Source organism: Humulus lupulus, chromosome 4 (assembly GCF_963169125.1).
Source record: "Humulus lupulus chromosome 4, drHumLupu1.1, whole genome shotgun sequence".
In the NCBI taxonomy this organism is placed as follows: Eukaryota; Viridiplantae; Streptophyta; class Magnoliopsida; order Rosales; family Cannabaceae; genus Humulus; species Humulus lupulus.
In genome coordinates, this window is record NC_084796.1 from 218,937,081 (window position 1) to 219,081,259 (window position 144,179).

At 40.2% G+C, this 144,179-nt stretch overlaps 1 protein-coding gene across 1 annotated transcript; it reads left to right on the top strand.

Annotated features, from left to right (window-relative positions):
* Positions 1 to 70,631: 70,631 nt before the first annotated feature.
* LOC133832911 (uncharacterized) lies at positions 70,632 to 72,086 on the top strand. Its single transcript, XM_062263187.1, has one exon. It carries the CDS (start codon positions 70,632 to 70,634, stop codon positions 72,084 to 72,086), a length of 1,455 nt encoding a protein of 484 aa, XP_062119171.1.
* The last annotated feature ends 72,093 nt before the right edge of the window (positions 72,087 to 144,179 follow it).

The window sequence follows — 144,179 nt, forward strand, 5'->3', positions numbered from 1 at the left end:
GTCTTAGATTTAATTACATGTAACCTACGAAAGTACATCTATAGTGGTGGGTGTCTGTTTGTTCTCTGGCATTCCCCAAAAAGGTAAGTCATCACTACCATCAACTGTTCAGGAAAAGGACAACAGTCCCCCTCCTTGTATTAATTTTGTGCAGGGAGTGTACAAGACGAAAGAACCCGTTATTCACCATTTTGAAGAGCAAGTCCCTCTGCTTATAAAGATTATACAATAAGGAATGGAAATTGATATGATCCCAATTAATTAGATCACGATAAACGATGAAGAGATGAAGAAGGTAACCTTTCATCGTTACTAAGGAATTACATAAGAAAAAATTACGTAGATTTGGTTAGAATGTGAGGATGGGTTAACCAAAAAATAAAGGTTATTGGTGCTTTTAAGTAGAATGCAATGAAGGCCTAACTAGAATGAAAGGTTTAATTAGAATGGTAGGAAGGTGTAACCTCAAATTAACAACACGTAATTCGTTTAAGTGGGATTAATTGTGGAAAGCCAAGAAACACTATCATTGTACTATGCAGGGTACCATCAGATGTAGCTTACACTTACTAGTAATCTATACTAGGTAGACATAGCTGGGTGGCCATGCTTCACCCACCTAACACACCAAATATAATGACATGCCAAATTCACTTTAGGTGCAGCTTCTTGAAGCTTGGTGAGTGTTTGATTGGATGGAAGCAATAGAGAAATCAACCCACTCGGTCATGATGATAATGTAGTTATAATCCAATGGGAAACTGTATATAATACATTAATTTAGCAAATTCACCACGATGGGTATAATTTACAATTGAATATCTACAAACAACTATAACCATAGGAAAAAAATAATAACAAGAACATAAAGGCATAGCCAAACCTATGTGGACAAAAAAATTGAAAATGGGAAGTGAAAGTTAAAAGGTGGAGTAATAAAGATTCATAAGAAGCAATATACAGAGTTGAATAGTATGGATTGACATAAGTTTCTCTAAAACCATTTCTTTTTATAGACCGACCACGATAGCGAGCATCAACAATGGAACGAAGTTTGGCTATGATCGCTTCATATACTATGGTCAATGTTGGAGAAGTAGTTGATGGATTCCCAATGCATCATCAGTTGGTGATGGGAAATCTCTTCATGTTGCAAAACTGGTATAAAACCATAGTAATTCAGGAGAACAAACTATGAGACCTGTTCTTGGACACCGGTTTTAAGAACTTACATGGAACCATGTCCGCAGTGAAGACATAGACCGTGCTTGCATTGGACTTTCATATTAAAATTTATTTTCCTTCACACAAACCCCTCAACATCCATGGGTCATATACGATCATAATGTGGACTACCATAAATAGACACCTTCCATATTAATTACCATTAATAATTGGTTGGTTGGTTGGTATACAGTACATTTGCAAAGATGGTTACCTTCCCCAAATTGTGTTATTAACTAAATGAAGCCAAACATTCAATCTTTTTAAGAGGTTGTGTGTTTCTCTATAATGGAATCTGCTCATAGAGTTTTTTCCTCATGTTATGCGCTCAAATTGTTTTTTTTTTAAGTATGAAAGGCTTGGTAAAGGAAAGAGGTATGGAGAGTAATTAATGTTTAGTACCATTGAAAATTAATAATCACAGCAGTTAGTAGTGATTACTCAGTTTTGCAACATAATTAACACAACTAAGTAGTATGCACCAGTTGAAATTATCACATTTTAGTGTACCTAACTTAATAATTTCCAAGTGGACTGAAAAAATGGGGTTATTAAATAATCTACCTTAGCGATTTTAGAAATCTTTGAATCAACACTAAAAAATTAGTGGCTTGGTCAATTATCAAATGGAGTTCTATCTCACAATACTTTCTAGGGATCTTACTAGAGGAGGTGTTGAAGTTAATCAGACACTCCGACAACATAGGCTGGGAAATAGGTCATACTAACGAGAGTAGGTAATAATTCCATAGGGTCTTGAAGTACGGAAGATGTGAAAATAATTGGCGTGAAAGAAAGTAGGCACTGAAGGAGGAGTTGTTAATTAGTTACACCAAAAGAAGTATAGTTACTACATAGTTAGGCTCGAGGGAACCCATTCTTTATGTTCCATGTCACATGTGGAGGAAATTGATATGAAATTTAACTAACCTAAGTCAACTATCAAATCAGTACTCATTAGGATTATTAGATGGAGACATATTGGTCATATTGTAATGACTTCATATAGTAAAATATGCAGTCAAGCAAAGAAGGACAAAGGAGGAATGTCGGCTTCCTTCAGAGGGTTTGAAAACTAATATAAATAACAAGAGAGCAGACATTGTAGCATCACCCATATCGACCCAAATCCAACCAAAATACACTTGACAATCACTCCCATGCAAAAATGTCTAACTTGTCACGAGTCCTTTCCCCCCCAATAGTTGTTAATGAAGAGTCATCTGATTCAGAGGATGTGCTACCTAATGAGTATCCCACTCTGTACCCCTCATATAGAACTTTGGAGAGCTCCCAATCCCTTGTAACACCAGCTTTGTCCATCTATAAAAAAAAAAACCAAATTCGCCTGCTTTTCATTCCATTGTGAAGGAGGAACCAAAGTCTCCAACCTCATCTGGAGGAAGGAAGATGAGGAAATCCAAATCTCCAAGGAGGGGAAAGTGCAAAAAATGTGTAGGAAAATAATAAGAGAATTCCAAAATGAGATTCATAAAGCGTAATGTCGCAACTAAGTCAGAGAGACTCAGCTTCTCTGCTCTTGATGCCCGGACAATCAACTTTAAGATTCGTCAACTGCTGGATCAGTCGGGGATAGTTCTGAATGGAATGCAGACTCTCGCTGGAGAGATCTTTGATCAGGCAGTGCATTCTAAGAAACCAGATGAGGTCATCAATGTTGATTGAGTGAATCAGTATGGAGACAAGCCAATATGAGGGTTGCCTAAATAATGAAATTTATCTTCCAAGTTCTCCCTTAATTGCTAAAATATTAATTTAGGTGACAAAGTGGAAAGTTTTGTGTATGACACGTACTCAATATGTAGAACTATAGGTATGACTTGTTAAGTTTACCTGTTTGGTTTGGACTCCCAACTCTCCTATGTAGGGTTTGGACTCAAACAGATTTAAATGTACAACTACAACTCCACTTTCGGATAGCAAATTATTAAGTCGAACTCGTATTTTCATTACCGAAAACATTATACCATCGGACTCAATGGCAAACCTATTTCATTAATGTATGTAGAATTTCATCTCATAATTTTGGAACTCATATATGCAAAATTGAGTAGGTGATATAAATGGAATCTAAAATTTTGGTAGACAAACATGCATGATTATAAGTCGGACAAGAGGTATGGAAAGCAATATAAACTCTTCTCTTGCATCATCTTTAGGTACGCACAACCTATTATTATTAAAATACAAATGGGAGTATGGACGACCTTTTAGTATTGATGGTCCACCTTGTACAACTGGTCCCTTGAAACCTGGATGGGTCATGCCTACTATGTCACAGAACAAGATGTCAAGTTAATGGAAACACAAGGACGAACCTTAAGGAAGGTATGTATATTTAGTGTTTTGTAATCATAACCAAAATTAGTAGTTTTCACTATATATCTGAAAGAGGAACCATAGTAATATATGTTAATTCTAATTGGTTAAGTCAATAGAACAAAGATTCTTATTTAACCCATACCAAGAGAAATTATCATTGTATAAGTTGCATAACAGCTCAACAACTCATATAACACTTATAATAAAGCAAATCAAACCAACAAAAATTTAAAAGAATAAAATATCAGGGCCATAGACAACTTGAAGAATGAACATAAGAGGTAATTCAATGAACATGAATCCAGAATTTTATTCATATAGGTAGGGAATTGATGGAATTTATTCAGTTTCATCAGGTAAACCTTGATCAATGCACCATTAACAGATGTGTCCAATGTTTAACAAAATCGTATGAGAAAAAAAGTACACATTATTTTTAGACGATGACAATTGAGGCACTGACACTCCCATAATGTCAGCTTCAGAAAAATGGCCTTAATTCTCGGAGTAGCTGTATGTAGGTACTTCTCTTAAGGAAGCATTAAATGGAAATATATTGGCGCAAAAAAAAAAAATACCAATTTTAGGCGGGAGTCGAGTGTACTTACTGTTACAGTGGTCTAAAATTTACTTCTGACACACTACATCCTAGATCGTTAATAAATTGTACTCTCAAACTGTGTATAGTCCAATTGAAACCAAATTAGTTTCGACAATCAATCAGCTTTAGCATATGGAGCCGTTAAGAATCAACTACTATAATAACAACTATAAATAACAAAGGTCCCTCACTCCACCAACACCCACAATCATTCTCCCTAAACACACAAACCACACTTTCCACCCAGCTCAAAAAATGTCTAACCACTCACTAGTGCTTCTTCACCCTGAATGCCCTAAGCAAGAGTCATCTGATTCAGATTACTTGGTTGGGAAAAAGTATCCAAGTAAACGTACATATAGAACTTGGGAGAGCTCCCCCTCCCCTGCCAAACAAGTTTTGCCCATTGTGAAGAAGGAACCAGACTCACCCACATGTGAATCCACTGTGAAAGAGGAACCAAACTTACACACCTCCCCTGGCACAAGCAAGTCCAACAAAGAGAAATCTCCAAGGAGGTCTCCTTCAAGGGGAAAGTGCAAAAATTTCCTTGCAAAGGAGGCAGAGAATTTGAAAATTAAATTCCTACATCGGAATGTGTACACAAAATCGGATAAGATACGCAACTCTGTTATGGATGTCCGAACAATCAACTATAAGATTCGTCAATTGCTGGGTCAATCCACACTAATTCACAATGGAATGCAAAATCTTGTTGGAGAAATTTTTATTCAATCTGTCCATACTAAAGGACCGAATGAGTACATGAGTATTGATTGAGTAAATCAATACACACATAAGATATGATGCCGCTAAGTTAAATAAATAAAGTTTCCTAATCTATGTTTAGATGTTAAATGTTGTATCCTAAGTTAATGTATAATTGTTGTTTATGTACTTCAATATTATGGGAAAAGTGGGCAGTTTTGTAAAATGTGCTCAATTTGTATTGAAGAGTGTATCACATTCTTCATATATATTGCAGATCATAGGTTCTACCATGTTGTAGGATCATTCTGGATGGGTTGGGTTGTATTTCCAGCTCCTGGACAGTGTCATTTTTACATAATCAATACAAATGTACTACAACAAGTCCACTTTGAGGCATTATCATCTAATATATCAGAAATTTCATTGCATATAGCAACCTGCTGTGATCGAAGAATTGATATTTTTGAAATTCGTAATACAAATGGTGATTTTACTCCAAATAATGGTTTCTAATAAGCAAGTATTGGTCATACACAACTTGAATAGGCTACAATTTCAGGGAGGTTGCCAGTAGTAATACATTTCAAAATATAAAAACTAGTTAAATGATTGTTGGATGATGAACAAAAGGGATGGGCCAAAAGTTATATTTGTATCCTCTTCCAAGGCCCATGAAATAAGGATAAAAAGAGTTGTGAATGTTAGTTATCTCCTCCATACACACCAAGAATATGTTCTCTGACTAGTTTGAACATAACCCTTAACAATCACTACGTTTTCCTTAAAAGTCACATCCTTTGTTTAAAAAAACATCAATAACAAAGGTGGATAGGCACATCCCACTAAATCTTCGTCACTTTTGACAAACGGTCATTGGTTCTATTACATAATCCCTTTCCAAAAAAATGGTAGAAGACATTCTTAGCCAACTCTTGTTCAGTTGGAAAGCTAACACACAAGTATAGGCATCCACAGGAAGAACTAAATGCGGGGAAAAAGTTGACTTCAACACTACAATCCCTCTTTAACCTCCCATGTACCAAAATTTGGTAACTTTTTATATATGTTTAAAGCCAATGAACCTATAAGTAGTTTATTACTGTATATAGAAATTCTACACTATACTCCCAACTTCTTAATGTAGGTCGTCCATACACTGAAAAAAATCCATTCATTTGAAAAAGGGTTTAGTATAATACTGAGTAACTATATTAATTTCACTGGAAGGAAGTCTCTAATAATAGCCCTCTAAGGAGATACAACTTTATAATTATATGGAGACAACCCCTAACATTCACATATAAGAAAATGACAATTGGGAATAAAAGCCACTACTATGAACATAAGTAGTCAGTGAGAGGTCCCCATAATTTATGAACTGATCACCCTTTGTAGGTACACATATATGCTAAGAATTTGTACAATGTAGCGCATGATTTTTAATTGTTAAAAATTGTTGTAGTGATTCATAGGTTTCAACTTAACCAACCATGTTTAAGTTTACAATTTTGAAGAGGATATACACTGATACCATGCTTAATTTTCATTAAGGTCTACTAGCGGACATCAAATGGAGCACTCATTACAACCACAAGTATTACATGAATCAGAAAATGACTGGGGAAGGTTATTTAATCAACTGGAACTGAACAAAGAACCGAAGGATCTGAGAAAAGAGGACCTTTCGAATAAATCTCTACCCAGCAACAACTTGTGGAATTTTTTTTACTATAGTTACTCGAGGTGGGTTGGCTTTAGTGTTAGAAAACACGATGTCAGAAAGGATTGTGAAAATCAAGAATTCCAGCATGTTTTGGTGTGCTCAAGAGAAGGAACACGAAAAAATAAGTGGTTAAACTTGGAAAATCGGAAAAAAAAAATACCAAAACCAATAACTAGAGTAGGTTGCCATGCACGTCTAAGAGTCAATTTAGACAAGTCAAGCAACTTATGGGTTGTGCGAGACTTTGAGCCAAAACATAACCACAACTTGGCAGTACCTGCTGAAATCCAATTCCTTAGATCGAACAGAAAGGTGACAATAGAAATTGGTGAACAAGTTATTTCCATGAGAAGATCTGGAATAAGAACTTGCCAAATAATGAATCATTTGGCACAAGAAAGGGGTTGTCTTAATAATGTTCCATTCCAAAAAAGAGATATTTACAATTGGATTGGTGACAAGAGAAAAACCACTGGAACGGAAGCTGACTCGGAGGGAGCATTAGGATACTTGGAATGTATCGCAAGAAGAGATGATCACTTGTATGGAATCTATAGCACAGATGAGGAGACACGCCTAGCAAATCTTTTTTGGTGTGATGGAAGTTCAAGGCGGGATTACCAACATTTTGGAGACGTTATGTAACGACCCAAATTCACTAATAAGGCTTAAGGGTCTTGATTAGTGTGCCTGGAGGGCATAATGGAGACTATGTGTGGTTTTAATGATTAAGATGCATGATTATGATTTAAAGCATGTTATATGATTACTTGAATATTTGAGATGCATGACTATGTGTATTAGTATGCATATAGGCCCTGATTAGGTTAGAAGGGCATAAATGTAATTTTGGCCATTATGGGCATAACTGCTTCGATATATGTGATAATTGTCGAGACCACATTATTATGTGGATAAATCTGTGATCTGTGACTCGAGACAACCCTAGTGAGTAAAGTAGCGGAAAAGTCATAGCGGAGATTTATACCCGGCTCGGGGTGAGTTTAGGGGTATAAATGGGAGTTTAGCGGATATACTGGAGTCTATTATGACGTTGAGGAATGTTATTGGTGATTAATTAGGTATCGGAAGTTAGGCAGTAAATAATAGAGACACTCGAGGAATTAGCGGGAATTAGGTAAAATGACTAAAATGCCCTCAAGTGGACTAAAGGATTAGAATTAATAGGGAGGGCATAATGGTCATTTAGCTTTTAAGGATGGGTATTACTGAGGTTTTATGTTAGTGGGATTTCTAGAACATTACAGAAGTTTGAAAAAGAAAGAAAAGGAAAGGAAACGAAAGGAGAGAAAACAGAAAGAGTTCTCTAGGTCGGTTTGTGCTTTCTTCACCAATTTCTTGAGGATTTCTGGGGTAAGCTCAGAGGAGAGCTGGGAGAAGCTAAGCATCAAGGAGTCTAAGCTGAGTGTGGAGAATTAGCAGGGGTTTAGCAAGGGTTCATCAACACTTGAGGTAAGACTTAGAATTCTTCAGTTTCAGTTTCTGGTTTTTGAGTTGTGGTGCTTAAGTTGAATTGGGTGGAACCTTAGGGAATTCGGACTTAAGGCTGAGGAGAAGCAAGCCAAAGGAGTCTAGAGGCAGCCTGTGGTCGAAATTCTATCAAAGGTATAAGGTTTAAACTCTAAACTTTGATGTTCAGCTGGTTTTTACTGAGTTTTAGAGCTTAGAGGTGGCTATGGTGAATTCTGAGTTTGTGGATGCATGTGCTTAGGTTTTAGATGTTTAGGGTGCTTGGGATGAGTGGAGTGTGGTTATGAGGTTGTTTTTGAGTTTGGGTAAGAGTTGGAAGAGGTTTGGTTGAGGTTGGTTCGAAGAAATCGCAGAAGGGAAAAATCAGTGCAGGACTATCTATGACTAGCGCTACAGCGCTAGCCTTTGGGCGCTGTAGTGCTAGGCCATTTTGCTGAAGGGTTTTTGGCTTCTGTTTGTAGCGCTGTAGCACCCTCCCAAGAGCGTTGTAGCGCTACCCTGCCTTTTGAAGGGGTTTTTTGGGTTGTTTGCAAGGGTTTTTGACCTAGGGTTTGGGGTTTGATTCCACCACCTTGTTTGGTGGAACTAGGACATCCCGGGGGCTCGGGATTGGCCCGGGGCTAGGTTTTGAACTTGGGGATTGATAATGACCTTGGCCATGATTGTGATTAGGTGAGCGCTAGGGCTCGAGGGGGATCGTGCTCAAGGAGTCAAGGGATCAAAGCTATTGAATTGAAAGGTAAGAAAACTGCACCTGGTTGTATGATTGTGATGGGACTAAGTGCTCCTGAGAATTGTATTGTGTCAATGTTGGTATTACGCCATGGGACATGTAGAAGCGGCCTAAGAGCGCCGTACATGATATTAGCGCATAGGGCGCAGATTGGCCACTGGTAGCCAAGAACAGCGGGACAACAGAGGGAGCAGCCTGAGGGCGTTAGCCCTGGTTATCATTTGTGAACTGTACATGTTATGAATTGATATGCCTAGTATGTGGAATATTTGATTATTCTGATTGAGTATATGGTTGAAGTTATGTAATGCGATGTAAGATATTGATTTGACTGCTAAATGCTTATGCTCTGCTGTTGTTGTGTTTTCTTGCTGGGCCTTGGCTCACGGGTGCTACGTGGTGCAGGTAAAGGCAAGGGCAAGCTAGACCAAGCCTGAGATGGAGAGCTCCGAGGTGAAATGTACATAGTCAGCTGTTCGATCACCATGGTCGAGGAGTGGACCAGGACAGGGATTACCTAATTGCTTGTTTTGCCTTAGTATGGCTGGTTATTGTATCTAGGTCTTGTAAATTTTGTAAACGCTCTTTAAAACTTATATTTTTTTTGGGATCCCGTGTAAACAAACAGCGTTCTTTAATGAAAATGTGGCTTTTGAGACCAAAACACTTTTAACCCTAGTTCCTTTACAGTTCAGTATCACGATTTTAACTAAATGACTTGATTAACAAGTTTGGCACTTTGTAAACACACAGTGTAACGGTTTTGGCTATCCAGAGCGTTACACGTTATGGCTTTCGACACAACCTATAAGACAAATGCTTACAACAAGCCCTTGTTGATTGTTGTCGGTGTTAACCACCACTTTCGAACTATGGTGTTCGACATTGCTCTATTATGCGACGAGAGTGCGAAAATCTTTATATGGGTTCTACAATGCTTCCTTGATGCCATGCACCACAAACCACCTTTGGTTGTTATCACGGATGGCGACAAAGCAATGCGAGAAGCAATTTCAGTTGTAATGCCAAATGCCATACACCGTCTATGTGGTTGGCATATATCAACCAATGCTTCAAAAGCTGTCCCAAATCCTGCTTTAACATCAACCATTACTCACCTAATGTATCATTACTATTTCGAGGAAGAAGAGTGGGAGGATCAATGGAAATTAGTGATTGAAAAATTTGGTTTGCAAAATAATGGTTGGTGTAAGACACAGTATGAAATTAAGCAAAATTGGGTAGAGACCTTTATACGGGGGCACTTTGTGGCTGGATCAATAACGACCCAAAGATCAGAGTCAACCAATTCATATTTGAACCAATTCTTAACAAGTAAACTAAGGCTTAGTGACTTTATTGGTCAAATTGATGCTGCATTGCAAAAAATAAGACACAATGAGATGCATGAAACTTTCGAAGCAACCACACATCACCCCAACTTCCAAACCATGCTTTGAAGACATACCATCAATAGTTTGCAACATACTACACTAAGAATATGTACGATAAGGTGGCAGACCAAATCACAGATAGCCTATCATACAAAGCGAATGAAAATGTAAGTGTCGGTGAGTGTCAACTTTTTTGTTTGGAAAGATTTCCTATCGGCCAGGTACGTCACACTGTCGCCTTGAATGAAATAAACAAACACATGACATGCACTTGTTTGATGTTTGAGACAGATGGGATACCGTGTAGGCACTTGTTTGCGGTCATGAAAAATGAAAATATGGAACTAATACCCACAACACTAATTAAGGACTGTTGGAGGAAGGATGCAAAGACAAGACTAGATCTAAATATCTCGCCCCATTCAAGAGTGTCGAAAAATGCATTGCAAACAACAAGATGGGGAACTTTGACATCGACATTAACCTCTATGGCCCATTATGCAACAAAACACGAGGACACTTACGAGGATGCAAAGAAAGAAATAACTGCCTTGGCATTCAAATTCAAAAGCCTTTGCCAACAATGACAACGTGGAAATGATGGTGAACAAAGCCCCCCAGAAGGAGAATACAGGCACCAAAAAATCGTCTGAGACCCACTTGTTGTGAAAACAAAAGGGCGTGAAGCCAAGAAAAGCAAAGCAAAAGAAAACAACAACAATGGTGACCAAATTGTACGAGGAAGAAAAAAAGGTGTCGTCTTTGAAATCAATTGGGCCACAACAGGTCGACTTGTACACAGAAGAAAGACGCCAGCCCAAACACAGAAGACAGATCCCAACCAATTGCTCACACCCCCAGGAAGCACAAACAATCAACTTTGACAACGACATTGGTGATCAAAACAATTGGGAATCCCAACTCAGAGAAAACAACGAATGCTCAAGCAGATTCACATCCCATCAACCCATAGGTCGTACTTCATCTGAGTTGTGGGAGGACACTCAGTTCACTTAAATGAAAGAGGCTATCTCAACCTAACATATGAAACTAAATATCCACTTTTATAGAATTTTGAACGAACTTATTTAAGATTAAATCCATCTCCCAAGTAAGTTTATTGTATCCATAATTAGACATTTGAGGGTTATATTCCATTCTAAATTGACGTCAACATAGCTGGAGGGATATCATTTACTTGTACTCTATAGAACAAATATTGTAATGCCAACAACCAATTAGGCTGAAATCAAGAAGCAAATGTTCTTTGGTGTAGTGGTGAGGGGTGTTTGGGGAATGGGTATCACCCTGGTACAAATGTTGGATTATTACATATTGACATTATTAGGGCCTCAATAGGCAACAAACGTGGTAACATAAATTAGAGTTGAAGAAAAACAAAAAATAAAAATAAAACTAAACTAAATAGTATCAGGCTTATTCATGTTTGTTTCTCTATATTATTGCAACAATTACTGAACCATAAATTTGTGAGCATGCTTCAGACTAAATATTTCTTCTTCGATACACTGAAATAATATATTGTGAACTGAAAACCAACACATCATGAAAAATTGTCCAAACCTTATATTCACAGTGTCCAGTAAGAGAGGCACCATCATAGTAGTCAAGCTTTACTCCATTCTAGTTCTCACTTGTCTGAATGAAAATGTTAAGAAGAAAATCATCACCATGATGGAAGGAATACAAATAATTTGCCTAGATCTCTCATGTAATCAAAGAAATCAAGCAGTATCGGTGGTAAAAGCAACAAGATACAAGATTTCATATCATAACATAACTTTTTGTCTGAAATTACTGTCCTTGATTGAAAACACATTTTCAGTCAACAATATAAAAGAGTTAAGAACCAAAAATCCTTCCTCAATTGGACTTAGTACTAACCATTTCATATGTTGATAGTGCCACAGGCGCAATGAATACACCACCACAACCACAAGCACATTCCTTGCTTCTTCTATCGTCGAAGTCTCTTGTTTAAGGGGGCGCAATACAGTTTCAATGAAAGCATTTTTGCCATGAAAATTATCACATCAGCATCTAAAACCTCTCCATGAACCTGAAAATAAAGTATGCATAGGAAGTTTGAATATAAACACACAAAATTGACTCAAAAATTGAGCTAAGGCTACACAAGTGGCCCAAACAGATTGTTTAGAGCCTGAGATCTTCTAGAATTATGAAATGAATTTAGCTCAAGCCTACCATAATTTGGTGCGAATATTTCCATTGTTAACCATGGTAACTAGTTTAGGATAGTAAATAATACCAATAGAGGCATATTTTGCTCAACCAATTCCTCAATAACATGTACAAATTTCCCAATAACATCTATAACCCCGTCTTCAGAATTTGTTGTTGCACTAGCAGGGTACAACTTTACACCAAATACAACTCCACTTTTTCCTATCAATGCAACCAGAATTGCCATACAAAAATTCAAAATTAACAATAATAAGAAGAAAAGGCCAAGTAAAGAAGTAGAGTGTGTAACTATATAAGAGAAAGATATTTAAAGATTGTAACTTACTTGGAACCTTGATCTCAATGGGACTTGTTGTATCTGTCATTTAAAGTGCCATAAGAGGAGTAAATGTTGAACCAGAAAGCAGTGCTTTCAAGATGGATTCTTGATAAGTCAATGCTACAGCTATTGTTCAAGATGGATTCTTGATAAGTCAATGGGAGGTTTTAGATTTGGCATCACTATTTCCCTTCCAGATAGCGCTACACTACAGGGATATTTGACATCATATTTAAGAATTTGCTCCAATTATTCTGCTTGCCATGCTAAATGTGCATTTTTTTTAATTTTTGCATAATCACAAATCTTAATACAAACTTATAAATTAATACAATACAACCGTGATTTTTGTGACTTCATTAAATCTAAACTAACATGTAATGGAGTACAACTTTGAGAAGGTCTTCATCAAGAAGGTGAAGATGCCAATCATATGCCTATGTTATAATCAACTCCATCCAATTTCCTCTATAATTTAACTGCTACAGCGTGTGAATAAATATTTGTATATATCAACTATAAAATTATTGCCTTAAATCTTACAATTCGGGCTTAACAATATCTACATATACTTTATATAAAAAAATTGACACATAACATTTCAAGTCAACTGACTCACCTACGAATTGGGAAAATACATCTAGTTTTACTTAGAACATAACCAAAAGTAAGAATTTGAGAAGAAAGAAGTTTAAATATGAAAGGAGATGATAACATAGATTGATTGCTACCTAGGTTCAGTGGCAGCACCGACACCTTCTTTATTCGAAAAAAAATCAAAATAAATGTAAGAAGTAGATTATTTGGGCTTTGCTTTCTTCTTCGTATACCATTTTACAATAAAGAGTACATACAACTCTCGGCATACTTCACAAGATCTGTCGGACGAGGGACACCATAGCCAATCCTGCATATATACACATTATTTCAAATTAAATATGAACTAAATATTAATGTTTGTGTGTAACACCTTGGTTAGAGAAATGGAACACTTACCAATGATGCCAGAAATTTATTCGATGTTACTAAATGGTGGGTAAATCAATCCATTTTCATAATTCTGCTTTGAGACTTGTTCTACCAAGGCTTCATCTTTTCTACAAAAGAAACCAAAGAAAGAAACATAATTACTCAATTCCCCAACCTGAAACGTGGCATTATTGAATTCATTTACACTGATTCACACACCCATACTAAAGCTAAATTTACCACCTAAATTAACCAGCTAAACTTTCATGGAGGCCTGAGCTGCATATTCTGTTAAGTATTAGCTTATGGTTTAACATTAATAACCTATAACAGTGTCTTCCATAATTTGGTTAAACCTTTGGTTCAGACAAATAACATTTGGCACTCAACACATAACTACATTACAACACACTTCACTTCCACTCTTTCTCATTCCTATTTCCAACAATAAATATTAAAAAGAACCATATATTATTGGCGACCTCAGCCCAATAGTTGACAATCAAATTTGAACCAAAATAATTAAATTAACTTACCACAACAGCTACAAGAACCAATCCCAGAAATGGAAGAGAATTCAACACTAACACGACACCATTACACTATAACCATTTTATAAACCCCTGCCGATGACAAGAATACAAACAAATACATGCAACGGCAACAATAAAACTATTGACTTGAAAATAAAGAATACAAGGAGGTGACTTGAAAATACTTTTCTCTCAAGTGTAAATACAAGTGACAAATAAAACCAATTTACACATATACCCTCCAACATGATCTTAATTTCTAAAAAAAAAAAAATAAGAAACAACTTTTTTTTTTCTGACACAAAGATGTGTACGATTCCGTAGCAAAACCGCTTCTAACAAGTAATTTGATTGCCTTAAATAGTGTGAAAAAATTTGTCCCATTTGAGGTGTGTCAAACCTCAAAACGAAGTGAGGTTTTACATAAGCCCCCTTTTTATTATAGTTATGTTTTTTTATTTTATTTTAAAGGTAATTTTATTTTTTCAAGTTTTTTTTTCATTTTTTAATTATTTTTTCAGTTATTTTTTCTTTCTTTTTTTCTTCTATTTATTTTTTCCTTTTTCTTTTTTTTTTTCTACAAATTTTTTGTAGCATCCTTTCTTCTTCTTCTTCCCATTTTTATTCATTTATCTATTTTTTTCTTTCATTTATATTATATTTTTTCGTATTTTTTCAGTTTTTTCATTCTATTTTGTCTTATATTTATTATTTCCTCCTATTTTTTTTCTTTTTTTTTTACCAATTTTTTCATTCATATTTTTTTTCTTTCCATTTTCCATTATTTTTCTTATTTTTATTTATTCATATGTTCTTTTTCCTTCATCATTTTTTTTGTTTTGTTTTTTTCATATTTTTTAGTTTTCTTTCCTAAGTTTTTTTTCCTTTTTTTTTCTTCATTTTTTATACTTATTCTTTTCTCATTCTATTTTCTTTTTTTTTTTCACACATATATTTTAACATTACGGAATTTTTTTACTATTGTTTTATTTATTATCTTTTATTATTGTAATTTTTTTTATAGGATTTTTCACGATCATTCGCACTCACCCAATCCAACCCCACAAACGACGTTGTTGTGCTGTTTTATCATTGTAAAAAAAAAAAATTTCTCCTTGCCTTTTTGTTAAGACAGAAATAGCAGTAAATTAATATACAACATTATTTTTACTACGTATGATGTTTTATTTTATTACAAAAGCACAAATGCCACTTTCTTTTCAGTTTTTTTTAAATAATCCAAATTTGCAAAGTGAAAACTTGAAAGAGATGATAATTTTTTTTTTGAATTTATAAAAAATATGGTTTTTATACCATTAATATGCAAAAGTATAGAAATTAAACTTTTTTTAATTTGTATCACAAAATTTATTAAAGAAAAAAGTAAAGTATGAGAAACACAATTAGTAACTAACTAAAATATGGAAATGCCACATTTTTTTATTATAGTTATGTTTTTTTTAATTTTAAAGGTAATTTTATTTTATTATTTTCAATTTTCAATTTTTAATTATTTTTTCTTTCTTTTTTTTCTACAATTTTTTTCTAGCATAATTTCTTCTTCTTCTTCTTCCTCTTCTTCTTCTTCTTCTTTTTCCCATTTTTATTCATTTATCTATTTTTTTCTTTCATTTATATTGTTTTTTATTTTGTATTTTTTCAGTTTTCTTTCTTCTTTTTTTTTTCTTCATTTTTCTCATTCTATTTTGTCTTGTATTTATTATTTTCTCCTTCTATTTTTTTTCTTTCTTTCTTTCTCTCTTCTTTATTTTTTCCTTTTTTTTACCAATTTTTCATTCATATTTTTTTTCTTTCCATTATGTATCTTCTTCTTTTTTATTTTTATTTATTCGTATGTTTTTTTCTTTCACCATTTCTTTTGTTTTTTTTTTTTTCATATTTTTTTAGTTTTCTTTCCTTCTTTTTTCTTCATTTTTTATACTTATTCTTTTCTCATTCCATTTTATTTATTTATTCTTTTTTTTCACACATATATTTTCACATTACGTAATTATTTTACTATTTTGTTTATTTATTATCTTTTATTATTGTAAATTTTTATAGTTTTTTTCACGCCCAGTCGCACTCACCCAATCCAACCCCACAAATGACGTCGTCGTGCTGTTTTATCATTGTAAAAAAAAAAAAAAATCTCTCCTTGCCTTTTTGTTAAGACAGAAATCAACTCAGCAGTAAATTTGTTGACGTCGTTTTTCGTCAACTTAAAAATGAGACCAATTAAAAAATAATATATTAGAGGAAATGAAATAAGAAGATGAAAACATGATCTTTTTACGTGGTTCAGCAGTTAAATCTGCCTAGTCCACGAGTCTGTGTTATAAGCGCTTGGGAGTCTTCTGGAAACTTTTCAGAGAATAGTTGCCCAGAGTTTTCTCTCAAGATCTCAAGATTTCGGTTTCTTACAAATGGAGTGTTCTTCTCTATTTATAGAGAAGGTTTCAGAATTCGTTCCCACATATTTCGGGAATGTATTATGTAAATAAAATAATATAATGACATTTAATGCATTTTTTTCTACGTGCATGATAATATCCCATAGAATGTGGGATTGGATAGCTAATTACATCATATCCCTTGAATATAGGGATTTTACAACAATAAAGACATTCACACGTAACCGACTAGCTTAGATATTGGGCTTATTGTGCCTTCGAGATTATTCGTTGATCACGAGTCGTCATTCTTGCTTCGCCTTTGCTCCCAACAAGTCATTGATGGAGTCATCATATTCGAGCTTATGCCTCTCGAGCTCGGATCATCTTGTTTGAGGGCAAGAGACACCAGGAAATGTATACAAGTGTTGAACCCTTTTGCCGTTTCGAGCTTACCTCGTAAGCTTGAAGCATCTTCGAAGCTACATACTGCTCAAACTCACGAGATCATCATTTACAGCTAGACTATCCGACTGGAGGATCATACGAGGACTGTGCATATTTCAAGCTTACGCCTAACGAGCCTAGATTTCGGGATCATAATTCCTCATGCTCGAAATCTGGGTGTAACATTTTTCCCCCTCAAAAGTATCAGTTCGAATCCTATGAGAAGGAAACTTTTGAATTGCCCTCCTTGGACACTATACCGTCTAAAGTGCTCAAGAGTGGACACGCGTCAGCCAGGGGTTGCTTAACCAGAGTACTTGAGTGCTTTTAGTATCATGCCCACGTCTATTCGCCTACCAACTTTATGCCGCATCATCACGTTTGTACCCGTCCGTCAGATCAGATACCGAATCTGGCCAATGGCTCAGATTAGCCCAACCTTTGACCTCATTTTGGGATTTACATATATATAGCCTCATCTCCTCTCCTTCTTCACTTTTCATTTTCAAGCTTTCAGAGAGAAAAAAGAAAAACCAGAACCCAAACATTGTCTTGTCCTTGCATGTTTTCCAAACTGAAAAAACAAAATAACCTCGCCTTGTTCAACTCCGTGAGATCGTTATTACAACCACTCCTCCGGTCATCAATATCTCTGTATCCAGAAGCCACCGTGTGTAAGTTTCTGTTCTTGATCCCGTATGTTTATATATATTCTGCTTTTATATTTCTATGTTCTCGTTGCACCGTAGGCATATTTACTAGTTTTTTCACTAGTTTTATAAGAATTTAGTAATCCCAATCTCATTGTTTAGCTGATATTGTGCAGACTTTGGGTTCAAAAAATTCCTGATATCATGGGTTTCAAACCGAGATTTAGTGTAGAGGATGCAATGATGTTTTTTTATTATTATTTTTTAGACTACTGGTGATGTATCGTGTAGACCAAGAAATGGGGTATTGAATTAGTGTTTTAAATTGCACATTTCCCAAAATTAGCACCTTTTTGAGTAACCATCAACTTTTTCCCTGAAAATCCAGGACTCTTTAAAAAAAATCCACTTCCCCACCTTTGCGTCAAATGCACACTTAAAGTTTGACCCTTTCAATAGCTCAGGTTTCTCCCGAGTTCGATCCGTTCTTTCAAGATTTCGATCTTAATCGAGCCTATCTTGTGATTTTCGAGATTTCGAGCTCAAACCACCTTGGATTTTATTCTTCACTTCTTGTGTGCCTGGCCCTCACCCTTTTCTTTCTTGTTAGATGTCGCAGAATCTTGAAAAATGGTGGGGGTCAGTGCTCGCAATTCCCTATTCTCTGACAACTCCAAGCCCTGAATCGCCCTTCCCTCAAAATCAGCGGCTAATTCGCGAGCACAAAGTGAGGTGTGAGCAAGAAGATATTCGATTCTTCAGCCAATTATCACCATCCTACCCGTACGGATGCAATGAAGGAGCACAAGGAAGTTCTGCTCCAACTGCAATATGGTAGGTGCTCCTTGTCTTATCTTCTTCATGAAGATAAGCTTCGAGCCTACGGACTTCTGGAGTAGGGCCAGTCAACGGACGACACCACCTACCAGAAGTACACGATTTGGGAGGATGTACCACTCCCTACTGACAAGCTTCCTCTGAGGCAGAGGTCAACAAGCTCGAAAGCACGATCCCCAACCCGTCATCACAGGAGTCCATGTTCGGGGAATGATGCCAATGACGAGGCTTCAAGCTTGAGTGACAAAGGTAAGGTCATTCTCAGCTTAGGCTTGTGGTCTCCTTCCCTTCTAACATATAGACCCGACACCATGATCCTATTCCTAGATTATAGGGATAATTTTCATGTATGGTCTTGGGTAGATGATAAGGTACATAGGTTCGATAGCTGGCTGGGGAAATACCAAACAATGTACAGTCTGAATGAAGTTTGGGATGGGGTAGCCGTTCAATATGGGACAAACGACTATAGGGATCTTTCAAGGTTAACTTCCACGTATAGGGAAGGGACTCCTCCAACCTCCTCTGAAGATAGGGGAATTACCTGGTCGTCGAGCACAAGCTCGGGGGAGAGTTCCAGTTAGTTTTCTTGTCACTTGTCTATTTGTTTCCATTAACTATTTGCTTCACATTTACTTTAGCATTTTAAGCTCGTTTACTAACGTGATTTGACCATGCAAGCAATATGGACTCTGACCTCGAAACCGTGCTCAACAGCCGCTCGGGGGCCAAGCAAAGCAAGTGCCTGAGAGTGTCATAAAAAACTGGTCGGCCTACTATGGTCACCAAAAGGATTGAGGTGACTCCTCCTCCTCCAGACCTCCAAAGCCCAAGTCAAGTTGTGACCTCCGACCCCCAGGTCGGGGTTCATGTGGAGGCTGCTCCTTCTTCGCCTCCTGCTACCCAAGCCCTCCGTCCGACTACACCAGCTCCGAAGAAACCAGCTCCCACTCGTGAGCGCTTGTTGTCGATTTCGACTCATGCCGATGAGTAAGTCATCGACAACGCTGCCGGGACTCACGGAGCCACTCTTGGCTCGGATGTCCGGTCTCGAGTGGGCCAAAGCTTCAGCAATCTCGGGGCTCCCCAATGACAGTTCCTGGTCAATGCTCGGGACTCCAATGTCCTCTATGAAAAGAGTACCGAGCTCATCTCCTCGGTAATTTTTCTTACTTTTTATTTATTTATTTGAGTTTTACTCGAAACATGTTCTAACTTGATTTGTTTGTGTGTTAAGATCTTGCTGCAGTTGCTCAGCTAAATTACAAGCTGAACAACGAGGTTCATGCGAGCATGTCCTACACTCAGGAGTCGAAGGGTCTCCAACTCAAGCTCGTTGACGAGTTTAAGGCTGCCAAGTCAAAGATGGAGGCTGAGCTCAAAGAGAAGGACTCGAGGGTCAAGGAGCTTGAGAAGATAATTGCCAAGCTCGAGGAGGAGAAAAAGGCCACCTTCGAGATAATGGAGGGTGAAAAGGCTCGCCTCCTCGAAGAGTTCAAGCAGAGGAAGGATCGAGCAGTTGACATGGCCATGTACAGGATTTGGGTCAATAATTCCGATCTCGATATGAACTTCTTGGGCACCCTTGAGGATGAGCTTTTGGCTAAATGGCAAGCTTGGCTAGAGGCAGAGGAAGCTGAGGAAGAAGCTGAGAAGGCTAAGGAGGGGAGTGCCGTTGGAGGGGATGCTCCTGCATCCTAGAGGCGAGATCATGGGTTGCATACCATTTACATTTTTGTAATAGTTAGAACTTTTTTACTTTTATGCTTTCGAGCCAGAAACAATTTACAGCTCGTAAAAGAGCTATTTTTGTTTATTCAAGCTTACACTTGGTATTTAATATTTTTGCCTTACATTTCTCAGATCGAAATATTTTAAGCAATTTATATTAAAATTTTGCCTTTTATGTTTGTTTATTCATACAAACGTCTGTTGGATTTCAGCTCGAGTTTCGATGCATTCATGCATAGTTTGCTCGGTGTATCCATATCTATTCTTGTTTTGTGTCAAGGTCGGATCTTCCTTTTACCACGCACTCGAAAGTACTTAAGTGGTATGTAAGCTAGGTAGTTTAGTCATATCTTGCTTTTTATAGTCATTGTTCCTCTTCCTCAAACAGTTCCTTGAGGTTATCAGGTCAAAACTTTTGTTGCAAAATACTCCAGCCTCGGCATCGACTTAGCTCGAAGTAGGTTTATCTTTTTCTCACTTGTGTCGATCGATTTTAGTTGGTTTGTTCCAAACCTATTTAGGTCGTGTTTGGTTCGCAATCCATACACTTACATATTTTTGTCTAGTTATATCCAGATCACATTAGCTCGTGTATCTAGTTGTATCCAGACACTTATTTTTTAATAATCTGGTTACGATCAAATTATCTTAGCTCGCGCATCTGGTTATATCCAGACACTTTATTTTTTAATAATCTGGTTATGTCCAAATTATCTTAGCTCGCGCATCTGGTTATATCCAAACACTCATTTCGAGCATACACTTTTAACTACTATGTCGAGTTAATGGTCCAGACACTTTTCTTTTATGTTGTTTATTTTTTCATTCTTATGGTATGTATACCACTGATGCCCCCTTAATATCCCATGAGTGTGACCACAGGTTATTAAATGAAGAGAGTTTGCAAAAAATACAACATATAGAAACAAGAATGACTTTTGATCAAAATCGAACACTTTATTAATAAATTTTTTGTAAAAACAAATAGGCTTAGTTACAATGAGACATCATTCCTACACTATTGATAGTAAGGTCGTAGATGTTCGCCATTCCAAGCTCGCGGTACCAATTCTCCATTTAATCTTGCCAATTTATAGAGTCCAGGTCGAATAACTGACTCGATTTGGTAAGGTCCTTCCTAATTAGGCCCAAGTACGCCAGCAGTCAGGTCCCTTGTAGCTAGGAACACACGCCTTAACACTAAGTCTCCCAATCTGAACTTCTTGTCCCGAACCTTTTTATTGAAATAACGGGTAGCTCGCTGCTGATATGCTGCATTTCTTAGTTGAGCTTCATCTCACCTTTCTTCAATAAGGTCCAGACTTACTTCAAGCTAGGATTGGTTCGAGGCTTGATCATAAGCATGGCTACGAATAGTGGGTATTTCGACCTCGATTGGTAACATGGCCTCGCACCCATATGTCAGGGAAAAAGGGGTAAGCCCTATTGAAGTGTGAGCTGTAGTTTGATATGCCCACAAAACTTGGGGTAACTCCTTGGGTCATTTTCCCTTAACATCTTCTAACTTCTTCTTCATATAACTCTTGAGAGTCTTATTTACTGCTTCAACTTGGCCATTTTCTTGGGGATGGGCAATGGAGGAGAAACTTTTTATTATTCCATTTTTTTCACAAAAATTGGTGAATAATTCACTGTCGAATTGAATACCGTTATCTGATACTATTTTCCTTGGCATTCCATATCGGTAGATGATGTTTTTTTACCACAATGTCTAGGACTTTTTTCGAGGTAATCATTGCAAGAGGTTCGCCCTCGGTCCATTTTGTAAAATAATCAACTGCGACCACTGGATACTTTACTCCACCTTTTTCGGTTGGCAACGAACCTATGAGATCGATTCCCCACACTGCAAATGGTCATGGGGAGGTCATCATGGTTAGCTCGGATGGAGGAGCTCGCAGAATTGTAGCGAATCGCTGGCATTTATCACATTTCTTGACATACTTGAATGCATCTGCTTTGATAGTGGGCCAGAAGTATCCTTGTCTTATAATTTTCTTTGATAGGCTATGTCCCCCAGTGTGGTCTCCAAAAAATCCTGCATGAATTTCTTCTAGGATTTTCTTTGCCTCGGGTGGAGTCACACATCGGAGTAATGGCATAGAATATCCTCTTGAATATAACCTTCCTTCCACAATAGTGTATCTTGGGATCTGATACATCAGTTTCCGAGCCTTGTTCCGTTCTGCTGGGAGAATGTCTGTTTCGAGGTAATCGACTATTGGGGTCATCCAGGTTGGTTTGGAGTCAATCATGAATACATCTTCCTTTTCAGGCTCGCTAATACTAGGAGTCAACAGGTGCTCTATTGGTACTGCGTTTAGCATTTTGACTTCGCTGGACGTGACGAGCTTGGCTAGAGCGTCTGCATTTGAATTATGTTCTCTGGGAACCTGCTCTATGGAATAGAACTCAAAATGTTTGAGCGCCTCTTTAGCTTTTTCTAAATATGCGGCCATCCTTATGCCAGGGGCCTAATATTCCCCTAGGATTTGGTTGACCACTAACTGCGAGTCACTGTAGTAGTGTATTGCTTTGGCCTTGAGCTCCTTGGCTATCCGGAGTCTTGCTAATAAAGCTTTGTGCTCAGCTTCGTTATTAGATGCTTCGAAGTTGAACCTGAAGGCGGAGTGAAATCAATTTCCTGTTGGGGTGATTAATATGACTCCTGCCCCCGATCCATTTTTGTTTGAAGATCCATCGACATAAAGTTTCCACAGCTCGCGGGCTGGGGTTGTAACTTCGTCATCGGATACTCCAGCACATTCCACGATGAAGTTTTCCAGGGCCTACCCCTTTATGGTCATTCTCGGATGATAAGTGATCTCGAACTATCCGAGTTCAACAGGCCATTTCAATAATTTGCCCAAGGCCTCTGGCTTGGACAAGACTTGTCACAGCGGTTGGTCTGTCAACACGTGGATGGGGTGTGCTTGGAAGTAAGGTCGAAGCTTTCGAGATGAATGGATCAGGCTAAGCGCCAGTTTTTCCACTAATGGGTATCTTGATTCTGCCCCCAGTAACCTCTTGCTGATATAGTACACTGGTTTTTGTACCCTTTTGTCTTCTCGGATGAGCACAGCACTGATAGCGTGCTCAGTTTTAGAAGGATACAGGAATAAGACTTCTCCTGTGATAGGTTTGGCAAGATCAGAGGTTCCTGAGGTGTTTCTTTAGGTCTTGGAATGCGAGCTCACATTCCTCCGCCCACTCAAATGTTTTGCCTCCTCTCAAAAGGTTGAAGAATGTGTTGGTTTTTATTGATCAAATCAGAGATTATGTGCAGCGGAACAACAATCAAATTGTCAGATTAATCTCATAAGATTTCTAGATCTACTTCTTCACACTCATATATATATATTGAATCAAGGACAAGAATAGAAACATTACCTCAGGTCCTTCCTTGCTGCTATCTTTTTGTATGGCTGAATCCTTGAGATCTCACACCAAGATCTTCCAAAATGTTCTCAGTCACCCAAAGAACGAGTGTGGGCTCGCTATACAAATAATAGGCAATAACTATTTATCAGATATTCTCAACACATGAGATCTGATAAATTTTGGACCTAGGTTTTGTGAAGAACAATGACCTTTGTTTTTGTCACTGTTCTCTTTTCTCTGAGAGAATCCTAGATATTTTTCTATCCCTGAAAACTTACGTTCTATGAAAACCAATATCCCATATTTAATAATATCCAATATATTAAAATATTTGTTATTTTAAACAAATTCAAAATAACTGATCAGTTATCAGATTTTTGTTTAAATAATAATATTTTAATCATATTAAAATATCTCATTATTTATTTAATATTTAAATAACTAAAATTGTGGAATCAAGAGACCAAGTCTCTCTCTTATGCGTGTAGCACAGTTCCTGTGCACTGTGCCACACGTGTACCACATGCATGTGCAGGCATGTGATTTTTCCCAATTTTATTATTATTTAAATACAAAAAATCCTAAAAATAAATTAATTCAAAATTAATTATATTTCTGATAAATCAAATAATTAATTAATTCTCAATTAATTAATTACACATAATTAATCAATAATTATGTTTGATACATAGAAAAATATTTTACTTATCACATAAGTCCTTTTTGCCCATTTTTGCCCATTTTTGTATTTGCCTTTGACAGTGATTATTTGAGCCATTTCGGGGACCATGGACCTATAACATTAAGCTCCAATAAATTGAAACTAAATAATTAAACTCTTTAATTATAATAGTTAATTTATTAATTCTGATATTACTCCACTATAAATTCAGAATTGCACTCTTTATGTTATAGATATACTTTTACAGAAATCTTTTTCTTAAGTCGTCCATTGATATAACCATCTTACAATAGTTCAACCCTCTAATTAATTAGTTCATAAATTAGAATGGAAGAATTACCATTTTACCTTTCTAATTTACTTCTTATTCCTTAAGTACCATTAATTCACGAGTGAATAATTAATCTATAATCTAATTATAGATTTGAGCTCAAAATCATTCAGTTCCAGAATTAACCCTTAAGGGAACTAATATGCGATCCGTTAGGAAAGATTCGATTCCGTGTTGTTGATACATGTTCCCAGCCATCCATGATATTAAATCTCCAAAACAAAAGTCATTAGCCTCATTCTTTGAAGAGACCTTAACGAATGAATCAAAAGATTTAATAAACATGAACAAGAGTTCATGCACACTCAGGATTCAGGTTGATCTATAAATGATCATCAGTTATGATATGAATTACAAGTCTTTATTGTTAAATGGTTTTTGGATAAAGACTTTAATTCACATTGGTCCATGTCATATATAATCATATTATATAAAGCACCTTTACCGAGATGTCTTACCACATCAATAATCCGAATCTAGATTATTTGTATCATAATGATACTCAGTAAACCGTACTTACAACTCCAATTAAAGAATTCCATAACTTTAATTTGTTGTTGTTGACTACTTTTATTCATTCATGTGATCTTAATTCTCTCGTACTAATACAAGATCACATCCTCAATAATGAATATGGAATTTTTCTGATATTTACAAAATTATTCAAACAATAATTTAACAATCTAAATATAACAATAATAATAAACCCATCGTATTTATTTATTCACAGAAAAAACAAATGTCTTTACATGCTTTTAGGACACACGTCTAACAGAATGGAAGACAACAGTCAATAGATTTAGAAACAAACCTGCTTAATGGCGCCATTCATCCAGTTAAACTCTGAACATCTTTATGCTTTCGAGGTGAGGGCATATCAATTAACACCTGGATTTTGTCAGGATGAACCTCTATTCCTCGCGCATTTACGATGAAGCCGAGAAACTTCCTCGATGACACTCCAAAGGAGTATTTTTGGGGGTTGAGTTTCATGTTGTACTTCCGTAACACAACAAAGCATTCTTCGAGGTCGTCTACATGGTTATCGTTATGTTTAGATTTGACCAACATATCATCAACATAAACTTCCATGTTATTACCTATCTGCTCGGAGAACATTAGGTTCACCAGCCTTTGGTACGTTGCTCCAACATTTTTAAGTCTGAAGGGCATAACATTGTAACTGTACAACCCTTTATCAGTTACAAAGCTCGTATGCTCTTGGTCTGGTGTGTGCATGGCGATCTGGTTATATCCAGAATAAGCATCCATAAATGACATAAGACCATGCCCAGCTGTGGCATCTATGAGTTGATCGATCTGAGGTAGGGGAAAATAATCCTTTGGGCATGCCTTGTTGAGGTCGGAGTAATCGATGCAAGTTCGCCACGTTCCGTTGGGTTTTCGGACCAACACCGAGTTGGCGATCCAATCAGGATAAAAGGCATCGCGTATGAACCGATTTGCCTTTAATCTATCGACCTCTTCCTCTATGGCTTTCTTTCTATCATCATCCAGGAGTCTGCGTTTCTACTGCTTCGGGGGGAAGCTCTTGTCAATATTAAGTGAATGGCTTATTACATTTGGACTTATCCCTACTATGTCCGAATGTGACCATGCAAAAATATCCTGGTTTTTCTTTAAGAAGCAAATTAATTGCTATTTTGCTTTCTCAGAAAGATTTTTCCCCACCTTCACAGTCTTTGTGAGATCGACTTCTTCGAGCTTGACCTCTTCGAGCTCCTCCAATGGCTCGAGGTCAGCTCTTTCCTCTACTCTAGGGTCGATTTCTTTGTCAATTTCAAAGATTGTCCTGTCCTCATTCCCAATTATGACAAGTGCCTGTGCACTTGTTTGCTTTTTCCCTCGCCGCAAGATGATCCACTTTTAGAGTCCCGATGCCACTAGAATTCGGGAACTTGATGGCCAGATGCCTAACGGACGAAACTGTTCCCAGCCCTACTAGGGCGAGTCTCCCAAGCATTACGTTATAGGCCGATGGAAGGTCCACCACCATGAACTCCATCATCCTGGTTATAGAGACCGGGTAGTCTCCCAAGGTCACAGGGAGTTCGATGGATCCCATGCAGGCAATCCCTTCTCCTGAAAAGCCGTACAACATAGTTGCACAAGCTTTTAGGTCGCGAAGCGTGAGTCCCATCTTTTCGAAAGTAGCCTTATAGAGGATATTTACCGAGCTCCCGTTGTCAATTAGGACTCGGTGTACCCTCTTGTTCGCGAGTTGAAGGGTGATTACCAGAGGGTCATTGTGAGGGAACTGTACATGAGACGTGTCATCTTCAGTGAAGGTTATGGGTTAAGTTTCAACCCTTTGTTGTTTCAGAGCTCTAGGTTCAGGTTCATAGGGAGATCCGTCACTGGTCTTTAACTCATTCACATATCTTTTCTGGGCATTCCTGTAAAGCCTTACTTCCTTAGAGCCGTTACCAAGTGAGTTTAAAACGTGCAATTATGTAACGCCCTGGATAGCCAAGACCGCTACACTGTGTGTTTATAAAGTGCTAGACTTGCTAATCAAGTCATTTAATTTAAAACGTGTTATTGAAACTATGAAGGAGCTAGGGTTAAAATGTTTTGGTCTCAAAAGTCACATTCTCACAAAGAAACATTTCCTGTTTACACGGGATCCTGAGAATATTAAGATTAAAGACCGTTTACAAAAGACATAAGGTTTAAATACAATATCAAGCCATATTAAGGCAAAACAGGCTGTTAGGCAATCCCTGTCCTGATCCACTCCTCGGCCATGGCGATCGAATGACTGGCCATGTACATTCAACCCCGCAGCTCTCCATCTCAGGATTGGTCCAGCTTGCCTTTGCCTTTACCTGCACCACGTAGCACCCGTGAGCCAAGGCCCAGCAAGAAAACACAACAACAGACCATAAGTAATCAAAAGACAAATCAATATCTCATGTTGCATCACATATTCTCAATTATGTAAACATTCAGTATAATCAACTATTCCACATACTAAACATTTCAACTCATGTCATATATCAGTTCACAAATGATAACTAGGGCTAGCGCCCTCAGGCCGCTCCCTCCGCTATCCCACTGACTCCGGCCCGCTTAAACTGAGCTCAGTGAATATTAAGCTGTCCTCGGCTACTAGTGGCCAAGCTGCGCCCTGTGCGCAAATATTGTGTACGACACCCTTAGGCCGCTATCACATGTCCCATGGAATAATACCATCATTGACATAATACAAATATCAGGAGCACTTATTCCCATCACAAACATATAACTGGGTGCAGTTTTCTTACCTTTCGATTCGCTAGCTTTGATCACTCGACTCCTTGAGCACGATCCCTCTCAAGCCCTAGCACTCACCTAAACACAATCACAAGTCAAGGTCATCACCAAACCTCAAGTCCAAAACCTAGCCTCGGGACCAATCCCGAGCCCCCGGGAGGTCCTAGTTCCACCAAACAAGGTGGTGGAACCAAACCCCGAACCCTTGGTCAAAAACCCTTGCAAACAACCCTAAAATCCCTTTCTGGAAACAGGGCAGCGCTACAACGCTCTTAAGAGGGCGCTACAGCGCTACAAGCAGAAGAAAAATCCCCCAGGAAGCTTGGCCTAGCGCTATAGCACCTAAAGGCTAGCGCTGTAGCGCTAGTCACAAACAGGCAGCCTCCCAATTTTCCCTCCTGCGATTTCCTCGAACCAAACCCAGCCAAAACTTCTCCAAACCTTCACCAAACTTAAAATCAACCTTATTAACACACTCCACTCATCCTAAGCACCCCAAATACCCAGAACTCAAACACATGCATCCCTAATCTCAAAATTCACCATAGCCACTTCTAGACATCAAAACTCAGCAGAAACCAATCAAAACATCAAAGTTAGAAGCTTAGAATTCATACCTTTAATGGGATTTCGATTTCAAGACAACCTCTACACCTCCTTAGCTTGCTATTCCTCACCCTTTGGCCTGAATTCCCTAAAGTTCCCATCAAATCCAGCTTATACACCATAGGTCAAAAACTAAAACCAGAAACTGAAGAAGCTACAAAGTCTTACCTCAAGTGATGATGTGTTCTTGCTAAACCCCTGCCAATTCTTCAAGCCTAGCTTAGGATCCTTGATGCTCAGCCTAACCTAGCTCTCCTCTGAGCTTTGCTCCAAGAAAACCCAAGAAAAGTGGTGAGAAAACAACAAACCGACCCTAGAGAAAACCAACTCTGTTTTCCTCCCTTTCTCTTTTCTTTCTTTTCCTTCTTTTCTCTCTTTCAGACTTCTATACTTTTCTACAACTTCCACTAACATAAAGCCTCAGTAATTCCCATCTTTAAAAAGCCAAATGACCTTAATGCCCTCCCTTTTATTTCTAACCCTTTAATCCACTTAAGGGCATTTTAGTCATTTCACCCCAATTCCCGCTAACTCCTCGAGTGTCTCTAATATTTACCGCTTAATTCCCGATACCTAATTATTCACCAATAATATTCCTTGATGTCAAAATAGACTCCAATATACTCACTAAATTCCCATTTATACCCCTAGGCTCACCCCGAGCCGGGTATAAATCCCCGCCATGACTTTTTTGCTAACCTGCCACTAGGATCGTCTCGAGTCACAGATCACAGATATGTCCACATAATAATGTGGTCTCAACAATTATCACATATATCAATACAGTTATGCCCATAATGGCCAAAATTACGATTACGCCCTTCTAACCTAATCAGGGCCTACATGCATACTAATACATATAGTCATGCATCCCGAATATTCAAATAGTCATATAACATGCTTTAAATCATAATCATGCATTTCACTCATTAAGGTCACACATAGTTCCCATTATGCCCTCCAAGCACACTAATCAAGGCCCTTAAGCCTTATTAGCGAATTTGGGTCGTTACAAATTAACTCGCTATTCGAGGTTTTAGGTTAAAATGTGTAGTTAATCAAAATGTAACTTGTTTAAATAAAATTTCAGAATAAAAGTCGGTCGTTCTTTTAGATCGTGAAAAAGATTACATTGGGATCCCAAAACATTATTTAAAAACATATTTACAACTCAAAAGTTACTTTACAGTCGGCCTAAGCGACAAAATAAATGTTCATGACCAGTTCCTCAAAATACCCCAGCTGTGGTGGCCAGATAGGCCAAACATGTACGCACCACTCCATGCCCTCTAACTCATGGTTGATTGATCTTTTCCTTGTCCTTACTTGCACCACAGAGCACCCGTGAGCCGAGGCCCAGCAAGAGAACCTCAAAGCACAACATATTATATTTTATCCTAGCAAATAAAAAATTATTTAAACCATTATTTGAATACGAAATGGCACAGTAGCACATCAACATCATATCATAGCAGAACAACAACACATAGGAACATAAGCATAGTATCATATCAACATATTAACACATAAGCACAATAGCACAACATCTTAGCAGTACAATATTATAGCAGCTCAGTAATACAACAACATATAATGAAGCAGCCAATAAGCTAAACACATAGCGGCCATGCTATCCCAAGTGCTTTACCAAGCCCTGGGTTCGTGGTCCACACCATGAGGATATCCCAGGTATCCTTTAGGGTCTCGCCCTAGCAACTTGCACTCCGTGTGCTAACGTTGCTCCCGACCCTTTGCCATACTCGGCTCTTGCCTCTCCTGGCTTCTACCGCTCCCGGATCTTGTCGCTTCCGGCTTTTGCCGATCTCGGCTCTTGCCTCTCCCGGCTTCTTCCGTTCCCGGCTCTTGCCGATCAGTTACATTCGTATATATGACATAGCAAACCACAAGCAATACACACAGTACAACACACCACATAGCTCTACGGGTACAAACAACTCTCTTACCTGTGTCCCGAGCTTTCCAAGCACCGATGTCCCGAGCATAGTCCCCTAGTCCGAGCCTCGCTGATAACCTAGTCACAACACATCAACAACATCCATCCATCAAGTTCTAATCCATTAAATAACTTTGGGCTACAACTCTAGTTTTCGGAACCTTAAATTCTATCAATCCGGGTGGTAAAATCCATCCTGAGCCTTAACGGTTGGGTTCCCAAGCCAAAAACCTACAAAACAACCAAATCTTTGAACTAAGGCCACAACCCAATCCCTTAAGGGCCGCGGCATGCCCCAAAACAGAGGCAAACGCCTCCCCGAAAGGAGACACGGGCCGCGGCATGCTTAGCCAAGCACCGCGGCACGCCTCAAGAATAGAGGCCTCCCCAGGCCTCACGCACACACGGGTCGCGGGATTCCCCTCCTAGGGCCGGGACTCGACCTGCAAACCTAGAAAACCAGCTTTTCTTTCAAGTTCTTCCTCGAGCTTAACCCCATTTCTCACAACCCAAACTTCAGCCAACCCCATAATTAAGTCTAGAATTCCTATCCATATGGCCTAAACATGCCAACAAGCCCATAAGCTAACTCTTACACCCATCAAACACACAAAACCAATCTTGAAAACCAATCCATGCATGCCTAAGTTCTAGCAATCAAACCAGCAGAATTTTAGTTGATCAACAAGTTTAAAAGCTTACCTTGAACCTGAATAAATCTCTGAGTTAATCCCCTAAGTTCCAAGCTTCTAGCCCCCAAAGTCCCAGCTTTGAATCCTTCCTTGACCCCAAAGAAGATCAGCTATTCTTCCTCTTCTTTGCTTAGCTTTTGTTTCCCTCTAGAGCTTCAAAGAGATGTTTCCAGTTTAAGCCTAGGTGAGAAAACGTGAATGACTTCTCCTCAGCCAAGTCTATCCATCCTTAAAGCCAAATTACCCCTTTGCCCCTTAAACCTATCCTTAACCCTTAAGTAACCCCAAGGGCAATTTAGTCATTTATCAAATCCCGTTACATCCCCAAGTGTTCCTATAAATCCCCGTTTAATCCCAACATATCCCAACCATTACTAAATTACTACCCGCTACTCAATAATTCCCGAACACATTATAATATTCCCAAAATACCCCTAAGCTCCTCCCGAGCCAGGTATTTGACCTCGTTGTGACTTTCTACCTAAACTGCTCCTTAGGACTGTCTCAGATTGTGCATCTCAAATATATCACCACTCACACGTGGAGTCAATCACAATAATCACAAATATTACATTTATGCCCTCAACGGGCTATAATTACAAACATGCCCCTGATAACCAAGCGGGGCCCACATGCATATTTAATTCACCTAAAGATGCATTTCTAATCACATACTCATTAAATTCACATATCAACATAATAAATCACATATTGCTCTCCAGACACACTAATCAAGGCCCTAGGCCTTATTAACAAATTTGGGACGCTACAACTATCCCCTCCTTACAGAAATTTCATCCTCGAAATTTATTCAAACCTCTCAGGATAACAACTCCATAACCCTGGCTATAACCCTAGAACTAGGTTCCCCACCTTATCATTACTTACAATACTAACATCAAAAGGATGATCTAAGTTGCATGTTTCTATCTCTTGTGTCCAAGGTTTTACTAACTTTCTTTTGTACAACAAGTTCCTTTGAACCTCCAGGACCTCTTTGCTTGATCAGGGGTAGTACTCACACTTCTTCCCTTAATTGGCACCGATGACATCTCACGAACCTTTACCCTCCCATGTTGGAGTAAGGCCAGCTGTAGGCTCCTAGCCCAACCCTTATTAGGATCTTGCAGATCTATCCCAACCTAGGATCAAGATTTCTTCCTCCTTTCCCCAAACTCTTTTACCCTACTCTACCCACAATATTCGGTGAAGTACATAGTCCTCAGTCTTGGAATCCCATGTTTCCGTACTAAAATTTGCGAACTCTACACCCTTCAGTGAGGTAAACACTCAAACCCTGAGTTATTCTTCCAAGTAAGCCATGTATAGCTGTAACCGTTAATTCTAGGTTTCCTCCACATATTCATCACCTTTTATGACCCTTTCCCGAACATGGGAACCCAAGAGTCTCAATCTAACACTGTCGACTTGGTTACCAGTGGGGAGACATGATCTTCTTCCATACACACCCCCTCTTTGACATCTTACTTACACCAACCATAGTGTGTCAATCTAATAGATCTGGTCCTAGCTTTTCGCATTCACTCAACTTACCCACAACCTGAGGTAATTCACCTTTTACAGTCCATAACTATACTTCTTCATACTAACCTTAGGACATCCTAGAGTCATAATAGCCCTTCTGGCTTCTAATTATCACTTCCCACTTACCAAAAGATCAAGTCATGGGCCTCCCAGTACTCAACTTCTTGGATACACTAATTGTAAAGGGGTAACCCAATGCTCATCCCGTGTCTTATCTTCAATACCAGCGCTCACCGACTCATTCACCCAATTCACATATCCTACCTTATCTGTGCTAAGGCGATGAAATTCTTAAATATTTCTTACAAAATCTTCTTCCTGTGTTCAACTGTTCATTCCTAGAGGTGTACCTGTTACTCATCAAACTCAGGCTTCGGGCCAGTCTCACTCATTTCTCCCTCCTTACTGTGGCTAACCAGCACCACTTATCAACTTGACTTCCCATGTAGAACATCTAAGTCCTTACCCATATATCTGTTATAGGGTTAAGACGACCACTCCTTCAATGTGTAAACAGGCACACCCTAGTCCTTGATGCACCACACCAACACCCCATGTTCCAAGCAAGGACGGTGCCCACCATGCCGTCCTCCTGTACTCGTCCTTCCTATGCATATCCTCATACCATGACGTGCAGACCAACCCCCTTATTCCCATCTCTAGAAGTCCATCACACCACCATCCACACAAACAAATTCCAGATTTCTATATTACCTCTATCTAGGGTATAGACATCCCCAAGGGCGTCTCAGACAGAAGTCGTGGTGCCTCACCACACCCACAGTGTTTCAATAACAATTTCCTTGCAGTCTTAATCCTAGCTGATTCACGCGTAACCCCTTCACTTCCCATTAGATAACCTTAACGATAAAGACATTCACACGTAGCCAACTAGCTTAGATATTGGGCTTATTGTGCCTTCGAGATTATTCGTTCATCACGAGCCTATCATTCTTGCTTCACCTTTGCTCCCAACAAGTCATTGATGGACTCATCATATTCGAGCTTATGCCTCTCGAGCTCAGATCATCTTGTCTAAGGGAAATAGACACCAGGAAATGTATACAAGTATTGAACCCTTTGCTGTTTCGAGCTTACCTCGTAAGCTCGAAGCATCTTCAAAGCTACATACTGCTCGAGCTCACGAGATCGTCATTTACAGCTAGACTGTCCGACTGGAGGATCATACGAGGACTGTGCATATTTCGAGCTTATGCCTAACGAACCCAGATTTCGAGCATGAGGAATTATGATCCTGAAATCTAGGCTCGTTAGGCATAAGCTCAAAATATGCACAGTCCTCGTATGATCCTCCAGTTGAACAATCTAGCTGTAAATGACGATCTCATGAGCTCGAGCAGTATGTAGCTTCAAAGATGCTTCGAGCTTACGAGGTAAGCTCGAAACAGCAAAGGGTTCAACACTTGTATACATTTCCTGGTGTCTCTTGCCCTCAGACAAGATGATCCGAGCATGAGAGGCATAAGCTCAGATATGATGACTCCATCAATGACTTGTTGGGAGCAAAGGCGAAGCAAGAATGACAGGCTCGTGATCAACGAATAATCTCGAAGGCACAATAAACCCAATATCTAAGCTAGTTGGATACGTGTGAATGTCTTTATTGTTGTAAAATCCCTATATTTAAGGGATATGATGTAATTAGTTATCCAATCCCACATTCTATGGGATATTATCATGCACGTAGAAAATAATGCATTAAATGACATTATATTATTTGATTTACAGAATATCTTCCCGAAATATGTGGGAACGAATTCTGAAACCTTCTCTATAAATAGAGAAGAACACTCCAATTGTAAGGAACCGAAATCTTGAGATCTTGAGAGAAAACTCTAGGAAACTATTCTCTGAAAAGTTTCCAGAAGACTCCCAAGCGCTTATAACATAGACTCGTGGACTAGGCAGATTTAACTGCTGAACCATGTACAAAGATCCTGTTTTCATCTTCTTATTTCATTTCCTTTGATATATTATTGTTTAATTGCTCTCCTTTTTAAGTTGACGAAAAACGGCGTCAACAAAATTAATACACAACATTATTTTTTACTACGTATGATGTTTTATTTTATTACAAATGCGCAAATGTCGCTTTCTTTTCAATTTTTTTTAAATAATTCAAATTTGCAACAGTGAAAACTTGAAAGAGATGACAATTTTTTTTTTAATTTATAAAAAAATATGGTTTTTATACCATCAATATGCAAAAGTATAGAAATTAAACTTTTTTTAATTTGTATCAAAAAATTTATTAAAAAAAATTAAAGAATGAGAAACAATTAGTAACTAACTAAAATATGGATTTATTATAGTTATGTTTTTTTTTTAATTTTAAAGGTAATTTATTTTATTTTTTTCAATTTTTAATTATTTTTTCAGTTTTTTTTGTATTTATTTTTTCCTTTTTCTTTTTTTTTTTCTACAAATTTTTTCTATAATCCTTTCTTCATTTTCCTCCTCTTCTTCTTCTTCTTCCGATTTTTATTCATTTATTTTTTATCTTTCATTTATACTGTTTTTTTTCGTATTTTTTCAGTTTTTTTTTTTTCATTTTTCTCATTCTATTTTGTCTTGTATTTATTATTTTCTCCTTCTATTTTTTTTTCCTTTTTTTTACCAATTTTTTCATTCATATTTTTTTCTTTCCATTATTTTTCTTCTTCTTTTTTTTTATTTTTATTTATTCATATGTTTTTTTTTCTTCATCATTTCTTTTGTTTTATTTTTTTTTTTCATATTTTTTAGTTTTCTTTCCTTCTTTTTTCTTCAATTTTTATACTTATTATTTTCTCATTCCATTTTATTTATTTTTTTTCCGTTTTTAACACATATTTTAACATTACGTAATTATTTTACTATTTTTTATTTATTATCTTTTATTATTGTAATATTTTTTATAGTTTTTTTTTCACTATATGTAAAAAAAATTCAAATCAATTTTTTTAGAATTTTCTTTTTACTGTAACCCTTACAGGAACACCAAAATTTGGAAAGAAAACTAATAAAAATATAAAAACGTGAATGGGTAACCAATTACCCTGATGGGAACATTCAAATCTATAAAAAAAATTATATGAAGAAGGTTGGAGAGAAGGGAAAGAGGGTGGATCTGATTTTTTTTTTCTATCTTCAAATTTGTGGTAACTGGTTACCTTCCCGTTTTTTGTGTGTATATTTATGGGGGTAACTGGTTACCATCACGTTCTTTGTGTGTATATTTTTTGGGGTAGCTGATTACCTACACATTCTGATGTGTGTATATTTATGGGTACTTTATGGTAACTGGTTACCTATGTTACTAAAATCACAGTTACTTCTTCTTCCTTTTTTAATGAAGTGTTCTTCCTCTTTTTCCTTCAAATTTGATGTTTCTTTTCATATTTAATATAAGTAATCCATCACCCTTCTTATGGTAACTGGTTACCCCTCTTATGGCAGAAAGTTACTCCTCTCAGGATAACTAATTACCCCTCCTGGTACATGTTATTTAACCTAGCTCTATGATTTTTTTTTTACATAACTGTCAAAGATCAATCAAGTAACTGATTACCTTACCCAGGATTTGAATAAAGAAACGTAATCTTTATAATAAATAAAAAATAATTTTAAACACAATTCTTTTGACGCCGTTTTTCATCAACTTAAAAAGGAGAGAAATTAAACAATAATATATTAGAGGAAATGAAATAAAAAGATGAAAACAAGATCTTTTTACGGGGTTCAGCAGTTAAAATCTGCCTAGTCCACGAGTCTGTGTCATTAACACTTGGGAGTCTTCTGGAAACTTTTCAGAGAATAGTTGCCCAGAGTTTTCTCTCAAGATCTGAGTCTTTTTTTTTTACAAATGGAGTTTCCTTCTCTATTTATAGAGAAGGTTTTAGAATTTGTTCCCACATATCTCGGGAAGATATTATGTGAATCAAACAATATAATGCCCATTAATGTTTTGTTTGCTACGTTCATGATAATATCCCATAGAATGTGGGATTAATTAACTAATTACATCATATCCCTTAAACATAGGGATTTTACAACAATAAATATGTTCACACGTAACCGACTAGCTTAGATACTTGGTTCATTATACCTTCAAGACTATTAGTCTATCACGAGCTCATCACTCTTGCTTCGCTTATGCTCCCTACAAGTAGTCATTGATGAAGCCATCACCTTCAAGCTTACACTCCTCGAGCTCGAACCATCTTGTATGTGGGCAAGAGAGGCATCAGGAAACTTATACAAGTGTAGAGCCCTTGCTACCGAGAGTTGTGAGTCCAACTTATAATCTCGGAGCACCTTCGAGGTTACATACTCCTCGAGCTCACGAGGTCATCATTCACATCAAAACTGTCTCTGATTGGTGAATCAAATGATGGCTGTGCTTATTTCGAGCTTACACCTAACGAGCTTAGATTACGAGATCATAATTCCCATGCTCGAAATCTGGGTGTAACATTTCCCCCCCTCAAAAGTATCAGTTCGAATCCTATGAGAAGGAAACTTTTGAATTGCCCTCCATGGAAACTGAGCCGTCTAATATACTCAAGAGTGGACACGCGTCAGCCAGGGGTTGCCCAACTAGAGTACTTGAGTACTTTTGTACCATGCCCATGTCTATTCGCCCGCTAACTTTATGCTGCCATCACCACGTTTGTACTCGACCGTCTGATCAGATATCGAATCTGGCCAATGGCTCAGATCAATTCGACCCTTGATCTCCTCGTAGGACATATATATATAACCGTATCGTCCCCTTCTTCTTCATTTTAACTCTTTTAAGTTTCAAAAAGAAAAACTAGAGCCAAAAAATCCTCTTTCCTCTTTGCATGTTCTCCAAACTGAGAAAACAAAAATCCCTCGGCGTTTATGATTCTATGAAAGCTTTTCTGCAACCACTCCTACAATCGTCAATCTCCTTGTATCCGCAAGTCATTGTGTGTAAGTCTCTGTTCTTGACCCCACATGTTCATATATATATATATATTTATATTCTTCGTGCATTTTCGTGTTTCTGTTGCACCATGAGCATATTTACTAGTTGTATACTAGGATATTTGTAGCAATTAGTAACTTCAATCACATTGTTTAGCTGATACTGTGCAGACTTTGGGTTCAAATTTTTTTTTGATATCATTGGTTTCAAACCCAGATTTAGTGTAAAGGATGCAAATGTAACTTTTTTATTATTTTTTAGGCTACGGGTAATGTACCGTGTAGACCAACAAATGGGGTATCGAATTAGGGTTTTAAATCGCATGTTTCCCAAAATTATCAGCTTTTTGAGTAACCGTCGACTTTTTCCCTGAAAATCAGGGATTCTTAAAATGAATCCACTTTCCTTTCTTTGCGTCAAATGCATGCTCGAAGCCCGAACCTTACAATGGCTCGAGGGTTCCCTCGAGTTCATCATGTTCTTTCGAGATTTCGATCTCGATCGAACTTATTCCATGATTTCGGGCATTCGAGCTCGAATCACTTAAAATTTTACTTTTATTTCTTGTGTGCCTAGCCCTCACCCTTTTTTATTTTGCTAGATGCCGCAAAATTCTAAAAAACGGTGGGGGTCAGTGCTCGCAATTCCCTATCTTCCGACAACTCCAAGCCCCGAATCGCCCTTCACTCAAAATCAGCGGCTAATTCGCGAGCATAAAGTGAGGTGTGAGCAAGAAGATATTTGAGCTCACTTCCGACGTCAAATCGACGAGGTCGAGGAGAGAAAAAGGAAGAAACTTTGGGTCGCTATTTATCCAGACCCAGATCCCGAGCTTAGACCGATCCTTCTCAACCCTACACGCAAAGTAACTGTTGCTTTCAAACCTGGTGATCTTGTATTCTCGCTGATGGAGGATTCATCAAACTGCCCATCCACTTCGCAACTGGTAGCCATTCCTACCTCAAGGGAGGAATTTTTCGAGGCCGAGCATTACTGGAGCTCGGTTACTTCCTTAGGACAGATTTTCGACATCTTATCCCATCACGGCTTAAGATTGTCAGGCTCGCTGAGATTTCGAACTCATACCTCCAACAAGCGAAGCTGCTACGCTCCGGGCGATGGCCGCCCTGACAATAAACTTAAGCTCGTTGCCTGGAGTCGCAAGCATATAAAGGTAGGGGCTCTACTGCCCTTGAAGTCCTTCTTTAAGGACTTTCTGGATTTTGTGGGGCTCGCGCCCTTCCAACTCCAGACCAATTCATACAGGGTCTTATCAGCCCCGAGGTCGCTATACCACGAACTGAAGTGGGATGGACCTTCACCAAGAGAGATCCTGTATCTCTTCTGCCTAAAAAGCAACCCCGCCCGAGCTCAGGGAGGAGATGGCTTCTATTACTTGTCAAGCTATCCCAAGGAGAAAAAGATCTTTGAGGACATGCCTAACAATCCCCAAAACTTCAAGCTAGCCTTCTTTTGGACAGATGGCCTGGCTCCTTCGAAGTTCTATTCGTCTCGACGAATCCGTAAGTATACGACCTCCTTTCTTTTCATGCTCGATTAATGTTTAGGCTCATAATAATTGCAATATATTCGATTCTTTAGCCAATTATCATCGTCCCACCCCCATGGACACAATAAAGGAGCACAAGGAGGCTCTGCTCCAACTGCCCTTCGGTAGGCGTTCCCTATCCTACCTTGTCCACGAAGATAAAATTCGAGCCTGCGGCCTTCTGGAGAAGGATCAATCAACGGATGACGCCACCTACCGAAATATACCATGTGGGAGCATGTACCACTCCCCACTGACAAACTTCCTCTGAGGCAGAGGTCATCAAACTCGAGTGCCCGATCCCCAGCTCGCCGCCACAGGAGTCTGTGCTCGGGGAATGATGCAAATGACGAGGTTTTGAGCTCGAGTGACAGAGGTAAAGTCATCCTCAGCTCGACCTTGTGGTCTCCTTCCCTTCTCGGATTATAGGGATAATTTCCATGTGTGGTCTTGGGTAGATGATAGGGTCCATAGATTTGATAGATGGCTGGGGAAATACCAAACCATGTATAGTTTGAATGAAGTTTGGGATGGGATAACCATTAAATACAGAACAAACGATTATAGGGACCTTTCGAGGTTAACTTCCACGTATAGGGAAGGGACTCCCCCAGCCTCTTCTGAAGATAGGGGATAACTTGGTCGCCGAGCATGAGCTTGGGGGATAGTCCCAGTTAGTTTTCTTGTCACTTGTCCCTTTGTTTTCATTAAATGTTTGTTTCACATTCACTTTAGTATTTTTAGCTCGTATACTAATGTGTGACTTGATTATGCAGGCAATATGGACTCTGACCTCGAAAATGTGCTCAATAGCTGCTCGGGAGCCAAGCAAAGCAAATGCCCGAGAGCGTCACAAAAGGCAGGACGACCTGCTAAAGTCCCCAAAAAGACTGAGGTGACTCCTCCTCATCCGGGCCCGCAAGGCCCGAGCCAGGTTGTGACCTCAGACCCCCAAGTCGGGGTTCCTGTGGAAGCTGCTCCTTCCCTGCCTCCTGCTACCCAAGCCCTCCAAATGACCGCACCAGGTCTGAAGAAGCCAGTTCCAACTCAGGAGCGCTTGCTGTCAATTTCTACTCATTCTGATGAGTATGTTATCGACAGTGCTGCGGGGACCCACGGAACCACTCTTGGCTCGGACGTTCTGTCTCGAGTGGGCCAAAGATTCAGCAATCTTGGGCCTCCTTAATGACAATTCCTAACGAACTCGCGAGATTCTAATGCCCTTTATGACATGGGTATCGATCTCATTTCCTCGGTAATTTTCTCTCTCTCTCTCTTGTTGTTATTTATTTGGGTTTTACTTGGTATATGCTCTGACCCAATTTGTTTGTGTATAGGCCCTTGCTTCCTTTACTCAGTTGAATTACAAGCTGAATAATGAGGTTCATTCGAGCATGTCCTATGCTAAAGAGTCGAAGAATCTCCAGCTCAAGCTTGCTGACGAGTTTAAAGCTGCCTAGTCGAAGCTGGAGGCCGAGCTCGAAGAGAAGAATTCGAGAATCAAAGAGCTCGAGGAAGAGAAATCAAGGGTTAATGAGATTGAAAAGTTAAATGCTAAGCTCGAGGAGGAGAAAAGGCCACCTTCGATATAATGGAGGGTGAAAAGGCTCGCCTCCTCAAAGAATTCAAGCAAAGGAAGGATCGAGCAGTGGACATGGCCATGTACAGGATCTGGGCCAACAATGTCGATCTCGATACGAGCTTTTTGGGTACCCTTAAGGACGAGCTTTTGGCTAAATGGCAAGCTTGGTTGGAGGCGGAGGAAGCTAAGGAAGAGGCTGAAAAGGCTAAGGAGGGATCGAATTCCGCCGAGGGGGATACTCCTACTTCCTAGAAGCGTGATCATGGGATGTGTCCCAATAAATTTTTTGTAATAGTTGAACTCCCCCCCCCCCCCCCCCCCTTTTATGTATGTGTCCTCGAGGCAAAAACAATTTACAACTCGTTTAAGAGTTATTTTTTGTTTATCCAAACTTTACATATGCTCGACAGTAATTTAATATTTTTGCTTTACATTTCTTAGATCGAAATATTTTAAGCAATTTATATTAAATTTTTGCCTTTATGTTTGTTTATTCATACAAACATCTATTGTATTTCAGCTCGAGTTTTGATGCATTCATGCACAATTTGCTCGTTGTATTTGTATCCGATCTCGTTTTTTGTCAAGGTCGAATCTTACTTTTACCATGCACTCGAAAGTACTTAATTGGTATGTAAGATTGGTAGTTTAGTTATATCTTGCTTTTTCTAGTCACTTTACCTCTTCCTCGAGTAGTTCCTTGAGGTTATGAGGTCAAAACTATTGTTGCAAATTACTCCAGCCTCGATCTCGACTTAGCTCGAATTAGGTTTATCTTTTTCCCAACTTGTGTCGATAGCTGGTTCGTTCCCAACCTATTTAGTTCGTGTTTGGTTTGTATACACTTATATACTTTTAATCTAGTTATGCCCAGATCATATTAGCTCGTGTATCTGGTTTTATCCAGACTTATTTTTTAATAATCTGGTTACGTCCAAATTATCTTAGCTTGCACATCTGGTTATATCCAGATACTTATTTCGAGCATACACTTATATCTTCTTTGTCGGGTTAATCATCTGGACATTTTTATCTTATTTTATTTATTTTTTCAAACTTATGGTATGTATACCCCTGATGCCCTCTTAATATCCTATGAGTGTGACCATAGGTTATTAAATTAAGAGAGTTTGCAAAAAATACCACATGTATGAACAAGAATGACTTTTGATCAAAATCGAATATTTTATTAATAAAATTTTTGTACAAAAAAACATGCTTAGTTACAATGAGACATCATTCCTACCCTATGGATAGTAAGGTCATAGATGCTCGCCATTCCAAGCTCGTGGTACCAATTCTCCGTTTAATCTTGCCAATTTATAGACTCCAGGTCGAATAATTGACTCGATTTGGTAAGGTCCTTCCCAATTAGATCCAAGTACGCCAGCAGCCGGGTCCCTTATAGCTAGGAACACACACCTTAACACTAAGTCTCCTAATCCAAACTTCCTATCCCGAACCTTTTTATTGAAATATCGGGTAGCTCGCTGCTGGTATGCTGCATTTCTCTAATGAGCTTCATCTCGCCTTTCTTCAATAAGGTCCAGAATTACTTCAAGCTGGGATTGGTTCGAGGCTTGATCATAAGCATGGCTACGAATCGTGGGTATTTCGACCTCGATTGGTAACATGGCCTCGCACCCATATGCTAGGGAAAATGGGGTATGCCCTGTTGAAGTGCGAGCTGTGGTCTGATATGCCCACAAAACTTGGGGTAACTCCTCGGGCCATTTTCCCTTAGCTTCTTCTAACCTCTTCTTCATAGAACTCTTGAGAGTTTTATTTACTGCTTTGACCTGGCCGTTTGCTTGGGGACAGGTAATGGAGGAAAATATTTTTATTATTCCATTTTTTTCACAAAAATGGGTAAATAATTCACTGTCGAATTCAGTACCGTTATCTGATACTATTTTCCTTTGCATTCCGTATTGGCAGATGAGGTTTTTTACCACAAAGTCCAGGACTTTTTTTGAGGTAATCGTTGCCAGGGGTTCAGCCTCGGTCCATTTTGTAAAATAATCGACTACGACCACATCATACTTTACTCCACCTTTGCTGGTTGGTAATGAACCTATGAGATCGATTCCCCATATTGCAAATGGCCATGGGGAGGTCATCATGGTTAGCTTGGATGGCGGAGCTCGTGGAATTGTAGCGAATCACTGTCATTTATCACATTTCTTGACACATTCGAATGCATCTGCTTTGACAGTAGGCCAGAAGTATCCTTATCTTATAATTTTCTTTGATAGACTATGCCCCCCAGTGTGGTCTCCACAAAATCCTTCATGAATTTCTTCTAGGATTTTCTTTGCCTCGGGTGGAGTCACACATCAGAGTAATGGCATAGAATATCCTCTCCAATATAACCTTCCCTCCACAATAGTGTATCTCAGAATCTGATACATCAATTTTCGAACCTTATCTGTTATACCGGGAGAATGCCGGTTTCGAGGTAATCAACTATTGGGGTCATCCAGGTTGGTTCAGAGTCAATCATGCATACGTCTTCCTCTTCATGCTCATTGATATTGGGAGTCGACAGGTACTCTATTGGTACTACATTTAGTGTGTCGGCTTTGTTGGATGTGGTGAGCCTGGCTAAGGCGTTTGCATTTGAGTTTTATTCTCGGGGAACCTGCTCTATAGCATAGAACTCAAAATGTTCGAGTGCAGCCTTAGCCTTTTCTAAATATGCAACCATTCTTATACCACGAGCCTGATATTCCCCTAGAATTTATTTGACCACCAACTGTGAATCACTGTAGCAGTGTATTGCTTTGACCTTGAGTTCCTTGGCTATTCGGAGTCCTGCCAATAAAGCTTCGTACTCAGCCTCATTGTTAGATGCTTCGAAGCTGAATCTCAAGGCGGAGTGAAATCGATTTCCTATTGGAGTGATTAATATGATTCCTGCCCCTAATCCATTTTCATTGGAAGATTCGTCGACATAAAGTTTCCACAGCTCGCGGGCTGGGGTTATAACTTCGTCATCGGATACTCCTGTACATTCCACGATGAAGTCTGCTAGGGCCTGCCCCTTTATGGTCGTTCTCGGATGATAAGTGATCTCGAACTTTCCGAGTTCAACAACCCATTTTAACAATCTGCCTGAGGCCTCTGGTTTGGATAAGACTTCTCGAAGTGGTTGGTCAGTCAACACATGGATGGGGTGCGCTTGGAAGTAAGGTCGGAGCTTTCGAGATGAATGGATCAGGCTGGGGGCTAGTTTTTCCATTAAAGGGTATCTCGATTCAGCCCCCAGTAACCTTTTGCCGACATAGTACACTGGTTTTTGTACCTTCTTGTCTTCTTGGATGAGGACAACACTAATGGCGTGCTCGGTAGTAGCAAGATACAAGTATAAGACTTCTTATGTGATAGGTTTTGACAAGATTGGAGGTTCCGCGAGGTGTTTCTTTAGATCTTGGAATGCGAGCTCGCATTCCTCTGCCCATTCAAATTTTTTGCATCCTCTCAAAAGGTTGAAGAATGGAAGATAGCGGTCTGTAGATTTAGAAGCAAACCTACTTAATGCCGCCATCCGTCCAGTTAAACTTTGGACATCTTTATGCTTTCGAGGCGAGGGAATATCAATTAATGCCTAGATCTTATCAGGATTAACCTATATTCCCCTCGCGTTTACTATAAAGCCCAGAAACTTCCTCGAAGATACTCCAAAAGAGCATTTTTGGGGGTTGAGTTTCATGTTGTACCGCAATATGACAAAGCATTCTTCGAGGTCGTCCACATGGTTATCGTTATGTTTAGATTTGACTAACATATCAACAACATAAACTTCCATGTTATTACCTATTTGTTTGGATAACATTCTGTTTGCGAGTCTTTGGTACGTTGCTCTAGCATTTTTAAGTCCGAAAGGCATGGCATTGTAACAGTACAACCCTTTATCGGTTACAAAGCTCGTATGCTCCTAATCTGGTGCATGCATGGCGATCTGGTTATATCCAGAATAAGCAACCATGAATGACATAAGACCATGTACAGCTGTGGCATCTACGAGCTGATCGATCCGAGGCAAGGGAAAACAATCCTTGGGGCATGCCTTGTTGAGGTCGGAGTAGTCGATGCAGGTTTGCCACATCTCGTTGGGTTTCAGAACCAATACTGGGTTGGCGATCCAATCAGGATAGAAGGCATCTCGTATGAACCAATTTTCCTTTAACCTGTCGACCTCTTCCTTTAGGGCTTTCTTTCTGTCATCGTCCAAGAGTCTTCATTTTTGCTGCTTCGGGGGGAAGCTCTTGTCAATATTTAGTGCATGGCTTATCACATTTGGACTTATCCCTACCATGTCCGGATGTGACCATGCGAAAACATCCCGGTTCTTCCTTAAGAAGCAAATTAATTGCTCCTTTGCCTTTTCAGAAAGGTTTTTCCCCACCTTCATAGTCTTTGGAGGATTGACTTCTTTGAGCTTGACCTCTTCAAGCTCCTCTAGTGGCTCGAGGTCATACCTTTCCTCTATTCCAGGGTCGATCTCTTCATCTATTTCGAAGATCGTCCCGTCCTTATTCTGAACTATAACAAGTGTCTGTGCACTTGTTTGTTTCTCCCCTCCAATGGAAATGCTATAGCATTCCCTCCCCACAAGCTGGTCTCCTTTCAAAGTTCTGATGCCACTAAAGGTTGGGAACTTGATGGCTAGATGCCTAATGGAAGAGACTGCCCCCAGCCCAACTAGGGCGGGTCTCCCGAGGAGTACGTTGTAGGCAGATGGAAGATCCACTACGACGAACTCCATCATCTTGGTTATAGAGACTGGATAATCTCCCAAGGTCACGGGAGTTCAATGGATCCCATGCAGGCAATCCCTTCTCCTGAAAAGCCGTACAACGTAGTTGCATAGGCTTTTAGGTCACGAAGCGCGAGTCCCATCTTTTCTAAAGTGGCTTTATAGAGGATATTCACAGAGCTCCCATTATCAATTAGGACTCGGTGTACCCTCTTGTTCGCGAGCTGAAGGGTGATGACCAGGGGGTCATTATGGGGAAACTGGACATGAGACGCATCCTCTTCAGTGAAAGTTATGGGTTGAGTTTCAACTCTTTGTTGTTTCGGGGCTCTAGGTTCGGGTTCGTAGGGAGAACCATCACCAGTTTTTAGCTCATTCAAATATCATTTCTGGACATTCTTGCCCAGCCCTGCGATATGGGGTCCCCCTGAGATGGTTATGACATCTTCTCCATCAATCGGAGGGGGTCGTTCATCCTCCAAAGCTCGGGAGTTACTGTTCTGGGTAGGTGGTGTAGTTGCTGCCCTCTAGCTGGTGGAAGTCTGATTGGGGTTTCAATTTCTGACATACTGCCCGAAATATCCCCTCGAGATCAATCCTCCGATCTCATCTTTTAACTGTCAACATTCATCGGTTGTATGTCTGATATCTCTATGGAATCTACAGTATTTACTAGAGTCTCTTTTCGCCTTTTGGTTCCTCATGGGGTCAGGTCCCTTGAATGGGACTGGTTTTCATCAGCCAGGTAGATATTCTCCCAAGACTCATTGAGTTCAGTATACACTTTGTATATGGAGAAGTATCTTTCCCCTTTATTCTTCTTTCCCCCATTCGCCTAGGGGTTACTCCCTTCATTTTTCTTTCTCGTAGAAGGGTTATCCTCGAGGGGGTTTTGTAGTTGGGGGTCCACTGAAGTCAAGGCAGAGTTTACATTTGTTGTTGTAGTTATGGGCTGAGAGGTCATATTCGATGCTGACTTCGTCTCCTCTACATTAACAAACCTCTGAGCTCTTCGATTGAACTCAGTTAAGGACCTGACAGGTTTCCTTTACAAGTCTTCCCAGAGAGGACTTCCAAGCATTACTCCGGCTCGAATTGCCATTAAATGACCACTATCGTCGACATCTTGAGCTCGAGCAACTTCTAGGTTAAACCTTGTGAGGTACCCTTTTAGTGACTCGTTTGGCTGTTGTCGGACATTGGTTAAGGCTGAAGCCTCAGGCCTAATGTCGACCATGGCTTTAAATTGTTTCTTGAAATCTCTCGACAATTAATCCTAGGATGCAATCGAATGTCTTTTGAACTTTTCAAACCAGTTTTTTGCTGGTCTCGCGAGAGTGGCTGGGAACAACATACACCTAAGCTTGTAGCCCACATTGCTGGCTCGCATAATTGTGTTGAATGTACTTAGTTGGCTGTAGGGGTCGAAATTTCCATCAAATGGCAGGACATGAGGAATCCTAAACCCTTTAGAAGGGAGTGTTAGAAATATGCGGGGCAAACAACTCGAGTTCTTCATCGAACTCTTCATCCCTTTCCCGACTACGCTCGTTCTGTAAGAGCCTGAATTCTTTCTCCAACTGTTCAATCCTTTCTTGGACTGGATCTACAGGTGGCCTGGCCTGAGGGGGCTGGTTATCATTGTTAACAACTCCAGTTCCCTGTTTTGGTGCAGGATTGTAAATCGGCTGCTTGCGACCATTAAGATGATCTCGTAGATCTGGGTTCGGGGGATTATCACGCCCCCAATTATGGTTTAAATGTTCCCGTAGATCTGGGTGATCTCCTCGATTCCTGGCATTTCTTGGCTCTATGTTATCTATACTTACAGACCTAGTGTAATCCGAGCTTTCACTGACATGGCTCGCTGCTTGGTTATTACAAGATGGGTTTCCTGTCGATCTCCTCGTCTCGAGAGTTTCAGACCGTGACATTTGGCTCCTTGTAGGTAGAGGAGCCCTACGCTCTCGAGCTGCTTTTTCATTTCCATGTCTACGTCTAGCTCGCCTATCCCTATCTTGGTGGATAGGTCGTGGAACCCTCCAGATTGGCGAGGGGTGCCTTATTGGAGATGGTGGGTGCCTTATCGAAGAAGGTGGCTGCCTTCCATCGTGGGGCCTAGATGGTCCCGAATTCGCCCGATCAGGTTCTGGTACGCTCTGCGTGGCACCAGGATTTAGGGTCTGAGCCACTGAGGGGGCTCGGTTATTCTCCATTCTTATTTGTGCCTCTATAGTCGGGTTGGCAGCACCCTCAGCCTAGTTACTCCTCCAGGGTCTCGGTGGAACAGGATGGGATGTTGGTGGCAGATCTTGTTCCACCCTCCTGGTGGCTGCGTTCTTACGAGGACGCTCCCTAGGCCTATGAGGTGGGACCTGAGTGTCTCGCGGAGGCGGGGCTTGAGTGTCTCTGGGAGCCGCCTGTGCTTCAGCAGCTAGTCTGGCTAGCTCTTCATTGTGTTTTGTAGCTTCTACCAAGTGTTTGCGTAGTTGGCGATTCTCAAGTTCCACAATTGGAACATATCTCTTGGGATTATCGTACATATCATCATCGGCCCTGGGAGCAGGTGGTCCTCGGGAGTTAGACGAGTCACTCCCTCGTTGGGATCGAGATCCACCATAGGTTGCTTTCCAGACCGTCGCGGGTATTCGTCTTCATCAAGAATTTCCTCCTTAGGTATATTGGGATCGTTCGCAGCCATTGCTAATCCAAGAGGCTCTCTGACTAAACAGACTCACGCATTGTTTAATGGCTCTCAATGAAAGCACCAAACTGTTGATGTCGTTTTTCGTCAACTTAAAAAGGAGAGAAATTAAACAAGAATATATGAGAGGAAATGAAATAAAAAGATGAAAACATGATCTTTTTATGTGGTTCAACAGTTAAAATCTTCCTAGTCCACGAGTCTGTGTTATTAACACTTGGGAGTCTTCTGGAAACTTTTCAGAGAATAGTTGCCCAGAGTTTTCTCTCAAGATCTCCGTCTTTTTTTTTTTACAAATGGAGTTTCCTTCTCTATTTATAGAGAAGGTTTCAGAATTCGTTCCCACATATCTCGGGAAAATATTATGTGAATCAAACAATATAATGCCCATTAATGCTTTGTTTGCTACGTTCATGATAATATTCCATAGAATGTGGGATTACGTAACTAATTACATCATATCCCTTAAACATAGAGATTTTACAACAATAAATATGTTCACACGTAACCGACTACCTTATATACTGGGTTCATTACGCCTTCGAGACTATTAGTCTATCACGAGCTCATCATCTTTCTTCGCTTATGCTCCTTACAAGTAGTCATTGATGAAGCCATCACCTTCGAGCTTACACTCCTCGAGCTTGAACCATCTTGTATGTGGGCAAGAGAGGCATCAGGAAACTTATACAAGTGTAGATCCCTTGCTATCGGGAGTTGTGAGTCCAACTTATAAGCTTGGAGCACCTTCAAGGTTACACACTCCTCGAGCTCATGAGGTCATCATTCACATCGAAACTGTCTCTGACTGGTGGATCAAATGATGGCTGTGCTTATTTCGAGCTTACACCTAACGAGCTTAGATTACGAGATCATAATTCCCATGCTCGAAATCTGGGTGTAACAAATTCATATTACAAAAAAAAAAAAAAAATTGCAAAACAACCAAAGAAAAATTTAATATAAAATTAGTAATATAAAAATAATATAAAAAAACAAATAAGCTAAAAAAATAATAATCAAATTACAAACATACCCTTCCAGATTAATAAAACTTGATTAAGAGTTAAACTATGACATAAACTAACTTTTATACAAAAATATGGGAAAATAAACCCATAAGAGTGAAGATTCTTTGAAAAAAAAGAAATATATTAAATTTTTTTTGAAAAAAAATTCATATTTTTGCACACTCTATTAAAAATATCATATAAAATGTAATTTCCTTTTTTTTTTTTTAACAAAAAGCTAACAATTTTTTTATTTAGGAAAGGTTGTTTACGATTTTATTTTCCATAAGAGTTTGAATTGTTCCTCAATAACTTAGGCTTTTTTCCAAATTAATTCGAAAACTTGAGTGAGGAGCTGAATTGAACCCCAATTCTGTCCTGTAGTATAAATTCTAATTTTTCCCTTAAAAAGTATGTATTAATTCTAATTGTAGCAATTATATTTTGCCATTTTTAATTGGAAAATTTATAATTATATACATAAAATTAAACTATTTACAAAAATACCTTCAACCAAATTATTTACACAAATACCGATGCCACGTCAGCATAGCATACCGAGTGTTGAAAAAACTTGAGAAATTTCACCCCAAATTTTTTGTTATTTCTCGGTTATAAAAAGTTACATTTTGGTTGTTTACAATGTCGATAAGATACCAATTGGTCTTTTTTTATTAAAAGGTTTATTTTTAGATCATATTGTTTCAGTTGCTTTTGGTTATCTCCAAAATTCATTTATATGGACATTTCAATATACCAATTAGTTATTTTATGTTGTATTATGGTATCTTACTATTTAATATACATTTTGATAATCTTCAAGCTTATTTAAGAAACTAATGAGTTGTCATATAATGTAATAAGTTGCCATATAGTTTATTAAAAAAAATTAATTTAGTATACTATACGGTATCTTTTAATACACTTTTTTAGTCACTCATGTAATTTACATTTCTTATTATTAATATATTTTTACGTTACCTTCAAGTATATCTTAAAAACTGATTAGTTATCATATAGTATAAAAAGTTACTTTTATAATTCCAAGTTAACATGAATAGTTTATTAGAAAATGATATTATTTGGTATACTGCGTAGTTACTTTTTAGAGCTACATTTTCGTTGTTTTTTATAAATCATTTAAGATACCAATTTGTTACTTTTTGATATATGATTAAATTTGTTAGTATGCTACAAATTTAAAGTAACCAACAAACTTAGTGAGTTATCAAAAAGAGTCTTCTTATGTTATATTTAAAAGTCACCAATCAATATTCTAAATAATCTATTTTAAAAAGTTATTTGAAATGTTTTAAAATAACCTTAAAGTTATTTAGAATATCATATGGTATCTTTTAAATGTAAAATAAGAATACATATTTTAGTATATTAAATTTTGTTTAAGTTTAAAATTTAGTTACTTTTTAGTCAACAAAATATAAAAAAAGAAATTTAGTTACTTTTAAGTTTATTAGTGTCATCTTTTCCGGCGACAGCGAAAAAACATATGCTCCCCACATATCAAAATGATCACGTTGAAGAGTAGGTCGCGATGATACACTCTTGAGCACAACCGACTAGCGGTATGGCATGAAAGATTTTTTAAATTAAGGGAAAGAGAGATAATGTAAGAAACTTGAAAAAAAAAACAAGGTGGAGAGAAAGAGAGAGTGAGAGACGATACCGTGAAAAAAAACTCACAATGTTACTACATTAACAATATTTTAGTAATTAAATTGTAAAAAAACGTTGTGGAGTGTAAATTTCCCCTTTTAATTTCATTAGTTAAGAAATTTTTTGAAATACATCTAAATTATAATAAAAAAAATTGCAAAAAAGTTTTGAAAGTGTTTCATTCTATAATTATTTCAATCACTATTTCATATTTTGAAACTAAAGAGATATATATATATTTATATATATAAATTACCATTTAGAAACACGAACTTTAAGTAGGCATGTAAATAAATTATTATTTTGTAAAAGAAAAATGATGGACAAGCAAACTAAACCACAAAAAAAAAAAAAAAATCACATAATCAGAAAGTTGAAATTGTGTATTTTAAGCGATCCTAACATGCAATTTTATGGTATTATGGTGTGTTTAATGCATCGTATTATGTCGTATTGTATTGTATTATAATGAATTGTGTTTTATAGCATATGTAACGTCCTCCTAGTCCAGGACCATTACACTGTGTAATTAAATAGTGCTTGACTCGCTAAACGAGTTATTTGGACTTAAAACGTGTAATTGAAACTAACCATAGGTTTAGGTATTAAAAATTTCGGTCAAAGTCAACTATTTCATTAAAAGAGTTTGATTTCAATACATGGGATCCCAACAAAGTTTAAAACTGTTACAAACTCAAAATGTATACAAAGGTCAACCTAGGCGGAAAAATTAGGGTCCAACCCTAGTTCCATCTGATAACTTTGGATGCGTTGGACGAGTAGGCCGCATATGTACACTCTGACCCTGAAGCTCTCCAACTCATGGTTGGTCCAGCTTTTCCTTTCCTTTACATGCACCATTTAGCACCCGTGAGCCGAAGCTCAGATGAAAACATAATCATGCTCGTAAGAAGTAAATCATCAAATCACAGAATCATAATTAGCAGGCCTAGCAGTAATAACCCTACTCATGCATGTGATCAATCCAGATAAGTGACTATAAATCCACGCCAGGGCCTGTTGCCCAATTTCTCTTATAACCAGCCTTAGAGCTGGCCAAGTGTATCTGGTGCTTATTATTTCAGGCGACCTTAGGGTCGTTCAAGCGTATATCAACACTTCCTGTTAGCTTAACCACATAGACCGATGTTCAACACCCTATTGAAGCCCTCGACTCATAAGTCGAGCCTTCAAACCATCAACTTATAGGTCGAGCATTATAAACCCTTGACTTATAAGTCAAGCCTTATAAACCCTCGACTTATAAGCTGAGCCTTATAGACCTTCTACTTATAAGCCGAGTCTTTTAACCAGATATATCCTTGCCTAATAAGTTAGGATTCTTGTCGTATATCATATATGGATCCTTGACTTATAAGTCGAGCTTTTAACCAGATATATCCTTGATTAATAAGCCAAGCTCTTCATCAGATATCATAGATGAATCCTCGACTTATAAGCCGAGCTTTTAGTTAGATACAATAGATAGAGCCTCGTCTTATAAGTCGAGTTTTTCAATTGAATATAATCGATAAGCTCTCAACTTATAAGTTGAGCCTTCCAATCATACATAATAGAAACTCTCGACTTATAAGCCGAGCTTTTCAATCAGATATATAGTGTTGACCTGTGAAATTGGCCAACGGTAGTATGTACAATACACGACACCTTTTGAACAGAATAAGTAATATAAATGACAGAATACGATTATCTTAAGTAAACACACATAGATTTATAGTGGTTAACCCTGTTCTGATGAACAGTAATAACCTAATCCACTTAGTATTTAGTATTGAGTTACTCGACAATTACAAGTATAAACTAAGTAATTCACTTCTCAGGAGAGTTTTTCCAGTAAAAAAAAAAAAGAGTCTGAAAAATGTCCTATTCATGAAGCCCTAGGTCCTTTATTTATTGTACCCACTGGTTGTTACACGATCAGTAGTACTAGAGATCGTGGTTTGGTACACGATCATGGTAAGTGGAGATACTTGTCCACCTTCCCACGATTATGAGATCGTGGGTCTTCTCTTGTTTCTATAGATCACGGTGGATGATGCACAATAGAAATTTCTGGGAAATGCTAAGTCTCTGTTGGTATGTTCGACTTAGGTGCTAGGCCCGACGACCAAAGCTTGGGTGCTGGATCTGTGACCTTCTGGGTGCTAGGCTTGTTGATCTTTGGGGTGCTATTGATCTCAGTTTGAACGAGAGGAATTATTCTCAATGAAGTGTACCTGGGGGTTTAGGCCGACCATCCTATGGAGGATAGGGTCAGGCTGACCACCCCTAATGTCCTTGGGCATAATGGGCCGACCACCCTGGGGTAGGGTCAGGCTGACCACCCTTAGGGGGTATGGGGCTAGCTGTTAGGAGTATGTCCTAAAAGCAAGTAAAAGACATTTATTATTTCGATGAATAAATAAATACAATAGTCTATTATTGTTATATTTAGATTATTAAATTATTATTTGAATACTTTTGTAAATATCATAAAAATTCCATATTCATTATTGAGGATGTGATCTTGTATTAGTACGAGAGAATTAAGATCACATGAATGAATAAAAATAGTCAACAACAACAAATTAAAGTTAATGGATTCTTTAATTGGGGTTGTAAGTATGGTTTGCTGAGTATCATATTGATACAAATAATCTAGATTCAGATTATTGATGTGGTAAGACATCATGGTAAATGTGCTTTATATAATATGATTATATATGACATGGACCAATATGAATAAAAGTCTTTATTCAAAAACCATTTAACAATAAAGACTTGTAATTCATATCATAACTAATTATCATTTATAGATCAACCTAAATCCTGAGTGTTCATGAACTCCTGGTCATGTTTATTAAATCTTTTGATTCATTCGTTAAGGTCTCTTCATAGAATGAGGGTAATGACTTTTGTTTTGGAGATTTAATATCATGGATGGCTGGGAACATGTATCAACAATACAGAATCTAATCATTCCTAACAGATCGTATATTAGTTCCCTTAAGGTTAATTCTGGAACTGAATGATTTTGAGCTCAAATCTATAATTAGATTATAGATTAATTATTCACAAGTGAATTAATGGTACTTAAGTAATAAGAAGTAAATTAGAGGGTTGAACTATTGTAAGATGGTTATATCAATGGATGACTTAAGATAAGATTTCTGTAAAAGTATATCTATAACATAAAGAGTGCAATTCTGAATTTATAGTGGAGAAATATCATAATTAATAAATTAACTATTATAATTAAAGAGTTTAATTATTTAGTTTCAATTTATTGGAGCTTAATGTTATAGGTCCATGGTCCCCAAAATGGCTCAAACAAACACTGACAAAGGTACATAAAAAAATGGGCAAAATGACTTATTTGATAAGTAAAATATTTTTCTATGCACTAAACATAATTATTGTATAATTATGTGTAATTAATTAATTATTTGATTTAACAAAAATATAATTAATTTTGAATTAATTTATTTTTGGGAATTTTGGTATTTAAATAATAATAAAAATTGGAAAAAATCACATGCTTTCCATGGCATGTGGTACACGTGTAGCACAGTGTAAGAAGCTCTTGGTAGTTTTTTGGTTCCACAATTCTAGTTATTTAAATATTAAATAAATAATGATATATTGTAATATGATTAAAATATTATTATTTAAACATAATATGATAACTGATTAGTTAATTTTCAAATTGTTTAAAATAACTAATATTTTATTTTTAATATATTGGATATATTAAATATAGGATATCCGTTTTTCAGAAGTAACTTTTCAGGGATAGAAAAATATCTTGAAATCTCTCTAAGAAAAAGAGAACAGTGATACAAGCAGAGGTCACTGTTCTTCACAAACTTAGGTCCAAACTTTATCAGATCTCATGTGTTGAGAACATCCGATAAATAAATTTTGCCTATTATTTTGTATAGCGAGCCCACACTCGTTCTTTGTGTGCTGAGAACATTTTGGAAGATCTTGGTGTGAGATCTCAAGGAATTTCGCCATACAAAAAGATAGCAGCAAGGAAGGACCTGAGGTAATTTTCTATTCATGTCTTTGATTCAATATATATATGCATGTGAAGAAGTAGATCTAGAAATCTTGTGGGATTAAATTAACAATTTTGATTGTTGTTCCGCTGCGTATAATCTCTGATTTGATCTATAAAAACAAACACCAACTTGGGTCGATCACCCCTAGGGGGTATGGGGCCTGCTTGGGCCGACCACACCTAGGGGTTATAGGGCCTGCTTGGGCCGACCACCCCTAGGGGGTATTGGCTTGGTCGATTTTCCTATAGGTCTTGTACCTATCCTTTTTGCCCGTCGGTCTTTCTCGATACTTTTTTATTTTTCCCTGATTTGTGATGTCACGTGTCACATTTTCATTCGCCACGTCATCCTCGTATTTTTGAGGGATAACATTTGCCCACAAAGTTTATTGTAATGTGCTCATCATTACGATAAACTTGATCTAGGCCCGAGATACATACTGTAGCAGTACTTAGATAGTCAAGTTCCTCGAGACATTATATAGTACTTGTTACTATTAATACTTTGCTCGGTACGGAATTTTTCAGGGATAATTAATAATTCTTAAAAATAATTGGGTTTTTCAAGGAGAGTTAATTTCCTAAAAATCCAATATATTTTTCAAGGAAATTTGACATCCTAAAATTATAATATATTTTTCAAGGAGTTTTTAAGGTCCTAAAAATATAATATATTTTTCAAGGATATTAATTCCTAAAAATAATAAATATTTTTCAAGAAATTTGATTTCCTAAAAATATAAATATTTTCCAAGGAATTTGATTTCCTAAAAATATAGATATTTTTCAAGAAATTTAAATTTAAATTTAAACCATATTAGATATTTTTGAAGGAAATTTGAATTCCTAAAAATATCTTGCCTGCCTGAGAGGTTATAAATAGACCTTTCTTTCATCACTGTTCCATGCGCCACTCTCACCTTCTCATCTGCTCCATGCGCCACTTTCAGAAGGATATAGGTTTGATTTTTCCAGGTCCTCATCAAACTCAAATATTTGGTAAGTATTCTCTTCTAATCATCACATCATTTAATTTACATGTGCTTAGATTCATAAGAAACACTTTGTTCAAGCTTTCTCTGTAAAATTCCTTAGCCTGTGCGATTTCTAGGGTTATAAAACCTATACTGAGCGATTTCCAAGGAGAGGTCGAGCACTCCCTTAGAGAACTTTGGCTGAGAAATCCCTTAGAGCCCAGGCTGAGTACTCCCTTCCTTCCTTTAGGTGATAGCTAGACCTAGAATCAGGACTAGGCCGAGTACTCATAAGTCATAGGCCGAGGACTCCTTTCCTTCCCTTGGGCAATTTTCAGGCATAGGCACTGGGTTGGGCCGACCACCTATAGATCACAGGCCGAGTACTTCCTTCCCTTCCTTTAGGCGATTTCCAGACCCAGAATTAGGGCTAGGCCGACCACTTTAGGGGCTTATGGGCCGAGTAGTTCCTTTCCTTCCCTTAGGCGATTTCCAGGGATATAATTAGGGCTAGGCCGACCACCTTAGGGGCTTATGGGCCGAGGACCTCCTTGGCATGGGCCGAGCATTTCCTTTCCTCCCCTTGTGAGATTTCTAGGGATAGAATTATGGTTGGGCCGACCACCTTAGGAGTCTCTAGGCCGAGTACCCCTTGCTTTAAATGATTTTTAGGGATTCAGGGTGGTCGGCCTAAGCATAAGCTGACCACCTGGAATCCCAAAAAATATTTTGGATATTTGAACGGTCCTTAGGCACCTTTCTGAAGCTTACTTCCTTGGGGTGGTCGGCCTATGCTTAACTCACTAGGCCGACCCCCTGTCTTTCTCTTGATTCCCTCATTTTGACTTTTTTGTTTATGAACATGCCCCCAGCTGTTGGCTTTATTATGTTCATTGACTAATTTTAATCTTTATTTTTCTTCTGTTGTAGATGTCCAACTCTTCTTCATCAAACAAGTCAGTAGGTGAGCACAATCCTCAAGATTTTTTGGAAAGGTTGAAAAGGATTCTTCCTCGTTCAGCTTTATACTTATTCAGTGAGGAAGATTTCTTAAAGAGGTAATGTCTAATGGCGAGAGTGAAATAGACGACTCGACAACCCTCTGAAGATGATCCTCGGATTTCCAGGCATATCACTCAGGGCTCCTTGCCGGGCTCTTCTTAGATTACTTCTCAGCATAGTACGCCCCGCGGCTCCCAAGGTACCCAATGCACACCTCAACAGAGTCATTCTTCTCAGTGGGATAGGTCAGGTCAGCGAGAACCATTGTAACGGTCTTCGCACCAAGATACTAGTTGGGCTCTCCATCAATCTTCTTTTCGGCAAGAGTATACCGAGGGCTTACATCGCCACACTGCTCATCCTCAAGAGCGTCCCAATCACAAATTCCCTCCTAAAGTAGTTCGCCCTCCTTCCAAGAGCAAAACAGTCTCGCCAACCGAGCAACAGAAGAAGAGACGATAAAAGGAGTTCCATTCATCAGATTCTGGGGCCACTTTCGCCAGTGAGATCATATGGAAACTGGTTGAGAAGCCTTGCCTTGCTGATTACGAGGTTGTTTGGTTCAAGGGGGCTACCTCCGACATGACTGAGGAGAAGGTAAAGAATTTGAGGAAGACTTTTGACCTCTCCGGGGTTTCCATCACTATCCCTGGTCCAGGTGACAGAGCTAAGGACCCCCATTTGGGTATGTGTGCTTCGACACGCTCCGCCATTTGGTCTGGGGCTCTGTTTCCTCTTCATTCATATTTCCAAAGTGTAGCAGAATATTTTGGTATTAGTCCTTCTCAACTGGCTCCTAATGCGATCTTGGCCTTGTCTGCATTGTACATCATCTATCACCACAAACAATGGGCTGCCCAGTGCCTCATGAGATCCACTATCTAATTGACCTGAAGACAAACCCTTCTCAGCGCAACTCGGGATATTTCCACTTCCACCATTATATGAGCGAGGGAACCAACACCTTTTTGGAAGAGATCTCTGGAAATAGCAAGGCATTTACATATGCCAATAACTATTTCTTTACCAAGGACGCAGAGGCCAACTTCTCCAAGTTTAAGCATGTTGGGCCCTTTTATAGACCACTCCCGACCCAGGGCATGATCGTTAGGGCCAATGCACTGATTGCCATGACCCCTGAGGAAAAGAATGTCAAGACCATCATTACACCGGAGAACCTTAGGAAGGTAGGGCTGTTTCCTCCTACTATATCAGATGTTCTGGATGACGATGGTTCCGAGCCCGTGATAGCTATAGACTCCCCGAGACCCATTCATGTCGAGGAGGTTTCCTCTTCGCCAGTATTAGACGTACATGAGGGGTGATGAGGTGGGTGTATCTGCTGCATATTAATCACTTGCTTCAGACGACTTTGATGAGGCTGCATTCGAACTCGAATCACATTCAGAAGGTTCGACACTTTATCACTTTTATTCTATGGTTCATCGGTACTTAATATCCTTCCAACATTTGATCTCCTTTTGCAGGCTCAGACATGTTTGGTTTTGTCCATACCCAGTAGAGGTCGACTCCCGCCGAGGCCAGTCCTTCTATTCAAGCGGCGAAAAGGGCTAGGGTCGAGGCTGAGTCGGTCATGGAAGTTCCTCTTGAGGTGTCTCCTTCAACTCCTTTGGCATCTAGCCTTGTCGCAGAGGTTGAGCCATCTTTGTCTACACCATTTCCTTCCATTATCAATGATGCGAGTGCCTCTTGCTCTGCACCCGCCCCTTTATCTGAGCCACATCAGTCTGCTATACAGAACTTAATCGCCCTCATGGACCGAGCATCGCATCTGGAGCAAACAACAACAACCTTTAATGGGATCAAGAATGAGGACCTGAACACCATTCTTACGAAGTCACTCTTAGACATTCAGAGTGTGATTCCTTTACTGTTCCTTTCTTGTCTATTTAGCTTGTGTTCTGCCGTTTATCTAACACTTGTATGTTTTTTGCAGGCATTGATGCTGGTCTCTCATGTTCGTGATCGGTCTGTAGAGTGTACTTCTACGCTCTCCAACCTTCGTTCTAAGCTTGAAGCAGTCCGCCAAGAGGTACTGGACCTGAGGCACATTCTCGGCTTTAGGGATGCTGATATTGCCTCAAAGGACGAAGAGATCAATACCCTTCACAGTACTGCAGAGCTCAAACAAAAAGAAGTGACTGAATTGACTTCCAAGATAACCCAGATGGAGAAAGAACTTGCTGATCGGCTCCAACAGTCTGAAACTGAGAAAGAGAAGCTGATTGCCGATATGGACCAATTGCGGAAGGATTTTCTTGTCGAGAAGGAGCAAGAGGTCAAAGTTGCTCAGGACAAGGCTCGAGGGGAGTATTCAGAGACAGCCTTCTCTTGCTTCTACTTGATCTGGAAGTCCAACAAAGATCTGAACTTGGATTTTCTTTCTGAGAAGACGCGAGCAAAGGAGCTTAGGAAGTGTTTAGCTCGTGAGGCTGCCGAGGCTTAGAGTAGTCTTTCAGATGATACACCTCACCCTAGTTAGTCTTCTTGGTCTTTTATTCTGTTTTTCCTCTCATGCCATTGGTGGGGCACTTTGTACTTGACAGTATTTACATATGACATTTTATGCCTTTATGCCTTTTTGTTATGAGTACTCAGTGTATTGATTGAATTTTTTTTATTTCCAATGCTTACTAAGTATATCAACTCACAACCCTCATTGGTTCATGTATCAGTATACTCTAGACACATGTATTTGCGTGCCATACTAACCTTGCTCTTTTACATTTTTCATGCTAACAACCACAGTAATAAGAGTAGTATAGTACTTCACCAAGTACCATGAACAAAATGGTCTGGTCGACCACCTCATGGGTGATAGGCCGACCATCCTATCGGGTTAATGGAATGGCTGACCACCCTATAAGGGACATGGCTAGGAGTCTCCGTACCAATGCCGTTTTTTTTTTTTTTTTTTGCACTTTCATAACATATGTTGGACAAATTTCCTAGAAAAAATTGAGCTTGCTTAGTACTTAAGGTCACACCCTCATTGCTCGTGTATAACCCGATCGGTATGTACTATATGCCCCCCAAGTGATCATGGGTTTAAAAGCCTTGGTCACTTGCTACTTTACCATGCCTTGCTTCGAGCATTTAGACACATAGTACTATCCTTTTCATCCAATGATGCAAGCAGCAAATGCTTGTCCCTCATTGGTAGTCGAGTGATGGTTTCATACTCAGTAGTAATGATACCTATACACAGATGCAGATTGTGTAGCAAGTGTTGATCACGATCTATGTAATCTCTCGTGTACTCATTATAATGATTGTAGACATAAATGTCTAAGTTGGACCAATCGGGTCTAGATGGGCTAATTGGGCCTATAACGAGTCTTAGATCAAATTATCAATTGGTCCCTCAAGGACCAGATTCAATTATGATCTGATAATGGCGACTGGTTCTCGGACCAGTCTCTTTAGTTGACCGTATAGGTCAATAGGTTCCTCAAGAACCAAGATCGAACGTGATCAAATAGTTGGCGACATGGTCCTCAGACTAGCCTCTTATTTTGGATCTTATGGGTCGATAGGTCTGTTAAGGACTAGAATCGAACATGATCCAATGTTTGGGCGACAAGGTCCTAGGACTTGTCTCTTGTGTGGATCTTATGGGTCGATAGGTCCCTCAAGGACCAGAATCGAACATGATCCAATGTTTGGACGACAAGGTACTAGAACCTGTCTCTCGTGTGGATCTTATGGACCGATAGGTCCCTCAAGGACCAGAATCGAACATGATCCAATATTTGGGCGACAAGGTCCTAGGACCTGTCTTTTGTGTGGATCTTATGGGTCGATAGGTCCCTCAAGGACCAAGATCGAACATGATCCGATGTTTGGGCGACAAGGTCCTAGGACCTGTCTCTCGTATCGATCTTATGGGCCGATAGGTCCCTCAAGGACCAAGATTGAACATGATCCGATGGGGTTGGCAGGTCTAAAGGACAAGTCCCTTGTCTAAAGAAATTTAAAGAACTATAGAAACTTTAGAAATTAATTTCATTCATTGAAGCACAATGACTGTTACATAGATAATTCGTAAATACTACATTTGCAAATTAAAACTTGTGTTGCTGCTGATGAGTCTTCACTGATAGTACCGGCGAAGGTGTTCGCCATTCCAGTAGTTTTTTATTAGTTCTCCATTCAGTCGAGCTATCTTGTACGTCCCTGGTGGGATCACCTCCTCCACAAGGTATGGCCCTTCTTAGTTAGGTCCTAGTACCTCTGCCGTAGTGTCCTTAGTGTTAAGGAGCACCCTCCTGAGTGCTAAGTCCCTAACCTGAAATTTTCGATCTTTCACTCTAGAGTTGAAGTATCTGGCCACTTTTTGTTGATATGCTGCTACTCTAAGACTTGCCTTTTCTCGTCTTTCTTCGATTAAATCGAGCGACTCTTCTATTAGTTGATGGTTCCTCCCCTGATTGTATGTCTCTCGTCTATGCAATGGGTGTGTGAGTTCAATTGGAAACATGGCTTCATATCCAAATGCCAAAGAGAATGGCGTATGTCCTGTCGCCATTCGCGTCGTCCTTCGATGTGACCATAGGACCTCAAGAAGTAATTTTGGCTAGGCTCCTTTGGCTTGTTCAAGGCGTTTCTTTAGAGTGTCTTTGATAGTCTTGTTCATTGCTTCTACTTGGCCATTAGCTTGGGGGTGTGCTACTGAGGAAAAGATCGTTGTGATTCCATGCCTTGTACAAAAGTCGGTGAACATATCACTGTCGAATTGAGTCCCATTGTTCGAGACTATCTTCCTCGGTAGGCCAAATCAACATATGATATTATTACCACAAAGTCTAGGACTTTCTTCGAGGTTATGATGGCGAGCGATTTTGCTTCGGTCCATTTGGTGAAGTAGTCCACAGCTACAACAACAAATTGGACTCCTCCCCTTCCCGTGGGTAGCTTTTCGATTAGGTCGATCCCCCATACAACGAAAGGCCAAGGGCCCTGCATCTGCGTTAATTCGTTAGGTGCCGCTCAGGGTACTTGGAGAACATCTGATATTTGTGGCATCTTCTGACATACTCCCTCCAGTCTTCGCCCAAAAGTATCCTTGCCTTAGGATTTTCTTTGATAGGCTCTACCCCCCAGCGTGATCTCCACAAAACCCTTTGTGTACCTCAATCATTAAAAACTTTGTCTAGTCGGGTGTAACGCACCTTAGCAGTGGTAAGGAGTACCCTCGTCAGTACAGTACCCCTTCGACTATCATATACCATGCAGCTTGTCTCACCAACTTCCTTGCTTTGTTCCGATTGCTGGCTACTACTCCTTGGTTGAGATAGTTAATAATAGGGGTCATCCATGTATCTCCTAACTCAATGGGTAGTGCCTCCTGCTCAGTTATGGTTCTTTTTACCAATTTTTCGACGGGAACAACATTTAAGGTGTCTGCGTCTTTGGCACTGGCAAGTTTGGCTAAGGCATCGGCATTGGCGTTTTGCTCTCTTGGGACTTGTGTAATTGAGTATCTCTTGAACTGCGCCAACAAGTCCTTCACCTTGTTCAGGTACTGCACCATCCTAAGTCCCTTTGCTTACTTAATACTCCCTGAGCACTTGGTACACCACTAGTTGGGAATCACTGAATATCTCCAGGGACTGTGCATGTACATCCCGAGACAAGCGCAATCCAGCTAATAATGCCTTGTACTCGACCTCGTTGTTTGAAGTGTTGAATCCAAATCTGAGAGCGCAATGGATTCGATGATTATCTGGAGTGGCCAGTATGATTCCTATGCCTGAGCTGTGTTCATTGGATGCTCCATCAACATATAGCTTCCATACAGGAGTATCTCCTTCCTTCTCGATATTTCCACTTTCCGATTGGTCGGAAAGGTCTTCAAGGTTGGTGCCTTCGACTATGAAGTCAGCCAATGCTTGTCCTTTTATCGTCGTCCTCAAATGGTAAGTGATATCAAACTGTCCTAGTTCCACTACCCACTTGAGTAATCGTCCTGAGGCCTTTGGCTTATGAAGAACCTGTCTCAGCGGTTGATCGGTTAAGACTCGGATTGAGTGAGCTTGGAAATATGGATGCAGCTTTCATGAGACGATTACTAAATAGTAGGCTAGTTTTTCAAGAGGGGGATACCTAGACTCCGTGCCTACTAGCCTTTTACTGATATAGTATACGGGGTGCTGTACCCTGTTCTCTTCCTTTATCAAAGCAACACTGATTGAATGCTCAATGATTGCCAAATAGATGAATAATACTTCACCATATATTGGCTTTGCTAGGATGGGAGGTTGGGCGAGGTGTTCCTTCAAGGCTTGGAAAGCCTCCTCACACTCCTCGGTTCATTGGATCTTCTTGCTGCCCCTTAGTAAGTTAAAGAAAGGGACACACTTGTTAGTAGACTTTGATATGAACCTACTGAGGGTAGCTACTCTCCCAGTTAAGGTCACTTCTTTGATTGTGGTAGGTGACTTCATGTCGATCAATGCTTTGATCTTCTCGGGGTTAGCCTTGATTCCACGTGAATTGACTATGTATCCGAGAAACTTACCAGAACCAACTCCAAACGAGCACTTGAGAGGGTTTAGCTTCATGCTATACTTTCTAAGTATTGCAAAGCATTCCTTCAAGTCTTGAACATGCCCTCCAGCTTCTTTGGACTTGACCAACATGTCATCGACGTATACCTCCATATTTTTGTCGATCAAGTCTCGGAATAGGCCATTCACTAAACGCTGGTAGGTGGCTCCTGCGTTCTTCAAGCTGAATGGCATCACCTTATAACAGTACAATCCCTTGTCTATCCGAAAGTTGGTATGTTCATCATCGGGAGGGTGCATACTTATTTGATTATACCCAGAATACGCATCCATGAATGAGAGTATTACATGTCCTGCCGTTGCATCGACCAGTTGGTCTATTCTGGGTAATGGGAAGCAATCTTTGGGGTAGGCCTTGTTCAAATATGTGAAGTCTACGCAGGTCCTCCACTTCCCGTTTGGTTTTGAGACCAACACGAGGTTTGATACCTAAGCAAGGTAGTAGGCCTCCCTTATAAAACCGTTTTCCCTGAGCCGCTCGACCTCCTCCTTCAGGGCTTGAGATCGGTCTTTGTCAAGAAGTCTCCTTTTTTGTTGTACTCGTGGGCAGTTCTTGTCTATATTGAGGACATGACTTATTACAGATGGAGAAATTCCAACCATGTCCTTATGTGACCAGGCAAAGACGTCCTGGTTTTTTTTTAAAAATTCTACCAATCATGCTTTAATTTCTACCTTTAATTCTTTCTCAACTTTGATTACTTTAGTCGGGTCCTCCTCATCTAGTAGGACTTCGTCAAGATCTTCGACTGGTCCTACCCCCATGACGTCATCCCCAAAGCGAGGTTCGATGTCGTTTCCCCCGCTTTGGGAAACTTGCTTTAATAACGAATCTTTGTTAAAAGGAGCCCTTGGCTCTAGTAGAATGTTTCTTTCAACGTCAACTTCCATGTTGACAACCTCATCGGTTCCTCCACTTTATTCACAGCAGGTTACTATCATGTTGTTTATGCATGGTCCCTTCTTTTCCTTGGCCACTGATGCATTGTAGCATTCTCGTGCCTCCCTTTGGTTACCCTGTACGCATCCTTGCCTTACGTTGGTGGGGAACTTCAAAGATAGATGCCAGATAGACACTGTTGTGTGTAATGCCATCAGGATGGGTCTCCCGAGTACCACGTTAGAAGCCGATGATAAATCTACAACTAGGAACTCTGTCATCACAGTCTCGTGCCTGGGGGCATCCCCCACTGTGACCGGTAGTTTGATAGTTCCTGCTGGTGCTAGGCATTCTCCCGTGAACCTATATATCACTTGAGAACACGGTGTCAAGTCCTTGACTGTGAGCTTCATTTTCTCGAGGGATGACTTGTAGATTATATCTACCGAGCTTCCCGTATCCACCAAGCATCTCGTCACTCGGGCATTGGCGATTTTAATGGTAAGGACCAGAGGGTCATTATGGGGGTACCTCACGTGTCTGGCATCATCTTCTGTAAAAGTGAGAGTTTCACTTTCATACTTTGGATTCTTTGGAGACCGCTCCTCGATTGCCATACACTGGGAAGACTCCCCTACCTCATGCTTGAGTGTCCTTGCATATCGCTCACGAGCATTGTTACTGCTACCTGCTATGTGGGGTCCTCCACATATGGTATCTAGTGTGAAGTCTACAGCTGGCGGCTCAAGTGGTGGACTCCTCTGTCTTCGGAATTTTGGATTCCTGCTTGGGGTCTCAGTCTTGCCTCGGTACCTTGAGAGTTTTCTTGATCGGAGAAGAAACTCTATCTCATCCTTTAATTGTTTGAACTCGTTTGTGTTGTTCCCATAATCATTATGGAAACGACAAAACTTGTTCTTGTCCTTCTTTCCTTTTGAGCGCAAGGGGAGTGTCTTTCAGTACGGTACCTCATGGTATGTTGCCAAGTAAATCTCAGCCCTTAATGTTGTCAGGATGGTATAATTGGTGAACCTGGACTGGTAGGGTTAATGCTTAGCTAGTTTTTCGTCGGGTGCTGACTTAGCTTTCTTCTCTCCACCCTGCCCGGTCCCAGAGGTATTCCTCTTCTTACCATTGCCTCCACTGCCGCCCTGAGGGTTTGCGCCATTTTTATCCGTCTTGACAGTGGTTGGATGGTTTATGCCTTTTTCTTCCTACATGATAGCATCATCTAGCTTCATATATTTGTCGGCAAGGTCTAGGAACTCTTGCAAGGTGTTGATAGGGTTCCTGTGTATACTATCCCACAAAGGACTACGATAAATTATTCCTGCTGAGATGGCAACGAACTTTCCTTCATCTCCTACCGTGGCCACTCGATTTGCCTCTCTCATGAATCTTTGAATGTAGTCTTTCAGGGATTCGTCTTTCCCTTGCTTGATGTTAGCTAACTGATTAGCATAAACTGGTTGAATCCGCCCGGCACTAAAGACCTTGCATAATTCTTTCCTGAACTATTCCCAGGAAGTGATGGATCCTTGTTTAAACTTCCAATGCCATTCCTGAGCTGAGTCAGAGAGAGTGGTAGGGAATACCTTGCACCTATGATCATGTTCCACACCGAGTAACTCCATCTGATCCTCGAACTTCCCAATATGCCATACCGGGTCCTCCTTCCTAGTGTATGTAGGAAGTTTTGGGGTCTTGTATTTTGGTGGTGGCTGGGCAGCTTGGATCTTTGCATTGAAAGGACTCCCACTTCTATGAGCCAACTCGATATCTGAAGGTTTCTTTGTTAGACCATGGACAACCATAATAAGTACATCAATTTGAGCCTGCACTGCTGGTGGGATCGTTGCTCCAGGTGGGGTGGATATCCCTGGTACCACCTCCTCCTGAGCGCCGGTCCTCCTGTTGATGACCTCCCTCAAATCCTGAGGTCGCGCATCTCTCCCCAGCCTATCTAACACAGTACTTGTGTTATTCATCGATTCCTTTCCCTTGCGAGACTGAGGGTGTAGGGGCGGTAGGTCCGCATTGCCCTTGTCGGTGCGACCCGGCCCCCGAGCCTCTCCTCCTATATGACTTTGAGATTTGGAGCGACCATTTCCATTCCTGTCATGCCTCTCAGATGTTTGACGCTCATCTTCGGCGTTGTTTCGTCGGTCCCCCTAGGATGGGGCCTTTGGGTTGGTAATACTCCTATTCCTAGATGGAGTGTTATTCTTCTTAGTCATGGAGGAGGCAGTCTTGGACCGTGCCTCTTCATCCTGGGAAAGTGGTTTTGAGAGTGTCCTTGGGGTCTTACTCCTCCCCTGGGACTCCCTACTATTGTGGTCTCGCATTCCTGCTGCTTTGGCCTAAGCCTCCTTCACTGCCTAAGTAGTAGCTTCAGCATTAGCTCGGGCTGTAACGACCCAAATTTAATAATAAGGCTTAAGGGCCTTGATTAGTGTGCCGGGAGGGCATAACTGGATTATATGTGATTTAATGATTAAAAGCATGTTATATGATTATTTGAATATCTGTGATGCATGACTATGTGTATTAGTATGCATGTAGGCCCTGATTAGGTTAGAAGGGAATATTCATAATTTTAGCCCATTGAGGGCATAAATGTAAATAATTGTGATAAATTTTTGAGACCACATTATTATGTTGATATATTTGTAATCTGTTACTCGAGGCGATCTTAGTGAGCGGTTTAGCGAAAAGTCACGGCAGGGATTTATACCCGGCTCGGGGTGAGCCTGCAGGTAATTCTGGGAATTTAGAGAATATATTGGGGTCTATTTTGATATTGAGGAATATAATTGGTGGTTATTTAGGTGTTGGTAAGTAAGCGGTAAATATTAGAGACACTTGAGGAATTAGCGGGAATTGGGAACAAATGATCAGAATGCCCTTGGAAGGATTAAGAGCTTAAATTTAATGGGAGGGTATCATGGTCATTTAGCTTATAGGGGATAAGAGTTAAGTGCTGTTTTGGCTTTATTCCTTAGTGGATTGTGTAGAAAGTGTTGGAAGTCTGAAGAAAAGAAAGAAAAGAAAGAAGAGAAGGAAAAGGAAAGAAGGGAAATTCTCATGAACGGTTTGGGTCTTCTTCATCAATTTCTTTTGGAAACTTGGGGCTAAAATCTAGAGGAGCTTTAGGCTAAGACCATGTACTTAGGATTTTGATGAGGTTGGGGAATTAGCTGAGGTTGTTCATCATTTGAGGTAAGATTTTGAGGTTAATATTCAGTTCTTGGTATTGGTGCTGAATTGGTTTTCTTAGTAGAGTTTCTATGGGAATTCTAGGGAATTAAACCTAAAGATTTTAGGAGGTGAAGGCTAATCAAAAGTGGAAGAAAACCTAGGCTAAGCTCATCCATCAAAGGTAAGAAACTCTACCTTCAGGCTTTGTGATATCTATTGTTTTGCTGAGATTTTGAGCTCTAGGTTCAGCCATGGTGAATTTTGTGTTTTGGGATGCATGTGATTGAATTGTTTGTGGTTAGGTTGTTTGGGATGAGTTGAGGATGTTGGGAGGCTTGTTTTGAAGTTTGGTTGAGGTTTGGTTGAGTTTTGGAAAGGTTTGGCTAGAGGAAGTTCGAAGAGGAGAGAACTGGGTAGTGTCTGGCTGTGACTAGCGTTGTAGCGCTAGCCTTAGGGCGCTACAGCGCTAGGCTTGGGCGTCTGGGGGCCTGAAGGCTCTGCTTGTAGCGCTATAGCGCTCTCCTTAGGGCGCTGTAGCGCTACCCTATTCCCAAAAGGGGGTTTTTGGGTTATTTCTAAGGGTTTTTGCCTGGGGGCTCTGGGTTTGATTCCACCACCCCGTTTGGTGGAATTAGGGCTTCCCGAGGGCTCGGGATTGGATTTGAAGTTTGATGATGATTCTTATCTATGATTGTGACTAGGTGTACGCTAGGTGATAACTCTACGATTTAGAGTTATTTTTATATCTTTAAACTTGATTTTTGAACCAAACAAATAAGTAATGAGTTTTTATTTCTTGTAATTGCGTTCAATTTAGTGTATCTGTGTAGTAAGGGACCTTGTGTTCGTATTGTCATATGTTTGAGTGATTTATGTAATTTATTGTATGTGCTGAGCAGGAAAGGAAGCTGAAATAGGTGATCGGGAACTTTGGAATCAAAAAGGGAACAACAAGTCTGAAAAATGCATGTTGCTGTTCTATCATTGCTGTAACGACTACCACGTAGCAATTGGCAGAGCCCAGGAAGGAAACGTGACTAACTTCCAGCTGGATTTAATGAGACATGATAGGCGCTGAGGTGGCCAGAATTTTGTACAACTAAGTCAGCTGGATGGCGTGGCAGAATAGAGGGGCAAGATAGACTTTGACTTTCTAATTAGGGTAAAGCAAGTACCCTAAAAGGAGGGGGGCAGCCGAGAAAGGAAGGACCCATTATTGAAGAAAAAAATCTAACCATTCTGCAGAGAAGTACACAGAGAGAAAAAGGAGGACGAAAATAGAAGAAAGGAGTACCAAAAAGAGGAGAAGAAGGCAGACGCACTAAGGGAGACTTGAGCTCACCAACTCATCTCTCTCTCTAATCTTTCCCTCTCATTTTGTATTAATTTTCTATCTAGTTTTTCTGCTCAAACTATATGGAACTTCTACTTTCTGGTTATGTGTTTGTAATTTCAGTTATGAACTAAGTTTTTAAGAGATTTGGGTGGTTATGAACCCTTTGTATGAAGTAATATTTTAAATGCATGGTTAGAGTAATTATATCATTGTTCAATTAAATGTGCTGGAATGTTGATTGAATGTTATGTAATGGCCATATTTAACATTTATTAAGTTGTATCTAACTTGGAAAAGTAAAACCCAACTGAATCCATTTAATTGATGCAAGAACTTGCCTAGTTTTAGGTAATTTTGAGTAGTGGAATAGGAATATTTTGCTGCCTTGTATAACTGGAGATTTGGTGCTTGTTGGATTGTTTATAACCTGATTTAATACAGGAATGTGTTGAGGGGATTATAGATAATATACTGTAAGTTTTGGGAAAAACTTGCTGGGCATTTATGAAATCTGTTAACTCTGATATAATTGCTGAACCATTGCTGTAACAACTGGAACGAAACAGAGGGGAATTAACCACCCAGATCCATTTTCTCACATCTGAAATTTACGCAGAATTACTTCATTTGGTCTCTAATTTTTAATTTAATTAAATTTGAATATTTACATTTAATTCCAGAATTAATCACTCAATTATTCTCTTGAATGGGTTACTTTATTTTAAATTGTTTTTAGTTGATATTGCGTTTATTTAGTTTGAAAGTCCCTGTGGAGACGAACTTTGATACTTTATCACTGTATTACTTGTTTGTGACTGTGTATACTTGCACATATTTTAATCGTTAGAATTTTCACAACAAGTTTTTGGCGCCGTTGCTGGGGACTTAAAATTAAATTCTGTTTTATCAACTAATTTGCAATTTATTTCTGTTGTTTTTAAATCAGTTTGTTCTGGCTGTTTGATTTCAGGTTCTCTAGTGCATGAACAAACAAGACGACTTTGAACTTGCTCCTATTGACCCCGATATCGAACGCACTTTCAGAAAAAGGAGGAAGGCTCAAAAGGCTAACAGCCGAGGCACTATGGCTGAGCATGTTGATGAAGAGGGGGATGGCCAGCAAGTCACTAATCCCATTGTTTTGGCGGATGGCAGAGCCAGAGCAATACGGGAATACGCTGCCCCCATGTTTAATGAGCTAAATCCAGGCATTGTGAGGCCAGAAATACAAGCAGCTCAATTCGAGCTCAAGCCAGTGATGTTTCAAATGCTCCAAACCGTGGGGCAGTTTAGCGGGATGGCAACGGAGGATCCTTATCTCCACCTCCGTTCATTTTTGGAGGTGAGCAATTCCTTTAAGCTTCAAGGAGTGAGTGAAGAAGCATTAAGGCTGAAGCTATTTCCATTCTGATTAAGAGACCGAGCTAGATCATGGCTCAACATTCTGCCTCCTGATTACGTCACAAATTGGAATGATCTTGCTGAAAATTTTCTGCACAAATATTTCCCTCCCACCAGAAATGCAAAATTTCGAAGTGAAATCATGTCATTCCAGCAGCTTGAAGATGAATCAACCAGTGATGCATGGGAGAGATTTAAGGAGCTTTTGCGGAAGTGTCCACACCACGGCATCCCGCACTGTATACAGATGGAGACCTTCTATAATGGCCTCAATGGAGCTTCTAGAATGGTATTAGACGCCTCAGCCAATGGAGCTATTTTTTCCAAGTCTTATAATGAAGCTTTCAAAATTCTAGAAAGGATAGCCAGTAATAATTATCAGTGGTCTAATACAAGAGCTCCAGCAAGTAGAAAAGTGGCAGGGGTTCTTGAAGTAGATGCATTAACAACTTTGACAACCCAAATGGCCTCCATGACTAATATTCTGAAAAATATGAGTTTGGGGAACAACATTAAGCCAGCTGCTGCCATTCAAAGTGGAGACATTTCCTGTGTATATTGTGGAGATGGGCACATGTTTGACAATTGCTCTTCTAACCCAGCAGCAGTTTGTTATGTGGGGAACCAGAATTTTAACCGAAACAGTGGCCCATACTCAAATTCGTATAACCCAACTTGGAGGCAGCATCCGAATTTGTCTTGGGGGGGTCAAGGAGCAAGTTCCAGCAACACACCAGCACCAGGAAAGCAAGCTTATCCACCAGATTTTTCTCAGCAGCCAAGGGCTCCACAACCGCAACACCCTCAAGGCTCCCAATCTAATTCTTTGGAGAGTTTAATGAGGGATTATATGGCCAAGAATGATGCTATGATACAGAGTCAGGCAGCATCTCTTCGAAACCTTGGAATGCAGCTGGGGCAATTGGCCAATGAATTAAAAAATAGGCCGCAAGTTTCTTTACCTAGTGACACGGAGAATCCAAGGAGGGATGGGAAGGAACATTGCAAGGCTATCAATCTAAGGAATGGAAAAATTCTGGAAAATTCTGAGGAGAAAATAAAGGGCAGTGGGGAGCCCACTTCAATCCAAACCGAAGGAGAATCGAGTAACAAAACTGCCCAGGAAGTTACTGAAACTGGCCCAGTTGCTACAGCAAAGGGTCAGCAATTTGTTTCAGTAAATTCTGGACCTAAACCGCCCCTTCCATTTCCTCAGAGATTTCGGAAACAGCAACAGGATGGTCAATTCAGGAAGTTTCTGGATGTGTTGAAACAGCTGCATATTAACATCCCCTTGGTCGAAGCACTGGAGCAAATGCCAAATTATGTTAAGTTCTTAAAGGATATCTTGACGGAGAAAAGGAGATTGGGGGAGTTTGAGACTGTAGCTCTTACAGAGGGTTGCAGTGCTATGTTGAAAAGTAAGATCCCTCCTAAGTTGAAAGACCCTGGCAGTTTTACGATTCCGTGTTCTATTGGAGGTCGGGATGTTGGAAGAGCATTATGTGATTTGGGCGCGAGCATTAACCTCATGCCAATGTCTATCTTTAAGAAGCTGGGTATTGGTGAAGCACGGCCTACGACTGTTACATTGTAGCTTGCCGATAGATCCATGGCTCATCCCGAGGGCAAAATAGAGGATGTTCTAGTACAAGTTGATAAGTTTATTTTTCCGGCCGACTTTATCATCCTAGACTATGAAGCGGATAGAGAAGTGCCCATTATATTGGGTCGGCCATTTCTTGCTACGGGGAGTACTCTCATTGATGAGCCGAATGGGGAACTTACTATGCGAGTTAATGACCAACAAGTCACTTTTAGTGTGTTCAAAGCAATGAAGTTTCCTGATGAAGTTGAAGAGTGTTCAAAAATTGATGTGATTGACACTCTAGTAGCTGAAAGACTTAACAAAAGTGTGGAAAAAGCTGCAATGGGTACTCAGATTTTTGAAGACTTTGAGGATTCTAGTAGTGCGGAAGAGCAGATAATTACTTGGGTGGATTCTTATAAACCAGCGAAAAAATTCAACAAAATTTTTGAGGCTTTGAATCTGCCAGAAAAGCACTTCCAACCACCAAAACCGTCTGTTGAAGAGCCACCCCAGCTAGAGTTAAAGCCGCTGCCCAGCCACTTGAAGTATGTGTACTTGGGTGAAAATGACACATTGCCTGTAATAATTTCTTCCTGCCTGGAGCCTATTGCTGAAGAGTCATTGCTGAAGTTACTGAAACAGCACAAGATGGCTATTGGATGGACAATGGCCGATATTCAAGGAATTAGTCCAGCGTTGTGTATGCACAAGATATTACTGAAATCTGATTGTACTCACTCTGTAGAGCAGCAAAGGAGATTGAATCCCGTGATGAAGGATGTAGTTAGAAAAGAGGTCATCAAGTGGCTTGATTATGGCATAATTTACCCGATTTCCGATAGCTCTTGGGTTAGTCCCATCAAATGTGTTCCTAAGAAGGGAGGTGTCACGGTGGTAACAAATGACAGTAATGAACTTATTCCTACTCACACCGTTATTGGGTGGCGTGTCTGCATGGATTATAGAAAATTGAATAAAGCCACAAGAAAGGACCATTTCCCTTTGCCTTTCATTGACCAAATGTTGGATCGCTTGGCGGGTAAGGAGTTTTTCTGTTTTCTTGACGGTTATTCTGGGTATAATCAGATATCTATAGCACCAGAAGACCAAGAGAAAACTACGTTCACCTGCCCATACAGAACATTTGCTTTTAGGAGGATGCCCTTCGGGTTATGTAACGCACCAGCCACATTTCAGAGGTGCATGATGGCCATTTTTCTCAGATATGGCAGAGAATATTTTGGAAATTTTCATGGACGATTTTTCTGTTTATGGGGACTCGTTTGAAGGCTGTTTGGAGAACTTAGAGAAGGTGTTAAAAAGATGTGAAGAAACCCATTTAGTGCTGAATTGGGAAAAATGCCATTTCATGGTACAAGAGGGCATTGTATTGGGTCACAAGGTGTCTAGAAAGGGGATAGAAGTTGACAAAGCCAAGCTGGAAGTTATTGAGAAATTGCCAGCCCCTACCACAGTTAAAGGCATAAGAAGTTTCCTTGGACATGCTGGTTTTTACAGACGCTTTATTAAAGACTTTTCTAAGGTGTCTAAACCCTTGTGTAGCTTGCTGGAGCAAAACAGGCCATTTGAGTTTACTGCTGAGTGTAAAGAGGCATTTTTAAGATTGAAGACAGCTCTTATTACAGCCTCAGTGATTGTTGCACCTGACTGGTCGTTACCCTTTGAACTCATGTGTGACGCCAGCGATTTCGCCATTGGAGCTGTTCTTGGGCAGCGGAAAAACAAGATCTTTCACTCTATTTATTATGCAAGCAAAACGCTGGTTGATGCCCAAATTAACTACACTACTACTGAAAAGGAGCTGCTGGCTGTAGTTTTTGCCTTTGAAAAATTCAGATCATATCTTGTGGGGACCAAAGTCATTGTGTATACTGACCATTCTGCAATCAAGTATTTGATAGCCAAGAAGGACTCTAAACCGAGGCTAATACGTTGGGTTTTTTTGCTGCAAGAGTTCGATTTGGAAATCTGAGACAGAAAAGGGACAGAAAATCAAGTGGCGGACCACTTATCAAGGCTGGAAACTAACACTCACAGCAGCAATTTAGAGGCAGAATTACAAATTCAAGACTCATTTCCTGATGAACAGCTGCTGGTTGTGGAGCAAGAACAGGTACCATGGTATGCGGATGTTGTAAACTTTTTAGTTGGGGGTGTACATCCACCTGATTTCACCAAACTACAGCTTAAAAAGTTCTTACATGACATCAGATTTTATTTCTGGGATGAGCCGTACCTGTACAAACACTGCCCAGACCGTATAATGAGAAGATGTGTACCAGAAATTGAAGTTTCCAGCATCTTGGAACACTGTCATTCAGCTCCATATGGTGGTCATTTTGGTGGACAACGCACTGCTGCCAAAGTGTTTCAATCAGGTTATTATTGGCCCTCTATATTTAAGGATGCCCATGATTTTGTTCAAAGATGTGATCGCTGCCAGCGAGTGGGAAATATCTCAGCAAGGAATGAAATGCCATTAAATTGCATTTTAGAGGTTGAGTTGTTTGACGTATGGGGCATTGACTTTATGGGGCCTTTCCCTCAATGTTTTGGGAACCTCTACATTTTGGTGGCTGTGGATTATGTATCGAAATGGGTGGAGGCAGTGGCTAGTCCAACGAATGATGCCAAAGTGGTAATGAAATTTCTGCCTAAAAATGTTTTTACACGATTTGGGACGCCAAGAGCACTAATTAGTGATGAGGGGACACACTTTGTCAACAAAGTCTTGGCTGCCTTATTAGCTAAGTACAGTGTAAAGCATAAAATAGCCACTGCATATCACCCACAGACCAACAGGCAAGCGGAGATTTCGAACAGAGAAATTAAGGGAATTCTTGAAAAAGTGGTGAATCCTAGCAGGAAGGACTGGTCCCAGCGATTAGATGATGCACTCTGGGCTTACCGTACAGCTTTTAAAACTCCTTTAGGCATGTCTCCTTATCGCCTAGTTTATGGGAAGGCATGCCATCTTCCCGTGGAGTTGGAACACAAGGCATTTTGGGCATTAAAGAATCTGAATATGGATCTCTCAGCTGCTGGAGAGGCCAGGAAATTGCAGCTAAATGAGCTAGATGAGCTGCGTTTATTTGCCTATGAACATGCAAAGCTGTACAAAGAAAAGACGAAGAAATGGCATGACAGCAGGATCAAGGAAAGAGTATTTGAGAAAAATCAGCAAGTGTTACTGTTTAACTCCAGGTTGAAGCTATTTCCTGGAAAGCTTAAGTCCCGTTGGTCTGGACCATTTACTGTGATGGAAGTGTATCCATTTGGAGCTGTCCTGGTGAAAGATGAAAAAGCGGGAAGAGAATTCAAGGTTAACGGACAGCGGCTGAAACATTATTTGGGAGGAGAGGTCAACCGAGAAAAGACCTCTATCTCCTTGAAGGATGCTTGAAATATGTAATTTGGGGTGCCTTACAAAAAGAAAAGAGTGAGGCAATAATAAAGGCACCCCATAATAAAAAAAAAAAAGAAAGAAAAAAAAATATATAGTAGCTATAAATAAAGTGTTCTGTTTGAATCTGAGATTGTGTTCTTTTCTGTGTAGGTCAGTCATGGGAAGGTTGCATTAGAATTGGGTGAATTTTAAAATCTGGGCAGAGGAACTAAGTTTGGGGTGGAGAGTTGTTGCCCAGTTGCTATAGCAACCAGTCAGCAGCACTGGACAGCAAACATTTAGGCTGAGTCCAAAAAGAAATTGACGTTGTTTTCGTATCGGGGTTTTACAAAAGGTCGATTGGTCTGAGAAAAAAAAATAAAACAAGGACAGCACGTGCTGAAAAAGAAAAAAATTACTTGGGCAATCATTGGGCATATTCCTTTTAGTCAGACCAATCATTTGGCCTTTAATTCTTTAATTGGCCCTTGTGGACCCAACAGGCCGAATTTGATTAAAAAAGGGCCCCATATCACGTTGACTTACTTATTTTATTGGGCTTCAATTTTCAATCAACTGGGCCCCAGCATTGGAGTTGACCCTCTTCACCCCGTCGGCCCACCATAAGCACAAAAACAAAGCCCTACACTTTCTTCCACAACCCTTTAGCCGTCCCTTTCCATTCACACCACCCAGCCACCGCACAGAGCCGAGCCCGTTCCCCTCCTCCGCACCCCGTCGTGAACCAGCTCCCTGAAGAATCCCGAGCCACTTCATCCGCGCTCCAGTCCACGAAACACAAATCACCACCGAGCCCTCACCGTCCACCTAGCTCGAATCCAACTATGCCGAGAATTAAAAAGGTGGCGCATAAGGTAAGGAAACCTTTCCATGAAGTCAAGAATTTTTATTGTCAAACGGCAGAGACAAAGTACCACAATACCGTGGCCACCAGGGATTTTTACATGGAGAGGGGTTTGGTAACCGATGCAGCTGGGATTGATGAGCTGCCCGAGTGGGTGCGTGCCATGATTCGTGATAGGCACTGGGAGCATTTCTGTGTGCAACCCGAGCCTGCAGGGATGGAGATTGTCCGGGAATTTTATGCCAACTTTCTGTCTCATGAATGGCCAACTGAGGTCATCGTACGGGAGGTCGTGGTACCATTCTCTGCTGCAGTCATTAACAGTCTGTTTGAATTGGAATCAGTTCAGTGCGATTTTACACCTAGCAAAGGGCAAGTGACCGATGATGAATTAGAAGAAGTTATGGCCGTAGTAGCTAAACCCGAATCTGTTTGGGATTCGGATGACCAGGGAAATCTGCGTTTTCAGAGGACTGAGCTGGAGCATGATATGAAATGCTTATACTCATTTGTCCAAACAACTCTCTGCCCCACATCGCATGATTCCATCGTGAATCGGGATCGTGCATACATGCTCTTTTGCCTACAGAGAGGACTACCTGTTGATGTTGGGACCGTATTGGCCCAAGAGATCTTTGACTGTGCGCACCAAGGCAAGGGGAAGCTGTTCTTACCTGCCACAGTCACCGCCCTTTGCCGAGACGCTGGAGTTCCCGTTTGGCCCGAGGAGGGGTTGCTGCATCCAAAGGGGCCCGTAAGTTTTGGCCCTTCCAGAGCTCCCAAGGCAACTCGAGCCTCAGCCTCCACCTCTGCCTCCGCTTCTGCCTCGGCCAGTGATCCCCTCCTGGAGCGTTTTACTCAATTTGAATTGATGCAGCAACCAATGCATCAAAGGCAAGAGGAGATGTGAGGCCGCATGCAAACCTCCTGGCAATACGAGCAGCAACGAGATGGAATTATGGAGCGCACTTTCAAGAAGATAACTCCGCGAGTTGTTCCCAAGTTTCCACAATTTCCACAACAGATTCTCGATCCCTGGACTGCACCATCAGCACCAAATCCGGATGTTCCTCAAGAGGACTCCGAGTGAAGGGGGTTCCCTTTCCTATTAACTATTTTTCGTTTCTGTTCTGTGTTATGTTGTTTTAGTTTTTATGTTCTGTTTAGGTTCTGTTGTTATTGTTATGTTTCTGTGTTGTCTTGTTGTTGTTTGTGTGTTTTAGTGTGTCATTGAGAGATTTAAAATATATTCCTATGGCCTAGTGTTCTGCTCGATGATGATACTTTCCATTCATTCCATTAATGTTGCTGCCTGGTTTTATATGTTGCCTCTGCTTGTTTAGTTGCTGGATATCATGGATGTTTCCTTTTAGTCTCTCCTCAATAGTATATACTTTTGTTTTCCTACCATACTTTGAATTTTTCAAATGACTGCTGCATATGTAATATTAGCATCTAGAATTGGTTAGTGCCTTTCCTTGAAGCGAAATCCTAGCTAGACTTCTCCCTTAGAAATGATTTAGGCCATCTTTGGACGCTTGAGCCTTTCTAGCCTTCCTTATACGCATATTTTTCCCTTAGTCACCCAATTTTTGAGCCGCTTAGCCTATTTTTTTGTTCAACCCGATCATGCATACCCATTACCCCTACAATACACTTTCCATACATGTCCCAACTTAATTGCTCTCACTTGTCAGAAATTGATTTTCATGCTAAGTTTGGGGTGAGTGTGGTGAGTGTAGCTTGTGGTGAGCTAATTCATGATTACCATTTTAGCCACATTGGGGACAATGTTGGGTTGTAAGTTTGGGGTGGGGAATTAGCTCACAAATTAGGCCCTTTTCTAGCTCGCCAATATCCGCGCATTATTGGCGAGCTAGAAAATGGCCTAATTCGATCTGCCACATGTAAATCGTCCACCCAGAGCTGTTTTGTTACAGGCCTCCATCTGTCCAGCCCGAGCTGATTAGAGAGTTAACTGCTACTCGGAGGCATCGTGTTAGCAGTATGAGTGTCACGAGCTGGCGCCACATTAAGCTCGTGATGCGGCAGAGATTTGACACTCGAATCCTTGTAAAGTCAACCACGCAATATAAACGTGCGCATTCGGACATCCCGTATCTGATTTGGGCCAGGCGGCCCACTACCCATCCTTACTTGTTGATTAGACCTCACTTCATTGCAAAGTTTAGGAATTAATCATCAATGTCACAGAGATGACGTGAAGGGTAAAGAGATCACGGGTGACCCCATTGCCAACCTAGATATCTTCTTCCTATAAATACCAAGACCTTGGGTAGTGCAAGGGGTTGGCATATTTTTGTAAAGAAACACTCTGTAAGAAATAGTCAAGAGATATCAATAATATCGACTGGTGGACTAGAGGGATTTTAACCTTCGAACCACCTAAAAAGAAAGGAGTGACCATCTTCCCATTCTATTCGTTTCTCAAATCCATAATATAATTATTTTCATATTACGGTTCACCAATTTGCACTAATCCATCCTATTTATTCGTATAATTACCTGTTGGCGAAGAACCGCGTCAACAGTTTGGTTCTTTCGTTGAGAGGATTTAGATTGGTGCTATCACAAAAACCTAATCATGGTGGTTACTCGTTCGAGGCATGGTAATGAGGCGGATCAACATGATGGGCAGGAGGCCCACCATGCCGACATATCCGATGAACCAAACCCTGAGGTCCAGTAGTGATTGGGAAAGCAGCCGATGGGCCAGGACGACACCGGGAGTTCTGCGCCCCGACCGCCAAATTCGAACCCGGGTTTCCTGACGGCGATAAAGATGGAGAACATATAGTTAAGGGGTCAGATATCTAGAGCAAGTAAGCAAATCGAAAAATTCTTGGCCCGACTACCCCCTCTTACAACCGACGTTAACGTCGGAAAGAGGCAAAGTGGGACTCGAAAGTCCCGCGGGGATAATCGGCCCAGACCTAGTCGATCGGTCAGAACCTCAACCCCGAGTTCTGCACCCATGTCACACCATAACTAGGAAACTATGTTTGAGGAGTTTCCCAGGGCCAATTAGAAATTCAGCCGATCAGTCCGAACCTTGACTCCTAGCTCGATTCCACCGTCGAACGCGCCCAGAAGGGTTCATGGTAGCTCGCGGAGGAGATCTGAGGAAGGCTCGCGCAAACAACCTGCTCCGCCCAGCCCTCCCATGCCGCGGTCAAATCGCCGGGCGTAGGATGCTGGAGATGGTAGAGTAGAACGACCGCGAGCTAATTTGATCCGCCCGGATGGGACTAGGACTGCTTCACCAGTTAGGCATCCCCCGTCTCCAATAAGATACCCATCTCCTCCCCGTCCAGTTCGAGACATTCCGACACACGGGAGCAACAGAAGAAATCCTCCTCCCGCCAGTCCTTCCCATTGCCCCCGAGCACGTGGAGAGGTCCCGAATCTTCACCCCCAACAGCGGGCTCCAAGCTTTTCCAATGGGAGCTACTGGACCGGGAGCCACTAAAGTGGCAGATCCGATGAAGACTTGCGTAATCGCTTAAGTTCAGCGCAAAGTCCTCGGGCCACCTCGAGGGCCGACCTTCGAGATCGCCTCAACTCGCAGAGGGGGAGTCCTGCCAGAAATGGAAGTCATGTTTGCTGAGAGAATGGTCTTTCCGAAGTACGTGATAGTGGGAATGTCCCACCTAACCAAGCTCAAGCTTGGAGGGACAATAACCCGCCTAACGTGTACAATGGAACTGGAGCTGTTGAACAACCCCAGAATAACCAAGGGATTAAGGTCCAGACCCTAAAACGTTTAGCTCAGATGGAGGACCTAATGAAGAAGCTCTTGTCAGAAAAAGAGAAGGACGAGTATGACTCGGGGGACGAACTCTAGCTTTTTGCCTCCAACATAACAGCCACAACGTACCCACTGGGTTTTCGGATGCCCCACCTGTTTAAAGTCGATGGAGACGGAGACCTGTCGGATCATTTGGGTATGTTCAATACCCTGATGATGGCCCATAATATCAGACCCGAGCTGAGGTGTTTGATATTCCCTTTAACCTTGACCGGGCCAGCTAGGCAGTGGTTCAAGCAGTGTAAAAAGCATTCCATCAGCTCGTGGAAGAATTTTTCTACCGACTTCAAGAGGGCATTTCGAGCTTCTCAAGCTGCCCGCGTCAAAGCTGACACCCTGGAGAACGTGAAGCAACAGGCCAGGGAACCTTTGAAAGCTTACCTGAGCAGGTTCACAAACGTCGCGAATCGAGCCAGGGACGCGGACGAAAGTACCAAGCTTATGGCCTTGAGGACTGGAATCCTCGTTGGAGGCGGGCTATGGAAAGAGATACAGAGAAGAGGTGTCAGCACCGTGGATGAATTCCTGAACAAGGCCCAGGAATGGATAAACCTGGAAGAGGCACGAGCATCGGTTGCGGGAACCAGCCAAACCCTTGATCAGCCCATTGGAGTGGAAACGGATGTCATAAAAACAACTCAAACCTTTACCCAGAATAACCAAGAGGGTTAAGGCAAGAGAAAAGGGAGCAGTGAGGGCAGCCAGCACGGTCTGAAGAAGAACAAGCCCGTGGAAAAGTTTAAGCCAGTCTACGCGGCTTATACCGAGCTCACAAACATTAGGGAGCACATTTTCCTAGCAAATTCTGCCCGCCTCCCCTAGAAAAAGCCAGAGCCTTTGAAACACCAGAAGGCTAAGAGGGACCCTTCCAAGTTCTGTCGATTCCACAATGACATTGGCTACAACACTGATGATTGTAGGCATTTGAATGATGAGATCGAGACACTCATTAGAGCTGGACCTTTGTCTCAGTATGCACGGAACCGGGTTCCTACTAGTCAGCCAGCCCCGAAAGCTTCGGTAAATCAGCCCGGGCCCTGGATAAGTCAGGATACCCCTCCTCCTATAATAGGAGGAGAGATATCCACATTTGGTCGGCACGAGCAGAGGTGCCCAGAAGAGATATGTCAATGAATTGAAGGCTCATAATGGAGTGGAATTCGTCCTGGAGCAGCATCTACCCAAACAACAACGATTGGAGAGGCAACCAATCATTTTTACCGAGGAGGACGCTGGTCACGTCCAGTTCCCCCATAACGATCCTCTAGTCATAATAGCCCAGCTCCCCAACCGGAGAGTTAGGAGGATAGTAGTCGATAATGGGAGTTCGGTGAACCTGTTGTTTCGGTCTACGCTGGAGAAAATGAGATTGTCTGTCGCTGAGCTGAAGGCCACCTCCATGATGCTGTATGGATTTTCCGGATAAGGGTCGGCAGCGATAGGAACAATCGAGCTAGTAATAACCTTGGGAGAGGGGCCTCGAACTGTCTCTAAGCTCCTTAAGTTTGTGGTTATCGATTGTCCCACTGCATACAACGCTATTCTGGACCGGCCTACGTTGATGGCATTTGAGGCCATAACTTCTATCTGCCATCTTGCAGTCAAATTCCCTTCCTCTATGGGGATATGCACGGTCCGAGGAGATCAGATCGCTGCCAGGGAATGCTATATCATTTCCATGAAGAGAAAATCACGACCTGGGCAGCAGACGATGACCATTCAAAGCGAACATGAGGAATCTCAGGAAGTAGGACCTATTCCTGAGATGGAAAAACCTCAGGAAGCCAATGGGGAAGGTATCACCTTGAATGATGATATCGACCCTAGGATAGACAAAGATAGATCCGAGCTCTAGGCCATCGAAGAACTCGAAGAGGTGAACATCGATCCGAAAGACCCCTCAAAGGTGGTGAAGCTCGGGAAAAACTTGTGTAATGAGAGGAAGACGGAGCTGCTGAGATTTCTACAAGAGAATCTCGATGTGTTTGCCTAGTCTCATGAAGACATGATAGGGATCAGCCCAAGCGTCATCATGCACACCCTCAACTTGGACAAAAATGTGCCTGCGAAGTCCCAGAAACAAAGGCCTGGGCACGACCCGAGCTGAGGCCCTAGAAGAGTAAGTAGCTCGACTTTTAAAGTGCTGCTTTATTTGCGAGGCAAAATACCCGATCTGGGTCGCCAATCCTGTTTTGGTCCCGAAGCCCAACGTGAAGTGGCGGACCTGCATCGACTTTTCTGACCTGAATAAAGCCTGCCTCAAGGATTGCTTCCCCTTGCCAAGAATTGACCAACTGGTAGATGCCACTGCGGGGCACGAGCATATGTCCTTCATGGATGCATACTCGGGCTATAACCAGATCGCCATGAATCCTGCGGACCAGTAACACACTAGCTTCATGACCTCAACTAACGTTTATTGTTACAAGGTCATGCCCTTCGGGCTGAAGAATGCAGGAGCTACATATTAGAGATTGGTCAACATGATGTTTGCTAATCAGATCGGGAAAAACATGGAAGTGTATGTTGACGACATGTTGGTCAAGTCAAAAACTGCCGATAACCATGTCCCTGATCTGAAGGAATGTTTTAATATTTTAAGACAATACGGTATGAGGCTGAATCCCCAAAAGTGTACCTTCGGGGTTGCGTCAGAAAAATTTCTGGGTTTCATAGTCAACACCAGAGGAATAGAGGTGAACCCCGATAAAATTAGGTCGCTACTCGAGATGCCATCACCCCGGTCGCGAAAAGACGTCCAAAGTCTAACAGGAAGGGTGGCAACCCTTAATCGGTTCATTTCCAAATCAACCGACAAGTGTTTGCCATTCTATAACCTGCTTCGAGGAAATAAAAAATTTGAGTGGACCGATGAGTGTGAGCATGCTTTCCTCGACCTAAAAGCACATTTAGCTGAGCCGCCCGTGTTATCTTAGTCAATAGTAGGAGAGCCTCTTTTTCTTTACCTAGCTGTAATGGAAGATGCAGCCAGCGCCGTGCTAGTTCGTGAGGAGGACCGGTCTCAGAAGCCGGTCTTCTACATTAGAAAGAGGCTTCTCAGAGCCAAGTCTAGATATCCGATGATGGAAAAGATGGCGTTCTGCCTTATCACGACCTCTAGAAAGCTCAGGCCGTACTTCCAGTCCCATTCAATCAACGTCATAACCGATCAACCTTTAAGGCAGGTTTTGCAGAAACCCGAGGCATCGGGGCATCTTTTGAAGTGGGCTATCGAGCTCAGCCAATTTGAGATACCGTATGTGCCGTGAACTGCGATCAAAAGCTAAGCTCTGGCTGATTTTGTAGCAGAGTGCATGGGATTCCAAGAGGAACCAGTGGAAGAGCCGGTACGAGCCTCGTGGAAAGTCTTTGTGGACGGTTCGTCTAACGAGAACGGATTTGGAGCTGGAGTCATTTTAATATCCCCGGAGGGACATCGTTTCCACTCTGCGTTGCGGTTTGGATTCAAAGCATCCAACAATGAGGTTGAGTACAAAGCTTTATTGGCTGGGCTAAGGGTGGCCCAAGAGCTGAAGGCCAGCTCCATCCAGTGCTATAGTGATTCCCAGCTCATGGTAAATCAGGTATCAGGAGAATACCAAGCGCGGGGAACCAAGATGGCGGCCTACCTGGCCAAGGTAAAAAAAGGGTTGTCCGCATTTGAGCACAGCCTAGTTGAACAGATACCTCGGGAGCAGAATGCCAATGCTGACGCCTTAGCAAAGCTCACCACGTCCGGGGAGGTCGAAACCTTGTGCCTGGTACCGGTAGAATTATTAGAAAGGCCAAGCATAGAGGAAACTAGGGGGGGAGGTCGAGATGATCGACGCCAAGCTGACCTAGATGACTCCCATAGTCGAGTACCTCACAATAGGACAGTTACCTGAAGAGCAAAACGACGCGAGGAGGATACTTTTCCAAGCTCCGAGGTATACAATGGTAGACGGAACGTTGTACCGGCGTGGTCTTTCTTTATCTCTTCTGCGGTGTGTTCTCCCAGGCGAAGCAAAAACTATTCTGCAGGAGATGCATGAGGGATTTTGTGGAGATCACGCTGGGGGGCAAAACCTAGCCTTGAAGATATTAAGGAAAGGATATTATTGGCCCACTCTATCGAAGGAATCGATTTCTTATGTCCAAAAGAGCGACAGGTGCCAGCGGTTCGCCACGGTCGCCCGAGCCCCTCCAGTCGAGCTGAAGATGATCTTGTCCCCATTGCCGTTCGCGGTCTGGGGAATCGATTTAGTTGGTGCCCTGCCCACGGGAAAAGAAGGAGTTCACTATGCGATGGTGGCTATTGACTACTTCACAAAATGGGCAGAAGCGGAGCCCCTGGCGAAAATTACATCAAAGAGGGTCCTCGACTTTGTGGTTAAGAATATTGTCTGTTGATTCGGGTTGCCAAAGAAGATCGTGTCGGATAACGGAACCCAGTTCGATAGCGACCTCTTCACCGAATTCTGTGAGAGGCACGACATAATTAAAAGTTTTTCCTCCGTGGCCTACCCCCAGGATAATGGACAGGTCGAGGCTGTGAATAAGACACTAAAAGCGAGCCTTAAGAAGAGGTTGGATAAAGCCAAGAGAGTTTGGCCTGAACAGCTCCCCCAGGTGCTGTGGGCATACTGGACCTCGCACCGAACTTCGACGGGTCACACTTCTTTCTCCCTGACTTTCGAGAGCGAGGCCGTCCTTCCTGTCGAAACAAAGATAGCCTCACATAGAGTCCGGGCGTTTGACCAAGACCAGAACGACAAATTTCTCAGCGCATCCCTCGACCTAATTGACAAAAAATGAGAAGCTTCACAACTGCAGCTCGCACATTATCAACAAAAGATCACTTGTTATTTCAACTCAAAGGTCAAGAGACGCATCTTTAACTTAGGCAACCTGGTGCTCCGAAGAGTCTTCTTAGCCGGTAAGGATCCCAAGGATGGAGTCTTGGGACCAAACTGGGAAGGACCCTATCAGATAATAGAGGTTGTGAAGGAAGGAACCTTTAAACTAGCTCGACCTAATGGAGAAGCAGTCCCACGGACATGGAACGCTGTACACCTAAAGAAATATTATCATTAGTCATACTTTTGTAAGACTTAATTATGAAAGGCACCTTGTTTTATTAAAAAATGAGAAGTACATTTGTATATCGTTGTATGTTTGTGTGCGGGCAATGTTAGAAGAGCGTGTTCCAAGTAACCAAGAAAGATCCCTTTCTATTTACTTGGGGGGCTTATATCCTGGATACGACCAGGTCCTAAAACTTAGAAGTTAGTTAAATTGACTAACCAGTGTTTTTCCTAAAGAGCACGAGGTGTCAATAAAACTAACGCAAACTAAGTTGTTAAATCAATGTCCTGGATACAACTAGGTCCTAAAACTTAGAAGTTAGTTCAATTGACTAACCAGCGATTTTCCTAAAGAGCACGAGGTGTCGATAAAACTAACACGAACTAAGTTATTAAATAAATGTCATGGATACGACCAGGTCCTAAAACTTAGAAGTTAGTTAAATTGACTAACCAATGTTTTTCCTAAAGAGCACGAGGTGTCGATAAAACTAACACGAACTAAGTTTTTAAATAAATGTCCTGGATGCAACCAGGTCCTAAAACTTAGAAGTTAGTTAAATTGACTAACCAGTGTTTTTCCTAAAGAGCACGAGGTGTCGATAAAACTAACGCGAACTAAGTTGTTAAATCAATTTCCTAGATACAACCAGGTCCGAAAACTTAGAAGTTAGTTAAATTGACTAACCGGTGTTTATCCTAAAGAGCACGAGGTGTCGATAAAACTAACGTGAACTAAGTTGTTAAATCAATGTCCTGGATATGACCAGGTCCCGAAACTTAGAAGTTAGTTAAATTGGCTAACCAGTGTTTTTCCTAAAAAAACACGAAGTGTCGATAAAGCTAACGCGAACTAAGTTTTTAAAAATTAATGTGCTGGGTACGACCATGTCCCGAAATTTAGAAGTTAGTTAAATCGATTAACCAATGTTTTTCCCAAAGAGCATGAGGTGTCGAAAAAACTAACGCAAACTAAGTTTTTAAATAAATGTCATGGATATAACCATGTCCTGAAACTTAGACGTTAGTTAAATTGATTCAGTGTTTTTCCTAAAGAACACGAGGTGTCGATAAAACTAATGCGAACTAAATTTTTAAAAATTAATGTCCTGGGTACGACCAGGTCCTAAAACTTAGAAGTTGGTTAAAATTGACTGGAAATGCTTTGTATTTTGGAAGAAAAAGTCAATCAACTAACGCGAACTAGGTTTTTATCAATCGCATCATATTAAAAAGAAAAATAAATGATGAAATTCAGGGTAACTGAAATCAATTGTCTCAAGGAGGAAAAACTTCGTGATAAATTATTACAGATAAATAAAAAAAAAAGAAAAATTACCCAGAAATTATCTTGCCATAAAACATTACATTCCTAGACATGTTGTCGTATAGTCGATATGCCTAGGATCAAAACCTATGCACCAAAAACCAGCCAAAAATAACCTACAGTGTGCAACTAAGAAAGATGTTTACCTAACAGAGAAACGGAAAGATCAAAACATGCAACAGGCAGAGGAGTTACAGTGTATTTTCCGTGTGAAAGTCGCAAAAAGCATGGGAATCGGAGTCCTGGTGGAGTCTTTAAAGCTGGACTGATGAAGAAACTCTTGTGGCGAGAACGTAGGGATCTCTGGGATTATAATCGGAAGATGAAAACTTCTGAGACTAAAAAGGAGAGAAAATGAGGAAAAAATTTCAAATGAAGGGTGGCTAATACAGAAGATGGCCAACCTTATATATACGTAAGAGGCATAAAGAAACGAGCACCGTTCAATCAAATTAATACGAGATATGAGGGCCATAACTCGAAAGGCGAAACGACGGCCGAAAGCAGGCTAGGCCATTTAATGCAATTCTCGGAAACCGAACAGTCGCCAACCACAGCGCTCCACGTGTCTGATATCCACGTAGTGGGCAGTTAATGAAGAGTCGAAAGGGAAACTTAAAAGCCCCCGCTGTGAAGGTCATATATGATGTCATGGGTCACGAGCAGGGGCTTGGGGGGAAAATGTACGCCCTAAATATCCACGCACTATTGGCAAGCTAGAAAAGGGCCTAATTCGATCTGCCACGTGTAAATCGTCCACCCGGAGCTGTTTTGTTACGGGCCTCCATCTGTCCAACCCGAGCTGATTAGAGAGTTAACTGCTACTCGGAGGCATCGTGTCAGCAGTATGAGTGTCACGAGCTGACGCCACATTAAGCTCGTGATGCGGCAGAGATTTGACACTCGATTCCTTGTCAAGTCAACCACGCAATATGAACATGCATATATCAGACATCACATGTCTGTTTTATTCCTGATTTCTCGGATGCACAGTATAAACATGCGCATTCAGACATCCCGTATCTGATTTGGGCCAGGCGACCCATTACCCATCCTTACCTGTTGATTAGACCTCACTTCACTGCAAAGTTTAGGAATTAATCATCAGTGTAACAGAGATGACGTGAAGGGTAAAGAGATCATGGGTGACCCCATTGCCAACCCATATATCTTCTTCCTATAAATACCAAGACCCTGGGTAGTTCAAGGGGTTGGCATATTTTTGTAAAGAAACACTCTGTAAGAAATAGTCAAGAGATATCAATAATATCGACTGGTGGACTAGAGGGATTTTAACCTTCGAACCACCTAAAAAGAAAGGAGTGACCATCTTCCCATTCTATTCGTTTCTCAAATCCATAATATAATTATTTTCATATTACGCTTCACCAATTTGCACTAATCCATCCTATTTATTCGTATAATTACCTGTTGGCGAAGAACCGCGTCAACATTTATAAACACAGTGTAACAGTCTTGGCTATCTAGGGCGTTACATAAGCTAACTGAGTAGCCGCCTCTAAGGCCACAACGGCCTCCTGGTGCCTCCGATCAGCCTCCTGTTCCCTCTAGATCATCCTCTGGACTTGCTCATCGATCTCTCATCGTTGACGTTCCATAATTGTCCTCAGAAGGGAAATTTCTGCAGCAAAGGCCTCGCTAGAAATTGCGCCATCTCCTCTTGGTGAGCGTCCTGCGGATCTTCTGCATCAGGTTGATCTCCAACCTCCACCCGAGGTTCGTTAACGGGATATATGGGATCCTGGGTGGTGAAGTCCCTGGGAGCAATTCTTGGTCTGATTAGGTTTTGGAGGCATCGTGAAAATGACGAAAATGTGTTTCTTGATTTCGTACTCTCAATGAAAGCACCAAAATGTTGTCCTCTGAAATTGGCCAACGGTCGTATGTACAATATACAACACCTTTTGAACGGAATAAGTAATATAAATGACAGAATACGATTATCTTAAGTAAACACACAGAAATTTATAGTGCTTCAGCCCTGTTCTGATGAACAGTAATAACCTAATCCACTTAGTCTTTAGTATTGAGTTACTCGACAATTACAAGCATGAACTCAGTAATTCACTTCTCAGAAGAGTTTTTCCAGTACAAAAAAAAAAAAAGAGTTCGAAAAAATTCCTCTTTATGAAACCATGGCTCCTTTATTTATAGTACCCAGGGGCTGTTACACGATCAGTAGTACTAGAGATTATGGTTTGGTACACGATCATGGTAAGTGGAGATACATGTCCACCTTCCCATGATTACGAGATCGTGGGTCTTCTCTTGTTTCTATAGATCGTGGTGGATGATGCACGATAGAAACTTCTGGGAAATGCTAAGTCTCTGTTGGTATGTCAGACTTAGGTGCTAGGCCCGACGACCAAAGCTTGGGTGCTGGACTTGTGACCTTCTGGGTGCTAGGCCTGTTGATCTTTGGGGTGCTAGGCCTATTGATCTCAGTTTGAACGAGAGGAATTATTCTTAGTGAAGTGTACTTCGGGGTTTAGGCTGACCATCCTATGGAGGATAGGGTCAGGCCGACCATCCCTAATGTCCTTGGGCATAGTGGGCTGACCACCCCGGGGTAGGGTTAGGCCGACCACCCCTAGGGGTACAAGGCTTGCTTGGGCCGACCACCCTTAGGGGGTATGGGGCCAGTATGGGGTATAGGGCCTGCTTCGGTCGACCACCCCTAGGGGGTATATGGCCTACTTGGGTCGACCACCCCTAGGGGGTATTGGCTTGGCCGATTTTCCTATAGGTCCTGGACCTATCCTTTTCGCCCGCCGGTCTTTTCTCAATACTTTTTCGTTTTTCCCTGATTTGTGATGTGACGTATCACATTTTCATTCGCCACATCATTCTCATATTTTTGAGGGATAACATACAAATAAGCAATTATTACTCAACACAAGTAAGCACAACACAATTAACATGTTTTAAAAAAATATTCTCAACATAGTGATAACCATGTACTATAACCGGGCCAAGCCCTAAACACAGACTGGGTGTAGTTTCCTTACTTCTGGTCCAAGCAATAGATAAATAGAAACGACTCTTGAGCACGATTCCTTTCCAAGCCTTATTAGGAATTTTGGGATGTTACCAAATATTTTTATATAGTATTATGTTTGGTATTGACTTGTATTTCAATAAAAGTCAATACCAAACATATTACTATATAAATATATGCTATTAAACACAATTCATTATAATACAATACGACTTAACGTAGCCAATACATGTACTAAAAGTGTCAAATACTCCTATAATAATCATATTTTATACTTAAAAAAATATTATTATTCTACTATTATAACTTTTTTTTTTTTCATTTTATAGTTTAAGTATATTTATCTTTTTATTTCCATTTATTATGTTACGATTTTGATACTATTTACACTTATGTGATATATTAATTATATAATCAATTATAAATTCAAAATGTGAATTAATTTTTATTCATTAATTAAAAAGTAAACTTTTTCTCACATCTCATTTATTTACTTACCATATTTGTTTGTATACTCTCTTTTTTGTGTACGTTTTGTTGTTTGGATGCTTGCTTTGATTGATTAAACCTATAGGTTTACAATTTGATTCATATGAGTGGAGAACACAAAACTTTTGTACATATAATATTTTTTGTTTCTATTCAGTTTGATTAAAAGAGAAAATAAACTGAATTATTCATTTCATAAACTAAATGGTTTAAGAAATACTTTTATTGAGTTTTAAACTTATCATAATAGCAACTGGATTTCCACATGTCAAATCCTTGAACTATAACAAGTCAACTAATATTGTCATTGTCTTTGAATGTGACTTGATAAAAAAAAAAAAACTTATACGTAATATTTTTATATGATGATAAGCTATCAAATAAAAAACCAAATAGTTTATGATATTATGCACATAAAGAACATATTATTTTTGGTTGAAGAAAGAAACATAATAGTTATTAACACAATTGCAAATAAAAATCAACTATGAGGTATATTAATCTTGTTTTACAATGCAACCTATATAGTTTAATTTTTAATAGTCTTTATAAGTAAATAATGAACCAAACACTTTATAATATTATGCACACAAATAACATATTATTGTTTGTTAAAGAAAAAAACGCAATAGTTATTAAAATATTTGTAAAATAGAAATCAACTATGAGGTATAATAATATTATTTTTCAATTGCTAATTATATAATTTATTTCTATTAAATTATAAAAAGCAATACTTCTTCAATGACAATTGATATTATAAGTAAATAATAAACCATATAGTTTATAAAAAAATAATTGTTTGCAGCATTCACTCTCCTGTTCATATGAAAGTTTGTTTCTCTTAAAAATTCAAATACAAGCTTGGACATTATATACTATTTATGAATTTTTAAAAATTAATATCATTATTATTGTTAATTGGGAGGAGATATCTTATTTATGGTAAAAATTGTTTTTTTTTTTAATGTTTATTAATTACTCTACCATGATTGACTCACTTTTGCACTAATAATGAAAATAGAGAAATCTTCAACATTTTTATAATTTCTTTATAATTGTAGTATACTAATGAAAAAAATCCTAATAATAATACCAAATTTTCCTTAATATAAGGACAGAATGAAACAAATACTCTACTATTAGTCAACGAGTAGCTGGTTAAGCACTTTCAGCCAAACCCGAACATAATTAAAAAAAATTAATGTTTTTTTTCAAAAACTTTACTAAGGCCCAATTTATAAAAAAAAACCAACATTACCAAACTAACTACAAAGTTAAAAAAAAACATGTGAAAAATAAAAAATAAATAAAAAAGTGTCAAGAAATGGTATTTTTGAATTTTTTTACCAAGGCCCATTTTCGGCCCAAAGCCCATTTTTGGACCAATCCCACTCGAAACCAGATCCGACCCGACCAAACCTGAAACCCGATATTACCCAAAAACCCAAAAATTTTAGACCGGATTCGGTATCACTTTCCTCCAACCAAAACCCGCAAAACCCGAACCCAATGCACCCGAAAACCCGACCCGTGTGCACCCCTACTTTCAACCTTGGTCAAAAGCTACACGTGAATATGTTATTTTTGAAATAGAAGGTAAACGAGTCTTGTAGTGAAATGCTATATTTTAGTATTTTTATAAAATATATATTTATTTTTAATAGTATACTAAAAATTATACTAAATTTAGTATTTATTAAATTTAGCATGCCAATATATATTTTTAATTATAATATTATCATTAATTATTAATGAGAGATTTTTACATGCTTTTTATTTACAATATTATTATTAATTATTTTTTAAATATTAAATTTTTTACTACAATCAATGATAATTTTTTTTTTATGTCAATTTACATTGTTACACCCAAATTTCGAGAATAAATAAATCTCCATGAAATGTAGGCTCGTAAAGTGTAAGCTCGGAATTAATAAGTATTAACATTATACTTGTACAAATAAACATGAAGTTCTAAAGAGCCATATATATCATTTGCACTCGAGCATGAGTTGTAGGCTCGAAGGCAACAAAAGTCTCCTTCGAAAGATGAGTTCGACCGACCAATCAAGCAAGGAGGTAGTGACAACTGGAACGACGAGCTCGAAGCTTTAACACAGACCTCGTTCAAATCTGATATATTGTAATATTCCTAAGATTAAGGAAGGATTCTTGTAACCGAGACTATAAATAGTCTAGATTTAGTCATTTGTACTCACGCACTATTTTGTACTTGAGAAATGCTCTGTGAAATTACTCTCAAAGCTTTAATGCAGACCTTAATATAAGTGACCCATGGAGGTAGACAGATTTTAACTAATGAACCACGTAAAAATCTTTGTTCTTCTTTTATTTCTAAATTATACATTTGCATAATTACTCTTGTTTTTAGTTGACGAAAAACATTGTCAATAGTTTGGTGCTTTCATTGAGAGCATTACACATTCTTGTTCTTTCAAACCTTATGTTGAACAAACAATGGCTGCACCTATTGGCAACATCGTTGGATTTGGAAATGGTCAACCATTGCTCAGAATCCCTGAGGAGAATAATCCTCAAACGGAAGAACATCCCCAATGCCTGGCAAACAGCCGATGAATGAAGAAAATCCTACTGAAGGGAGTGTGTCATCAGCTCCGTGAGAACTTGATCAGGAGTCTAGGCCACCTAATGAGGATTATTATTATAATCCCAAAAGCTATGTGCCAATGGTGGAGTTGGAGAACCGGAGGCTACGAGAGAGTCTGGCTGAACTCACGCGGCTGAACGAAGAAATGATGAGGAAAGTTGCGGAATTGCTGACGCCCCCACGACAGACTAGGGGACGTCCTTGAGGTAGTAATGCGACAAGGGTAGCCGAACAGAGAGCCCAACAAAGTCAAGTAACAAGAGCTTGAGCGAGTACTGGAACCAACAAGTCTGGGGTGTCTTCTTGAAACCCCTCATGAACCAACTAGCCAAGAGAGGTTCCGGTCTCCATTAGGAACAACCGAGCTATTGGAAAAACTCATACAGGATCTTTATTTATTTTCATGTAGATCTAATATTAAACAAATTAATATGAGATAACCTAGAACATGTTTCTAAAATTGAATTCAAAGAGAAACAATGATAAGAATACTTACAGTATACGCAGTGGAATGAATGAGTCATTCCTTCATTTTCTCTAACCCTTGTATCCTTTCTGTCGTAGAGTATTATCAAGAAACTGAACCGATCTTCAATTTTCTTCATAGTCTTCCAAAGTATCATTAGAATTACCTAGAATAGAGTGGGAAATTATCAACACATGAGTTAGATACAAAGAGAAGAAGAGAAAATAACAAAGAGGCTTAGAAAAGGACTTGTGTATAGAGAGAATCTAAAAACGATCAGAAAATCTGACTTGTGACTTGGCAAACTTGTGTTTCTTCTCTCACTTAGCTCTACTTTTATAAACTCAATTAGGCCATTTAATTTAATTAAAAAATCAATAAAATAATAGCTCATTAACAACCCTAGGTTGAAATTATCATGGGCTTTAGGCCCGTGAAATTTCCCATTTGATATAAGCCCATTGGACTTAAAATCAAGGCCTACATTATTTTCTTTTGATTTAATTAATTAAATAATTATTTATAATTTGAACCTTGATTTAAACTTATTTATTAATTTAGATACTAATTTATCTTAATTAATAAATTTGCCATAATTTCTCTTTTCTTGTCAAAATTACATAACTCTGTGAAACTATCCAAAATTGACCTGGTCAACTTTGATAATTCTAATTGATAATTAAATCAATTAATTGAGACTACCTAGATGATTTTATCCAAGGTATAGTGGGGACCATGGGCCTATGAAATCAAGCTCCAATAAGTTATTATAAATCTAACAAATAAATTTACTAACTTATTAATTGCTCTTGACTTCACTAAAGACTCGGAATCGCACTCTTGAATTCATAGAACGCGCTATAACAAATATAGATACGCTATTAATTATCCATTGTTACAATCATAATTGTCACTCAATCCTCTATAGACGGTCTACAATGAGATGGGACTAAAATACCGTTTTACCTCTCATTGTATTTTATCCTTAAAACACTTAGTTCCTTGTAAATGAAATTTCAGTAAACTAATTTAATTAATGAAATGAGATCTCTATCATTTAACACCTTGAACCAAACTAAAAGGAAACCATCATTTCACTCTTTCATCAGAAGCTATAGATGTTCATATCTATGATTACCACTCCCACTCAATTATACTACCGAGTTCCCAAGATGTAAGTATGGGCTAGTCCGTAGGGTAAGCTGGTAACGAACAAGTCAAAGAACTCACATAATACAATTGGTTAGAATACTAACCCTCAGAATTGCAATTGAATTGACCTATGGTCAACTATATGATATGACTAGAATAGATAATAAAGGTATGTTTACTTATCTTATCAAATATCAATATCGGTCCTGTCCAATGTAACAAATACATCTGATCTTATCTACTTTGTTAATGTTCTGGAAAGAACATAATACCACAATATGTAAGTAGATCATATCTAGATTGGCAAGTCAATATAAATCCTGTGCACTGACTAATCTTAGGACTTATTTTGAATATATAATCATATTTATATTCCACTGTGATTACGTCACTATAAATACGATTAGCTATATGCTCGAGATTTAATAGAAGTTTATATTAAACAAATAATCATGAAAATAAAACATGTGAGCAAAGTGATTGACCAAGTTAAAAAAAATTATTTATATTCTTTTATTGATAATAAAATGAGATTACAAAGAAATTGAGTTTTAATTAGGGCATAAAACCCCAACAAACTCCCACTTGCACTAATTGAAACTAATGCCTTAATTATACTAATCTCATTTCCTTGATATGCTTATCAAATGTAGCTTCTGGTAGTGTCTTTGTAAACGGATTTGCAAGATTGTCTTCAGTTGTAATCTTCATAACCTTCACATCTCCCCTGGCCACATATTCTCGAATAATGTGATACTTCCTTTCTATATGCTTACTCCTCTTGTGACTTCGAGGTTCTTTCGAGTTGGCTATCACTCTGGTATTGTCACAAAACAACACAAGCGGTTTATCCATTTATGGAATAACACCAAGATCCGAATAAAACTTCTTTAGCCAGACTATTTCCTTAGCTGCTTCAGACACGACTATGTACTCAACCTCCATGGTGGAATCTGAGATTGTAGATTGCTTTACGCTTCTCCAAATCAAAACTCCACCCCCAAGAGTAAACACCATTCCAGAAGTAGACTTCCTGTCATCGACATCAATCTGAAAATCTGAATCAGTGTAGCCTACAGGGTTCAGAACACCACCCTTGTAGACTAACATATAATCCCTAGTCCGCCTTAAATACTCTAGGATATGCTTAATTGCTATCCAATGTTCCGGTCCTGGGTTTGACTGATACCTGCTCACTACTCCCACTGCATAGCAGATGTCTGGTCTAGTACACAACATGGCATACATCAGACTTCCAACTGCAGATGCGTAAGGAAATTTTCTCATTGCAACTTCCTCTTCAGGAGTCTGGGGAGACTACTTCTTTGAAAGATGAATTCCATGGCAGGACGGTAAACGTCCTTTCTTGGAATTTGTCATTGAGAAACGTTCAAGCACTTTATCTATGTAAGCTGCTTGAGATAGAGCTAAGAGTCTTTTCTTTCTATCCCTGATGATCTGGATACCTAGAACATAACTTGCTTCACCCAAATCCTTCATTTGGAATGGAGTGCTCAGCCAATTCTTCACATCTGATAATTTCTTAACATTGTTTCCAATGAGTAAGATATCATCTACATAAAGAACCAGGAATACCACTATTTGATTTGCCTTCAGTTGGTAAACACAGGGCTCATCAATATTTTGTTCAAAGCCATAGGTTTTGATTATTTCATCAAACCTAAGATTCCAGGAACGAGAAGCTTGCTTAAGTCCATAAATGGACATGCTCAGCTTGCAAACTTTTCCTTCTTATACACTACTTTATATCCTTCTGGCTGATCCATATAAATGACTTCGTCAAGTTTTCCATTAAGAAAAGTTTCCTTGACTTCCATTTTCCAGATCTCATAGTCAAGAGCGGCTGCTATGGATAGGAGGATGCGAATGAACTTGAGCATAGCTACCGGACTAAAAGTTTCCTCATAGTCCATGCCTTCTCTTTGGGTATAACCCTTTGCCACTAATCGAGCTTTATAAGTCTCGATATTTCCATTAACACCTCGTTTCTTCTTGTAGATTCACTTGCATCCAATGGCCCTAAAGTCACTAGGTGCTTCCACAAGATCCCAGACGAAATTTGAGTACATGGGCTCCATTTCCTGTTTCATGGCTTCGAGCCATGGTTCTTTTTCATGGCTAGCCATTGCCTGTTTGAAAGACAACAAATCATCATTACTAGTGTCACCAACAACCATATTGGTTTCACCATCCAAACCATAGTGAACTGGGTTCCTAGAAACCCTCCCACTATGATGAGGCTTCGTGACTGTTTGCTCAGGAACAGTGGTACTTTCTTCATTTAAATTGACTTGCATCGATTGGAAATGAAGAGTGGGAATTTCATCATCAACTTGCGTTGATGACGATGGAACATTGGTTGGAGTCAAATCTTTAACCATCTCCTCTAAAACTACTTTGCTGCGTGATTTGAAGTGTTGGTCATAGTCATTTTCCAGAAAAGTAGCATTCGTAGAAGTAAATACTTTATTTTCTGAATGACTATAGAAAAGTCCACCCCGAGTACCTTTAGGATAGCTAACAAACATGCAAACTTTAGTTCACGGTTCTAGCTTTCCCGCCTTTTTCCTCAGGTTTTTATTAGGGTATAAAACCCCAACACGAGCTGCCCCACAAGCAACCCAAACACCCATCTCCAATCAGGCATCCTCCATCACCCATTATACATCCATCTCCTGCTCGAGATATCCCCCAATGAGCTCCTACTGGAAACTGAGCTGTGGAAAGGGCACCTTAGAAACCTGCCCAAAGTTCTAGGAGTGAAAGCTGGGATAGAAGCCATCAAACTTGACCTGAGCGTGGGGATGATCGTGAGGTCCCACTGGGGGCACATCAAGGACACAAATAGGCTAGACAACCCTAGCCATCGGGAAGTTATATGTGAGGTCACGTGCTCTGGAGTTAGGGTGCACGTGAATAATCCACCTCAAAATCATGCCCCACAACACCAACAACAACCACAAAGAATTGTCAGCTTCCTTAAGAGAAGCCAATATTATGGTATGTTAGTGAGTGTCTATAACACCGAGCCTAGATATTACGAGAACTATTTGAATAATCATCCTGATCTTTGAGATCACCTGAACCAGAACTGGGGGCAGTTCAATCGGCCGAACCCAGACCTGAGGGCACATTTAAATGCTCTAAGGGAGCCTTTACAACATATGTATGAGAATAACTACAACCCTATACTACAACAAGGAGTTGGAGTTCCTATGAACAATAACTAGCTCCATGTAGCACAAGCTCCCCCTATGGTGGAATTGGTTCAAGAAAGAATTAGCCAACTCGAGGAAGCATTCAGGCTCCTTTGAGAAGGGAAAAAAAAAAGAATAAGGCTTATGACTCAAATGAGGAGCTTGAGCCCCTTGCTCCACATATCTCGAGCATGCCTTTCTTCAATGGATTCAAGATACCTCACATGGCACCTTATGATGGGACTATCGACCCAGGCAGCCAATTGAGTATTGGGTTTTATGCCCTTATAAAACCATGTCGGACATGTAGCACGCTTTCATATTATCAATAAAAGTAGTAGAAATCATTTAGTTTGACAACCATGTTGCTTGCTTGTATTATTACATGATTATTGAAATAATACTAACATTTATAAAATCCCGAACATATGGATCGTTACAATTATAGTGACTAGGTCACAATGAATTATAGTTGTAATTATATGTTCAAAAGAACGAGTCTTAACATTAGATCAGTACATTGGATTTTCATTGATTAGGCAATCTATGATATGATCTACTTACACATTTGGGGTGTGATGTCTTTTCCAAGACATCGACCAAGTAGATAAGATCAGATGTATTTAGTTACATCAGACTAGGACTAGTATTGATTGATAAATAAGTATCGTTGTTATCGAATCTAACCAATGTCACAACGTTGACCATATGTTAAGTCGATCTTAATTCTGAGTGATAATATTCTAGTAATTATATTATTTAAATATTTTGACTTGTTCGTTACCAGCTTACCCTACGGTCTAGCCCATACTTACATCTTGGAGATTTAGTAATGTAATTGAGTGGGAGTATTATTCATAGATATGAAATCTATAACTTTTGTATGAGAAGTGAAAATATGATTTCCTTAATTTCTTTGTTCGAAAGGTTAAATGAATGAGGTCTAATTTCTGTGATTAAGTTCACAGAAATATCATTTATAAGGAACTTAGTGGGAGTTAAGGATAAAATACTGATGAGGGGTAAAACGCTAATTTGCACCCATCTCGTTAGTAAGTCATCGATAGAGGATTGATTGACTGTAATGGTTATAACAATAGATAATGTATTTATGGTTTTGAAAATACATTCTATGAGTTTAAGAGTTCAATTTCGAGTCTATAGTGGCGTCACAAGGAATTAATAAGGTAGTGAAATTATTCGTAAATAAATTCACGGTAACTTGTTGGAGCTTGATTTCATGGATCCATGGTCCCCGCATCACCTTTGAGTAAATCATCTAGAATGTCTCAATTAATTGATTTAATTATCAAATAGGATTTTTAAAGTTGACTAGGTCAATTTTGGAAAATTTACAGAGATATGAGATTTAGAGAATAAAAGAGATTCTTTGGGTAAATTTATTAATATTGATAAATTGGTGTCAATATAAATAAATGATATTAAATCAAGTTTCAAATTATAATTAGTAAGGATTTAATTAATTAATTAATTAAAAATAAATAAATAAAAGGTTTTGAATTTAGGCCCAATTGAGATTTAAATTCAAAACAAAGAGATTGGACCCAAGTCAATTTATGGTAGCCTAAGGCTTTTATTTTTGTTTATTGTTTTTAATTAATTCAAATTTAAATAAAGCTCATTAAGTTGCCTATATAAGGAATATGATATCTAGGGTTTTCATAAGGAAGTGAGTTTTAGTTGATTGGTAAGTGAAAACCTAGACAACCTAACCTTTCTTTGCCACTCTCTCTTCTTCTTCTCTTCAAGATCTCTATCTCATGTGTTGAGAACCAACCCACACTAGTTCTAGGTTGATCAAAGGCTTGGTGAGGAAGACTGTGTTGCTGATCTTGTTCAATCTCTTGATAGTACTCTGCTACAGAAAGGATTCAAAGGTTAGAGGGATTGAAGGATGGAGTTGTTCGAGTTCCACTGTGTAATGTAAGTTTTTACTTTACTCAGTATTTGTATCAATTTCATAGGAGCATGTTCTAGGAATTTGCATGTTTGTTCGATAATATGTAAATTGCATGAAAATAAATAAAGATCCTGCAATAAGTATTTCCAACATTGAGAACCTCCAATACAGTAATGAGGTTTAGCAATGTCGAATACGAGCTCAGATGCATGATCTTCCCGACCACACTTACTGGACCAGAAAAGAGTTGGTTTGACAAATTTTGAAGGCACTCGATCTTGTCATGGGAACATCTCTCTAAGGAATTCAAGAAACAATTCCAAGTTGCAAAATGCATCAAGTCTGAGGCTTCCTCCTTGGAAAATATAAGGCAGCAACCAGGAGAGTCGTTAAAGAGTTACTTGGTGCGGTTTAATATAGAGGCGGCCTGAGCTCGCAATGTTGATGGCAGTGGTCATCTCATGGCAGAGTATTACCAAGAATTCCTCTTTAGGATGATATGCAAAGGAAGCCCATGAGAACAACAATTGAGTTCACCACTTAAGCTTAGAGGTTCATCAATGTAGTAGAGGCGAGGTCAGCACTTAAAATTGCTCATCCACCCTCAATAACTACAACAACCAACATAAACTCAACTACGAGCTCGGCCACGCCATCCGCGATACAACCTTCAGGAGGCAATTCTTCTAAGAGAAAGAAGAATGAATGAAATAACCTCGAGACAGACAGGGGTAAGAAGAAGAAAGGAGATAACATTTCTCCATATACGCCATGTATACCGATTCACAGACACTCGGGAAAACATATTTTTTGCGAATGAAAATCAGGTCCCATTTAGACGACTTGAAGGAATGCAGCATCAACGTAGCAAGAGGGATTCAAATAAGTTTTCCAGATTCCACAAAGACATAGGACATGCAGCTGAGGAATGCAGGAAACTCAATGATGAGATCAATGGACTGATCTCGAGAGGTTACCTCAATCAATATGTTTGAAACAAAAATCAAGCCTAGGCTCCACCTAATCAAAGGGCAGCTCTGGCTCAACCTACTCAACAAGCCGCGACACCACCTGCAAGGGAGGATAATCGACTGACCCCCAATCAATGGAGAAGATGTAATAACCATCGCGGGGGGACCTCACATTGCAAGGGCGAGAATAAATGCTCAAAAGAGGTACGTCCAGGAGCTGAAAATGGGAGATGGATCTCCCTACATGCCTGAATCGCGATCTTCGAAACAACAGAGGGTCGAATCCCAACCTATCACTTTTACTGAAGAAGACACTTTCCATGTCCAATTTCCTCACAACGACCCCCTAGTCATAACCTTCAAGGTCGCGAATAAGAGGGTCTGTCGAGTCCTGATTGATAATGGGAGCTCGGTTAACATCCTTTTTAAGGTAACCCTGAAAAAAAGGGGTTGTCTATTCGAGACTTAAGAGCTTGTACGATAACCTTGTATGGATTCTCAGGAGAGGGAATCGTCAATACATGATCCATCAAGCTCCCAGTGATCTTAGGAGACTATCCAGTCTCAATAACTAAGATGCTTTAGTTTATAGTAGTGGACACCCCATCACCCTACAATGTCTTGCTTAGGAGACCAACCCTGATTGGGCTGGGGGCAGTCACACCTGTTAGGCACTTGGCCATAAAATTCCCAACACCTAGTGGTATCAGGACATTGAAAGGAGATTAATTAGCAGCTCAAGAGTGCTATAGTATCTCCATGAGGGGAAAAGGCCAATCCAATGCACATGCACTTGTAATTATAGAGGAAATTGAAGAAAGAATCTACAAGGACGAAGAAGAAATCGACTCCATAATAGAAGAAGACAGGGTTGATCTCGACCTCATTGAAGAGCTCAAAGACATTCATCTCGATGATAAGGAAATCACCAAACTGGTGAAAATTGGGAAGAACCTCACAAAGGAAGTGAGATAGCAATTAATTCGCTTCCTGCGGGAAAATCAAGGTGTATTTGTGTGGTCGTACTCAGAAGTGATTGGGATTAGTCCCAATATTATTAGCCACACAATAAACATTGACAAATGCTTCCCTTCGAAACAATAAAAAATGAAGACTCCTCAACGACGAAAGGAAAAAGGCCTTGAAAGAGGAGGTCAACATATTGAAGGAAAATTAGTTAATTCGAGATGCTTTCTACTCGAAATGGATAGCTAACCCAGTACCTGGTCCCAAAACTGAATGGCAAGTGGAGAACTTGCATCGATTATTCAGACCTCAACAAAGCATGCCTGAAAGGCTGTTTTCCGTTGCCTCGAATTGATCAGCTCGTTGATGCAACCTCAGGGTCACGATATCATGTTGTTCATGGATGCATATTTTGGATATAACTAGATAGCAATGCATGCACCTGACCAGGAACATACGAGCTTCACGACAGACAGAGGGCTATAATGTTACAATGTAATGCCTTTCAGGCTCAAAAATGTTGGAGTGACGTACCAAGGACTGGTAAATAGAATTTTTGCTGAATAGATTGGAAACAACATGGAAGTGTATGTGGAAGACATGCTGGTCAAGTCCAAACACAATAAAAAGCTTGTTGATGACCTCGCAGAATGTTTCGCTATACTTTGAAAATACAACATGAGACTCAACCCACAAAAGTGCTCTTTCGGGGGGGTGTCTTCGGGAAAGTTCTTAGGATTTATAGTGAATGCTCGAGGAATCGAGGCAACCCCGGATAAGATCAAAGTCTTGATTGATATGCCTTCACCTCGAAAACATAAAGATGTCCAGAGCCCAACTAGACAAATGGCGACTTTAAGTAGGTTCATCTCAAAATCCACAGACAAGTGCCTACCATTCTTTAATCTTTTGAGAGGGGGCAAGAAGTTCAAGTAGTCAGAAGAGTGTGAACTCGCCTTTTAGGCTCTCAAAAAGCACCTCGCCAAGCCACTAATCTTATCCAAACCAGTCATGGGGGAAATATTGTACTTATACCTCGCTACAACCGAGCATGAAATTAGTGCAACAGTTGTTCGGGAGGATAAAAAAGTACAAAGACCGCTCTACTACGTAAGCAAAAGACTACTGGGAGCTGAGTTGATGTAATGTTCCAAATTTGCTAATAAGGCTTAGTGCCTTGATTAGTGTGCTAGGAGGGCAATAATTGATTTAATTATGTTATTATGTGGATTAAATGATTATGTGATTAGAGATGCATGTTTAGGTGAACTAAATGTGCATGTGGGCCCATTCTTGTAAATAGGGGCATGTTTGTCATTTTGGCCGATTGAGGGCATAAATGTAATTATGTATGTATTGTAAGTGAGACCCCAGTGTCATGGGGATATCTTTGAGATGTGTGGTCCAAGACGATCCTAAGGAGCAGATTAGCGGAATAGTTACAACGGGGTTAAATACGCGGCTCAGGGAGTGCTTATGGGTATTTTGAGAACTTGGCGTGTGTTTGGGGTTTACCGGGTAACGGGTAATTATTTAGTAATTATTTGGGTATGTCAAGATTAGCTGGGAATTTATAGGGCTACTCGAGGTTTAGCTAGAAAATGATGACAAAAGACGGTACTGTCCTTGGGGGCGTTAAAGGGTGAGTTTTGGACCTAAGGATATTCTGGTCTTTTGGCCAAGGGATAGACCAAAATTTGGAGTGACTCAGCCTTAGATACTTAGGAAAATTTTAGAATATGGGAGAACAAAAACATGAATATCCAGCCTCTCTTCTCTCTCTCATTCCCTCTCTCCCACCCTCTTAGTTGGGGTTTTGGAAAATTGAAGGGAAAGGGGTTGGGAATTCTCTAAGTTCATGAGGCTGTGATTAAAGGTTGGGACTAAAAGTGGGTTAGGAGCAACTTGGGGTCATGACTACACAGTTGAGGTAAGATCTATGCCGTTTTACTAAATTTTCTGGTTTTTTTTGGGTGTTCTAGAGTTTGGAGCTTGAAGATTCTAGAAGTGTCATCCTCCAGTTTCAGAGGGAGGTTTGGACCCATTCAGAGTTGAACAGTGGACGAGCATGGTTAGCTCCATCCTTGTCTATATAGGAGCAAAAGGAAAGGATAGAGTGGCTTGTGCCATGTACATGTTTGCTTAAACGTGGTGGGAAGTTGTATCCCATACCCAGAATGTTATCATGATGGGTTGGGAGGAACTCAGATAATGGTTCAATGAGAGGCAATACTGTGACACAGTTTGAATTGCAAAGACTGATGAGTTTATGAACTCGGTTCAGGATAGTAAGATAGAGACAGAGTATGTCAGTGAGCTTCGTAGATCAGCCAAATTCGCGTTTGATTTGGTACCAACGGATGTATCCTGGAAGGAGCGATCCACTCGAGGATTGAACCCTGGGATGGCCCAGAGTGTTAGGATCGCTCCTGTATAAGAGATTGTTACTTACGATTGGGCAGTTGGGAGGATCCTTGTTATAGAGGACGCAGGAGATGAGACATGGAGTAAGAGTGCGATTGGGCAGAAAGCTCAGGCAAGGGTATCCCCATTTGCAGGATAAGGTAGGGGCGGAGGCCTAGTAACCAAAAAAGAAAGATCCCTGAAAGTTCTATTACTCCTGGTCCTGATGGGAGGGGTCATAGTATTCAGAGTGGCTGCTAGGATGGTGATGAGGTCTCGAGGAGTTATTTACTGCATGCTAGGTGCAGGAGGCGTCATGTGGGAGAAGGGGGAGCGAAGGCATGTTTTCAATGAAGAATGGTAGGGCACATCAAGAGGAATTTCCTGAAGACAAAGGTAGAAGAACCAAAGAGTACATATAACCCTACCCCAGCTCGAGTGTCCGTCTCAATGCGGTTAGAGCCTGAGGCTACTCCCTCAGAGGCGGTAGGTCAGCTTCCAATTTCTGTACTTTTGTATTAAGCTGGTTCTGTGAGGATTTCAAGGTGATTCTGAGTGTGGATTTGTCTGTCAAATAAGGGACAACCATGGAATGTAAGATAACATGGTGACTATGAGGTTAAAATAAAAGGACCTGGTTGTTGTTACAGGGTGCCTAGCTGTGAGGAATATACCATTAGAGTTATTTCAATAAGACCAGATGGAAGCTAGATCGGTCGGTAAGGTTCCAAATGGGTTCACAAGGATTCATTGGGATTGTTGTCGCATCTAGGGAGTTCAGTGTGCTGTGGGATTAAGGAAGGGATAGAATCAGTATCAGGAATATTATGAGGAATGGCACTAGCTTAGCAGAAAGAATTAAAGGTTCCATTAGAGATGCAATCGACTTGAGGGTTGATTAGATGAAACATCTCATCATGGGACACGTCAATATCGTTTGTCAAGAATAAGGCCAAGCCTACAAGAATGTGTACCGCATATGGCGGGTCAAATGAAGTAATTGTTAATAATAGATACCCATTGTCAGGAATGATGGATTCATCACACGGTTGTGAGGGTAGGACAATGCTCTCAAGAATTAACCCTCGATCTGGTTTTTACCAGCTGAGGATCAAGGAAAGAGACATCCAAGAATTACTTATTGCACCAAGTAGGATGTAATGGATTATCAGTGAAGGCTTTTAAACTAACAAATGCTTCAGCGACCAAGGTAAGTTTGACAAGCAGAAAGTACAAGGATGGTATGGACAAGTCGTATTCGGATTGATCGAGAAAGTTTCAGACTACTCACAATCAGTAGCGAAATGCGAATGACAACTTTATTGATGGTACCAAGGCTAAGGAAGCGCGGTTACAAGTGAGATTCCAGAAGGTAAAAGTTCCAATTTCTCCAGAGGATATTCAAGGTCACGTTATGTGAAGTGATGGGATCATGTATAAGGTAGTTAAGATGGAAACCGTAAAGAAATTGCTAAAGGACACCTTAGGGGCGAGAAGCATAGTGAGACCAGTAAGACACATTGGTTAATATTTGAAGCATCATCGAGGACAACCATATATTGACTAAATCAATGTAGAAACTTAAAGTTTATCCGAATGGATAGTTGTGTGCCAGATTTTCAGAAGTTAAAGTAAGGGTTGATTAACACACCATGGTATTAGAATACACATGTGATGGACTTGTACAAGAGAACGATGCGAAGGACATTGTCCTTGCTTAGAACATGGAATATTAGTGTGGTGTGTCAAGGATTAGGGTGCGCCTGTATATACACCAGAAGAGTGATCGTTTGCACCTCACAATGGATGAAGGGATAAGGACTTAGATGTTCTACATGGGATGCCGAGTGAACAATAATACTAGTTAGTCCTGGTTAGACTGAAATAATGTCTGGGGTTGGTTTGGAACCTGTGATGGATAATTGGCATATATATTTCTATGAATAAATGGTGAAACATAGAAAGAAGATCTTGTAGGGATGGCTAAGATTCCTACCACCGTTGTGTAGATAAGTTGAGATATGTAGATTGGACGAGTGATCCGAAGGATGCTGGCAGTGAGGGGAAGATGTGGGATGATCCTAAGGATACCCCTTACGATTATTGTATCCAATAAGTTTGAATGGGTGTTAAGACTACAATTTGTATACCGGGAGGCACATGACCTAATCGTTTAGTAAATGAGAGATGGTAATCAGAGGCCAGAAGGGCTATTATGACTCCAATTAATGTATCCTGAAGTTAGTATGGAGGGATATAATTATGGACCCTAAGGGGGGATCATCCTAGATTGCAAACAAGGTGAGTGCATGCAAAAAAGTTATGATTTGACCTATTGGGTTGACACACCATGGTTGGTGTAAGTGAGATATGAAAAGAGTGAGTGGGTACGAAGGGAAACTGTACGTCTCCACTGGACACCGAAGTCGATAGTGTTAGATTAAGACCCATGGATTCCCAGGTTCTGGGAAAAGGGTCATGGAATGGCTCTGAGTTGAATATTGTGGGATAGGGAATGAGAAGTGCTTATTTTGGGAAACGAAACCAGGGACAGGAAGTATCCTGGCTAAGAACTGATCAGAGGACCAGTGAAATTATTAAGGATCATTAGTGAAGGAGTGTCTGCTATATTAAAAGGATGTAAGAGTTTGCAAATATAAATATGGGAATGTGGAGTTCCAGAATTTAGGACTTTGAATTCTCCGAGTATTATGAACTAACAAGGATAAGATGGTTTAGAAAGGAAAGAGGGATTTGACTCTAGATTTGGCACATTTGTGGAATCTTAATAGGGATTAGACCAGGGGCCTACAGATTGGCCTTACCCCAGCATGGGTACAGGCTCACAAGGTGTTACTGGTGCCAATGTTAAAGAAAGGAGTGGCAAGTACGACCCCTGATTGGGAGAGGAGACCTTGGAAATTCAGTGAAACTTATTGTGTAAGGAAAAACCAGTGGAATTCTAGAGAAAAGAAACAAAGTCTTATAGATTAAGACTATTGTTCTTGTGAAAGTGTTGCAAAGAAGTGTCAAGGTAAAGAACCTGACTTTGAGGGTATAGTCAGGCATGTGGAATCAGTATTTCGAGATGGTTGACTAAATGTTGAGGATGAAATTTTAATAAGGAGGGCATAGTTGTAACATCCCAAATTTGCTAATAAGGTTTAGTGCCTTGATTAGCGTGCCAAGAGGGAAATAATTGATTTAATTATGTTATTACGAGGATTAAATGATTATGTGATTAGAGATGCATGTTTAGGTGAACTAAATGTGCATGTGGGCCCATCCTTGTAAATAAGGGCATGTTTGTAATTTTAGCCCGTTGAGGGCATATATGTAATTATGTATGTATTGTGAGTGAGACCCCAGTGTTATGGGGATATATTTGAGATGTGTGGTCTGAGATGATCCTAGGGAGTGGATTAGCAGAATAGTCACAACAAGGTCAAATACTCGGCTCGGGGTGAGCCTAGGGGTATTTTGAGAACTTGGCGTGTGTTTGGGGTTTGTCGAGTAACGGGTAATTATTTGGGTATGTCAAGATGAGCTAAGAATTTATAGGGCTTGTAACACCCTACTACCTAGGGACCATTACATTGTGCATTTTAAACAGTGCTAAACTCGCTAACCGAGTCAATTGGCCATAATCGTGTAACTGAATGTGATTAACGGTGTAGGGTTAAAAATTTTGGTTAAAGATACAACGTTTCACTAAAGCGTTTACTGTATACATTGGGATCCCAAAAATATAAAGGTTAATTAAAATAAAAGATTTACAACCAGCCGACCTAAGCAGCAAAATATGGTTTAACCCTAGTTTCTATTTAAACCCTCAGCTGTGGTGGTCGAGCAGCCGCATATGTACACATCGTCACCTAAGCTCTCCAACTTAAGGATGGTCCAACTTTCTTTGGCCTTTATCTGCACCACATAGCACCCGTGAGCCGAGGCTCAGCAAGAAAACTCAACATGCTCATAAACAGATAATAACATATCACTAAATCATAACAAACATGCCTAGTAATAATAGACCTATTCATGCATGCAGACAAGTCCAAATAAATGATTATTGGCCCTGTCCCCTGTATAGATGACTATCAAGTCAATCTTAGAATCTGTTCCCTGAATTGATGACTAATGAGTCTATCTCTAGGGTTCTGCTCCCTAAATAGATGGCTAATGTGTCCATCTCCAGGGATCCACTCCCTGAATAGATGGCTAATGAGTCCATCTCTGGGGATTCGCTCCCTGAATAGATGGCTAATGAGTCCATCTCCGGGGATCCGCTCCCGGAATAGATGGCTAATGAGTCCATCTCTGTGGATCCGGTTCTTGAATAGATGGCTAATGAGTCCATCTCTGCAGATCCACTCCCTGAATAGATGGCTAATGAGTCCATATCTAGGGATCCACTCCCTGAATAGATGGCTAATGAGTCCATCTTTGAGGATCCGCTCCCTAAGCCATGTGACATTTCAATCACCTGAGCCTTTTGGCCCTGGCTCTAAGTAACTAGCCTTTAGACCAGACAATCGCTTTTAGTTTTCTTCGACCTTGGGGGTCGGTCAAGAATTTAATGCTTATGTTGATTAAATCTAATCATTTTGGCTCTGCGTTCAATACGCTTATGCCGCTCTTGACTCATAGGTCAATTCCATATGACCCGTGTTGTTTCTGACTAATGAGTCAGTACCACTCACAAGTAAGCAATTCACCCAGGCATACATCATATGTCAATTATCCAAATATATGGCATTCAACATGCTTACTCAACATTCACCAACATAACTATGATCATGCACATTTACAGAGACTCAAGCTCTGACCAATTCCATATTCAGTATTCATGTCATGCCCTAATCACATGTATCGCATGCATCACATGCTGGGTGTAGTTTTCTTACCTTTGGTCCAAGCACAGGTTACCAATAAACGACCCTCAAGGACGATCCTATTTCCAAGTCCCTAGCGATAACCTAGTCACAACCATAATATAAATTCCCATAAAAAATAGGTAAATAAATACTTTCGGACCAAGCCCTAGCCTCTGGGACGTCGAATCATACCGAACCGGGTAGTAAGATCGATCCCGAGCCCTTAGGTTTAAGTTCCCATGATGAAAAACCCACTTTGGCCATTTTTCTCCTTTTGAGCTAAGGCCCCAAACACTAGAGTCGCAGCCCCACTCAAGTTAGGGCCCAAAACCCTTCTCTAAATGCATTAGTGTCGCGGTGCTCCTAACTGGCACCACAGCTCAAATAGCCCAGCAGCCCCCTTCACTTTCTTCATCAAGCTTGAGCCGCGACGCCCAAGAACAGGGCCGCGGCTCGACCTCGAACCTAGCCAGAAAACCTCTATTTTCTCATTTTAAATCCTCCATAAACCTATCCAAACATCTCCAAATCCAAAAAACAAAGTTCCCAAACATCCCTATGATCCAAAAACCAACAAAACATAAGCCTCAATCAAATAAAAAACTCATCAAAACATAAAAATCCAATCAAAGCTTAAAAACTTGAAAACTTAAAACTTAAAACTCAGATTACCTCCGATTAAGTCTTTTCCCAACTAAATCCTTCGGCTAATAAGCTTCTAATCTTCCCTAGAATCGTTATGCCTCAATCCTTGCTTGAATCCGAGTCCTAAAACTAAAGTTTCCTTCGAAAATGCGATCGGTGTCAAAAAGGGAATGGGAGAGAGAGAGAGAGAGAGAGAGAGAGAGAGAGAGCGTTCTGAATGTTCTTTTATAAATCTAACAGGTTACTTTAGGCTTAAGTAACCTCAAGAAAATCCTGATGCTCGGGGTCCCAAAAATGCCCCCAGGGGTAAAATAGTCAAAATTCTCAGAATTTTCCCCTGATCTCACTAACTCCCAATTTATCATCAAATATTTATTCCCATTACCCAATATCCTGGTAATGTGCTAAATACCCCTTGACTCACTCCGAGTCAAGTATGGATCCCATTATGACTTTTCCACTAGCTTGCCTCCTAGGATCGTCTCGTCTTGAGTAACCCATGCATAACCAAATAATAATGAAGTACCACACATACCACATATAAGCCAAATATACCCAAAAAAGGCCAAATTATGAAAATGGACCAATTAAACAGAAATGGGTCCACGTGCATATTTAATACACCTATACATGCATAACAAGTCATATTATGATATAACTCACATAATCACATAATGATACACATAAATATCATATAATCATATAATTCCATAATTTTCCATCTTTGCCCCCTAATCAAGGCCCTAAGCCTTATTATGAAATTTGGGTCTACTCGAGGTTTAGCAAGAAAATGATGCAAAAGACAATACTGTCCTTGGGGGTGTTAAAGGGTGAGTTTTGGACCTAGGGACATTCTGGTATTTTTGGCCAAGGGATAGACCAAAATTTGGAGTGACTCAGCCTTAGATACTTAGGAAACTTTCAGAATATGGGAGAACAACAACATGAATATGCAGCCTCTCTTCTTTCTCTCGTTTCTTCTCTCTCACCCTCTTAGTTGGGGTTTAGGAAAATTGAAGGGAAAGGGGCTGGGGATTCCCTAAGTTCATGAGGCTATGATTGAAGGCTGGGACAAGAAGTGGGTTAGGAGCAACTTGGGGTCATGACTACATAGTTGAGGTAAGATATGCTCTATTTTACTAAATTTTCTGGTTTGTTTTGGGTGTTCTAGAGTTTTGAGCTTGAAGATTAGGATTCTAAATTATGCTGAGGTTTTAGCTTAGATTTAATGGTTATATGCTGGTCATACTATGTTGTTATAAGATTGGGATGTGATTCTGAGTTTGGGGCAAGTTTAGTTAGGAATTGTTGATGTCAGCTTGAGAAAATACAAGGGAAAAATTGGGTTCGCAGGTCCGAGCCACGACCCGCATGAACTTAGAGGCTTGGAAGCCCCAGAATTTTGCCCAAGCTTTAGGGCGCTAGCTGAGGTGCACCGTGGCCCGTGTCCCTTTGGTGAGAACCCAAGGCTCTCTGACTTGAGCGCGCTGCGACCCTTAAGGGCTGGGTCGTGGCTCAAATAGGAAATGCTGGCCATTTTAGGGTTTTAAGCTCGGGAACCCAACTGTTAAGGCTCAGGAAAGATTCCACTACCCAATTTAGTATAATTCAAGGTCCCGAAGGGTAGTATTTTAATCCAAAGTTCTTAATTGGTTAGGAATTGATGGATGCCTATTTATTAATACGTTGTGTCTAGGTTTTACAGCTCAGGCTCATGATTAGGGCTCGCGCTCAGGATCGCTTTGGGCTGTCAGGTCGAGACATAAGATAAGAGAACTGTTTGTGCCTATAGAGCTATATGGTGTGTAGTGTTGTGTGTATTGTTTATAGCTATTATGTCATACATGTGATTGTGACTGATCGACAAGAGCTAGAAGCGACAGGAGCTGGGAGTGGCAAGAGTCAGAAGCGGCAAGAGCTGGGAGCGATAATAGTCGGGAGCAGCAAAGGGTCGGGATCAGCATTTAGCATGCTGAATGCAGGTCACTAGGGGGAGACCCTCTAAGGGTGCTGTACACACCCGCTCAGTTAAGACCGTAGACTTGGTGCCTGATAACGCCCCTCAATCAGCGGAGGCCACTGCTGTGTTACTGACATGTTGTGCTATTGTGTTGTTATATTGCTGGTTGTGTGTTCCAATAAAAACTTGTAATTGTTTGTTGTCTTGATTTTAAGTATGTATTTGTTGAAATAAATTATTGTATGTTGTGCTGTGAATTTCTCTTGCTGGGTCTTGGCTCACGGGTGCTCTGTGGTGCAGGTAAGAGCAAGGAAAAGGTCGATCAACCATGAGTTGGAGGGAATGGAGCGGTGCGTACATGTTTGTCCTACCTGGCTGCCACGGCCATAGTTATTTTGAGGAATTTATTGTAAATGGCTGATTTTGTTGCTTAGGTCGACTGTATTCACATTTTGAGTAGTAATACATTTTCAAACAGTACTTTGGGATCCCAAATGTATAACTTTTATGATTTTAATGAATGTCCAAATATTTTATAACAAATGTTGTCAAATGAGTCTTTATTTCAATTTAAATGACATTTTTTAATCTAAAACCTCGATTAGCGAGCTAATGACACATTTATAAATCACATGGTAACGATTTTAAGGTAGTAGGGCATTACAGTTGAGATATCCATTGATGGGAAAACTAGCACTATGCCTAGTTCATGCTTCTCGAAAGCTTAGACCTTACTTTCAAGCACATCATATTCATGTGCTGACTGATCAACCACTAAGATAGATATTAGCGAAACCTGAAGCATCAAGAAGACTAGTAGGTGGTTGAATTTGAGTAGTTCGAGATCATATACCACCCAAGAACGATGATAAAAGGTCAAGCCTTGGCTGACCTTATAGTTGAATGCATAGGAATGACCAATGAAGAAGTCATAACCCCAGCTCAAGAGCTGTGGAGACTTTATGTCGATGGATCTTCTAACAAGAATGGATCGAGGGCAGGCATTATCCTAATAACCCCATCAGGAAACAAGTTACACTCAGCCTTAAGATTTGGCTTTGAGGCTTCAAATAATGAGGCTGAATATGAAGCACTTTAGAAGGCTCCGATTAGCTTTTGAGTTGAAAGCTTAGGCCATACACTTCCATAGTGATTCTCAGTTGGTAGTCAACCAAATGTTAGGAGAGTACCAGGATCGAGGGACTAAAATGGTAGCATACTTGGAAAAATTCAAAGAGGCATTCAAAAAATTCGAGTTCTATATGATCAAGCAGGTTATGCGAGAATATAACTCGAATGTAGATGCCCTAGCTCAAATTGTCACAACCAGGGAGGTTGACACACTCAACGTGGTACCAGTGGAGTTCTTACATAATCAAGAATAACCGAGCCTGACAGGGTCAAAGTCAATTAGACTTGCATCCTACTTGGTTGACACCTGTAATCGACTACGTCGAAATTGGGAACCTACCTGTAGAATGAAATGAGGCCCGAAAAATGATGTACAAAATACCAAGGTACACTATTTTGGAAGAAAGATTGTACAGAAGAGGATATTCCATGCCATTACTGCGATGTGTAACTCCACTCGAGGCTAAGAAAATCCTTGAAGAAATTCAGGAAGAATTTTGTGGAGCACACGCTGGGGGACATAGCCTTTCGAAAAAAGTAATAAGGTAGGGGTATTTCTGGCCTACGGTAAAGGTAGACTCATTTGAATACGTAAAGCATTGTGATGTCAACGGTTTTCCTTGATACCTCAAGCTCCACCAACCGAGCTTACCATGATGAGCTCTCCTTGGCCATTTAGAGTGTAACGTCCTACTACCTTAGAGACGTTACCATGCGATTTATAAATGTGCCATTAGTTCGCTAATCAAGGTTTTAGGTTGAAAAGAGTGATTTAAATTGAAATAAAGACTCCTTTGACAACATTGGTTATAAAATATTTGGACATTCATTAAAATTATAAAAGTTATACATTTGGGATACCAAAGAATTGTTTGAAAATGTATTACAACTCAAAATGTGAATACAGTTAACCTAAGCAACAAAATCAGCCATTTACAACATATTCCTCAAAATAACTCTGGTCGTGGAAGCCAAGTAGGCCAAACATGTACACACCGTTCCATGCCCTCCAACTCATGGTTGGTTAAAAAAGATTTGGAAATTTAATAAAATCATAAAAGTTATACATTTGGGATCCCAAAATGCTGTTTTGAAAATGTATTACAACTCAAAAAAGTAGATACAGTCGATCTAAGCAACAAAATCAACTGTTACAACATATCCTGCAAACACAACCCCGGCCGTGGTAGCCAGGTAGGTCGAACATATACGTGCCACTCCACGATCTCCAAATCATGGTTGGTCGACCTTTCCCTTGCCCTTAACTGCACCATAGAGCAACCGTGGCCAAAGCCCAGCAAGAAAACTCAATGCATAACAAATCACAATTCAATCAAATGATATAAAGCATAAACAATCAATAGATTAAACATATAGCGACCTATGCCAACTCAGGGGCTTTACCAGGCCCTGGGTTCACAATCTTCACCGATACAACACCCTTAGAGGGTCTCGCCCTAGCGGCCTACACTCAGCATGCTTTCGCCATTCCCAGCCTTTACCGTTCTCGACCTTTGTCATTCTCGGCCTTCATCGTTCTCGGCCTTCGCCGTTCTACGAGCACAACATAGCATAGTATTTACAAGTATTCACACATATAGTAAACACAAATAATAGGGCCATGCCCTGCTCTACGAGCAAAAACAATTTTCTTACCTGTGTCCCAAGCTGACAGACTAATGCAATCCCGAGCACGATCCCCTAACCCGAGCTTTCACGTAAAAAAAACCTAGTCACAATGCCATAAATTCCTAAGTCTCTAAGGGTATATCCACTAGCCAAAAATACTAAACTGCCCCTAAGCCTAACCTTAACCCCTTTAATGGCACCAAGGGCACCTCAGTCATTTGCCAAATCCCGCTAAGTCCTCGAGTATTCCTATAAATCCCCATTTAATCCCAACATATCTCTAATCATTACTAAATTACTACCTGTTACTCAATAATTCCTGAACACATATTATATTCCCAAAATACCCCTAGGCTCTTCTCGAGCCGGGTATCCGACCCCGTTGTGACTTTCTAGCTAAACCGCTCCCAAGGACTGTCTTGACTCGTGCATCACAAATATATCACCACTCACACGTGGTAAAGATCACAATATTCACAAGTATTACATTTATGCCCTCAACGGGCTAAAATTACAAACATGCCCCTAATAACCAAATGGGACCCACATGCATATTTAATTCACCTAAACATGCATTTCTAATCACATACTCATCAAATTCACATATTAAAATAATAAATCACTTATTGCCCTCTAGGCACACTAATCAAGGCCCTAAGCCTTATTAACAAATTTGGGACACTACAACTATCCCCTCCTTACAGAAATTTCGTCCTCGAAATTACCTGAAAAGATCGGGATACCACTCCCGCATGATTCAAGTTCCCACGTCGCCTCCTCAACCCTGCTGTATCTCCACAGCACTTTCACCAAGGCGATGGTCTTGCTCCGTAAGACTTTATCCTTTTGGTCAAGAACCTGAACCGACTTCTCCTCATAGGACAAATCCTGGTCCAGCTCCAAGTTCTCATAACTCAGTACATGTGTAGAATCTGATACATACTTCTCGAGCATTGATACGTGAAAGACATCATGAACCCATGATAGAGCTGGAGGCATCGCCAACCTGTAAGCTACCTCTCCAACCTGTTCCAGAATCTCAAAGGGGCCAACAAACCTAGGTCTCAACTTGCCCCGAACACCAAACCGTTTCACTCCTCTCAAAGGTGAAATCTTAAGGAACACATGGTCACAGACTTGAAACTCTACGCTCCTGCGTTTCAAGTTTGAGTAACTCTTCTAGCGACTCTGGGAGGCGAGCATTCGAGCTCTAATCTTTTCAATTGCCTCATTGGTTCTCTGAACCATCTCAGGACCTAAGTACCTCCTCTCACCTGTGTCATCCCAATGGATAGGTGATCTGCACTTCCTCCCATATCGCATCTCAAACAGAGCCACCCTGATAGTCGCCTGGTAACCGTTGTTGTACGAAAACTCAATCAAAGGGAGATACTTTCTCCAAGATCCCCCAAAATTCAGCACATAAGCCCATAACATATCTTCCAATATCTGAATCGTCCTCTCAGACTGTCCATCCATCTAAGGATGATAAGCAGTACTAAACCGCAACTGCGTGCAATAGCCTTCTGCAGTCTCTCCCAAAACTTGGAGGTGAAGGTGGGGTCTCTGTTGGATACTCTCGACCTCGGAGCCCCATGAATTTGAACAATTTCCTTCACATACAGCTCGGCGTACTGCTCCACAGTATAAGTCATCCTGACAGGTAAAAAGTGGGCGGACTTGGTATACCTATCCATAATCACCCACACCGAATCATGATGTCCCACGGTCTTCGGTAAACCAACCACGAAGTCCATAGTGATATCCTCCCACTTCCACTCTGGAATCCTTAAAGGCTGCAATAACCTTGCTGGCCTCTGATGTTCAGCCTTTACCTGCTGACAAGTTAAGCACTTAGCCACATAATCCACCACGTCCCTCTTCATTCTTGACCGCCAATACAAGGCTCTCAAATCTTGGTACATCTTCGTCGTACCTGGATGTAAAGAATAGGAAGGTGGTATGTGATTCATCCAAAATCTCTCACTGGATATTAGAATCCATTGGAACATAGATTCGACCCTTGTACTTCAGTAGTCCCATCTCTGAGATAGAGAAGTCCTTAGCTACTCCGACTAAGACATTCTCTCTGTGCCCTCTCAACTGAGGATCCTTCCTCTGTGCTTCCTTGATCCTCTCAAGGAGTGTAGACTGAAGAGTAATGTTGCTTAACTGACCAACCACCAACTCTATACCCGCTCTAGTCATCTCCTCAGCTAACTTATCATATATCTGCCTCGAGCTGAACAAATGTCCTAGGTGCTTCCGACTCAATGCATCAGCTACTACATTAGCCTTCCCAGGATGGTATAGGATATCACATTCATAATCCTTTACCAATTCCAGCCACCGTCTCTGGCACATATTCAGATCCTTCTGAGTAAAGAAGTACTTTAAACTCTTATGGTCGGTGTATATCTCGCACTTCTCGCCATATAGGTAATGTCTCCAGACCTTGAGTGCAAATACCACCGCTACTAACTCCAAATCATGCATGGGATATCTCTACCCATACTCCTTTAGCTGTCTCGATGCATAGGCTATCACCTTTCCGCTTGCATCAGCACACACCCTAAACCCTGTCTCGAAGCATCACAATAAACCACAAACTTCTCATTGTCTGTCGGTAGACTCAACACTGGGGCGATGATCAGTCGCCGCTTTAATTCCTTGAAACTATTCTCACACCTGTCTGTCCAAACATACTTAGTCTTCTTTCTTGTTAATTCAGTCAACGGTGTGGCTATCTTGGAGAACCCCTCAATGAACCATCGGTAATACCCTGCCAATCCCCCCCCCCCCCCCCCCAAAAAAAAACTCCTAACTTCTGAAACACTTCTCGGTCTAGGCCAATCTCTTACTGCCTCAATCTTACTTGGGTCAACTAGAATCCCCTCCTTACTGAAAATATGGCCCAGAAATGTGGCTTGCAGTAATCAAAACTCGCACTTGCTGAACTTAGCATATAACCTATGCTCCCTCAACCGCTGCAACACCAGGCGTAAATACTGCTCATGCTCTGTCTCTGACTGAGAGTACACCAGTATGTCATCAATAAACACAATCACGAACTTGTCCAGATAGTCCTTGAAAAAACCTATTCATCATGTCCATAAAAGTTGCTAGGGCATTGGTTAATCAAAAGAACATAACCAAGAATTCATAGTGTCCATATCTTGTGCAGAAAGCGGTCTTTGGTATGTCCTCCTCTTTAATCCTTAAATGATGGTAACCTGACCAGAGATCAATCTTAGAAAACATTGTCTTTCCCTGTAGCTGGTCAAATAAATAGTCAATCCTAGGCAATGGGTACTTGTTCTTAATGGTTAACTTGTTCAACTCCCTGTTGTTGATACACATTCTTAAAGATCCATCATTCTTAACAAACAACACTGGAGCACCCCATGGCGAGAAACTCAGTCTGATGAACCCCAAATCCAGTAACTCCTGCAACTAAATCTTTAATTCCTTTAACTCTATCACAACCATTATGTAAGTTTTCCTAGATACTAGCTCCACCCCTGGCGCCAACTCTATAACAAACTCAATCTCCCGTTGTGGCGGCAACCCTGGTAGGTCTGCTAAAAATAGATCTGGAAACTCACATACCAATCTGGTCTTACTTGGTCATATCGACACAACCCTAGAGGTATCCACAATGTTTGCTAGGAATCCTATGCAACCTTCCTGCATCAGGTCTCTAGCCTTCAGTGCCAAAATCATAGGTACTCGCAATCCACTAACTGTCCCCACAAATACAAAGGGTATCTCCCCTTCTGGTTCAAAAGTCACCATTCTACGCTTGCAGTCAATCGTCGCCCCATACTTCGATAACCAATCCATCCCTAGAATTATATTTAAGCCATCCATCACCAACTCAATCAGATCAACAGATAACTCTCTACCATCAATCTCTACTGGCAATGCTCTAATCCATCTCCTAGAGACTACGAGTTCCCCAGTCGGCAACAAAGTCTGAAAACCCCTAGCATACAAATCACTAGGTCTACACAGCTGATCTATAACTCTAGCAGACACAAATGAGTGAGTAGCTCTCGAATCAATCAATGCAGTATAAGAAGAACCAGCACTAGAAATCTGACCTGTCACAATCGAGGGGCTAGCCTCAGCCTCAGTTTGAGTCAAGGTGAATACTCTGGCAGGAGCAAGACTATCATCCTGCTTCGGCTCCTCTGTCTTGGCTTGTGGGCAGTCCTTCTTCAGATGATTGAAAGTCACACAAATAAAGCAGGCCCTGATTCTGCACTCTCTCTGATGTCGTCGTCTGCATCGAGGACACACTGGAAAAATCCTCCAGTTGTCACGCCCGCTCTGACGGCCACTAAAAGCACCATGTGCCCTCCTATCCGAGCTAGGAGGCACAAAAGAATCTGGGGCCTTTCTCTTTTGCTCACTGGGGCCACTACCCCGACTAGATCTAGTAAAAAGAGGCACCATCCTCCTGGCATCGCGCCTAGCAGCGCCCTCTCTCCAAATCCAATCCTCGGCCCCCTCACCTGTAAGGGACTTGTCCACTACCTGGGCATATGTAGTAGTCTTTGGATCCAAAGTAATCTTAACATCATGGGAGATCATAACATTTAACCCCCGTACAAACCTATCCCTTCTTGCCGCATCAGTCGGCACCAAATTCGGTGCGAACTTCGCTAACCAGTCAAATCTCAAGGGATACTCAGTAACTGTCAACCGGTTCTTAGTCAGGTTGATAAACTCATCAACCTTCGCAGCTCGAACTGAAACACTGTAATACTTCTCATTAAAGATGTTTCTAAACTCTTCCCAGGTCATAACTGTAACGCCCTGGTTACCCCAGAACAGTTACAGTGAACGGTGGACCGGAAATTTGACTCGCTCCCCGAGTCCTTTGGTCAAAAACATGCTCTAAGTGTAATTAACAGGTTAAGGTATAAAACTTAATAAAAAGGAAATGGAGATTTTCATTACAAACTGCTCTGCAGAGCTAAACAAAATAGTTACAAGTTGTTCTCAGTACAAAGTGGTCATTACAGTTTTAAATTTACAATCCCGCCGACCTAAGGGGCAAAAATAGGGTAAACCCCCTAGTTCCTCTGAGAACTACTTGGCCGTGGTGGTCAAGCGACCACATATGTACACATCACCACCTAAGCTCTCCACTCAGGGCAAGGTGAGCTTTTCTTTCCCTTTACCTACACCACATAGCACCCATGAGCCAAAGCCCAGCAAGAAAACATAACATTATTCATAAACATTATCAAATGATTATCATTATAATCACACTGAGCATAAATCTTTCAAACAAATGAGTGAACATCACATGAGGTCCTGATAAACCATACTGAGTGATTGACAAGTAAGTTGCTAATTCAAATGGAAGAGTGGCTGCTAGGTTAGCCACTAGCATTCAACAGGTTCTGGTAAACCATACTGAGTGATCGACAAGCGTGTCACTGTTTCATGTGGGAGAGTGGCTGCTAGGTAAGCCACTAGCCTCCAAGCACTTATTTCATTCATCGACCCTCGGGGTCAGTCTGGCATTAATGCTCTTTGAGTCATTCAATGCTGGTAGTCCATTAGATCTAATCTTTGTTGGCTTGCGTTAACATGCTAAAGCCGTCCTGACTAACAAGTCAGCGCAGTGTGACCAGTGCCCAATACCACTGTCGAACCTGACTAATAAGTCACAGCTTCACAATTGATACTAGTACCTTTGCCAAATCTGACTAATGAGTCAGTGCCATGCATAAGTGAGCAAGATATGCTAAGCATTCTATATTCAATCCATGTACTTATTTACACAACCAACATGCCTCATGAATATCCATGCATGTCACACTTGGGGCGCAGTTTTCTTACCTTTGATTCGAGCTAGAATGAACAAAAGAACGACCCTTGAGAACGGTTTAGCTTTTAGTCCTTTAGCGGCTACCTAATCATAACACATATAGGATACCATCAATAACCAAGATAATCAAGGGTTCTCAAACCATTATCTAGCCTCCAAGAGATCAATCCAAACTAATCCAAGTAGTAAGGACACTCTCGAGGCCTAAAACTAGGTTCCCGGGGTCAAAACGACCAAACGGGGCGAAAACAGGGCAAGGGCTGCGGCCCTAGCACCTTGGGCTGCGGCCCCCAGGGTTCTCTGAGGCAAGGGCCGTGGCGCCCAGCAAGCACAAGTTCTCCACCTGTTTCTTCAAGGCACGGCCGCGGCGCCCCAAGAACACGGCCGCGACCCTTCACCCTGGGCCATTCTCAACTGCGTTTTTAACACTCCAAAGCCTCCAAAGTCATACCCAAACATTCCCCAATCATCAAAAAAAAATTCCCAAGCTTCCCCATGCATCAAAACCCTCAAAACCAAAGGTTCAAACGGATCAAAAACTCAACAATTCACAAAATCAATTCAAAGCTTAGAAACTCGGAAAAACTCAAAACTTAAACTTCGATTACCTTCAATTGGGTTGTTTTCCATTGAATCCTTCGGTTAAGAAGCTTCTAATCTTTCCTATGATCGCTATGCCTTGATCCTCACTCGATTCCGACTCTTAGAACTCAAGATTTCGTCAAATATGCTCCGAGTGGCGAAAATGAACTAACGAAGGGGAACGAGAGGTTTTCTATCGTATGTTCTATCTGATAAGCCACTTCAAGCTTAAGTAACCTCAAATAAAACGTAATGCTCGGGGTCCCGAAAACACCCCCGTGGACATTATAGTCAAAACCTCCAGAATTTCACCCTGATCTCAAATATTCCAAATTTATCATCAAATGAACATTTCTATTACCCCAAAATTGACCCCGTTATGACAAAACCGCTAATCCACTAAAAATGACCGTCTCATGCCGAATAGGTTGAATATATCTCCATAATAATGGAATCTCATTCACAAATCACATCATGCACCCAAATACACAAATCACCCTCAACGGCCAAATTATCATCACACCCCTGTAATTAGAATTATGGACTCTCATGCATGCATTTCACATCATATTATAATATAATCAACATATACATGCATTTTATCAATTAAAAACATAATTAAGCAAGTATGGCCCTCCCGGCCTACTATTCACGCCGTTAAACACATCGGAGAATTCAGGGCATTACAATAACTGCAACATTTATTCTCTTAGTCACTACATCCCACCAGATGCGGGCATCCTCTCTGAACATGTAGCTGGCACAAGCTACCCTCTCATTCCCTTCCACCCTCATGAAATGCAGGATGGAGGAAGTCATATTCATCCATTGCTCTGCCCGCAGTGGGTCTGGTCCACCCTCGAAGGTGGGAGGATGCTGTTTCCTGAACCTCTCATACAAAGGTTCCCACCTATTCTCCATAATAGGCTGAACTGGCACTAATGCCACAGCCTGCTGAACTTGCAACCCAGTGCCCTGAGGAGGGGCCTGTTGCCTCAGTTTTCGAAGTTCTTCATCTGTTCGATGCAGTCTGGCTTCCATTTCGGCAAACATCTGTTGCCAATTTTGTGGGGCAGGTGGAGGGTCCTGACCCTGGTTGTCATCCTCGGCTCTACTGCCGCGGAGTCTAGATGATTGTCGAGGCATCTCAACGATATGTCTGCAATCAACGACGCCGCTCATCAGACATGATAACAACATCCAAAATCCACCTCCCAATTCACAGCAACCAACCATAAACAACAGTCCACATAACACAAACAACACACAATACTTAAGGGGGCCATGCCCTAGCATCATGCATATGTTAACTCGTTCATCATGCTCTATATAAAATAATCAGGCAAACATGGCATTTAAACACATAATAAAGCATATAATTCAATCATTACCAACCAACCTTGAGTCGAGTTTGTCACTGACAACGAGCGTACATGTTCGGTCAATCTCCAGGAACCATAAACCTTGGCTCGCTCTAATACTAAGTTTTAACGCCATACTTACTTAGAGTCGTTACTAAGTGAGTTTAAAACGTTCAATTAACTCGCTAATCGAGGTTTTAGGTTAAAAGTGTAGCTAAACTGTAATAAAAACCATATAATTTGAAAATGTAACCATTCATTGAAATTACAAAGTATTATACATTTGGGATTCCAAAATACTGTTTAGAAATATTTACAACTCAAAATATAATTAAAGTCGACTAGACGACAAAATTAGGTTTAATACACATCATCTCCCAAAAATACCCCTGGCCATGGCAACCAGGTAGGCTGAACATGTATACGCCGCTTCACGCTCTTCGTACTCATGGTTGATCGACCTTCCTTTGCCCTTACCTGCAACATAGAGCACCCGTGAGCAGAATCCCAGCAGGAAAACTCCACACAAGCAATCAACATATGCACAACTATCAATTAGCATATAACAAAGCCGCTAACAGGCTAAACACATAACGACCATGCTGTCCCAAGCGCTTTACCAGGCCCTGGGTTCACGGTCTACACCGTGAGGATATCCTAGGTATCCCATAGGGGTCTCACCCTAGCAACTCATACTCCGCGTGCTTAACACTGCTCCCGGCCCCTTGCCGTACTCGGCCTTGCCGTTCTCAGCATTCGCCGTTCCTGAACCTTGCCGTTCTCGGCCTTCGCCTTTCCCGACCCTTGCCGCTCTCGGCCTTCGCCATTCCCGGCCCTCGCCGTTCAGTCACAAATATGCAACACATAGCATAAACTTAACAAATACTTAAACAAACACAAACATAATTAATAGGGCCACGCCATGCAACACAATCACATAGGCTTGTGCCCTGCAATACAAGCTATAGGGCCACACTCTGCTCTACGAGTACAAGAGTTATTTTACCTATGTCCCAAGCTTCTCGAGCACCGATATCCTGAGCACAGTCCTCTAATCCGAGCCTCGCTAAAGACCTAGTCACAACGTATCAACAACTACCATCCACTAAGCTTTAATCCATTAAATAATTTTGGGATATAACTCTAGTCTCTGAGACCTTGAATTCTATAAATACGGGTGATAAAATCCATCCCGAGCCTTAATAATTGGGTTCCTAAGCCAAAAACCTACAAAACAACCAACACATTGAATTAGGGTCGCGACTCAGCCCCTTAAGAGCCACGGCACGCACCAAAACAGAGGCACAATGCCTCCCTACTGGGAGACGTGGGCCGCGATATGCCCTTCCTAGGGTCGCGGCGCGCCTCAAGAACAAAGACCTCCCCAGGCCTCCACGCACATGCGGGCTACGGCTCGCACCTCCAAACCCAGAAAACTGTAACGCCCTACTACCTTAGAGCCGTAACTAAGTGAGTTTAAAATGTGCAATTAACTCGCTAAACGAGGTTTTAAGAACAAAAGTGTGATTAAACAAAAAGTTTAGGCTGTAATCTTTGAAAGTACCCTATTTCATTGAAAATTCCAAGTGTCTAACGTTTGGGATCCCAAAATAAGGTTTATAAAATATTTACAACTCAAAATAGGTTTACAGATAACAAACTATCAAAATCACAGTTTAATACAGCCATTTCTCAAAATGCCCCAACCAAAGCAGTCGGGCAGGCCAAACACGTACGCGCCGCCCCACGCTCTCCGTACTCATGGCTGGTTGACTTTTTCCATGCCCTTACCTGCAACACAGAGCACCTGTGAGCCAAAGCCCAGCAAGAAACTCACACAGCACATAACATATGCATATTATATAACCATTACATCAGATAATCCACAGATAAACAGATAGTCCATCAGACTAAACATATACGGCCATGCCATCCCAGAAGCTTTACCAAAGCCTGGGATCTCTGTCCTCACCGTAAGGATATCCCATGTATCCATTGGGGTCTCACAGTGGTGGTATGCACTCAGCGTGCCAAATGTTACTCTCGGCCCCCCTGCCGTTCTCGGCCCCTTGCCGTTCCCGGCTCCTTGCCGTTCTCGGCTCCTTTTTCGTTCATTCAACTATAACCACATATAGCTTAACTTAAACAACATTCAAACATATAACAGTCCAATCAAGGCTATGTCCTAGCGTATAGTACAATCTGGAGCCGTGCCCTACAACAACACTATGGGCCCATGCAATTTTCTTACCTATATCCCGAGCTTTACAATGCACCAAAGTCACGAGCACGGTCCTCTATCCCGAGCCTCTCCAAAAACCTAGTCACAACACATATAAAACACCCTTTAATACTAACCAATCCAAAACCACTTCCCGGAACCTATCTCGTACTCTCCGGACCTCCAATTTCCCAAAACAATAAAATGGAAACATCCCCCAAGCCCCCGGGGGCAAATGCCCAAAATTGCAAAATTTCACTACCCAGAAAATAGCCTAGCGCCGCGGCACTACCCTCCAAGGGCCGCGGCGCCCAGAAACTTCTCTGCTGCTTGATGCAGCCTTGCGCTGCGGCGCCAAAGAACAGGGCCGCGACGCCCCTTCGCGAACCCAGATTTCTGGGGTTTCCCCTGCATTTTCCCTGAGCCCAAATACTTCCAATCCAACCAAAATACATACCTAAACCCCAAAATAAATTTGAAACCTCAAATGAACCATCTAACAACCTATAAACACCAGCAACAAGGTCAAACTCAAAATTACATCCAAAATCCACACTTTGGTTTCATACTTCAGAAACTTAAACCAGTAGGCCAAAAACTTAAACCAAAGCTTGAAAAACTTAAACCATGCTTCCAAATTTTTAAACCACATCAGATACAAAAATTCAAAGATGCTTAAAACTCTTATCTCAATCAATAACTCAGCTTGAACTCCCTCCAATCCCAGCTTTAAACTAATTCCTCTTGATTATCAAGCTGAATTCTCATGCAAAACCAGCCACAATTCTCTTTCAATTTCATGCTTGCTCTCTAAAAATCAAACTTGAAACTTAAACAAAACAGGGAATAAACTCTTTCCTCTGAACAATCTTGTTTATGATCAACCTTAATTGCCTTAAACCACTTAATTCTCCTCCTAGGTCTTTCAAATTTCAGCTCCCTTCTTCCTTTCTTTTCCTTCTAGTTTCTTCTTCCAATTTCCAGCAAGAGCAATAATATGACTAAGTGTTTGAACGTGAATCCCCTTTCCCCCAGCTGAAGCTATCTAAACCTCTGCCAAAAGACTATTTTACCCCTCCATCAAAATCCTTTCCTAACTAAACCTCAAGGGCATTTTCGCCATTTTACCTTTCCTACAAATCTACCATTTTCTCATCTAAAATTTGTTACTCTTAATGGTCACCAATGGTCACTCAAGTTACTCAATCACCATTAACAATTAGCTCACACATTCACATTATAAGATTCCCAAAATACCCCTAGGCTCCTCCCGAGCCGGGTATTTAATCTCGTTGTGACTTTTAAACAAATTAGCTCCCTAGGACCGTCTCGGCACGTGCATCACAATAATATCACCACTCACACATGGTACTAATCATATAATACAATTATCACATTTATGCCCTCAGCGGGCTAAAATTACCATTGTACCCCTAATAGACAAACGGGGCCTACATGCATATTTATACCACCTAAACATGCATTCTAATCACATATTCATTTAAATTCATATATTAACATGGTAATTCACTTATTTCCTTCTAGGCACGCTAATCAAGGTCCTAAACCTTATTAGCAAATTGGGGTGTTACAACTATCCCCTCCTTACAGAAATTTCGTCATCGAAATTACCTGAATAACTCGGGATGCCGCTCCCGCGTATCAGACTCAAGTTCCCACGTCGCCTCTTCAATCTTGCTGTTCCTCCACATCACTTTAACCAAGGCAATGGTCTTGCTCCGCAAGACTTTGTCCTTTATATCAAGGATCTGAACAGGCTTCTCCTCATATGATAAATCCTGATCTGGCTCCAAATTCTCATAGCTTAACACATGAGTAGTATCTGACACATATTTCCAGAGCATGGATACGTGAAACACGTTATGAACTCCTGATAGAGCTGGAGGCATTACTAATCTGTAAGCCACCTCCCCAACTCGTTCTAGAACCTCGAAGGGGCCAACAAACCTGGGGCTCAACTTGCCCCGAGCACCGAATCATTTCACTCCTCTCAGGGGTGAAACCTTAAGGAACACATGATCACCGACCTGAAATTCCACGCTCCTACGTCTCAGGTCTGAATAACTCTTCTGGCGACTCTGGGAGGCGAGCATAAGAGCTCTAATCTTTTCAATTGCCTCATTGGTCCTCTGAACCATCTCAGGACCTAGATATCTTCTCTCACCTGTCTCATCCCAGTGTACCGGTGATCTGCACTTTCTCCCATAGAACATCTCATACGGAGCCACTCCGATAGTCGCTTGATAACTATTGTTGTATGAGAACTCAATCAAAGGGAGATACTTACTCCAAGATCCCCCAAAATCCAACACACAGGCTCGTAACATATCCTTCAATATCTGAATCGTCCCCTCAGATTGCCCATCTGTCTGAGGATGATAAGAAGTATTAAACCGTAACCGTGTGCCCACAATCACCCACACTAAGTCATGCTGACCCACGGTCTTCGACAATCCAACCACAAAGTCCACGGTAATATCCTCCCATTTCCACTCGGGAGTCCCTAGAGGCTGCAATAACCCTGCCGACCTCTGATGTTCAGCCTTAATCTGCTGACAAGTTAATCACCCAGCCACATAGTTCACCACATCCCTCTTCATGCCTGTCCACCAATACAAAACTCTCAAATCTTGGTACATATTCGTAGTACCCGGGTACAAAGAGTAGGGAGTGGTTTGAGACTCATCCAGAATCTTTCGCCAAATATCTGGATCAATCAGAACACAAATCCGTCCCTTGTACTTCCATAAGCCCATCTCTGAGATGGAGAAGTCCTTAGTCGTTCCAGTTTGGACATTCTCTCTACGTTCAACTAACTGGGGATCCCTTCCCTGTGCTTCCTTAATCCTCTCAAAGAGCGTTGACTGAAGAGTAATGTTGGCTAACCTACCAACCACTAACTCTATACCTGCTCTGGTCATCTTTACAACTAATCTGTCAGATATCTGTCTCGAACTATACACTTTCCTGGGCCCTTCCGGCTCAATGCATTAGCCACTACATTAGCCTTTCCAGGATGATATAAGATGTCACAATTGTAATCCTTAACCAATTCCAACCATCGTCTTTGGCGCATGTTCAAATCTTTCTGAGTAAAGAAATACTTTAAACTCTTGTGATCCGTGTATATCTCGCACCTTTAACCATACAGGTAATGTCTCCAAACCTTAAGTGCGAATACCACTACAGCCAACTCCAGATCATGCGTGGGATATCTCTGCTCATACTCTTTTAATTGCCTTGATGCATAAGCTATTACTTTCCGAGCTTACATCAACACACATCCCAAACCCTGCTGGAAGCGTCACAGTAAACCATGAACTTCTCATTGTCTGTTGACAGGCTCAACACTGGTGCAGTAATCAATCACTGCTTCAATTCCTTGAAGCTATTCTCACACCGATCTGTCCACACATACTTGGTATTCTTTCTTGTCAACTCTGTCAATGGAGTAGCAATCCTGGAGAACCCCTTTACAAACCGCCAGTAGTACCCTGCCAACCCAAAAGAACTCCTGACCTCAAGAACGCTGCTCGGTCTAGGCCAATCTCTCACTGCCTCTATCTTACTTGGGTCAACCATTATCCCCTCCTTACTGACAATATGGCCCAGAAATGTAACCTGCGGTAACCAGAACTCGCACTTACTGAACTTGGCATATAACTTATGCTTTCTCAATCGCTGCAATACTAGGCGCAGATGATGCTCATGCTTTTTCTCTGACTGGGAGTACACCAGTATATCATCGATAAATACAATCACAAACTTATCCAGATCTTTGAAAATACTGTTCATCATATCCATAAAAGCTACTGGGGCATTGGTTAATCCAAAGGACATAACCAGAAATTCATAATGCCCGTACCTTGTTCGAAAAGCAGTCTTTGGTATGTCCTCCTCTCTAATCCTTAACTGATGATATCCTGATTGGAGATCAATCTTTGAAAACACCGTACTCCCCTGTAACTGATCAAATAAATCATCGATCCTAGGCAGTGGATACTTATTCTTAATAGTCAACTTGTTCAACTCCCTGTAGTCAATGCACATCCTAAGCGATCCATCCTTCTTCTTAACAAATAGCACTGGGGCACCCCATGGCGAGAAACTCGGTCTGATGATTCCCAAATCAAGTAATTCCTGTAACTGAATCTTCAATTCCTTTAACTTCGCCGGAGCCATTCTATAGGGTGCCCTGGATACTGGCTCCGCTTCTAGTGCCAACTCTATGATGAACTCGATCTCCCGCTATGGCGGCAATCTCGGCAAATCTGCTAGAAATAAGTTTGGAAACTCACATACCAATCTGGTTTCATTAGGCCCCACTGCTACCACTCTAGAGGTATCTACCACACTTGCTAGGAATCCTATGCAACCTTCCTGGATCAGGTCTCTAGCCTTCAGTGCTGAGATCATAGGCACTCGCGGTCCATTCACCGTCCCCACAAACACAAAAGGTACCTCGACTTCTGGTTCAAAAGTCACCATTCACCGCTTGCAATCAATCGTTGCTCCATACCTCGTTAACCAATCCATCCCCAATATCATATTAAAATCATCCATGTCTAATTCAACCAGATCAACAAACAATTCCCTACCATCTATCTCTACTGGTAATGCTCAAACCCATCTCCTAGAGACTACCAGTTCTCCTGCTGGTAGCAAAGTCTGAAAACCCCTAGCATACACAATACTAGGTCTACAAAGCTAGTCTATCACCCTAGCAGATGCAAATGAGTGGGTAGCCCCTGAATCAATCAATGCAGTATACAAAGAACCAGCACTAGAGATCTGACCTGTCACAACTGAGGGACTAGCCTCCGCCTCAGTCTGAGTCAAAGCAAATACCATCGCAGGAGCGAGACTGTCTCCCTGCTTTGGCTCCTCTTTCTTAGCTTGTGGGCAGTCTTTCTTCAGATGGTTGGCACTCCCACAAATAAAACATGCCCTAATTCGGCACTCACCCTGATGTCGTCGTCTGCATCAAGGACACACTGGAAAACTTCTCCAGTTGTCACTTCCGCTCTGACGGCCTCCAATAGAACCGCGTACCCTCCTATTAGAACTAGGAGGAACAAATGAATCTGGAACTCTTCTTTTCTTCTCACTGGGGCCACTGCCCCGACTGGACCCAATAAAAAGAGGCACCGTCCTCCTGGCATCGCGCCTAATAGCGATGTCCTTCCATATCTGGTCCTCGACCCTCTCTGCAGTAAGGGCCTTATCCACCGCTTGAGCGTAAGTAGTAGTCTCTGGATTTAAAGTAATATTCACATCATGGGAGATCATCACATTCAACCCCCGTATGAATCTATCTCTCCTGGCCGCATCTGTCGGCACTAAGTCTGGTGTAAACTTTGCCAGTCTGTCAAATCTCAGGGCATACTCAATAACTGATAACCTGTTCTGAGTCAGGTTGATAAACTCATCAACCTTTGCAGCTCGAACTGCTACACTATAATATTTCTCATTAAAGATACTCTTAAATTCTTCCCAAGTCATAGTTGTAATATTCCTCCGCTGACTCACTACATCCCACCAGACGCGGGCATCCTCCCTAAGCATGTAGCTAGCATAAGCCACCCTTTCATTTCCTTCAACCCTCATGAAATCTAAGATTAAGGAAATCGTATTCATCCACTGCTCGGCCCGCAGTGGGTCTGATCCACCCTCAAAGGTAGGAGGTTGTTGCTTTCTAAATCTTTCGTACAAAGGTTCCCACCTGTTCTCAACCACAGGCTGAACCGGCACTGGCGCTACATTATGCTGAATTGGTAATCCTGTGACCTGTGAAAGGGCCTGCTTCCTTATCTGACGAAGTTCTTCCTCTGTTTTCTGCAATCTAGGCTCCATTTTGGCTAACATCTGTTGCCAGTTCTGTGGGGCAGGTGTAGGGTCCTGACCCTGATTGTCATCCTCGGCCCGACTGCCGTGGAGTCTAGATGATTGCCGAGGCATTACATCTATACACCTGCAATCAGTGACACCGCTCATTAGGCATGATAAAAAAATCCAATTCCACCCCCCATTCTCAACAACCAACTAAGATATACAATCCAGATAACATATAACACACAACGGGCCATGCCCTGTCATCATACATATGTTATTTCATTCATCATGCTCTTTTAAGCTAAACAGGAAAACAGGGCATTCAAGCACATATTCAATCATAATAATCAACCATACCAATCAACCCTGAGTTGAGCTTTTCAATGGCAACGAGCGTATATGTTCGGTCAATCTCTAGAACCAATAAACCTTAACTCGCTCTGATACCAAGTTATAACTCCCTACTACCTTAGAGTCGTTACTAAGTGAGTTTAAAATGTGCAATTAACTCGCTAAACGAGGTTTTAAGAACAAAAGTGTGATTAAACAAACTGTTAAGGCTGTAATCTTTGAAAGTACCCTATTTCATTGAAAATTCCAAGTGTTTAACGTTTGGGATCCCAAAATAAGGTTTATAAAATATTTACAACTCAAAATAGGTTTACAGATAACTAACTATCAAAATCACAGTTTAATACAGCCATTTCTCAAAATGCCCCAACCAAAGCAGTCAAGCAGGCCAAACACGTACGCGCCGCCCCACGATCTCCGTACTCATGGCTGGATGACTTTTCCTTGCCCTTACCTGCAACACAGAGCACCCGTGAGCCGAAGCCCAGCAAGAAAACTCACACAGCACATAAGATATGCATATTATATAACCATTATTTCAGATAATCCACATATAAACAGATAGTCCATCAGACTAAACATATACGACCATGCCGTCCCAGAAGCATTACCAAAGCCTGGGATCTCTGTCCTCACCATAAGGATATCCCATGTATCCATTAGGGTCTCACCCTGGTGGTATGCACTCTGCGTGCCAAATGTTACTCTCGGCCCCACTGCCGTTCTCGGCCCCTTGCCGTTCCCGGCTCCTTGCTATTCTCGGCTCCTTTGCCATCATTCAAGTATAACCGCATATAGCTTAACTTAAACAACATTCAAACATATTACAATTCAATCAAGGCTATGTCTTAGCATATAGTACAATCTAGGGTCGTGCCCTGGAACAACACTATGGGCCCATGCCCTGCTCTACCGGTACTACAATTTTCTTACCTGTATCCCGAGCTTTACAATGCACCAAAGTCACGAGCACGGTCCTCTATCCTGAGCCTCTCTGAAAACCTAGTCACAACACATATAAAACACCCTTGAATACTAACTAATCCAAAACCACTTCCCGGAACCTATCCCGTACTCTCCGGACCTCGAATTTCCCAAAACAATACAACAGAAACATCACCCGAGCCCCCGAGGGCAAATGCCCAAAATTGCAAAATTCCACTGCCTAGAAAATAGCCTAGCGCCGTGACACTACCCTCCAAGGGCCGTGGCGCCCAGAAACTTCTCTGCTGCCTGATGCAGCCTTGCGCCGTGGCGCCAAAGAACAGGGCCGCGACGCCCCTTCGCGAACCCAGATTTCTGGGGTTTCCCCTGCATTTTCCCTGAGCCCAAATACTTCCAATCCAACCAAAATACATACCTAAACCCCAAAATAAATTTGAAACCTCAAATGAACCATCTAACAACCTATAAACACCAGCAACAAGGTCAAACTCAAAATTACACCCAAAATCCACACTTTGGTTTCATACTTCAGAAACTTAAACCAGTAGGCCAAAAACTTAAACCAAAGCTTGAAAAACTTAAACCGTGCTTCCAAATTTTTAAACCACATCAGATACAAAAATTCAAAGATGCTTAAAACTCTTACCTCAATCAATATCTCAGCTTGAACTCCCTCCAATCCCAGCTTTAAACTAATTCCTCTTGATTATCAAGCTGAATTCTCATGCAAAACCAGCCACAATTCTCTTTCAATTTCATACTTGCTCTCTAAAAATCAAACTTGAAACTTAAACAAAACAGGGAATAAACTCTTACGTCTGAACAATCTTGTTTATGATCAACCTTAATTGCCTTAAACCACTTAATTCTCCTCCTAGGTCTTTCAATTTTCAGCTCCCTTCTTCCTTTCTTTTCCTTCTAGTTTCTTCTTCCAATTTCCAGCAGGAGCAATAATATGACTAAGTGTTTGAACGTGAATCCCCTTTCCCCCAGCTGAAGCTATCTAAACCTCTGCCAAAAGACTATTTTACCCCTCCATCAAAATCCTTTCCTACCTAAACCTCAAGGGCATTTTTTTCCATTTTACCTTTCCTACAAATCTACCATTTTCTCATCTAAAATCTATTACTCTTAATGGTCACCAATGGTCACTCAAGTTACTCAATCACCATTAATCATTAGCTCACACATTCACATTATAAGATTCCCAAAATACCCCTAGGCTTCTCCCTAGCCGGGTATTTAATCCCGTTGTGGTTTTAAACTAATTAGCTCCCTAGGACCATCTCGGCACGTGCATCACAATAATATCACCACTCACACGTGGTACTAATCATATAATACAATTATCACATTTATGCCCTCAGCGGGCTAAAATTACCATTGCACCCGTAACAGACAAACGGGGCCCACATGCATATTTATACCACCTAAACATGCATTCTAATCACATATTCATTTAAATTCATATATTAACATGGTAATTCACTTATTTCCTTCTAGGCACGCTAATCAAGGTCCTAAACCTTATTAGCAAATTGGGGTGTTACAAAAACCTCCATTTTTCCCTGCATTTCCTTCGAGCCAATCTTTCTAATATCATCCCAACTCAATATCTAAACCCAGAATTAGGCTTGGACTTCCCTACGATACCATCTAGGCTCCATAACAAGTCCAAAGCAGTCATATAACTCATCTCATAACTAAACTTAACTCAAGAATCTAGTTCACATGCAACTTTCAATTCTAACCAAAATTGAACAGAAACGCAAAGAATTTAGTGTTAGGCTCCTTACCTCAATTGATAGCTTTGCCCTTGAGCTAATCCCCAACCACAGCCAGCTTCAATTCCTTAAGAAGTAAGCCCAAAATTCTCTAATACATCAAAGTCTTCAAGCACAAGGAAGAGGAAGGAGGGAACCATAGGAGAGAGATAGTCTTGAGTTATGCCTTATCTTTTCTGAGTTCTAGTAAATTCCTAAGTCTCTAAGGATATAGCCACTAGCCAAAAAGACTAAATTACCCATAAGCCTAACCTTAACCCCTTTAATGGAATCAAGGGCACCTCAGTCATTTTCCAAATCCTGCTAAGTACTCGAATATTCCTATAAATCCCCATTTAATCCCAACATATATCAATCATTAATAAATTACTACATGTTGCTCAATAATTCCCGAACACATATAATATTCCCCAAATACCCCTAGACTCCTCCCGAGCCAGGTATTCGACCCCATTGTGACTTTCTAGCTAAACCGCTCCCTAGGACTGTCTCGGGTCGTGCATCACAAATATATCACCACTCACATGTGGTAAAGATCACAATATTCATAAGTATTACATTTATGCCCTCAACGGGCTAAAATTACAAACATGCCCCTAATAACCAAATGGGGCCCACATGTTTATTTAATTCACCTAAACATGCATTTCTAATCAGATACTCGTCAAATTCACATATTAAAAAAATTAATCACTTATTGCCCTCCAGGCACGCTAATCATGGCCCTAAGCCTTATTAGAAAATTTGGGATTCTACAACATACTACTCCACTAAATGAGTTGTCTTGATAGGGAAAAAGTGGACTGATTTGGTATACCTATCCACAATAACCCACACAGAGTCATACTGTCCTACTGTCTTCGGTAATCCAACCACAAAGCCCATGGTGATATCTTCCCATTTCCACCTTGGAATCCCTAAAAGCTGCAACAACCCTGCTGGCCTTTGATGTTCAGCCTTTACTTGCTGACAGGTTAAACACTTGGCCACATAATCCACCACACCCCTTTTCATCCCCGACCACCAATACAAAGTTCTCAAGTCTTGGTAAATCTTCGTCGTACCGAATGTAAGGAATAGGGAGTGGTGTGAGACTCATCTAAAATCTCTTGTCGGATACCAGAATCCATCAGAACGCAAATTCGACCCTTATACCTCAATAAACCCACCCCTGAACTAAAAAAGCCCTTAGTCACTCCGGCTAAGACATCCTTTGTGTGCTTCTTCAACCGTGGACCCTCCTTCTGCGCTTCCTTGATCCTCTCAAGGAGCGTGAACTGAAGTGTGATATTGGCTAGCTAACCAACTACCAATTCAATTTCTGCTTTGGTCATCTCTTCTGCTAACCTCTCTGATATCTGCCTCGAACTAAATAACTACCCTGGGCCCTTCTGACTCAATACGTCGACCACCACATTAGCCTTCCCAGGATGGTATAGAATGTCATAGTCGTAGTCCTTTACCAATTTCAACCAACGCCTCTGGCGCATATTTAGATCCTTTTGAGTAAAGAAATACTTAAGACTTTTATGGTCAGTGTATATTTTGCACTTTTCTCTATACAAATCATGCCTCCAAACCTTTAGTGCAAATACCACCGCTGCCAGTTCCAGGTCATGTGTGGGATACCTTTGCTCATACTCCTTCAACTATCTCAACAAGTAGGCTATCACCCTTCCAGCTTGCATCAATACACACCCCAAACTCTGCCTCGAAGCATCGCAATAGACTACAAACACAACAAGAAAAAAGGGCTTTTACTTCGGTTTTTAAGCTGGATTTACTTCGGTTTTCGCTAAAATTTGCAACCGCAGTAGTTCGGAGCGAAGTAAAAAGTAGTTAAAAACCGAAGTGAAAAATAGGCTTTCTACTTCGGTTATTATGTAAAAACCGAAGTAGAAAGTGGGGTATGCTTCCTTGTTGGGCACTTTCTACTTCGGTTATTATGTAAAAAGCGAAGTAGAAAGTGGGGTTTCTACTTCGGTTTTTACATAATAACCGAAGTAGAATCCCCACTTTCTACTTCGGTTATTATGTAAAAACCGAAGTAGAAACCCCACTTTCTACTTCGCTTTTTACATAATAACCGAAGTAGAAACCCCCCCACCCCATTTTTTTTAATAATTATTTCTAATTATTTTTAAATGATCCAATTCTATTTTTTTTCTTTTTTTTTTGCCCTAATTATTTTAAATAGTCTAATTATATGAATTTATAGTTATATATATTTTTACAATTGGAATTGGTTTATTTTCATTTAATTTATAACAGAAATAAAAATCACAAAATTTATACACTTAGAATTAAAATTCTTATAAAATTCAATATTTATACATTCACATAATTGTTAAGTAGAATAACCTAATCATTCATATATACATTCACATAATTGTAATTAAGTAAAATAATATAAACATTTATATATACATTCACATAAAACTAAAGGTATGTATAAACAAAATAGTCTTACTAATAAATTTAAGTCATCAATCGGCTTAACTATTCTTGTTGGATTGGCAAGATGTCCTCCCGATCCTTGGCGACAATATGACTACTAGTAACTTTGTCATTTAGTTCATTCTACGAAACAAACCAATGATAGATTAAATTAGTAACTTGTAACAACACTTAAAAAAATTTCTTACTTTGCTTTAAAACACTTACATCTCTTTCTTCAATTTTTTTGTCCAAATTATCTTCGACAAGAGTCTTCTTCGTTTCTCGCGCTCTTGTCCAAATTTCATATCCATCTACATCTTCCACTCCTAGTTCTTTTTTCTAGAACATCAAACATAATTGAAGTTTAATTATTAAATTTTCCTAAGTCTAACAAAATTTCGGCAGCATAACAAATGCATTTTAACATCTCCAAAAATTTTAAAATCTGTAAATAACACACAAAATATATCGACATAGTGTGCAAATTGAAAAAGAAAAACAATTAATAAAATCTATAAAAAATTGGCAGAGTTTCCTTTGTTTTTGTAGCATATCCCAATTTTATAATTATATATAAATTCAACACAAACAAACACAAAATCAACATACATAATTCCATCCTTATATCACCGCCAACAACAAATTTCCCAGAACCTACTTCACTAAAGTAAAGCACGCAAGATTTAACTCTAATTTTATAAATAAATATTGCAATAGTAATAAATAAAATTTAAAGATTACTCACCTCCAATATTACTCTTGAAGTCACCCAAAATCAATACCGAATTGGCAACTAAATCAACAACCCTACTAAAAAGCTTAATCAAAAATAAATAAAAATCAATTACATAATTAATTAAACTAGCTACATAATCATCAAACAATATATCAAGCTAGCTAGTTATAGAAAACAAAAAACAAATGTCACTAATAATCCAAACATTTCAAGTTCTAACATTGGCAACAACATTACTTATTGAAGCTATGTTTAGAAATTTAAATAGCAAGTCACAACAATTTTTAAATTTTACTAATATATATATATTTATATAATTAATAACATTATATAAAATAACAAAATAAAAAAATATATAACACAAATATACTAAAAAACAAGTATTAAATTCGGAATAATATAAAAAATTAACACAAACAAAGTTTTAAGGTAACAAACCTTCTTTGATGCTAAAAATAACCTCTAAATCAATATTAGCAACTCTAAAACCTATATATAATAAACACATTATATCTATAAGAAAAAAATCTGAAAATATTATAGAAAATTAAAAAAAATCATACAAACAAAGATTTAGTGATTCATACCTTTTTTGAAGCTCAAGAACTTATTTTAATGTAAGAAAACCAGCCAAAGTCCAATAACAATACCCATTTTCGAACCCTAAAAATACCCACACTCAAAGTCTTTATTTTCTTCCTCAAAAATAAAAATGGAACTAATATTTATGTTTTTAAGTAAGAAAAATGGTTTCAAATGGTATAAAAAAACATAAAAAATGGTATATTTTGTGAAACCCTCATGGGAGTACGACAACAATGGAGGTTTTCTGGGTTTGACGTTTGGGATTTTTGCTTCAGAGAGACGAATGAGCCGTGGGAGCTATATATTAAGGGTATTAAAACTCTTTTACTTCGGTTCTTATACAAAAACTGAAGTAGAAAGGGTACTTTCTACTTCGGTTTTTGTATAAGAACCGAAGTAGAAAGTACCCTTTCTACTTCGGTTCTTATATAAGAACCGAAGTAAAAGCCTTCAGGGCCGCGTTTGGTTGCTCCACTTTTCACTTCGGTTTTTTCATAAAAACCGAAGTAAAAAGCCCCGATTTAGTGTGCAAACCAAACATGGCCCTTGTCCATTTTCTATTTTAACTTCGTTTTTTTAAGAAACCGAAGTAATAGCCTTTTTTTTATGTACTACCATTCCCAAAAGCGAAGTAAAAACCCATTGAAAGGCTTTTACTTCAGTTTTTTTATATTCTATGTGTAAAAAACGAAGTAAAAGCCTATATTTCTAGTAGTGAAACTTCTCATTGTCTGATGACAGACTTAATACTGGAGCGGTGATCAGTCGCTGCTTCAACTCCTTGAAACTGTTCTCACATCTATCTGTCCAGACATACTTGGTCTTTTTACACGTCAGCTCAGTCAATGGTGTGGCTATTCTAGAGAATCCCTCCATGAACTGCCGGTAGTACCCTACTAATCCCAAGAAACTCCTAACCTCTCGTACGTTGCTCGGCCTAAGCCAATCTCTCACTGCCTCAATCTTGCTTTGGTCCACCAGAATCCCCTCCTTACTTACAATGTGGCCCAGAAATGTTACTTGGGGTATCCAAAACTCAAACTTATTGAACTTAGCATACAACCTATGCTCTCTCAACCGTTGTAGGACCAAACAAAGATGATGCTCGTGCTCTGTCTCTGACTGGGAGTACACCAGTATATCATCGATGAATATGATCATAAACTTATCAAAATAATCCCCGAACACCCTATTCATCAAGTCCATAAAGGTCCTGGGGCATTGGTTAATCCAAAGGACATAACCAGGAATTCATAATGTCCATACCTTATGCGAAATGCGGTCTTTGGTATGTCCTCCTCTCTAATCCTTAACTGGTGGTAGCCGGACCGAAGTTCAATCTTGGAGAATACCGTCTTCCCCGTAGCTGGTCAAACAAGTCGTCGATCCTGGGCAGTGGGTACTTGTTCTTAATGGTCAACTTATTCAACTCTCTGTAGTCAATGCACATCCTTAAGGATACATCCTTCTTCTTGACGAACAACACTGAAGCACCCCATGGCGGAAAACTGGGTCTGATGAATCCTAAATCCAATAACTCCTGCAACTGAATCTTCAGTTCCTTCAACTCTGCTGGAGCCATTCTATAAGGTGTCCTAGATACTGGCTCTGCCCCCGGTGCCAACTTTATGACAAACTCGATCTCTCGGTATAGTGGCAACTCTGACCAGTCTACTGGAAATACACCAGGAAACTTGCGTACCAATTTGGTCTCATCCGATCCAACCGAAACAATCCTAGAGGTATCCATTGTGTTTGCTAGGAATCCTATGCAACCTTCTTGCATTAGGTCTCTAGCCTTCTGTGCAGAGATAATAGGTACTCATGGTCCACTCACGATCCCCACAAATACAAAGGGCACCTCCCCTTCTGGTTTAAAGTTCACCTTGTTTCACTTGCAGTCTATCGTTGCCCCATACTTTGATAACCAATCTATCCCCAGGATCATATCAAAGTCATCCATCGCTAGCTCAATCAGATCCACAGAGAACTCCTTACTGTCTATCTCTACTGGTAATGCTTTAACCCATCTCCTAGAGACTACCAGCTCCCCAGTTGGCAAGAATGTCCTGAATAACCTAGCATACAAATCACTAAGTCTACACAAATGATCTATCACTCTAGCAGATATAAATGAGTGAGTAGCTCCTGAAACAATCGATACAGTAAATGAAAAATCGACACTGGAAATCTGACCTGTCACAATCGAGGGACTAGCCTCAACCTCGGTCTGGGTCAAGGTGAATACTCTGGCTGGAGTGAGGCTATCGCTCTTCTTTGGTTCTTCTTTTCTGGCTTGTGGGCAATCCTTCCTCAGGTGACTGACTCTCCCACAAGTGAAGCATGCTCTGATTCTACACTCTCCCCAATGTCGCTGCCTACACTGAGGACACTCTATGAAGCTCCTTGATGGGTGTCATATGCTGTATTTAATTATATTTATTCCTTATTACTAAAGTGGTAGTAAGGGTCGAACCCACGGGGACTATGATCAAATTATTATTCAAATTAAGAACTAAACTAAAATGAGAAAGGGATTTTAGTTGTAAAAACTGAAAACATAAAATGAAATAATGATAAAAGATTAAATAACTAAGGATAAAACAATATTAAAGAGATAGTCAAGAATTACTCTCCACCTTAGACAATCAATCTATCAACAATGATGAATAATATTCCATATTCCTAATTAAACTATTAACCTTGCAGATAACACTTAAGCAGTCAATTATCTCAGTTTCCCTATTATACTTAATTAAAGCTAAGCGCTCTTAATTGATCATTTTTACCCAGAAATAAACCCATTAAGCATGTGATATATTTAACCTAGTAAAAGCATTACACTATGGAAATAGGTTAATCTAGGTAACAAATTCATTAAGCATGCAATTCATTTAACCTAGGTTTTATTTTTCATCACAATCAAAATGCCCGTCACAATATCCTAATTGTAATTTATCACTCTACTTAGAATCATAAACTATTAGGTGAATAGCAATCCTAAAATGATAGTACAATAATGCGAAACCCTAATTAGCGGCCGTCTAAAGAAGATTTTACAAGATCCATGACATTCAAATAGAAAAATAGAAGTAATTTAATATAAGGGAATAGAAGAAATAAATTCATCAATGCATTCAAGATCTCATGTCTATGGTTTTGAAATAACCGTCAACTATAAAGAAAACTACTCCATAATAATATTCATTTTCATAAACTTAAATATTCAATGAAAATAAAAGAGTTTTGATAAGAAAGAAAAACTATATTGAAGAATGTTTATGTTGATGTCTTTTCTCCTCCTCTACTGCTCTAGCCTCTAAAATTCACAATTCAAAGTTATTACAAAAGTTAACCCTAACCCCTTTAATATCCCTTTCAAAAATACATTTAAAATTAAAAAATTAAGTAAAAAATCGATCGTTGGTCGCGACCAGTGTTTCTTGGCGGCCACGACCACTAGAAAATCAGGCTCCGGCCGCGGGCTAGGACATTGCTTGCCGCGACCACTGTGTTCTATCCCTCAAGTCGTGACTTGAAATAAGGATGGCCGCAGTCGTAGCAATTTTTCCATTTTTCGGTTTTCATCACCTGCAGCCACTAATGGTATTTTAACCATAACTTCCTCGATATAACTCGGATTTGGACGATTAAAAAATCTGTAGAAAACTAAGAAAAAAAATCTAAAACTTGTATTTCTTGAAATATTTCCAAAAAGAGTATTGAAAAATTATTAAAACCAAGTGTGAAGTTTCAAACTTATAATTCTAAGTTTAACCATTACTTGTAAAACATCCCAAATTCATTCTTTTTCATCCAAATGTCTTGAAAATCCTAAAAACACAAAATAAATAATTCAACATATATAAATAAATAATTCAACATATATAAATAAATAATCACGTGCATAATTATAGAATAATAATGAATTAAAAAAAGACAAATTTGGTACTTATCATTCCTCTAGTTCTCTCCCCTACCCGACGGCCACTGAAAGCACCTCGTGCCCTCCTATCTGAACCAGGAGGAACAAAAGAATCTGGGGCCTTTCTCTTCTGCTAACTGGGGCCATTACCCCAACTGGAATGAGTGAAAGAATACATCATTTTCTGAGCATCGCACCTTGCGGCACCCTCTTGCCATATCTGATCCTCGGCCCCCTCAGCGATAAGGGCCTTCTCCACTACTTGTGCATAGGTGGTTGTCCTCGGATCTAATGTTATCTTGATGTCACGGGCTATCATGACGTTCAACCTCCCCACAAACTGATCCCTTCGTGCCATATCAGTAGGCACCAAGTCCGGCGTGAGCTTTGCCAACCGATTAAACTTCAGTGCATACTCTGTAACCGTCATTCAGTTCTAAGTCTGATTAACAAACTCGTCCACTTTCACAGCTCGGACTACAACACTGTCGTATTTCTAGTTGAATATGTCCCTAAATTCTTCCCAGGTCATAACTGCCACATCCCTCCTCAGGGACACAATTTCCCACCAGATGCGGGCATCTTCCCTCAACATGTAGCTAGCACAGGCCACCCTCTCATTCCTTTCCATTGCTTTGCCAGCAATGGGTCTGGTCCGCCCTCAAAGGTGGGAGGGTGTTGCTTCCTGAATCTTTCATATAAGAACTCCCACCTATTTTCCATCACAAGTTGGGATGGCACTATGGCCATAGCTGGTGGAATATGTAACCCAATACCCCGAGGAGGGGCCTATTGCCTCAAGTCTCGAAGCTCATCTTTTGTTCGTTTAAGTCTGGCTTCCATTTCGGAAAAAAACTGTTGCTAGTTCTATGGGGCAGGTGGAGGGTCCTGACCCTGGCTGTCATCTTTGGCCCTATTGTCGCAGAGTCTGATCGATCGCTGAGGCATAACTGCAATATGCCTGCAATCAATGATGTCGCACATCAGACATTATAACAACATCCAAAAACCACCTCCCAGTCCATCAATCAGTCACAAACAACAGATCAACGCATCGCACACAACATAAGCATACAACAATCAAGGGGTCGTGCCCTGGCATCATACATATATAAACAAACTCATCATGTTCTATCTATACTATTCAGGAAAACAAGGCAGCTCAAACAAGTAGTTAAACACATATTTCATTTAATACCGACTAATGCTGAGTCGAGCTTGTCACTGGCAACGAGCATACATGTTCAATCGATCTCCAGGAATCATTAACCTTGGCATGCTCTGATACCAAGTTGTAACACCCTACTACCTTAGAGTCTTTACCATGTGATTTAAATATGTTCCATTAGCTCGCTAATCGAGGTTTTAGGTTGAAAAGTGTGATTAAATTGAAATAAAAACTCATTTGATAACATTAATTATAAATGATTTGGACAGTCATTAAAATCATAAAAGTTATACATTTGGGATCCCAAAATACTGTTTTGAAAATTTATTACAACTAAAAAGTGTAGATACAATCGACCTAAGTGAAAAAAATCAACTGTTATAGCATATCTCGCAAAACAACCCCGGCTGTGGCAGCCAGGTGGGCCGAACATGTACGCGCTGCTCCACGCTCCCCAACCTCATGGTTAGTCGACCTTTCCCTTGCCTTTACCTGCACCATAGAGCACCTGTTAGCCGAATCCCATCAAGAAAAATCAAAGCATAAAAATCACAATCCAATCCAATGATATACAACATAAATAGTCAACAGATTAAACATATAGCGGCCTATGCCGACCTAGGTGCTTTGCCAATCCATGGGTTCATGGTCTTCACCAAACGGGTGGATACAGCACCCATTGAGGGTCTTGCCCTAGAGTCCTACACTCAACGTGCTTTCGCCGTTCCCGGCCTATGCAGTTCTCGACCTTCGCTGTTCTCGGCCCTTTGCCTTTCTTGGCCTTTTCCATTCATTCATAATCATGCACAACATAGCATAGTATTTACAACTATTCACACATATAGTAAACACAAATAATAGGGCCATGCTCTGCTCTATAGGCACAAACAATTTTCTCACTTGTGTCCCCTGCTGATAACTCTATGGTATAGAGTTATTTTTATTAACTTTGAACTTGATTTTTAGTGAAAAGAGTAATGAATGTGATGTTGTTTGTAAGTTTGATTAGTTTTTATCTTTCTTTTCTAGTTAGTGTACTAATTTAGGAGTCTTTTAAGTTGTTAGTATTAAATGTAATTAATTAATTAATTCTGTTTGTTTTGTTGTTTAGGAAAGGAATTTTTGAATCGCTAAGGGAAAGAAAGGAATCCGAGGCTAAAGAGAACACTAAGCTGGAAATGCTGCTGAATTGCTGGAGAAATGCTATAGCATTTCTGGGTACTGGAAAATGACGTGGACAAAATTTCAGCAGGCTTTTCTTCATCTAACTCAGCACTTATGTGGCAGTCACTTAAAAGTTAGGTCAGCTGGCTGATGTGGATTGGACTAGTGGACCAAAGAGAAGAAAGTGGGCTTTTTAATTAGGGTAAAATGAAAATTGTACCCTAGAGAGGAGGCAACTAAGTACCATCCACCATCACATTGATTAAAAAAAAGAGGAGCTGCCATTAACGTGGGAGAAAAGTTGCAGAAAAAAAAAAGAGCATGAAGAAGAGGAAGAAAAAGAAGGAAACACAAGGAATTGAATGAGGAAGATAAGGACAAGAAGATCCAACCTACAACACCATCAATCTAGGCTTTGTTCTCATTTCTTCCTTTCTTCTCTATTTTGTATTTTCTTATTTTGCATAGCTATTCTAGCACTCATGGATATTAATTTTTTGTTTTGGTTTATGTTTGCTACTTTAGTTATGAGTTAAACTTTTGAGACTTGAATGGTTAAAAACCTCTTTTGTCATGTATTTTAAATTTGAATGCATTACTTAAGCTAAATTGTCATTGTTCATTCAAGTGAGCTTCATGTTTATTTACTATTGTTGTTTGGAAATTAATGGCAGGTTATTAAGCTAGATTTAATACTGGAAAGGTTAAATCTAGTAGTTGGTACTTGAATGATGCAAGAGAACACCCATTTTCTAGGTTGTTCTTAGTAAGTAGAATAGGAATATTTTACTACCTTGCATAACTTTGAGAATTGATGCTTAAATTATGTTCTTGAATCTGATTTAATATAGGAATATATTGGGTTAGATGATAGTACTTATTTCATGAGTTTTGGAAAAATCTCATGGTCTTGTAAGGAATTCTAGTTAACTCTGTGCGTTTGGCTGAAGTAATGCTGTAACAACTGGGCAGATAAAACATAGGGGGATTTAGCTATTCAAGTCTATCATTCCATAGATACTTTTTCTTGCAGTTAATTTCCCAGCGTTTGTAGCAATATTTTAATCTTGATTCCAGTTTAATCATTTTATTTTAGTTCACAACATCCAATCAATTTATTTTCTTAAAATCCAAATTGTTAAATAATTGATTTTGCATTAAATTTCACTTG

Coding starts and splice junctions, on each gene's coding strand:
- LOC133832911 (XM_062263187.1), top strand. CDS start 70,632: ATGTCATTCCAGCAGCTTGAAGATGAATCAACCAGTGATGCATGGGAG.